At 47.1% G+C, this 144,179-nt stretch overlaps 2 pseudogenes; both read right to left on the bottom strand.

Moving 5' to 3' along the window:
- Positions 1–85,293: 85,293 nt before the first annotated feature.
- On the bottom strand, positions 85,294–114,052 carry LOC146175118 (uncharacterized; annotated as a pseudogene).
- A 5,249-nt stretch (positions 114,053–119,301) lies between these two features.
- Positions 119,302–120,301, bottom strand: LOC146175117 (uncharacterized; annotated as a pseudogene).
- Between the last annotated feature and the right edge of the window lie 23,878 nt (positions 120,302–144,179).

Raw genomic sequence — 144,179 nt, 5'->3', positions numbered from 1 at the left:
CGGCAACAATCAATTTAAAGGCTGCACAGAACAATCTAGATAACGTCGCAAACAGCTACCAGCACGGGCTGGAACATTGTGGAAGGACACCCGAGTGTGCCGGAACCTTCGAGACAGATCTCGGTGCATCTTGTGCTACAACAAAACTGATAAAGGTGTGACTCGCGACATCGAGCATTAGCAAACAAAGATTACGGAACCGATACGCGGTCCAGAATCAGAGTGATGAGCCTGTATGCCGGCGGCCGCCAAAAAACAACAAATACTGTTTTGAAGGTTTCGCGGCAATATGACCTAAACCGTTGCACGCCGAATACAACCGCTAAGCATTCCTGTTCAGTTACTGTGTAGTTACGCTCAGCCTTGCTCAAAGAACGGCTACCATACGCAACGACATGTTCATCGCCATTGTGGCGCTGTATGAGCACAGCACTAATTCCAACTGCGCTGGCATCAGTGTGAAGTTCTGTTGGAGCTGATGGAGAGAAGTGGCGTAGTACTGGTCCAGATGTCAAAATAAACTTTAACTGACGAAAGGCGGAGTCCCAATCGGCAGTCCACTTGAAAGGCACATCTTTTTGCAGAAGACAAGTAAGGGGGTATGCTAGATCAGCAAACTTCGGAACAAAACGCCGAAAATAGGAGCAAAGCCCCAAAAAACTCCTGAGCTGTTTTAACAATTTCGGCGGTTTAAAACAAGTGACAGCTTCGATTTTTTTCGGATCAGGCCTGATTCCATCCTTGTCTATGAGATGTCCAAGTACCAGAGTCTGGCGTTCTCCAAAACGACATTTCTTGGAATTGAGTACCAGACCAGCTTTGTCAATACACTCCAAGACAATCTCTGATCGACTGTTGTGTTCATGACAAGTTGTCCCGAATATCACTACGTTGTCCAAATAACGCATACAAATGTGCTACTTCAGCCCGCGCAAAACTGTATCCATGAATGTTTAGAACGTGGCTAGAGCGTTACATAATCCAAAAGGCATCACATTAAATTCATACAGCCCATCTGGGGTGATGAATGCCATCTTTTCTTTATTTTCCGGACGCATGGGGATCTGTCAATAGCCTGATCGCAGGTCAACTGAGGAAAAATAGGAGGCCGACTGTAAGCAATCAATGGAGTCATCAATACGTGGCAAGGGATACACGTCCTTCTTGGTAACAGTATTCAGACGTCGATAAGCAACACAAAATCGCCATGTGCCATCTTTCTTTTTGACTAGAATCACAGGGGCAGCCCACGGGCTAGACGATTCCTGAATGATGTCCTTATGCAGCATGTCACGAACATGTTCTTCGATTGTTTGGCGCTCTTGTGGGGATACACGATAAGGCTTCTGGCGGATTGGATCAGCAGCTCCTGCATTGATTCGGTGCTGAGTACGGGAATGGGAATCCGTGGTGGCGAGTCCCGAGAGAAATCGAAAGCCGCACTATGTTTCGCCAGAACATCCACTAAACTGTGACGGTCACTTGTTGGCAGGCATTTGTTAATCATGGCAAGAAAATTTGTCTCATCTTCTTCTGAGCATGCGGTAGGCTGGGAATTGTCTGTGCTGAGCACGGTCACTGATTTAAAAGTGTCTTCGTCAAAGTTGGCAAGTTTTAGACCACGTGATAATACAACAGGTTCGTTAGAGCAGTTAGTCATCCACAAAGAAGAATGGCCATTCATGACTGAGATGATGCAGCGGGGAATCAGAATACTTTTTTTAGCACAGTTGAGGGTGAGTGGTTCAGCCACAGCGTCGAACGCATCACTGGCACAGCTGGAACTAACAACTCGTATAAACTCTGCTGACATTGCAGGAATGACTATGTCTTCCGAAACCGAAAGCGTGCTAGGATGTGTCCGCGAATTTTCACGCAAAGCAGATTCAATTCGAGTGCTCACAGAAATGTCTCTATTGCGAAAGTCGAGAGTGGCCCCACATTGCTCCAGAAAATCGAGTCCAAGAATTACGTCACGCGTTGATCGAGTAAGTACTGCGAATTCAGTTCGGAATGTGAGGCCGGCGATAACAAGATTCACGGAACAGACTCCAAGTGGGTTAAGCGGTTCGCCACCAATACCACATAATGTTGTCGCACTATCGCAAGTAAACATAATTTTACGACCAAGGCAGTTTTTAAAAGCGAGACTTATAATAGAAATAGTTGCACCTGTGTCCAACAACGCCATAGCACGTACACCGTCCACAAACACTTCAATTCGGTTTTTTAACATTGAAATTGGCAGAGGCATGGGTAAGCTGGAATCATTTGCGACCTCACCTCCATCGGCCGCACTCGCTAGTTTCCCGGAGGTGGCGACCGTCGTCGGGGAGAAGGGGAGCGTCGTAGGCGCCTAGATGGTGGTGTCAGGTTACGGTCAGAGGCCGGTGATTCGTTTCGGTTCAGCACCATTCTGTGTTCTTGCCGGCTAGCTGTTGCTCCGTACTCATTCCGGCCAGGTGTTCTTCTGTATGAATCATCATTGTCAGCAGGCAGCCTTGTACGGGTGTTCACCCACTGTCGGCGATACTGCTGGTATGGACGACGGTTGCGGCAAAAGCGGGAAGTGTGGCCGATCATTCCACAGGCATAACACACTGGCGGCTCACGTTCATGCGATGGATAAGGCTCATCGTCGCTTGTATTAAACGTTTCATGCTCTGGATCTGGTCGACGAGGAGGACGAGAGTGCTCGCTGTTGTAGGCATTGATTGTGATAGGATGGATGTTCGGGCGATCAGCAGCAGAGCATCGGGTGTCCGAAGGAGACGTAACAGAGGGATCATAACAGGTAGAAGATGGGCTATTGTCTGACGAAGAGGTGCCATTGAAGAAGGGTGTGACGTGGCCCCCAATATTTTCATGCCTTCGAAGCTCTTCGCGGACGATCTGGCGAATTGTATCTGCCAGGCTTGTCGTTTCAGACACATCCACACTAGCGACAGTTCTCACATTAGGCAGCCGACCAAACTTCGGAATGATACGGCGTCGCTTCAAAGATTCAAACGTGCGGCAGTGTAGTGTTACATCAGCGGTGGTATTCAAATCGTCCTTGCAGGTAAGAAAGTTGTACACGTCTTGCACTATTCCTTTCAGGAGACGACCCGCTCTGTCTTCCTCAGTCATGAAACTATTCTGCAGAGCTTGAGGAGTTCTTCTATTTAAGTTGTGCAGGTCTCCCCCGATAATTGCGCTCGTCGGCATCACCAAATCCCGCTCTCATTTCTTCCATGAAGCAATCCCAGGTGGTAAGAGATGCTTCATGATTGTCAAACAATAATAGCGCAGTTTCTTCAAGAAAAAATACCGCATTCGCCAACTTGGTAGTCGCATCCCAGCGGTTGTATTTGCTCACCCGACAGTAGTGGGTGAGCCAGACATCCATGTCTTCCCCGGACTTGCCATAGAAGTGCCGGGGTTCCCGATAAGGCTGTGCGGTGGTCGGATGAGCTGCTGGCGTGGGCTGCGTTGAACCATCTGCTTGCGCCATCTCCGTCCGAAAGGGGGGTAGCCCAGCAATTCTTCTGCTCCGGCGAAGTAGGAGAGGTTCTGTGGTGATCTGTAGCCCGCAAGCTCCACCACACTTGTTACTACGTTTATTTACACAGATGGTAGGATATGCTGCAGATTAGCACACCACAGCGGACAGACCCAGCTTTTTCGTCCTCTTCTGCTTATTCGGAACTGCGTGAGAATATATATATATATATATATATATATATATATATATATATATATATATATATATATATATATATATATATATGTGTGTGTGTGTGTGTGTGTGTGAAGGAAAGAAGCCAACAGTCGGCGAGGCCGAGGAAACCATTGTTGATTGTACTTTTTTTTTTTTTTTACGTCAGTAATAACATAAATTAGTAATGTAACCTGTTTAGGGGAAAGATAAGCACAAAGTAGAAGGAAAAACAATGTGCCGATGGTAGGAACCGAACCCACGCTTCCCACCATATATATATATTTATATATATATATATATATATATACATGGTGGGAAGCCAACGCTTTCCTTGGCCTCGCCGACTGCTGGCTTCTTTCCTTCATGTATTATAACGAGCACCCTCATTTCCCCTTAATTGATCTGCTTATATATATATATATATATATATATATATATATATATATATATATATATATATATATATATTCACTTGACCCCTGCGAACTTCTTAATCTCATCCGCCCACCTAACTTTCTGCCGCCCCGTGCTACGCTTTCCTTCCCTTGGAATCCAGTTTGTTACCCTCAGCGACCATCGGTTATCCTCTCTTCGCACTACATGTCCTGCCCATGTCCATTTCTTCTTCTTAATTTCTACTAGAATGTCGGTAACTTGAGTTATTTCTCTGGCCCACTCTGCACGCTTTCTATCTCTTAATGTTACCCCTACCATTTTTCGTTCCATAGCCCTCTGGGTTGTCCTCAACTTAAGTAGAACTCTCTTGGTTAGCCTCCATGTTTCAGCCCCAGAGGTGAGTACAGGCAAGATGCAACTGTTGTATACTTTCCTCTTGAGCGATACCGGCAAGCTGCTAGTCATAATCTGCGAGTACTTGCCAAATGCGCTCCATCCCAATCTTATTCTTCTTGTTATTTCCTTTTCATGGTCCGGATCTGCGGTTACTACCTGTCCTAAGTAGACATATTCGCCTTCTATTTCCAGTATTTCGCTACCTAATGTAAATTGCTGTTCCTTCCCGAGGCTGTTGAACATTACCTTAATCTTCTGCATATTGATTTTCAAGCCTACCTTTCTACTTTTCCTGTCTAGGTCATCAATCATTATTTGCACTTCATCCCCCGAATTGCTTACCAAGGCAATGTCATCGGCAAATCGCCGATTACTGAGGTATTCTCCATCTACCCTTATCCCTAACTGCTCCCATTTCAAGTCTCTGAATACTTCTAAACCAGCTGTGAATAGTGCTGGGGAGATTGTGTCTCCTTGCCTAACACCTTTCTTTATGGGAATTTTGTTACTTGCTTTATGCAGAACTATGGTTGCTTTGCAGCCACTATATTGCCGCAATGTTATCGTACTGGCGCCGCCTTGTGGCGAGCTCGGGAGACTGGCACGCGCTCGTCTTTTTCGCTCTCGGTGCTCGCCCGCCAGTCGGTTCCGTGCCTGATCTTGCCGGTGCTTTTACTTAGTCTTAGTAAACCTGCTGAACCAGTTTCACTGGCTTCTGTGACATTTTTGGTGGAGCTTCTGGGTAGATCCCATGTACGAAGAGCCTCTGGCTGCCCCCTACGCCCATCTACGCACCGTGGACACGACACCTGTGCACAAGGCGAGCCGTCGCTTGAGAGGCTTAGCACCCGAGTGTGGTCCTCTTGTTTCCCCACCGCGAACCACGATGACTACAGCTGCAATTCAGACCACTCAGCTTCCCGTGAGTGCCCAGCAGCTGATCTGCCATACTCCACGTGTGCCCACGCCGTTTCATGGCGACAAGTTCGAAGACGTTGAGGACTGGCTGACCAGCTACGACCGGGTCGCTGTGTTTAATGCGTGGGACGAGGAGCGAAAATTGCACAATGTTTATTTCGCACTAGAAGACGCCGCCAAGATGTGGTTCGAAAACCATGAGGCTACCATTTCCACCTGGCAGGATTAACGGCGGCAGCTGCTCGCAACATTCGGCAACGATACAAGAAAAGAGATGGCCGAACTCGCTCTACAGTCCCGAGCACAGCGGCCTAATGAAAGCGTCGCCATGTTTGTGGAAGAAATGACTCGCCTTTTCAACCAGGCGGATCCGTCCATGTCGGAGGTAAAGAAGGTGCGCTACCTTATGTAAGGCGTCAAGGAGCAGCTGTTCGTTGGCCTTGTACGTGACCCTCCACGTACTGTTGCTGATTTTACGAAAGAAGCAACAAGCATTGAGCGTGCCTTGAATCAGCGATTTGTACATTTTGATCGCTCTGCGAACATCGCTGCCGTAGACTTCCGCTTGCCAATGGTCGGAAACGACAGGGAAGCGCTTCGCGAACTTATCCGAAGAATCGTGCGCGAAGAGCTGCAAAAGCTGCCCTCTCTCGAACAACATCCACGTGTTGGGGGCATCTCGGATATTGTGCGCGAAGAGCTCCGCCAAGCAGTACCATCAGTACCGTCGCCCCAGCCGCCTGCCACAGATCATGACGTACAGCGACGTGTTGCGTACCCCTGCGCCTGAACCATTGGCACCCTGCAACCCTGCTCCTCCCGCTCGTCCTCCACCCCAATATCCAGTTTCGACTGCCGTGCCTGAAGCTCGACCACCCGTTCGCAAAGCACACGCGTGGCGCACGCCGAACAATCTGCCTTTGTGCTTTCACTGCGGCGAAGCCGGTCACAATCTGCGCCACTGCCCGTACCGTCGGATGGGCTTGCGCGGATTTTCCCCGGATGCCCCGCGGCCGCGCTATGGCGAACGAACTCGGGACATCGACCAATACCTCAGCGACCACGTCCCACCTGCGTCCCTCCAGCGACGCCAGTCCAGGTCACCACCGCCGAGACAGTTTTCCACCAGCCGCCGTTCTTTCCTCAGGCAGTCCTCAAGTCCGCACCGGGAAAACTGAAGACGGCGACCCTCGGGGGTAGGGCCGCCGTCGATGGACACTACGACCAACATACTCCGCTCACCGATTCGATCACACAGACCGATTTCCGACCCTTCGCTCCGACGAACAATCCGAACACTTTTCGACGATCGCCGAAGCTTTCCTCCGACGCCCTCAATCGACGCACCGCACCACCAACAAGTCCGACGACCTCCCGACGATCACAGAAGCTTACCTTCGACGCCGTAATTCGACGCAACGAACGACCCGTCAGCCCGACGATCCCTGACACGCCGCACTTTGTCGACGGTGAGCTGCATTCCGCCGAGATACCAATCATCGTTGATAACCACAACACGACTGCCCGTGTAGATACCGGCGCTGATGTTTGCGTTATGAGTCATGGCCTTGCTACCATTCTGCGAAAAGTCCTGACTCCTTGGCACGGAGCCCCGATAAGGACAGCCGGAGGGCATGTGGTAACGCCGCTCGGAGTGTGCACCGCTCGCGTCGAGATTCACCACGTAACTTTCTCGTGTTGCTTTGTTGTGCTAGCAGAGTGCTCCAAGGACCTGATTCTCGGCCTTGATTTTCTTAGAGAAAACGACGCAGTCATCGACCTCCGTGACTTCATGGTGACTTTCTCCACTCACCGCGCAATTTCCGACGAGTACAGACAGCACAGCGACGACTACACAGACAGGCCAATTTTCCCAGTGTGCGACGACCATGTCACTGTACCTCCACGCACCAGCTTGTTTGTTACAGTGCAGTGCGACAACCCCCCCGCCTTGCAAGGCCTCGCGGAAACGAACGCGAATTTATTGTTGAGCCTACAAGTCTGCGTCGCTCGGGGGATCTTTGCCTTGAGAAATAAACGAACTGAACTGCTTTTAACGAACTTTAGTGCCGAATACCGCCATTTACCTCAAGGTACACCTATCACTTATTTTGACGAAGTCAGTGCGCCATCCGCCCATTGCGCCCTTTCGCTGGCCAACGAGAACCCTCCCGAGAGCACTGGACATACTGTTCAAACTGACGTGAACCCAGCTTTGTCTCTTACCCAGAAACGCCGCCTTCAAGCAATTCTGGACACTTACCGTGACTGCTTTGCCGTCACTTCCAAAGTGAAACAGATGTCAGTAACCAAACATCGAATTATAGTTGGTCCCACCGAGTGCCCTATCCGCCAACACCCCTACCGAGTATCGCCGAAAGAACGAGAGGCTATTCGGGCGCAAGTTGATGAAATGCTCCGCGATGATGTGATCCAGCCGTCCACAAGTCCATGGGCCTCACCAGTTGTGCTGGTCGCTAAAAAGGACGGAGCACTCAGGTTCTGCGTCGACTATAGGAGGCTTAGCAAAATTACGAAAAAGGACGTCTATCCATTGCCTCGAATCGATGACTCGTTCGACCGACTGCGCCACGCCCGATACTTTTCATCACTTGTTCTATGCAGTGGGTACTGGCAGATCGAAGTCGATGAACGTGATCGAGAGAAAACCGCATTCATTACACCTGACGGACTGTACGAATTTAAGGTGCTTCCCTTCGGTTTGTGTTCCGCTCCCGCAACCTTTCAAAGAATGATGGACACGGTCCTAGCCGGCCTGAAATGGCAAACGTGCCTCGTCTACCTTGACGACGTTGTCATTTTCTCTGCGACCTACGAAGAGCACCTCAAACGATTGACGGCCGTGCTAAATGCAATCCGCGGGGCCGGACTCTCACTAAAACCAGAAAAATGCCACTTTGCATTCCAACGGCTCAAGTTCCTGGGTCACGTCGTGAGTGCTGAGGGAATTAGCCCTGATCCAGAGAAGACGGCTGCCGTAGCTGCTTGCCCGACCCCCACTGATAAAAGTTCCGTGCGTCGGCTTTTAGGCCTCTGTGCATATTACAGGAGATTTGTGCACGACTTCTCCCGAATAGCGGAACCATTGACTCGTCTAACAAAGAACGACCAGCCTTTCATCTGGGCCGACGAGCAGCAAACGGCCTTCGAGAAGCATCGCAAGCGCCTTCAAACAACGCCCGTTCGTGGCCACTTCGACGAGGAGGCCAACACAGAATTGCATACCGACGCCAGTAACGTTGGCCTCGGTGCAGTTCTCGTTCAGTGGCAAGAAGGCGTTGAGCGGGTGATTGCTTACGCCAGCCGCACCGTGTCTCGTTCCGAAGCGAATTATTCTACGACCGAAAAGGAGTTCCTTGCAGTTGTGTGGGCGGTAACAAAATTTCAGCCGTATTTGTATGGTCGCCCGTTTAGAGTGGTCAGCAACCACCACTCACTCTGTTGGTTAGCGAACCTTAAAGATCCTTCAGGCAGGTTAGCCCGCTGGAGTATCCGCTTACAGGAGTTCGACGTCACTATTGTGTACAAGTCCGGCAAGAAACACAGTGACGCTGACTGCCTATCCCGAGACCCTATCCCGTGTTCTTCAATTGAAACAGATGACTCCGTCTTTCTCGGCGCTCTCTCGACGCCAGATCTCGCTCAACAGCAGCGAGACGACACCGAACTGCGGCCCCTCATCGATTACCTCGAAGGAACCGCCTCATCGCCGCCTCGACTTTTCACGCGTAGCCTGTCGTCGTTCTGCTTGCGTGACGGCGTCCTCTATAAGAAAAACTACGCTTCTACAGACATTCAGTATCTGCTGGTTGTCCCAACGCCGCTCCGTACCGACGTTTTGCAGGCATGCCACGACGAGCTTTCTGCCGGACATCTCGGTTTTTCGCGCACCTTGGCACGAGTACGACAAAAGTACTACTGGCCCAAGCTTGCCGCTATGGTTCAGCACTATGTTAGGACGTGCCGTGATTGTCAACGTCGGAAGATACCACCTGTCAAGCCGGCCGGCCTGCTGCAGCCTATTGTTCCTCCGCGAGTACCTTTTCACCAAGTCGGTATGGACTTGCTCGGGCCATTTCCTATGTCATCATTGGGCAACAGGTACAGTATAGTTGCCACAGATTATCTGACCCGCTATTGTGAGACGAAAGCTCTTCCCAGCGGCACGTCTACTGATATTGCGAACTTTTTCATCTTTAATCTGGTCCTTCGTCACGGTGCCCCTGCGATCGTTTTAACTGACAGAGGCACGGCATTTACTTCAGCTCTAACCCAGGAAGTGTTGCGGCTCAGTGGCACTTGTCATCGCAGAACAACAGCTTACCACCCTCAGACGAATGGCCTTACTGAGCGACTCAATAAGACGATCGCCGATATGCTTTCTATGTTTGTCGACGAAGATCATAAGAACTGGGACCAGATACTACCGTATGCAACATTTGCGTATAACACCGCAGTCCAGGAAACGACCCGCTTTACACCGTTTCGTTTGGTGCACGGTCGCGAAGCTGTCACCATGCTGGATGCAATGCTACTGCCAGATGTTGCCCACCCATCGATTGCCGGTGCCGACCAATTCGTCCAGCATGCCGAGGCCGCTCGCCAGCTGGCTAGACTGAGAGTCCGGACACAGCAAGTTAACGATGGTCGACGGTATAACCTTCGTCACAGGGAGGTAATTTACAACCCTGGCGATCAGGTTTGCGTGTGGACACCTGTTCGCCAGCGGGGTCGCTTCGAGAAGCTTCTGCGCCGCTACTTCGGCCCGTACGAAGTACAACGCAAACTCAGCGACGTCACCTACGAAGTGACCCCGCAAGGAACTGTTCGCTCATCCCGACGGCAAGCACAATCGGAAGTCGTACATGTCGTCAGGATGAAGCCCTTCTACTCCCGCTAGGTCAGGCTACATGTGTTTTTTTTCTTTGCTTCCTTTAACTACTTGATGTGAACGCGCATCCTCGCCGACTACGGTCATCCTCGACCTCACCACTCGACATCGGGACGATGCCTTTTCCACCGGGAGGGGCAATGCCGCAATGTTATCGTACTGGCGCCGCCATGTGGCGAGCTAGGGAGAATGGCACGAGCTCGTCTTCTTCGCTCTCGGTGCTCGCCCGCCAGTCGGTTCCGTGCCTGATCTTGCCGGGGCTTTTACTTAGTCCTAGTAAACCTGCTGAACCAGTTTCACTGGCTTCTGTGACAATATATATCTTCCAGCACTTTCACGTACGGCTCGTCTACCCCCTGATTTCGCAATGCCTGCATCACCGCCGAGGTTTCAACTGAGTCAAATGCTTTTTCGTAATCAATGAATGCTATGTATAAGGGCTGGTTATATTCCGAGCATTTTTCTATCACCTGATTGATGGTATGGATATGATCGATAGTAGAGTACCGTTTCCGAAACCCTGCTTGATCCTTTGCTTGATTGCAGTCTAAGGTTGTCCTGATTCTTTTAGTGATTACCTTAGTAAATACATTATACGTGACAGAAAGTAAGCTGATTGGCCTGTAATTTTTAAGGTCCTTTGAGTCCCCTTTCTTGTGAATGAGGACAATGTTTGCATTCTTCCATGGTTCCGGTACCGTCGATGACACCAGGCACTGCGTATACAGGGTGGCCAGTTTTTCTAGCACGATATCCCCCCCGTCCTTCAGCAAATCTGTAGTTATCTGATCCTCTCCAGCTGATTTCCCCCTTTTCATAGTTTCCAGTGATTTCTTGACCTCGTCCTTCGTCACTGGTGGAACGTCTGACTGTTTTTCCCTACCGCCAATCTCATTACGGTCCTGACTACTTTGGCTACTGTAGAGATCTGCATAGAACTCCTCGGCTACTTTGACTATCTTTTCCATATTAGTGATGACGTTGCCCGCCTTGTCCCTTATCGCATACATCTGGTTTTTGCCTATGCCCAATTTCTTCTTTACCGCTTTAAGCCTTCCCCCGTTCTTTACAGCATGCTCAATTTTCTCCATGTTATACTTCCTTATATCGGCGACCTTGCGCTTATTGATTAGCTTTGATATCTCGGCCAATTCGATCTGGTCTGCTGGATTGGAAGCTTTCATACTCTGGCGTTTCTTAATCAAATCTTTCGTCTCCTGAGACAGCTTACCGGTATCCTCTCTAACTATCCTACCGCCTACTTGTACCGCGCACTCAGTAATGATATCTCTGAAATTATTGTTCCATGCCTCTACGGTAATGTCGCAATCCTCAGTTAGAGCTGAATACCTCTTCTGTAGCGAGATCCTGAACTTTTCTGCCCTCCCCCTAACCGCTAATTCTTTGATGGGTTTATTTCTTACTAATCTGTTGCGTTCCTTCTTTCAGATTTAGGCTAATTCGGGACCTCACCATCCTGTGGTCACTGCATCGCACTTTTGCGATTACCTCGACATCTTGCATAATGGCGGTAGTTGAACACATTATGAAGTCGATTTCATTTTTAGTCTCTCCGTTAGGACTTTTCCATGTCCATGGGGTCAAGTGGATGCAGCTAGCACAGAACCGGGTTAAGTGGAGAAATATGGGAGAGGCCTTCGCCCTGCAGTGGGTATAATCAGGCTGATGATGATGATATATATATTGTTATGGTGAAATAAAAAAGGGGTGTTTATATACAGGTATATAACAGTGGGGTAAGGTGAAGCCTACTAGCCCCCAGGCACCAATGCTTTCTCCTCTTCTTCTCCCAGACCAGCCCAATTCTTCCTCGTCATCAGTGGCGTGACATTTCCCTCCTACTCAGCCTGAGCCCTCTGGGCGTGTTCGTGCGTCGTGCGAGGCTGACACGGCTTCAAGCGGGCAACATGACCTAGTTCAGTTTTGGCAGACCGACGACCCGATGCTGTCAGGCGGGCTATTGCAGAAGTTAAATCGCTGATGTGTTTGACAACCACATATTGACGCCACACCCAGCCTAAATCACCTACAGAGTACGTTACCCACCGGTCACTGGCATCGGATTGCACTTTAGAACGTTATTGTGAAGCACCAGACCGTAACGGGCGATTCTCCGAAATTCTTCGGCGAGACAGAGGGTCTCAGCCAGGCAGGTGTCTTCACGGCTTGTGAGGGGCAGGATAGTATCCATGGAGTAGCGTGGCGGTCTGGCATAGAGCAGGAAAAATGGACTGTACCCAGTCGTCTCATGCGTCGCGGTATTAAACGCATACGGGAGGAAGGGTAGTATGGTGTCCCAGTTCTTATGCCCTGCGTCCACATACATGGCTAGCATGTTGATAAGCGTTCTGTTGACGCGCTCAGTCAAGTCATTTGGCTGGGTATGGTATGGCGTCGAGTGTCGGAAAGTTACGTTGCATAAACGCATGAGCTCTTCAACAACATCAGCAATGAATTGTAGGCCCCGATCAGTGATGACAATTTGTGGCGATCCGTGTCGTAAGATGACTGAGTGCAGCAAGAAAAGCGACACTTGATGCGCCGTACCAGAGCGGCGGTTTCACAGTAACGTGTGAGATTCTGTTCCGTTTTGAAAACATTCGTGTCGGGGAACGCTGGCTCGAGGGTCGATATATAATTGTCGAAATCGTCTCTGTCAGGTCCAGTCGTGGCCATTGGCATCGTAGAAAGACAGTCTGCGTCTGCATGACGCCTCCCGCTTTTGTACACCACGGCAAAGTCATATTCGTGTAACCGGAGGGTCCAGCGTGCGAGGCGACCATATGGGTCTCGAAGGTTCCGCAGCCAACAGAGTGAATGATGGTCAGTTACAATAGTAAACGACCGTCCGTACAAATATGAACGGCAACGCTGCACAGCGAAAACTACAGCCAGGCATTCCTGTTCGGTGACTGTGTAGTTTCGCTCCGGTTTGCTCAGGGTACGACTTGCGTACGCGGCAACATGCTCTCGTTTATCGCGCCGTTGGACAAGGACTGCCCCGAGACCGATTCCACTAGCGTTAGTGTGAACTTCTGTGTCTGTAGCAGGATCGAAGTGATGTAGGATGAGTTTTGAGATTAAAAGAAACTTCAGTTGACGAAATGACGCGTAGCAGTCCGGTGTCCAGTCAAAAGTGGAGTTTTTGTTGAGAAGGCATGTCAATGGGTAAGCGACGTCAGCAAAGTGATGTATAAAGCGTCTAAAATAAGAACACAACCCTAGAAAACTGCGCAACTCCTTCACTGTCTGCGGGGGTTTAAAAGACTCAACAGCGGCAGTTTTCTGGGGATCCAGCATGACGCCATCACCATTGATAAAGTGTTCTAGAACCAGCGCTTTGCGCTCTCCAAAGCGGCACTTTTTTGAGTTTAGAATTAGGGCGGCGTTGTGCACACAATTCAAGACGCGTACTAGACGTTCATTGTGTTCTTGGAAGGATTTCCCTAATATTACGACATCGTCCAGATAGCAAAGACAAATGTTCCATTTTAAGCAGCGCAAAACTGTGTCCATAAAGCGTGCAAATGTGGCTGGTGCATTACACAGCCCGAATGGCATAACACTAAACTCATAAAGGCCATCTTGCGTTACGAAGGCTGTTTTTTTTTTTATCCGCAGGGTCCATTGAAATTTGCTTGTAACCATATCTGAGATCAAGACAAGAAAAATAGGACGCACCAGAGAGGCAGTCGAGGACATCGTCTATGCGAGGAAGAGGATAGAATTTACACGCCGATAATCGACGCTGAATCGCCACGAACCGTCTTTCTTGCGTGTAAGAATAACAGGAGCAGCCAAGGGGCTAGATGACTCCTGCATCACCTTCTTCCGTAGCATGTCCTTCATTTGCTCATGAATGACTTTGCGCTGACAAGGGGACACGCGATATGGCTTTTGACGAATGGGACGAGCCGAACCAGTGTCGATGGTATGATGGGCCCGATGTACAAGTCGAGAGGTCGGTCCATTTGTTCGAGAAAAGTCAAACTTAGGCGAAAAAGGTAGAAGAATATCCACAAGAGTACGGTATTGAGGTGAGCTGAGATCGGCGCTGATCATACGGAAGATCGAAGTTTTATCAGCAGGCAGAGGTACGGTGGCACTCGTAGCATTTGTGACCAAAGCAACGACGTGGGGTGCGTCGGGTCCACAGGAGGCAAGCTTGAATATCGGTTAGTAAAACTGCGGGCTCGGACGATGGATTGATTGTCCATAACGAGGCACTACCGTGATGCACGGAGATCATACAGTGAGGGATAATAACATTTTTCTTCAGGCATGCTGAGTGCACTGGGTGCACCACGGCCTGAAATGAAACCCGGTCAAGAAGTGGAGCGGGCACGGGGACGAACATGGCAGACAAAGGTGGAACTACTGTGTCTTCGGTAATACTAAAAACTGTGTCTTCATTACGGTCACTTTCAAAAAGAATAGGCAGATGCGAGCCGTCAAAATGAGCCTCTTAACTTCGGCAGTCAACGGTAGCACCACAAAACTTCAAGAAGTCCATTCCTAAAATGATGTCATGCGTATTGTGGGGTAAGACTACGAATTCGGCTTGTAAAATTGCACCACCCACAGACACTTGCGCACTGCATACACCCAGTGGCCGCAACACCTCTCCATTCACACCACAAAACGTTGAAGCAGGGTCATATTCAAACATCACTTTGCGTCCCAACAAGAGCCTAAACCGATTGCTCATCTCAGATACAGTCGCACCCGCATTCACCAGGGCTAATGTACACACACCATCAATGAACACACGAATCTTGTTCTTGAGCGTTATGGTTGGAGGGATGTTGGCACACGGCACATTTCCAGCGGCCTCACCCCTATTGGTCGCGCTGGTTAGTTTTCCTGCCGAGGCGACATGAAACGCGGTCGCGGTGATAGACAACGACGCAGACGGAAGGCGGGTGTAGGAGTAACAGTTCTGTCAGATGCAGGGGATTAGTCGCGGAGATTCTGGTTATGGATGTTGCGATAATACCAACGCTGAGTATTTGATTGCTGAAAAACGGGACTGTATTGCCGATTGTTGGGTGCTGTTGGAGGCGTCGGACGGTTATAGAGATGTGGGAACTTACTGCGGCAGTACCTGGCGATGTGACCTTCGACGCCGCAGCGGTAGCATATCGGCGGGGAAGGTAGAAGATGCTGTTGTGAATAAGAGCAAGGAATAGCTGGGCGCGTCGTAGGTCTGGCTGAATGCTCATACTGCTCAAGAATCCTGGTAGATCGAATGGAAGATCTATGTGCACTTGGGGCAACGTCATACCTTTTGGCGTCAGGCATCGGCGCATTCCGTTTGGCGAAATGTATAGGAGGATAGTGAATAGAAGCTGCAACTTCAGGAGCTTGTGCGAAAGGCTGCACTGTAATCGCTTGTGGTGGTGAAGCCGGCCGTGTAGATACCCTCTGGACAGAGACCTCAGCAGATTCGTGCAGAGGAAGTGGGTTGAGCCGCAGGAGTTCTTCCCGCACGATTTGCCGGATCGTCGACGGAAGAGTTAGTTGGGCATGGTCATCAAGGCTGGCCATGGTAGGCACGTTGGCTAGCCGCCCAAATTTTGGCTCAATACGACGGGTTTTGAGAGCTTGAAAAGCGCGGATTTGTTTAATAACATCGGAGACGGTTTCAAGGGTGTCTGTGGCAATTACAAAGTTGTACACGTCAGCCGGGATGCCCTTAAAAATGTGGCCGACTCTGTCTTCTTCGGGCATATTGGAATTCACACATTTGCACAATCTGAGGATCTGTTTTGTATAAGTGGTACAAGTTTCATACGGCAATTGAGCTCTTTGAGCAAGGGTCTGCTCAGCCCGCTTTTTGCTCGGTAAAGTCACCAAAACGCTGTTTTATCACGGTGGCAAACCGTTCGCAACTTGTCAAATTGTCCTCGTTATTCTCGAACCAGGTCATAGCCGTGTGGGTTAGAAAGAAAACGACATTTGTGAGCATGGTGATAGGGCCCCACCGGTTGTGCCGACTAACTCGTTCATAATGAAGTAGCCACTTCTCAACGTCCTCACCTTCTTCTCCTGCAAACGGTCGTGGTTCTCGGTAAGGTTGGCAGGGAATAGAGCTAGAGGGGGCGGGCCTGTAACCATGCTGGCTTGCAGCGTCGCGGCTGGCACGGTTAGATTCGGTGTGGTCCATGATTGTTGGAAGCGGTGGTAGTCCAGCAAGGCGGCAACCGCGTCGAAACTCACGTTGGTCTCGCTGCGCCGTAGTTAGGGATCGAACGGAGCACCTTCCACCAAGTTGTTACGATGAAATAGTTTTACAGTGATATAGCAGTGGGACAAGGTGAAGCCTACTAGCCCCCAGGCACCAACGCTTTCTCCTCTTCTTCTCCCAGACCAGCACAATCCTTCCTCGTCGTCAGTAGCGTGACAATATATAAACTGCACTATCACAAAGGGAAAGAAGGAAATGCATATACACGTGCCGCCTCAGCTAAGAAATCCAGCTCTGTTTTTGATAGAGCCACCGACGGTTTGCTAACGCATTCATCTCCTGATCGTGCTATCTGCGATGATAGCACATCGCTATTTTCCGTTAAGAACTGGAGAAGGCTCCTGCTCTTATTGTTGTCGGTGAGCCATTTGGAGAAGTCCTCTTCCCTTGTTGCGGTTTATCTACCCCTCCGGTCCCCCATCCCGCAGAAAAAGTCTACCTATGTATAACCCCCGTCTTTGCTCCTGTCAACCAACACTTACACTTCAGATCGGTAGCTGATCGCTTAGGGATTAAGAGGCACAACTTTGAATGACTAAGCCAGTTCACGCGAGTGATAACGTTGCATTCTCGACTCCCCCCCCCCCCTCCTCTTGGTTAAGGGTAAAGCCCCATGGCACATTTTTTTCTTCTTTTTTTGTTCTCATCTCTTCGTTCCTGACCAGTGTCCCGCCTTTCTTCTTCGTTCTTTATCAACCGCGCATCTCAGTTTTCACGTGTTTCTTTCCTGGCCGCCTCGGTTGATGAGCTTGGACACGGTTCCATTCGCGTGACATTTCAGGGTGCGCACTCTACAAACACCACACGGCTTAAAAAAAAAAGAAAAAAAAAAGCAACAGGGCGGGAGGCTTGCTGCGATCATAATCGGGCACAGAACAGAGTTTGGTTACTTCCTGTCGGCGAGCGCATTCGCCGTTTTCCCGCAGTCAGCTGACGCCGAACCGCGGCTGACAAACTACGCTGCGCACAACTACGCAGACCCCTTCTCCTCATCCCTCCTTTTTTTTTCTTTAATGCAGATGGTTATCTTTCACGAAGGAGCACTGTATAGTTAAACGCACAAGGAGCCTAAACACGTAGGTTTCAAGGTTCGAGCAAGGTGCAAGAGAGTTTCCATCTGCGACGCCTGAAAAACTGCTCTCTTCGAGCTCGATTATGAATTTCTAGACTTTCGCTGGCATCTCATTCCCTTGCTGCGGCACGGATATTATGGACCTCGAGCTCGCAAAGCCACTTCGGCGAATAAGTGCAAAGATTGGACTCGACCCCCATAAGTACACGCCATTAAAGAATCCGGTGCTGAATCCCGGCGACGATAGTATACGGCTTATATGGGTGGATTGGTGCATAGGGTCGACTAGCGTAAAAGTAAAAAATATCAAAATCTTATCGTAACCTCTCCACTGGTTTATTTTGAGCTGTGCAATTCACAGTGATCATGACAAATGTCGCTATGCACGCCACAACGTCGAGAAAGATCGCCTGAGTTAAACAAAAAATCCACACTTTACTGTGAAAACGCGTCTAAAGCTAATATCAAATTTTTTTTTCATTTTACACTTACCGACAGTGTTGGAAGAAACAGCGTTGGTACCGCTCCTTCACGCAGACGCAACATTGTTGGGATCCCCAAATCGCGAACGACATCCGGGTAAAAATTATACGCATCGAGAGAGAAATGCCGTCCACAAACGTAGATAAACGCTTTCTTCACCGATGCTGGCTATCCGATGAGCTGTAGCCACTGTTTAGAGAGGTTGGCGTCTTGAGGCACATTATGCAGAATGTTTTTCCTGCCGTCACTAGCAATAGCTTCGCTGCCAGGGACTGCACACTGTAGCTACCTCCCCCCCATGTCCCGTCAAAACAACAATTCAGCGCTTCGATAACTGCCTTCGCGAACTCAAGAGAGTGGTCAGTCTAGCCCAAACCATTCTTGCACCCATCGCGTACAGGACGTAACACAAAATCGAAGGTGAGGTCAACGCCAGGGATGTATAGCGTGGCAACAAACTTTCTGAATTACGCCGAAGGGCGATGGCGATGAAGCAGCAGACTACGAGAGGCCCTCGGCGGCGCGTCGGCTAGTAATCGCGCTAAAACGGAAGTTGCGGCGTACGGCGCTAAGCAAAAAAGTAAAAGCGCAACTGCGTCAGTTCTGACGTGTCAGTGGGCGAGGCCCGTTGAGGAGGGCCAGCCTGTGCGCGCGCTAAAAAGTTGAAAGGAGGAGGAAAGACGCGAAGGCGCAGATATTCAAATTTTGATTGCAAGTAACTCTGCTTGCAAATGCCGCATTTCAAAAATTTTTGCGGGAAGGTTATTTTACATCGCCATTCTTTCACATACTGGGCATAGGGAAACTGTATTGCTATGGCTGTTTAGAGCCCCTTTAAAGGGTGGGGGATAACCTACTGAATGCTGGGGCCAAATATGTAGGTTTTGTTTCCGATTATTAGTTTGTTTTCTCTAAGCTTATATTTTCCTTTCTGTGCTTTACCGAATTCCAGGAGGTCCTTTCTAGCGGTAAGCGTGTGCGGACAGTAATCTTCAGAAATACTGTAACCTGTATCTTTTAGTTTCTTGGCACATGAAAGTAGCTTTTCTTTTACCTTAAAGTGGACGAATTTAACGACGATTAGTCGGTCCCTGAACTTTCCCAGCCTGTGAACTCTTTCAATATCAAGACGAACGAGGGTAGTATCTAATAGCGTACTACAATGCTGGATTTCAAGGTCTCTGGTTGCGCCCATGTTTCGCGTTCGACATCTTTAAGGCCAAAAAACAAAAGGTTTTATCTGCGTGATCTGTTGTCCGAATCATCTAGTCTGGTTTCAATGCTGGCAATTTGCATAGCATTTTGTTCGGAGAGTTCCTGTAAGTGGTTCATCTGTTCTTTAACTGCTATCATTGATGAACAGACAGCTTCAATTTTGGCCAGTCTGTTTTCGATTTTCTTAAATGTTTCGTCATTCAGGGAAAGTTTAAGGCGAATAGATTTTAGTTCTCTAAGAAGTGAAGCTTGTCCGGATCAAATTTTGTTTAGTGCTTCAAGTATTTCATTGGAAGATTGGGTATCACCGGAACGAGTGTTGGGACCAGGGTTTAGTTCAACGTCGCCTGCGAGGATTAGTAACTGCTTGATAACATAGTAGCAATCAAAGGCAATCTGGATACAGCACAGTGGGCTCGGCATCACCAGTAAGCCATCATAGCGCGGGCGTCGTGAGAATAAAGTAATTTTGCATTTATCTGCAAGACGAACAAGCGTCGCAGGTGAGTTGCAGTGGTCATAGCAGCAGTGCTGTCGAGCCCAGTGAAGGCAGAGTTGGGGGCGTCTTGTTTATAAAGCGGTCAGGTGGCAAGGAGGTTGACCGCTGGCGATTGACTATCGTCGATGAGAATGCATATAGCGATAATCGCGGGGCATAATCCTGCGGCGGCGCTGGCAGGCAGTGGGGCGCCGGTGCTGTTGACGTGCGCGTGGTTGGTGGGATGCTGTGCTGCAGGACGGGCTCAGTGACGCGATGTGCTGGCGGCCAGGCTGGCATCCGTGCGAATACCCGGGCATCACTCGTGGACCAGGTGCCACATCGCAGGAGGCAGACGGCAACCTGCAAGACAAACAAGCGCCGCAGGTGTGTTGCAGCGGCCATAGCTGTGGTGCTATCGAGCCCAATCATTGATATATTATAACGCCTTTAAGCTAAAATTACCGCAAAATATGAACCGATCTTACGCACATTGGCTCATATTGTCGCGTAAACAGCGACCTTTACAGTTGCGTCCGAGGTCCAAGGCGGGGCAAAGGTTCTACAAACAGCGTCAGAGTTCAGGCTCGAGGTTAGCACACTTCTTCCTCTCACACTTCTGCGCTTCTTTGTCGTCAACGCATGCTACATTAGCCCCCCCGTGCGAAAAGCATCGTCCCGATGCTATATTGAAAGAGGGACAGAGTAAAAGGGGCCGCTATCTGGCATGAAAAGGCTTCAAGCGGACCACGTGGACCACTTCAGAACGCTTGGAACGCCGGGGCTCTGGTTCCTCGTGCGGAACGACTTCATAGTCCAGTTCACTGACGCGTCGAAGGACGCGATAGGGGCCGAAATAACGGCGCAAGAGTTTTTCGCTAAGTCCGCGTCGTCGAATGGGGTACCAAACCCAGACAAGGTCACCTGGCAGATAGTCTGCAGTCCGCCGCCGCAGGTTGTAGCGTTGTGCATCTCGGCCTTGCTGCTGCTGTATTCGCACCCGTGCAAGTTGACGGGCCTCTTCGGCACGCTGTAGAAAAGAGGCGACATCATCATTTGGACCTTCGTCTATGTGGGGCAGCATGGCGTCGAGCGTGGTCGTCACTTGTCGGCCGTAAACTAGGCTGAATGGAGTCATGCCGGTAGTTTCCTGAACGGCGGTATTGTATGCAAATGTTACATACGGCAATACTTCGTCCCATGTCTTGTGATGGACGTCCACATACATTGACAACATATCGGCAATGGTCTTGTTCAAACGTTCTGTCAGGCCGTTTGTTTGCGGGTGGTACGCAGTCGTGCGACGATGATTGGTGCGACTAAGAACAAGGATATGCTGGATGAGCTCTGCAGAAAATGCAGCTCCTCTGTCAGTAATGAGTACTTCTGGTGCGCCATGTCTCAGGACAATTTGAAGAACGAAAAATTTCGCAACTTCAAAAGCGGTAGCACAAGGAAGAGCAGCGGTTTCTGCGTAGCGAGTCAGGTAGTCAGTAGCTACTATAATACACCTGTTCCCACAGGTGGAAGTAGGGAACGGTCCGAGCAAGTCCATCCCTATTAGCTGGAATGGTCTGGACGGTGGCGTAATGGGCTTTAAAAGACCGGCTGGCCTCAGAGGCGGAACCTTTCGACGTTGGCAGTCACGGCAACTTCGAACATAATGCGTTACATCGCTTGGCAAACGAGGCCAGTAATACCGTTCTTTAATTCTGGATATCGTCCGAGTGACTCCCAGGTGGCCGGATGTGGGTTCGTCGTGGCAGGCTTGAAAAATCTCATCCCTTAAGCTTGCTGGTACAACGAGGAGGTATTGGCGACTGTTGGCTGTAAAATTCTTCTTGACGAGAACGCCATCACGGAGACACAGAGAAGACAAAGTACGACGGAAAGGGCTAGGGACCATGCTGCCGGCACCCTGAAGAAAGTCGATTACCTGGCGAAGTTCGGGATCATTCCGTTGGGCATCGGCAAAATTGTCTGAACTAATTGCACTCAGAAATGCGTCGTCGTCACCTGAGGCGTCCGAAGCTGGTTGTACAGGAGCACGAGACAGGCAGTCAGCGTCTAAATGCTTACGACCTGACTTGTAGGTTACAGTGATGTCGTATTCTTGAAGTTGTAGGCTCCACCTGGCGAGACGTGCAGAAGGATCTTTAAGGCTTGTCAGCCAACAAAGCGCGTGATGGTCGGTCACCACTTTGAAGGGTCTGCCGTACAGGTATGGTCGAAACTTCGAAATAGACCACACGATGGCCAGGCATTCCTTTTCAGTGGCAGAGTAGTTTGTCTCAGCCCTAGACAAAGCCCGACTAGCGTAGGCGATCACACGTTGTTCACTGTTCCGTATCTGTACTAGGACAGCGCCCAAACCGACATTGCTTGCATCCGTGTGGAGTTCGGTGTCTGCGGTTTCATCGAAATGTGCTAGAACTGGAGGTGACTGCAGGCGACGTTGAAGCTCCTGAAATGCGTCCATTTGCTGGTCGCCCCATGTGAACGGCATATCAGCCTTAGTAAGAAGTGTAAGGGGGGCGGCTATTTTAGAAAAGTTTTTCACGAAACGTCGATAATATGCACATAGTCCAAGAAAGCGTCGCACCTCTTTCTGGTCCCGCGGCGTCGGAAAATTGGCGATGGCAACTGTTTTTTCAGGATCCGGCAGAACTCCCGCTTGGTTCACGACATGGCCCAAAAACTTCAGCTCTTCATAAGCAAAATGGCATTTTTCGGCTTTCAGAGTGAGGCCCGACGTTTGGATGGCGTCTAGTACTGCGTCTAGGCGACGGAGGTGCTCCTCGAAATTCGGGGCAAACACAATTACGTCGTCCAAGTATACAAGACATGTCGTCCACTTCAGATCTCCAAGAACGCTGTCCATGAGTCTCTGAAAGGTTGCGGGCGCGGAGCAAAGGCCGAAGGGCATGACTTGGAATTCGTATAGCCCGTCAGGTGTAATGAAAGCAGTCTTTTCGCGGTCCCTTTCATCGACCTCTATCTGCCAGTATCCAGACTTGAGATCCATGGAGGAGAAGTATCTTGTGTTGCACAGACGATCTAAGGCGTCATCTATTCTGGGCAAAGGGTAAACATCTTTTTTCGTAACGTTGTTCAGTCGGCGATAGTCTACGCAGAAACGAAGTGTGCCATCTTTTTTCTTCACAAGTACCACAGGTGCAGCCCAGGGGCTGCGGGAAGGGCGAATGACATCGTTATCGAGCATTTCCTTCACTTGGTCTCGGATGGTAGTACGTTCTTTAGGGGAAACTCGATAAGGCGACTGGCGGAGTGGTCGAACAGTTTCGTCTGTAATGACGCGGTGCTTTGCAAGGTGGGTTCGACCGACGCGTGATGATTTGGCAAATGCATTAGAGTAGCGACGGAGGAGGTGCCGTAGTTTCTCTCGATACTTTCGAGGTAAGGCCGGGTTTATATCGTACAGAGGTTCAGTGTTGTCGGAGGGTTCTGTTGCTGAAGCGCTGGTGAAATTGCATTCATAACTAGTGTCAGTTATGGCGTCGAGATATGCGACAGTTGTCCCTCTGTTCAGATGTTGATGTTCATTGCTGAAGTTCGTGAGAAGAACATCAACTTTGCCATTTTCAACAAAAACAACTGCCCTGGCAACGGCGATGCCTCTTTCAATAAGCAGTTTCTGTTTTGTCTCGACGACGCCTTCTGTATCTTGGATTGGGAGGGAACCCACGGAGACCATAATGCTTGAACGTGGGGGCACACTAACATGGTCATCAATAATGTGGAGTGCAGCGGGGAGCAGGCTGTTGGATTTGATAGCATTCTCAACTGAAAATCTCACGGACTTATTCTGCAGATCGATAATGGCGCCATTTTCGGTTAAAAAGTCCATACCGAGGATGACGTCACGGGAACACTGAGCCAATACGATGAACGTCGCCAGAAAAGTTTGCCCTTGTACAGTGATCCTCGACGTGCACACTCCCGTGGGCATAATTAAATGTCCGCCAGCTGTGCGTATTTGCGGGCCACCCCATGATGTTGTGACCTTTCTGAGAGCTTTGGCGAAGTGTGCACTTAGAATTGAATAATCAGCGCCAGTGTCGACTAGAGCAGTGACGTCTACGCCATCAACGGAGATCTGCAGGTCGGCAGTTTGTTGTGTCGGGCGGCGACAGCTTCGTGGGGTTCGGTCTCGACTTCGATGCTCTGAAGGAGTGGTGGGGCGACTGTCGGCGTCATGGTTACGTTGAGGATCAGCGGAATTTCGTAGCGGCGTCGATTCTGCTGGTGGCCGTATGTAACGAACTGTAGTTTGCAGTGAAGAACTGTCGTGGGTCTGTGGAGGATCTTGAAATTTTCGCACTGTAGCAGCCGCACCTCCAGAGGCTGCTGCATCTAGTTTCCCCTATGGGGACTTTGGAGTTGCTCCTGGGGTCCAGGAGAGCTGTAACGGCGAGGCGACGGCGATCGGAGGCGGCTTGGGCCTGTGTTGGAACGCGAAATGTATTCTGCGATTTCGCGTGGCTGCTGACCAGGCAACGGACGACGGGCATCAAAAGAAAACCCACGGAGGCCGAGTTCCCTGTAGGGGCAGCGGCGACACAGGTGTCCAGCTTCGCCGCAATGGTAGCACAGCGGTTGGTGATCGGGCGTTCGCCAGATATCGGTCCTTCGGCGGCGTACGCTCGGCCGTGAAGACACATGGGCGACCGGTGCGCGAGGCTCGTAGGATGCTGTCGAAGGCGGCAGGTAGCGGCTGGTGACCGCGGCGTAGCTCAGGGTCTGGGGCAGCGGTGTAGCTACGACGGGTTCAGGCGCGGCGACGGGTGCGGGCCCGGTGGCGGGTGCGTGCACGGTGACGGGTGCGGGAACGCCCAGCGCCTGTTGTACTTCCTCACGGATGATATCGGAAACTGTGGCAACCTGTGGCTGTGGAGGAATCCGCAGGTATTTGGCCACCTCTTCTCGGACTATCGCCCGGATCGTATCACGCAGCGATTCTGACGAAAACTGTACGGCTTCACCTGCACTCGCGGCGTTCATAGACACTGTAGTGCGCTGGTATTGCCGGGCGCGCATCTCAAGTGCCTTCTCGATGGTAGACGCCTCACTTATGAATTCGGCGACAGTTGTTGGTGGACTTCGCACCAGGCCTGCAAATAACTGCTCTTTAACACCTTGCATCAAAAAGCGCACTTTTTTCTCTTCCGACATGGTTGGGTCCGCGCGTCGAAAGAGTCGCTTCATCTCTTCGGCGTAGGCCGTAACAGTTTCATTCGGATGTTGTATACGGCTATTTAAAAGCAATTGCGCTTTTTCCTTGCGAAGCGTGTTGGTAAACATACGCAAGAATTATGCCTTGAATGTATCCCACGTTCGGAGTCCGGCTTCTTGATTTTCGAACCATGTCCTCGCAGAATCCTCCAGTGCGAAGTAGACATGGCGAAGCTTCGAGTCAGCGTTCCAGGCGTTGAAGGCAGCCACCCGGTCGAACTGCTCCAGCCAGTCTTCAGCATCCTCATGTGGCAGACCGTGGAAATGTGGTGGATCCCGCTGGTGGTTGAGCAGGACAGGAGTTGTCAATACCGGGGGATTCATCGCGCTGAGAGAAACGCTCCTTGTTGGTCTGTGGTCAGGGAGAGGACCACACTCGGGAGGCAGACCTTGCAGTCGGCGGCTGCTCTGGTGTACTGGGGTCTCCACCTTAGGGGTGCGTCCTGGGCTTGTAGGGGGCGTCCGGCTCATGAAAATCGTACCCAGCACCTCCACCAGATGTCGCGTAAACAGCGACCTTTACAGTTGCGTCCGAGGTCCAAGGCGTGGCAAAGGTTCTACAAACAGCGTCAGAGTTCAGGCTCGAGGTTAGCACACTTCTTCCTCTCACACTTCTGCGCTTCTTTGTCGTCAACGCATGCTACAATATATACTTCATGCAATTTACCCAAAGCGGATAGTCAGAGCTTAATCAACAACCAGTATCTTGTTTGCATTGATGTAATTGTCCTCAGAATGTTTAATATTGAGGCCACTACTTAATTATTCAAAATATGCGGAAGCGTGATTTACTTCAGCGCAGCGTCCACGTTGACTGTGCTATCGGCGTCAAATGAGACACGAATAGCGGAACGAGTGGCGATAGGCCCAACTGAGGCTACCTGACTGTTATTATCAGAGAGAGGCGTTAATTTCCGGTTCGCAATAGTTTGCTTCTATGTTCTTCGGCGTTCGTTTTGTTATTTTGTCGCTGGAGGGCCACATTCATACTTATCATCGATCGCAAATGCCGCAGCGCGGTTTCTCTGGCGAAAAAGGCTTATTAGAAAAAAAGCGATCAAAAACTTCACGTATCGCGCCGGCCGTTCCCAAAAAACCGTCTGCGCTGTTCGCCTCGCAACCAGATGATGATTACGTGGCATCGGTGGAAGCACAATCAAAGCGCTGTGCAAGGTGTAATCGGTGCTACGTATGAATGTGGCGCTCCAGTGGCAAACCAGAAAACGACCGCCGTAGAAAGAAAGTAGAAGCAAACAATCGCGAGCCGGAAATTCACGCATCTCTCTGCTAACGACAGGCAAGCGGCCTCAGTTGGGCCTATCGCCACACGTTCCGCTTTTGGCGTTTCATTTGACGCCGATAGTACATGCTTTTATACAGTGCAAATTGTCCTTTCATAGCGAACATGCAGCCAAACTTGCAGCTACTGAATACTCGCGATTACAGCTATCGATGGTGCGATCTGCAATATTATTAGAAGCTTTTGCATCGAACTGGTCGCCTTTGGACTTCGCACAATCTGGATAATAAATGACTGCAACATTGCAACTAGCGTGGTAACAGACAAAGGCAGCGACAATAATGTAACGACGGGACACATCAATGACAAATGTATCAAATATTTCCCTATCAACCTGCCTGTAAGTCGTTTTCGCACTCGCGTTTGGCGAAAAGATGGAATGCATTTTTATCTTGCTGCCGTTGATATTTTGCATTTGCGGCAGTGTGCCTCCAAATGGCCTCCGCCCATCAGAGCTGCCACTGTAAATCGGCGTTTACGCAGTCTTTCATTCAAGCACTGGTCTGTTTGTCTATATAGCAATTGCAATAAGTCAGTGTCTGCGTGCTTTCACCTTATCGCAAGGGAGTGAAAATCGTGACGGCGAAGCTGTGCTTAGGGCTGGAACTCGTGAGTCTTCAAATGTTTGCGAATTTATGTGGAAGCAGTGCTTTCCGAGCTAAATAAATTGCAAGAATTGTACAAAAAATTGGCCACTAGATCTTCACAGGTCATTTGTATTTATGAGGAGAAGCTACCTAACAGGGTCGAGGGAGTTTTGAAACTCGGACGAAAATTTTGCATTGAGCCTGAAGAGACTCCTACTTCACTTTTAGTTATTATAAGGAATAAAATAAACCTTAATAGCAGTAAATACTTGTCTCCCTTCAGGCCTAGGTCATGCCTAGGTCAGGGTTTGTTGAGAAAGCTTTCGCAGCTACCAGCAAGAGTTTGGAACCAAGATCAGAGAAACAACACCCGCACACAGACCCGAAGACAAAACGCAGTCTCTTCACACAGACACCCACACATTCTAGGAAAGACGCAAGCTGCCAGGGGGACAAAGTCACCCCCAAACACGTAACGCCTTTCAGTAAGTCCCCTCGGAACAAAAGTAAAAGACTGAATCCTAGCGCAAAAATCACACAGTACAAACTTCGCCCTTTTCTTGTTGCTAGAAAATTAGTCGCAAACCACAGTAACAACATATCGCAATTAGGTACTTAAAAACATTATTTAACAGACGCAATGGTTTCGAAAGGACTTAGGAATAATTTGAACTGCGCTCTCGGCACGATTCGACGTGAACTAATAATCCGCTGGAGAAAACTTTTGCATGAGGAGTCATTAGCTTTAATAGCCATTTTAAAACAACATTGTCACAAAAAAGTAGATGAACTTAACGATCACATAAGCAGACTGACACTAACTGCGGACAAGCATCAAGTACTAAAAAAAATTCGTGAAACAGAAATAACAAAAACTTGAGGTTAAAAACTGCGCAAATGCATAAGGGATGATAAGCTGTAGGTAGATAATGACGCTCCTTGGCAGCGACGACTACTGGTATCAGCTACGAGACAGGACTTTGATGATACCAACGTCATTTACATTTTTAAATCTCTAAGCGGTAGTGATAAACAGATTCTAAGGCGATGCCTGACTTTCTGCACAACGAATAATAGCTTTAATGAATATGAACTTCACTGAGATATAACTGAATTCGCGAGCAGAATGTGTATTAAGGAATTCTTCGCCGAAAGTGCAAATAATGTACCGGAAGCCTCTAACTTACTCAAAGCCCCCAGCAGATGGTTTCCTGATGCAGAGTGCAGCCCCGAACAGGACCTATATATAAATTCGTCTCAAAAGAAATTATTGAAAAATCAAAGCTAGCTCGAAAACCCAAAAGCCTCTTATAACTGAACGAACAACTCTTGACAACCTAGCTTGTAGACCTGACTTAGTTATTAAGCTTGCAGACAAAGGCGGTAGCATAGTAATTCTCCCAGTTGAAAATTACAAAAAATAAGCGTATAGACAGCTTAACAACTCTTGCCGCTATGAAAAGCTAGATACCGATCCGACAGAACAGTTCAATGAAGTAATCCTGGATAACGTACTAGATTTATTCGCCAGGGAACTGATTTCTTAAGCTACATTTCTTAGGCTATGAAACAATCAGGTTGATTTTATCTACTGCCCAAAGATCCACAAGGTTTCCGCAGAAGCATTGCTTACCGCAGACATACCACGAAGACCAATTGTTTCTAACAATAATACGCCCACAGAAAACCTCTCAATATTCCTAAATCGCCACCTAGCAGACCTCCCGATCCAGCTTCCTTCGTTTGTGCAGGACTCACCTCACTTTCATCGAATTTTTGAGCGTATTAATAACACCAATAATCTTGCACATGACTGTATACTTGTCACACTTGACGTCGTGATACTATACACTAATATTCCTATCGATGAAGGTATCGATGCCTTCTCTCACGTAGTAATCAACATCCACCATCCGCCTGCCTATGACGATTATCTCTCGCTCCTTAAACTTTATTTATTTATTTTATTTATTTATTTTATTTGAACATACTGCAGGCCCTTTTCGGGCCCATGCAGGAGTGTTTACAATGCATCACTGTGCTCAAACAGAGTAAAAACAAAAAATACAGAGATGTTCTCTGATCCACACACAAAGAAAGTGTAGGAGAGAATTAAACAGAAAAGTCAATTTTTTCGATATAATTAAGAAACATTTCCACGGACGTACACTTCACCGCATCTTCAGGTAATTTATTCCAATATGATGTAGCATCTGGAAACAGGGAGTACTTGTGGATATTTACACGGCTGACTGGTTGACGAAGTGCTTTACTATGGTTAGTTCTAGACGAGTGTTTGAAAGGCGGGTGTAAGTATTGTGAATTGGTTATTTTGAAGTGGCCGTGAAGAAGTTGGAACAAAAACTTTAATCTTGAAATGATTCTTTGCTGTGACAGGCTTTGTAAATTTGACTGAGTTATTAGACTGGTAGCGCTAATTTGGCGTGAATACTTTGAATAGACAAACCTCACTGCTAGTTTTTGGATGCGCTCTAATTTGTTGATTAAATTTTTTTGATGGGGGCTCCAGACTATATCTGCATATTCTAGGGTTGGTCTTATAAGAGTTTTATAGGCATTGAGTTTAATATGGGCCGGCGTGTTACGGAGCTTTCTCCTTAAATAATGTAGTTTACCTTCAGCTTTAGAACAAATAGATTTGATGTAGGGCTCCCAGCGCAGGTTAGATGTTAGGATGAGTCCCAGATACTTCACCTGATCATATTTTTTAACCTGTGTGTCACCAAGTGTGTATGTAAAACTTAGAGGCTGCTTCTTATTAGTGAATGTGATGCTTTTGGTCTTATCTGCGTTAAGTTTCATTCCCCAGGTCATACACCAAGCGTGGATTGATTGTAGGGAATTGTTGAGGAGAATTTGATCGTCTGATTTTTTTACAGCTATATATACGACACAATCGTCTGCAAAAAGGCGAAGTTGGATCGATGAACTAACACAGGAATGAATATCATTTATATAAATGAGGAACAAAAGAGGCGCGAGAACTGATCCCTGGGGTACACCCGAATACACATCCAGGTTCTGCGAAACGTATTCACCTATTTTAACACATTGTTTTCTGTTCTGCAAATAGCAGGATATCCATGAAATAATATTGCGATCAATGCCAAAAGATAGTAATTTTGTTATAAGGTCATCGTGAGGAACAGCATCAAACGCTTTAGAGAAGTCTAAGAATATAGCATCTATCTGGTTGCCTTCATTAATTGTGTTAGCAATGTCATTAGTAATTTCGGCAAGCTGCGTTACTGTTGAAAGCCCTGTTCTGAAACCATGCTGTTTTTCATAAATGAGGTTATTATTTTCTAGATATGAGATTATGGCTTTAAAAATAATGTGTTCCATCATTTTACAACTTGTGCTTGTTAATGATATCGGACGATAATTATTCAGTTCAGTTTTAGAACCTGATTTGTGTATGGGAATTATTTTGGCACAGCGCCAGTCATCGGGAACTACGAGTGTTTGTAAAGATGTTGCGTAAATTTTATGCAGGTATTTAGACACCCAGTCAGCGTATCGGGCTAAAAATGTGTTCGAGATGGAATCAGGACCCGGAGATTTTTTTGTGTCAAGTGTTTGTAAAAGAGAAAGGATTCCTGCTTCACTAATGATTATTTCTGTCATGGGTTCCTTGATTGTGTATGCAGGTAGAGAAGCGTGAGAGGCTCTTCTGGTGAAAACGGACTGAAAAAACTTATTGAATTCATTTGCAATATCATCAGGTTTACTTATGGTGTCGCCGAAATCTGTAATGATGGAACTAGTTGACTGCTCTTCAGATAAGTACCGCCAAAACTTATGAGGGTTGTGGGCCGTGAAGGAAGGCAGGGTGAAATCAAAGAAGCGAGTTTTTGCATCTCGGACTTTGGTCTTTAAGCAGTTAACAAGACTTGCAATGTCAGTTTTGTTTCCTGTTTTTCGCCGTCGTTTTATTTTTCTTTTAAGTTGAATTATCTCGCGCGTTATCCACGGGTACTCCCTGTTTATGCGTTTTTTTTTAAGCGGAACATATCTATTTTCGCAAGTATTTACAATGTTCTTGAAGCAGGACCACAGTTCACGCACATCGGTCAGTGCGCTGAATTCGGCAAAGCTATTCTCAAGTGCACTTAGAATTGCAGGATCATCTGCACGCTCATAGTCTTTGACACAGGTTGGCAGTGTTTTCTTCTTTTTGCGAGTGACTGATATGGGGCATGACAGTACTAGCAGTTTGTGGTCAGATATGCCGTCTTCAATACGCACTGAACACCCTGGAAGTGTACTGCTAACAAAAATTAAATCAAGGAGTGAAGAGGAAGACGACAGAACTCGAGTGTTCTCGGTAACCAGCTGATCTAAGGAAAAACTAAATGCTGTAAATAAAAGTGTTTCCGCGCTTTGGGCATCTTTTCCGTCGTGTGAAAAGTCCGCCCAATTTATCCCTGGCAAGTTAAAGTCCGCTGATAAAACCAACTTAGATCTTGAGTTAGTGTGCTGGGACAGATAATCGTTCATTTTTTCAAGATAATCTGGCTGGGCGTTTGGGGGTCGATACACGCCTCCCAGTAATATACATTTACCGGAATGTGTTATTTTGCACCACACACTTTCGTGGTCATCAATACCCTTCAGGACTGAATATTTTATGTTGTTTTTAATAGCTATAGCTACACCGCCCCCTCGTGAACCCCTATCTTTACGTAGCAATTTATATGTTGATGGGACAACTTCCGAATCACGTACCTCTGCTTGTAACCATGTTTCTGTTATAATTATAATGTGAGGATGGTGTCCCAGAATTAGCTGCTCGAGGTGACCTAACTTATTTACTATACTTCTAGCATTGAATGACAGGATTCTTAGCGTTTTGGTTTTGGTTGGTCAGATATGATTGCTTGTCGAGCTTGCTGCTCCTGAATTTGAGTTAGGCTGGGTGTGCCCTGCATCATCGGCCCTTCTTGTTATTTCGACCCTGGCTTGTTGTGTTTCATCCCAAATGAAAACCTTGCCATTGACCTTTAGCTTGTCAAAGGACAGCGAAACCTTCGCCCCAGCCGCCCTCTCGCGCTCCGATGAGCGCCATAGCTTAGTGCGTAAGTCTCGTACCCTTTTTGAAAAATCTTCAGATATGGAAATGTTAGAGCCTTTTAGTTTGAAACAGCTTGACATAATATGCGTTTTCTCTGCAGAATTGAAGAAACGAACTATGACTGGACGTGGTGTTTTGCCTTTAGGTTTACCTATCCTGTGAATTCTTTCGGCCGATTTCACTTCCATGCCTAGCTTGTCTCTGAAGATTTCTTGCTTAACGTGTTCATCAAGCGATTTTGCGTCTTCCTCTGGTTCCTCAGTCACACCGTAAATCACTAAGTTGTTGCGTCGACTTCGGTTTTCTAAGTCATCTATTTTTGCTGTTATACCGTGAATGTGTTTGTTCGTACTTCTGTACAGTTTTTCACTTTCATCCAGTCTTTCTTCGCATTTCTTCAACCGACCTAAGTCGTTTTCAATTGTTTCAATTCTCAACCTCATGTTATCGACCGTTCTTTCGACATGTTTTAGGTTTGTAACTAACTCCTGCAAAGTTTTGTTTGTTTTTGCTTGTTCTTTCAGAATCTTTTTCAGTAGTTCGTTGCTAAGATGACTGTCGGAGTCAGAGTCGGAGGTAGGGCCTGGGTTGAGCTCAATGTCACCGGATGTCAACAGTAAAAGCCTAATGACACTATAACAGTCACAAAGCATGCTCAGGAGAAATTGTGGACTTGGTAGCACCGTCAGGGTTACATCATTGTCTCTAACTGAGGAAACAGAGTATTTGCCACCAACCTGTACGACAAAAACGTAGTGTATGAGCATTGGTATCCGGTCGGGGCCACCAAGTCCACTGAAGGGTCCAGCTGACGGGATCCTTGTTATATTCCCGCGTGGGCGTGGCTCCGTTGTCGTTCCGGCAGCAGCACGGTGATAGCGGCTCTCCGGGCTTGCTTCGCTGTAGCGCAGATTAAATTCACCTTCATGGAAAAGCAGCTGTTTAGCCGCCACCGCCGATAAACTGTCTTCCAACGGCACATGCGCGTCCGTGCTGGTGATGAGGCTGGACGGCCACAGAGCAACCTGTACGACAAAAACGTAGTGTATGAGCATTGGTATCCGGTCGGTGCCACCAAGTCCACTGAAGGGTCCAGCTGACGGGATCCTTGTTATATTCCCGCGTGGGCGTGGCTCCGTTGTCGTTCCGGCAGCAGCACGGTGATAGCGGCTCTCCGGGCTTGCTTCGCTGTAGCGCAGATTAAATTCATCTTCATGGAAAAGCAGCTGTTTAGCCGCCACCGCCGATAAACTGTCTTCCAACGGCACATGCGCGTCCGTGCTGGTGATGAGGCTGGACGGCCACAGAGCAACCTGTACGACAAAAACGTAGTGTATGAGCATTGGTATCCGGTCGGTGCCACCAAGTCCAAGTCCTAACTTCAAATTATTTCGAGTTCGATTCATTATAATATTTTTAGATATTTGGAACCAGCATGGGTTCTCCATTAGCGCCAACGTAGGCGAATATATTCATGGGAGTTCTAAAATCCAATATACTAAATTAATTTCCAGAAAAGCTACTTACGTACTTTCGCTATAAGACGATATTTTCGTGATATATGGCAGCATGGATCACAAGCACTCCAGTCGTTCGTCTCGCATCCTAATAGTCATCAGACTAGGATTCAATTCATTGTCAGTCGTCGCAGTCCTTCATTCAAGCACTAGCCTGTTTATCCAATGCAGGACTTGCCACAAGTCAGTGGAGTTTAATAGACCACCCCTATGGTGTAGTTCACATTTTACGTGGCGTGTTTGGTTCCGCAGGTTTTTCACCTGGTGAGCATCGTTCACCATGCGGCACATTTTTCGCAGCTTTTGTGGGGCGGAAGAACGACACGAATACCGCACTTTCCCGCAGCCGTTTTGAAGCGATGGGACAGGTTGTGCACGTCAGGCACAGGCAATGGATGTCCCGGCGGGCCATCATTACTGCAGCCAGCTATTTCGCGTCCCTGTCAAACCTCTTTATTAACATTCTCACCGACGGATGCTACTATGCCGTCAGGGAGGCCAGCACTACGCATGACGGAGAATCTGCTGCTGAACACTTAAGTTCACTTTGTGCTCACAGGACTTCTGAAGATCGGCTCTTACGGAGTTCAGACTATCCCTCTCTTCGCGGTTTTTGAAGGGATCGAATTATAGCTAAGAACTGGCTTTTTGATCGAGGGAAGTATTCCCAACAGATGAATGAGGGCTGAAGCTAATGCTGACGTCAAGGTAATGCAAGCAACCCTCATTTGGAGCCTCATTACTAAAACCTAAACCCTTTCCACAGTCTTTAAAAACACTAATAAAGCACTACATAATGGCGTCCCTTCCATCAGGCGTCACGCTCTTCAACACAAGAAAGTCATCGAAATATCTAAAGATCTTAGCGACAAAAGTCTTGTCAAGGCGCGAAGAAATTTCTTCTTAAATACTAGCTAAAAACAAGTCGAGTATAACAGGTGCAATTCGTGAACCAATATATATGACTGTAAGTAGGAGGCATGGTCAAACTCAACAAAAGTTGAAGAAATGTAAACGTTAAGTGATTCTAAGAAGTTGCCTACTGAATTCTCAGATGAACCTTGGTGCGCTGCACCTTGGGTCTCAGTTCGCTCTATGACAGCAGTACAGAGGTCTGTCTGTGGTATGGAGTCGAAAAGATCCACAACGTACCGGAAAAAGCATGAAAGCATCACATATTTTTCATGCCTCGAAAGAAAGTCTAGAACCTTATCGTAGTTCTGAGTTAGAAACGAATCATTCAGTGACAACAAGTTATGGCGCTTTTGTAGAGCTTGGGAAGCTCCCCCTGCCCGCTGTCTTTCAGTTACTATTTCTTTAAGAGGTATATTGCCTTGGGAAAAATAATAAGTTAGGCCTAACATGTGAACCCACCATACATTTTCTGAGGCTATCAAGGTTAGTTTGTTTTCATAGGGCAGAAGCTCTTCTTCGTCTTATGAGGATGGCGTATGGCACGGGCCGACCTCTTGCTGGTAGCTGCGAAAGCTTTCTCAACAAAAACTGACCCAGGCATAACAACAAACCCTGCTTCTTTATCGGTCTCAAGCAAAGTCAAACAATTATTTTTCAAGAATTCTACCCTATCTTCTACCGTTAAAAATTGTGGCACATTTTGAGAGGCCTAATTCCAGACAGTTGCTTACTACTATCACTATTTGCTTTAATCCTTACCGGAATACCTAATACCTAAAATACCTAAAACCGAAGTAGGAGTCTATTCTGGTTCGATGCAAAATTTTGGTCAGATTTTTAACACTTCTTCGACCTTGTTAGGTAGCTTATCCTGATCAATACGAATTAGCTGTGAAGATCTAGTGGCCAATTTTTTCATACAATTCTTGCAATTTATTTAGCTCGGAAAGCACTGCTTCCACAAAAATTTGCAAACATTTGAAGTCTCACGAGTTCTCGTGCTAAGCTCAGCTTCGCAGTCACGATTTTCACTCACTTGCGACAAGGTGAAGCCACGTAGACACTGACTTATGGCAAGTGCTGTATTGAACATACGGGCCAGTGCTTGAATGAAAGACTACTTAAATGCCGGACTACAGTGGCAGCTCTGGTCGCCGGAGGCCATCTGGAGGCACACTGCCGCAAATGCAAAATAAAAAAAAAAACAGCAAGATGAAAAATGCATTTAATCATTTCGTCACACGCGAGTGCTTAAACGACTTACTGGCACGTTGATAGGGAAATATTTGGTGCATTTTGCATTGATGTGTCCCGTCGGTACATTGTCGCTGCCCTTTGTATTTTCCCACGCTAGTTGCAATTTACTATCCAGATTGTGCGAAGTACCAAAGCGACAAGTGGGGTCAGTTTGATGCAACCGCTCCAGAATAATGTTCCAGATCGCGCCATAGACAGCTACAATCGCGAGTATTCAGTAGCTACAAGTTTGGCTACATCTCGTCGCTATGAAATGACAATTCACACTGTATACCAGCATGTAAAATTTTCCCCGCGTCAACGTGGTCGCTGCGCTGATGTAGATAAAGAGTGGCCTTAATATTAAAAATAATGAGGGCCGTTGCATGAAGGCAAAACAAGGTACTGGTTATTTATTAAGCTCTGGCTATCCGCTTTAAGTAATTTGCATCAACTTATATGAGCCAATATGTGTAAGATTGTTTCATATTTTGCGCAAAGTTTACCTTTTGAGGACTCAGACAGGTGTCCAAGGGCAAATTTCACTTTAATAGCGTTGTAATATATTAAAACTAGGAAACATAACCCAATGATTCTTTCTACGGATATAAAACACGAAGACGCAGAATATGGGCCTACAAAGTTAATATGCGAGCGGCCGGCCCTTCCGCAACATCTGACGACAGCGAAGGATGGATGAGTGAAAGAAATAGAAACAAAAGATTGATTCTTGTTTCATCAACACCAACACCGCAAAATTGGTCCCGCCGACGCCTGAAGCTTTCGCACGGTGTCTACTGCTGCTCGAAATGTCGCAGTTCTATTAACGTATGTGTGGGGCGCTAAATTTAGGGCTCAATAAGTTTCAAGACATAAGATCTTTCCTAAATGTAAATTTCATTGCTCAGCTGTATTTGTGATTCAATTTGTCAGACATAAGGGGATCACAGGATATATTAAAACATATTAAAATAGTATCCTTACAAATAATTGAGTCAGCGAAATGACCTGTCGGTGCTCTCGGGACAGCTTAGACTAGTGTAGGTTAAAGAAAAATATATTTGCAGAAAATGCCCATTTTAAAGTCTATTTTCTCCTAGGAGTATGCTTTGTGTAGACTTAAAAAAACAGTGCAACTATAATCTTAAGAGTTGCTGTCCCTTCTTGGTGTCTCTAGTTCTTTTTTGATTTGTGTAAGGATTGCATAAGAAAATATTTAAAAATGATACACGGTTCAATACAAAGTTAACCGCACACTCCCCCAGTACCAAAATTCACAACCATTAGTGTGCGTTCTGATAGTCTGCATTGTATAATTGTTCGTACTGTATAAATGAAGGTCGCATAATACTAAGCGGCCAAACATTTCTGAATGCCCTTACATATTCTTGCAAAAGATGCTTCCGCTGAGCTTAAGGTACGAACGTTAAGATATCGTTCCCATCAGCGACGCATTTAGGTAAAACAGCCTTTGTCAACATTGAAAGCACAAGCGGCTTGCTTGTGATTTGTATTGTACAGACATTTATAATGTGCTGAAAAAAAAAAAAAAAAGCTTTTTCTTACTTTCTGCTTCAATGGAAAAACTCCCAGAGTTGTTTCCGCTGCCCTGATGGACTGTTTCCTCAGCCCTGAATGGAACCGCATATTCCCCAATCTTTCAGCGAAGAGTCATATTTTACTGGAGCTAATGGCCAATAGCAATAGCCCTTGCTACTAAAGCTAGCATACTAGCCCATAATTGACAGGTCTGTGCCTTTCATATATAAATTTGCCAAATCTCTTGGAACGCAAATTTATTTACTAATAAGCACCAATAAAAAAGTCTTGTTCGAACGTGAACACTGTCTGCGTAATAACATCTATCCTAGGCTGGGAATAAATTTCAAGAAAAGGCAGATTTGATGCCAGTTGCATGAGGCTAAAAATAAAGACCAGCTATGCCTAGCAGGAGAGTTAGCAGCTTCCCACGTAAGATTGGCCTGCTTTGCGGGTTGTGGAGCTCCGCAGACCCTTTAAATGTATTAAACCGCGTGCGCGTTTTCATATTTGTATTGTGTTTGCGCGGGAAACGCGAGTGCGCAACAGCGAGCAACGAATCTTGGGGGCTGGATATTAGCGGCGAAGGATCGAGGGATATAAGCGCGTCAGGAGCAAGGCGCAGGGCCTTTTGCCCCGGTGGGGAGGCCAGCGCGGGGCGGCCAGCGAGCGCCACGGGCCAGCGTGGCGTGCACGGACGACAAAAAAAAAGATCGGCGACACAAAGAGGAAAGGAGGGCCTGCTGAAATGGCCTACGCATATTCGCGTTAGTTGTTGCCACGCGAGAAGCAATGTCGTTTGTGCCGCAGCTAGTGCTTTGGCGCTTCGCTCGCCCTATACGCGCCGCAGTGTGTTTGACTTGCCCCGACCCCCATTCGGTGTTATCCTTGGCAGTTTATTGTCATGCTCTTCGACATCATGTCTCAAACGCAGTTGCGTTTCTTTTTTTTGCTCCTTTTACTGGATGCCTTTGCGCTTATCCGGAAATAAAGCGGTGTTTTTAAAAGATATTGGAACTAATTGTCACTCGTCGGGCGAGACCATGGCTGGCGGACCCCTTTTCTGAAGGCGAAGCCTTCATCTGTCGCCCAACGTGACTTTTGCTCGAGCCTTGGTTTGCCTCGCGAGTGTTACAACTTTAGTGACAACATTCCACGCTTTCGTGCGGAGCTTTGACGGATTATCTAATCTTACCTGGAGCAAGCGCCCAGTTGACAGCTGCATTTCCGCCTCTCACCCTTGGGGGCTCGGGGGCTCTGTACATGAGCAGCTAGGAGACCGGAAAACGGTACCGTTGGACTTTGATAGCAAAATTCTTGGCCTACTGTCCCAGCTACTTGAATCAAATGCAAATTTCATAGAAATGGTGGGAAGCGAGCTAGTTTTGTTAGCGGCCACTTTCTTGTATCGCGATAGCTAGCTGCAGCTAATTTTGCCCGTGCCGAGGTTTGAAGTATACGTCGACAAGAAATCTGTTTACGATTTTCTTCATGAAATGGACAACTATCAGATGACGATTGGTATTTTGGACAGTGCTCTGGTCATGCGTGTGATTCCTGTAGTCTTAGTAGGTTCCGCAGCAACCTGGAGGCGTAGATATCGACCATTCAATCAAAGCAGGATAATATAGAGCGTTTTCGGGATGAGTTTATGACGTCTGAATACGTCATCCGCGTGAAAGACGAGCTTTGCGCTAGGTCGCAAGGCGAAAACGAGGGTTTGCTGAAGCTTTTGCGCAGTTTTCGAGAATTGCATGAGCGGGCAGATCCTGAGCTTTGGAACCAGAGAAGGTGGCTTATGCCATACATCAGTGTCATCCAAGGTATTAGATAGTGGCCTATAGGGTTAACGTGAATGCCAGGGTCTTAGCAGACTCATCCAAGGTATTAGCCATACCTCCGGCGCCGCCAGTTCCAGGATTTCGGCATAGTCAGGCAAGCGTCCCGCATCAAGGCATCTTTCTTGGTCGAGCTACACTACACGCTACCTCCCCCAACCGAGACCTGCCTCGAGCCGTCCTGTGCGTAGATCCGATCATCGGTAGCAGACAGCAGGGTGATGCCCAGCTGCCGTACGGGAGCAGGCGACTTCCACGAGGTCACAGTTCCTGACGCAGCTCGTCTGGTGGCAAGCCGACTGCACGGCGTGGCAGGCCAGACCCCTTCTGCTGACGGCGTTGTGGCTTCAAATCGTTGTTTGCCCCCTCCTGCTGACGGAGGTGAGTGCTAGTCATCGTTCGCCCCCTCCTGCGGACAGAGTTGTGGGTTCAAGTCGTCGTTCGCCCCCTCCTGCTGATGGAGTTGTGGGTGCAAGTCGTCATTCGCCATCATGCTGACGGTGTTGTGGGTGGAAGTCGTCGTTCGTCCCCTCCTGCTGACGGTGTTGTGGGTGCAAGTCGTCGTTCGTCCGCTCCTGCTGACGGAGTTGTGGGTGCAAGTCGTCGTTCACCCTCTCCTGCTGACGGAGTTGTGGGTGCAGTCGCCACACCACTTTGGTCGTCAGACCATCCTGCCGCCACAAAATGCAACCGCGAACGACCACCGGTGAAGGAGAGACGAGAACGGCTCACCCGGCTAGATCAACGCAGGAGCCACCAGCATTACTTAAAAAGCTCCAGGAACAAACTTGAGCGCTGTTCCGTCAACCTCTCGTTGTAACGAGACCCATCTTGACAATGCGCCGCTAGTTGCGGTGAGTCTGATCGGAATAGAAGTGCCTGCGGTTTTAGACACAGGTTCTAGAGTTTCAGTTTTCGGCGATTGAGTCAAAAACGCCTGTGATGCGAAACATCTGCGGTTACGGAGTGTACCCACCAACCTGCGTAGGGCGTCTGCTCACCTAGCGCCCGCAACCTAGACAGCCCGTTTAACAGTCACTATCATTGGGCGAAAGATTAGACAGAGCTTCCTGCACCTTTCCGATCTTTTCTGTCCAGTGATAATGGATTGTACCATCTTAGCCAAAGCGGGAATCGTGGTAGACCTTCGAAACCAAACTTACCGGTACGGCATGAATACTGTGGCATTTAATTTCACAGCAGAACCAGGTGCTTTTCAGTCACAGTTGCTGGCCACAAACAGCCATTCGGACACCAATACGGAAAGTTGCATTCTCACTGTTTTGAAGTCTTTCAGGGGGTCAGCAGCCGAAAGATGCAGAATCGCGAAGACACCCAGAACCCTCGCTGTATTCCCTTGGATCAGCAAAGTTTTTCACTACTCTTATCTGTAGCAGAGGCTTTCTGCAGATCCCGATTGGCCGTAGTAACGTTGAGAAAACTGCCTTGACTTGCCGTCGAGAATTGTTCAAGTTTGTACTGCTACCCCTCGGTTTGTGTAATTCACCTGCTACGTTTCAGCGAGTAATCGATATTGTGCTCAGAGACGCTAGTTTAACTACGCTATGGCGTACATAAATGATGTAGCAGTGTTCACGAAGAGTCCGGAAGAACATCTAATTCAGCTAGCCAATACTCTTCAGCGAATGCAGAATACAGATATCACCATCAATCCCGGCAAAATCCAGTTGGTGGCAAACAGAATCAAACTCCTTGGTTGCATAGTGGAGCAAGACACAGTTCGAGCAAATGAAGAAAAAGTTCAGGCCATACTGAAGTTCTCAACGCCGACAGCCGTCAAGAGTCTCCAACGCCTTTTCGGTGTGGTAGAACTCTACCGACAGTTCATCCCGAACCGCGCCGACCTAGCAAGATCCCTCCATCCGCTCCTTCGGAAAGGCGCCCGTTGGGTCTGGTCGGACACTGAGCATGGATCATTTCAAACGTCCGCAGCCATCGCGGATACGGCACGCCTATGGCTTCCTGACCTAAACCTGCCATTCACGGTGCAAACGGGTGCAATTCAGTACGGCATAGGTGCTGTACTGCTCCAGGGGCATCAAGGGAAGCTTTGCCCTTTGGCATTTGCGTGTCAGAGCGTAACTATTGTCACCCGTTAATAATTAGGAGGGATTATTAACGATTAACACCCTTAGAGTGAGTGGGGGTAGCTGTTCCGGTCGCGAAGGAGATGCCCTTCTCGACCTGCGTGGCAAGCTCAGCCAGAATTCAACTAACTTGTAGTGCCAGAAGGAGATGGCCGTTTGGTACCCAGCTGTCGCCGGTTTAAGCCAGAGTAAGGGCTGGAGTCAGAAGAAGCAAACAAAACGAACTATATACACAGCAACAGACGATACAGAGGAATACACAAACACTAAAATTGCACAGACGAGAGGTTCACAGAAAAACAAACGCTAAGCATGCAACTACAGAGGTATTCAATAAAACAGAGGCTTTACAACACAGATCAAACAGGACAGAGTCACATAAACAAACACCAAATTGTTCACCGGGCACTGTTGCACTCCGACGCCTCGAGAGACACGATGTGGCCGCCATGCGAGACGAGCGCTGCTCCCTCGCAGGTCCGTGGGCTTGCCGGCAGCGGGTGATCACCAGGAGTCCAGCAGAAATACTTGCTAAGACGCCGCAATCACTGACTGAATACAAAAGCGGCGCGGCCTCCACAAATAGGGCGCGCCGCGTCTGTCTGTTAAGACGCGCCAAAGCTAGCGCACACGTACACACTAGCTTCGCTCGTTAGAGCGCACCCTTTTCCTCCCGTCGAGCCGCGCGTCATCATTGGCTAGGACCCGTAAAAATCTCTGAAGAGCTCTGGCATATTCCAGACTGATGAGTCACCTTCATAGCCGGGTGATGAGAAAGAGGGCCACGGCGACGCGTACAAAGCTACGCGCTCTCTCGCGCGGGGAAGGAGGCTTTTCTCGAACTTGGTGGAAATTTACATGCGGCGCCGCGCGGGCCTCGCGCCGCGCCGGCTTGATAAAAATGTGCGCTGATTTCGTGACAGCTATAGCGGACAGATCAGAAGTGCCTAGCGATATATTCGCACTAAAGAAACTTGACATGTATTTGGATGGGGCTGAGTTCACCATTCAGACAGATCACCAGGCATTGTCATGGCTCTCAACGTTGCAAAACCCAGCCGGCCACCTGGCCCGCTGGGCTCCCGATCTTCAAAATTCCATTACAGGGTGCAATAACGGAAGAGAACCTTTAATAAAATAGCAGACGCCCTGTCCAGAGCTTCATTTCCCGGAGAAAGGAAGCCGACACCTGCAGTCCTGACTGTAGCTGCGCCAGCAGCATTAATCTCTAGGCACCAGCTCCTGGGCGGCCAGCGCACTGATGACCAGTGCATCCAGATACGTCAGTGTATGAGCAGGGCCAGCACAGTGCCAGCAGGCAACTACGACAGCTGCCTGGAAGCAGCTGATGGTCTACTCTTACGGTATATACCTGCTGCCGATGCGGACGGTGGGGTGTCCCCTTTTCGGCTCTTTGCCCTAAGAGCCTTCGCAAAGCCTTCCTCGAGTACTACCACGACGCAAGCCTTGCCGGTCAGAGCGATGCTAAGAAAATGTATGTCAAGTTGTGTCGTGTCATGACATGGCCCCGCATTAGAAAGGATGTCCTGACATACATCCGCACTTGTCCTAGATGCCAAACAGCGAAACCGAGAGGAGGGAAACCACCAAGCTTCTTGTAACCTGTGGAGAGCCTTTATCAGTGGGATGTTGTTTCCTGTCATGTAACGGGCCCTTATCGTTAATCAGTAAAAGGAAACCATTGCTTGCTAATTGTCACTGAAAATTTTTTCTAAATGGGTAGAATTATACCCCTTGCGTAAACTTATCCGAGGTAATCTCGGATAAACGGCTAGACGCAGTCCCTAGGTTCGACTTCCCGGCGCAACTTATCACGGACAATGCCACGTATTTCACGGGCAGGGTATTTGTTGATAGCTGCAAAGATCTCGGAGTACAGCATAAAAACACCACTCCCTACTACATAAAGCTAACATAGCAGCAAGGGTCAACCGAAACCTTAAAAATCATGCTTGTGGCTTTCACAGACCGTCACAAAGACTGCGATTCCCTTGTGCAGGAGATGGCCTTTGCTACAAGGGCCACAGTAAACCGGTCGACTTGTTTTACGCCGGCAGCTATACTTCACTGAAGATAAAGCGCACGGGGAGACACACACACAAGAGAAGAAAACACAGGACACGCGCTAACTCACATCATCAGGGGATCATTATCGGGCTTTAAGGAGTGGAGGGACAAATTTGGCAGCGCATTGCGCGAACTGCACTGCGTGCGAGCCGCGACTGGCTGACATTAAGATTCTGGGCAGAGGCCGTGATAAGACAGCGCGTGAGCTTTTGGAGGCATTCCATATCGGGAAAAGGGGAGATAGGTGTGTCAGCGATACGTCGGTGCGGCTCTGGAAGGCAGAGATCAGTTTTCTTGATCGAGTTTTGTGATATTCCTTGATCCTGTTTTGTAATATTCCTTATATTTTTTCAGCATATATTTGCTGTTATTGCTGCGAATAAACCAGATGTGAGTTAGCGCGTGTCCTGTGTCTTCTCTTGTGTGTGTGTGTCTTGCCGGCGCTTTATCTTCATTCAAGTTACAATGCACCATCTAGCCATACTTCAAGTTTTGTTAAGCTATACTTCTTGTTCGTGAGCTTCGATTTCCCATTGAATATGCCCTTACCCAAGTCTCTGAACTCAAGACTCCCAGTTATTCCAGATTTACCCAGGACCTATACAGGCGTCTCTTTGGAACACTAAAGGAGGCCAGGGAGAACTCGGACCTTGCCCGCATGGAGCCCTGCGGCCAATACAACAATGGCAGGCGTCCTTTGCAGTTTTCAGTTTAGGGATAAAGTACTCCGCCGCTCACACCCACTAAGTGATGCCACAAAAGGGTTTGCCGCCTCTCTCGCTCGTCGGTGGACTCGCCCTTTCGTGGTAATAAAGCGTCTTTTGCGGCTCGTTTACACGCTTCGTTATGTGCAGGGTGGTCGGAAGACCAGACTAGTAAGCGTCGCCGATCTTAAAGAATTACGAGCGGGCGGAAAGTACCTAGAGTTACTCAGTCTACCAGATGTGAGCCACCTGGAACATCGTCCTATGAATTTCTCCAACCCAGAATGCCTTCAAGGAGCATGTCGTCAGCATCGGCATTTTTTTTTACTCCTCCCCGTCCCCTTCTTTCTTTCGTTGTTTCACGCCTCGGAAGGTGTCCCGTCTTGAGAGGGGGGAGTGTGGGGCTCCACAGCCTTTTTAAGTGTTTTAAACCGCGCACGTTCTCCTATCTGTATTGTGTTTGCGCGGGCAGCGCGAGTGCGCATGAGCGATCAGCCACTCCTGGGGGCGGGATGTTAGCGGCGAAGGGACAAGGGTAAATAAGCGTATTGGAAGCAAGGCGAGAGGACCTTCGGCCCGGCGGGGAGGCCAGCTCGGGGCGGCCAGCGAGCGTCACTGGCCAGCGGGGCATGCATGGACGATGGAAAGAAGACCGGCGACAGGAAGATGAAAGGAGTGCCTGCAGAAATGGCCTAGGCGTATTCGCGTGAGTTGTTGCCACGCAAGGAGCAAAGTTGCTTGTGCCGCAGCTTGTGCTTTGGCGCCATCGCTCACCCTGTTTCCGCCGCACTGCGTTTTGCTTGCCGCGGTGAAGCCCCGAGTCTCGTCCGGTTTTATCCTGACAGTTTATTGTCGTGCTCGTCTACATCATGTCTCCAGCGCAGTGGCGTTTCTTTTATTATTTCCTTTATCGAACGATTTCGCGTTTATCCGGAAATAGACAGGTGTTTTGAAAAGAGAATGGCAATAATTGTCACTCGTCGGGCGCCACTACGGCTCGCGGACCCCTTTTCTAAATGCGAGGCGTGCAGATTTTATTGCCCCAAAGTGACTCAGGCTTGTGAGACGCCGGAGTGGAGCGCTCCGGGAATTTCGACACTTAGTTTTCTTTGATATGCTCTGACATTGCACAGGAAGCGGATGTATTTTTGGCGGCATTTAAAACAGGCTGCCGCAGCCGGAATTCAACCAGCATCCTTGAGCGCAGCATTCGAGCGCCTTTACCACTGCACCCTAGAGGCGAATCTCATCTTTACAGAGCTCATATTAAATCTTCATCGATCTTTAAGTCGCTGCACGCGAAAATGTGCACACATCTGTAGCACAGCTGTCGTTATAAAATTAAAGCTTATATTTTTGAAATAAATGAAGTCTAAGTTGAGTTGCTTTCGCTCTCATAGACCATCGTACTTGTACAATTTCAGATGAACGTAACAGTTTCAGCTCCGCTGTTTCTTTTGCTGGCATAAATTTTGATTGCTTGGATGAAAATCATAAACCTAGGGCAGAAGGCCCGATGTCCATAATTTGAAATTCATTTAAAGGAATATTTTAAAGCGGCTTACTCGTTGGGATTTTTATTGATAATGTGGACTTATACTTTTGACATCATTAGGCGCTCAGGAGACAGATATAATCTAAGAATATAGGACATGAAGACGCTCTTGTTGCTTGCTAGTATTTTCGTCCTTTGTACCTTTGCTAAAGCACGTCGCATCAAGTAAGTTGTATTTGATTAGCAGAAAAAATATATATGATTTCATAAGTAATGTACCTTGTTTACGATCTCAGTATTTATTTTATAGTATACGAGTGTCAAATTGGACGTTTTTTGTTGTCATTGCTGTTCATAGATCTAGAAGAGGCAAAATGATGCTGTTTTAACATAGAAGGCAAAACATTTTTAAATGGGGCTAAGAGACTTACCTTTATTTAGAATTTGACGACAAACATAGTCGCATTTTTGTTCAGCCAGTCTGGAAGTTTATGCGAAAAGTGTTATTGCGTATACACCACGCCCTTACTCATATTATCAGGCATTTCACTGCATGTAGGTTTTCCACGCTAATCTTCATGTTTTAATTACCAAAGATCTGTTGCACACACATCGCAGTAAATTATAAAACTAGTTTGTAGCTCTAGAAACTATATACTCTGCATACATTCAACATTGCATGCCATCTTTTGAGTAGTCCAGGTGCTCATTCTTATTTAAGACCTAAAATATTTGGTGGTGACGCAGACTTTGTATGCAGTTCGGACTGTTCCTTACATAATGCACATGGGACTAAGGCTACCTGACGATCATGCTGAGCCATTGTGATTACATCATTATTAACGGGTGCCACAAGGTAGGTGTGCTCAGTTTTGTGGCCAGAGCGCAACCTGATCCAGACTACAGGGAAATGAAAAAGCTGGTATTTGTCACTGTTTTCAGCTTCGCCTCAATTTTTTCAGGTCCATTGCTCAGGACTCAGCCGAAAGCATGAAGAAAAAGTGAAATGAAAGTACAGAGAAAACAGCCTACGTCAGGAGGCAGCAATGCAATAATTATGTAATTTGTAAAATCTATATATCATGGGCTCATAAACATGCCGCCTTAATACATTGCCTGTCACTGCCGCCTTCTGAAGAACATGACACAAGGCAAGGTTTCGCAAAAATGACTAAGCTTATGTAAGCATAAAACGCCAGTCTCTTCCATAGCAACAAAAGCTTTTTGCACCGACACTTGAAGCGGCCCTGCAAAGCACTGTATGCGGTTTAATTCGTGCAGTGGAATCCTAAGATTACAAAAGAACGGAAGTCAAGGTTTTCCTACGCCAAGTGAGAACACACTGCAGCGCGAGGAGGGCAAAGAGCTCCGAACAATACAAGAGACATTGTTTGACATGCAAAAAACTAACCCAAATAATTCGGCACCCGTTCCGCCTCCACCATGGTAAGGCACTAATCACACCGTGCCTCGTGTCACTCGCTCTCAGCTCAACCCTGCCCTAAACAAGGCTCCCCTCAAATCATCATGCAGTCTTTAGATTGCACCTCCTTTATGCTGACTCACTGCCACTTCTAGGTCATGTGACGTGCCTCGAAGAAGTTTGCATACGAAGCTGGAGTTAATGTGCAAATTGGAAGGAGAAAAGCGCCTGTATTATAGATAGAAGAGCTTCGGAACTCCGAATTTTCCCGTCTCACGACTGGACATATAACGAGGCGAAGAACGCAGGCAGAAGAGTGACCACTAAAGGAAAACTTATGGTGCTGCTGGTGTGATGCATGGTCAGAGCTATCCGCCAAGCTCGGGTATAACAGTACCTTGTAGATGAGGTGATTCTTTGTCTTTGCTAGATGCCCGTATTAAAGTAGAAGGTAGGCCGTGCTTACTTGCTAATTTTTGCGGCCATCCTGCTCATAACAAATTTAGTATCAAAGCAGAGACATGAGCTGACTATAACTTAAGGGCTAGTCCTTCTACCGACCAGAAAAAAGCGGCAGACCATTTTGCGCCATCAGTTAATGGGTGCGTGTGGCGAAAAATGTCCCTGACCATGACCTCCAGTAGTTACCTTTGTTATACTGGTTTTAGTGTTCGAGGTGAAGGAGATGAAGTTCTCGCTGGCCTCCTCCAAAATTTCCAGCCAGAGCGCAGAACGATCTTGCGTGAATTTAAAATCACCAAGACATCTTTGTCAAGAAAACAAGAGCTCGCTCGCAAGAATAGGTGATTGAGTAAAACGTGCTCATCGCTTTAATGTATTCAATGTGGCGAATTCTATTTTCTTAATGATTCGCCCCGCTCCTTCTACAACTCTGTAAAAGTTGCAATTATTACCATGAAATCTCAGCGGACACACCCTGTAGGTTAGACATGAGGGCTGTGCTACAAATCACGAGCTTTGTAGCCGTCAGAAAACAGCCTGTACGTGACATTGTTATTCATAAGCTGAGCTTGCATGACTAAGTGGGTGAATATTTCTAGCAGCTTATCACAGTGTCGCTATTTTTGAGCAGCCGGAGAGGATGGCTGTTGCGGGAGGGTTGTACATGATAACAACCCTACCTAATTACGGTAAAGAAATAACCTCTGCCAAGAAGATGCAATACTCACATATTGTACATTATAATGAATAGTTTGGTCACATCAGGCATAAAACGCTACACACGCGAAAGAAGCAAATAAAATATTTCACCTGTTAATGAACGTTCGTTGTAAAAATGGGTTGTTCCGTTTGCCGGGGGGATGGGTCGTCGATGCTGCGGCGGTGAAAGGCTCAAGCGGTGGGAGAAGCATCGAGAGGAGGGCAAAAGAAAAACCGCTAGAAACCCTCAGTAGACCGAAGGATAACAAAGCGGTGAGCGTGTCAACATGACACGCAAGGGTAGTGGAAGATGACAGAGGCCGAGCGCAGGCAGTCCAAGGAAAGCGCAGTGCAGCATGAGCCCAAAACCATTAGCTGCCATCACATGACAGGTCACTAGAAATGCTAGCATCCTACACAACCATTTTTCTAAACGTAAACCATGTCAAACCGCGTCATATCACATCACACTTTGCCGCGTCGACCATGCCCTGCACTTTTTGTATCGGCGCTGTCTAGCTGATACACGTGACGCTGGTGTCGAAAGATTGAATTGTCACTGCGCAACTCACTCCCAGACCATCTCTAGCCTAGCTTAAGTAATATAGTTCCACCAATATCGAAAAAGAAACATTCACCATTGCAATGTGGCGATTCCCTGCCACTGTTCTGGGATGAGACCCCACTATTTGACAGGAATCGATGCCGTACTGGTATCGACTCAAACAGAAGCGGCATGCAGACTAGACGTTTGCTCCCTTTGGCTTCGCGTAATAGCAACTGCCCCAAGTTCGACATGATTCGGGGAACCGTTTCTTGCGATGTCTGTTACCAAGGGCACTTTTCATGCGCGGCGTCCAGCGAGGCATGTGCAGAGGAAGAACTATAGGAAGGGCTTGCGAATGGTCATAGGGACAACGGAAAAAAAACGAAGCTCACCGCTGTCCGTGCCGGCAGCTGGCAATATGTCGCAAGAGTAGACCATGATCTCCTCCCAGGTAGCATTCGAAGTTCTGACAGGTACTGTGCTTGGTACGTCCCGATACTTACATATCTGGATTTATTGGTCGCCCTTATCTCTGCGCAGAGCGTACAGGCGCTGCTGTGTAGACAAGCTTGTGTCCAGGGAGGATGCGTACGTTCCGACAGTAAGAACGCCAGGTGTCGCTTCACCTCTGCCAGAAGTGGAGCTCTGGACAGGGCTTCTTCTAATTTGGCGATGCTGGTCATCCTCTAATCCACTGTAATAGTATTTTGGGGGCATAGCGATAAGGGGGCTAAGCGGCAGGCTAGCTTCTGCTACTTTGACATCCAAAACTTCATGATTGTGAGTGAACGGCGAATTCGACCCATCGAAAAACAACACTAATATCTTTAGTGGAAGAGAAGCCCCTAAGCATTCGTTCCTGCCAAAAATTGATACATCAGCTCCATCCTCGAGAGTATGACTGGGAAATTCCAAAGGGCAAAGCTTATAGTTCTTCAAGCAATACCCTACGTACGCAGTACCCCTAGGAAGGAGTTGCACCGTGGTTGGCAAGGTGTAATCAGGCAGGCGTACCGTAAATGGAGCTATATCCGTTCCACAATGGTATGTGCTGCTGTGGAGGTATTTCACAATATCTGGTTTGGCTATGAAGTTGGGCAGCAAAGCACAGGAAGATGTAGCGAGCTCTGTCTGATCTATCGTCACTTACATATACAGTTAAATGATGTTTAGAACTTATAGCTCTACTTACACCGGCGCGATCGAAGGTTGCTGTTTAGGGGAAGACATTCCACCCAATTTGTGCCGCAGGAGAGTTTGAATCGATGAGTGTGCACCGAAATTATTCAGATATGAGCAATGCAGCCACATAGTCTAGGGACCTTCACCGCAAAGCACCGCGTAATATAAGTGCTCCTCTATAAGACAAAACGAAAGCTGAGAGGACCGGCACTTACCTTTCGTCTCAGCAATCACGGCTGTTTGCGCGATTGTTCTATTTCGCAGTAGCATGGGACAACGATCAAACTACCCTGATTTGTGCTGTGACGTTGATAACTGATGTGGTATGCTTGTCGCAGTCATGAGGCAAGATGACGACTGGTTGTATCTGGGACTCTGTTCGTGCCAGGTGCAGCCAGTGCCTGCAAAACAAATCGATAGGGGCATAAACAGCAAAAGTACAAAGAATATTGTTACTTAGCTGTATTCGCTGTTCGTGCTGACTATGATGAAATGTAACAGACTCTGATCAAAGATGACGCTGAGGGGTGTGCAGTCGGTGCTGTCACCAACGTTATCTGTGCAGACCGGTTTCGGACTGTAGATCTTCCACCTAACATCTCTTCGTGGCGGTGAATCTACTCGATCCCCTGTCACAAGCTGCAACTCCGCAGCGGTCGCCATGTCGGAACCACTACAACGACTACAGACGCATCTACCTATAAAGCCGCCGCACTTGCTGTCGTCATAACCCTACCCCGTGACCCCGGAACCTTCTGCAGGACCAACTACGTTGACGTAGTAGACTGGCTAGCCTTATACGACCACTTGAGCAAGCACAACAAGTGCGATTCGACACTCACGCTCGTGAATGTAATCTTTCACTTGGCTGAGATTGCGCGGGTGTGGTTTGAATCCCACGAAGACGACCTAACATCTTGGGATATTTGCAAACAGAAGCTACACGACCTGTTCGGAAAGCCTATTGGCCGCCACAGCACCTCCAAGAAAGCGCTCGCCTCTCGCGCAGTGTTATCTCACTTACATCCAAGACGTCCTGTTTCTTTGCCGCAAAGTCGACCAAGGCATGCCTGAGGAGGATAACGTCAGCCATATAATAAAAGGTATTGCCGATGATGCCTTCAACCTCCAGTAGTGCAGGGATTTTTTACCGTGGACTGTGCTGCAGGTGTGCCGACGTTTGGAGCAGGCGAAACAGAGGAGCATATATCACCGTTTCGACCGGCTGCTGAGCATGGCTGCTAGCTCCCCCTTTATCAATCTCCCAACTCCTCGACCGCCTGCTAACGACAACACCGCCAAGAGTTTGTGGCAATGATTCCCACAGCCTCACTATTGCATACGCCCGACAATACCCTGGCTACTATATAACTTGTTATGGGTGTTGTTTGCAAAGAGGTTACGAATATGGGCCTCACTTCAGCCAGCGCCCCTGACACCATGGATTCAGGACCTGCCCCTCCAGTGATTGCCGCTACTTCATACAACGCCGGTTTCTCGCCCTGACATCGGTACCGCGACCCAAGTAAATGGCGCACCCATCACAATCGCCCCATCTGCTTTGCTTGTTCTCGCGTTGGCCACATTTTGCGCCACTGCCGTAGCCGCTGGTACGCGCCATCTCGTCAGTCCACCTACGTCGACCACCGCGAAGACTACGCTCTCGATATTCCTCACCTCGCCTCTTCCAGGCCCGTGTTGACCCCGGTTCCACTGCCCGTGCTGCCAACCGTTCACCATCCCCGCAAACACGACGTTCGCCTTCTCCTCTGCTTCGCCGCAGTTCGTCACCATCTTATTCTGGTCACTTGCCAGAAAACTAGCTAATGAAGCTCCCGGACGTGACTCTGCGTTTATGACCTGGACCAAAAAACCTCTGCTAACCCCTGCCATACAATATAACCGTATCGATGTCCTTGTGGATGGAGTTCCCATTCCTGCTCTAATTGATACAGGCGCCCAACAGTTCATTCTCAGCTCCTCATTTCGCCGTCACTTCAAGAAAGTCCTTAAGCCAGCCGTCTCGTCCACAGTTCGCGTCGCTAATCGTAGCCCTGCTGCCGTGGTTAGCATGTGTACGGCGCGAGTTACCATTGCTGGCCGTCATGTCCTAGTGTTGTTCACCGTCTTACACAAATGCCCCCATGACATTATCCTTGGCATTGACCTTTTAAAAGCCCACTCTGCCCTTATTGACTGCTCTACCGCCCTACTTCGCTTGGACCTTTCTCTCTACTCTGAAGACCCCTTCTGCTCACCCCGCCTTAGATCAGCACATTTTAGCCACCTTCCTCCTGAAACTGACGTTTACATTCCTATGTCGCTTTTCTCACCCGTCCCAGATGGCGACTATCGCTTGTATCATTACTGATGTCAGGCTGCAGCGGCGCGTCACCCTTCCTTATATAATTGTGCACATCTCCCAGATCCGGGCCACTCCCCCTATCCTGAACTTCAGTTTTTGAACTCAAGTTTTGCCCCAGGGGATTTTATTACCTGCGCTGTCCCCGATGACCGATTGTGCCATTTCAGCTCTGACTACAGGTCATCCAACTGCCGTCCCTGCCAACTCTCCCTCGTACTCCACATCGCTTCCTCATCCGCTTAACAGCATGGTTGCAGCTGATCTGCAACCTGAATTCGGCGCTGAGTTACACAAGCTTTTTCTAACCTACAGTGACCTTTTTTTCTTAGGTATCCGCTCATTGGGTCCAAATACAGTTACCAACCACCGTATTGACACCGGTGACGCCAGTCCTATTCACAGGACTGCTTCGTGTTTTGCTTGCCGAGCGACGCGTCATTCAGAGGTCGAAAAGATGTTAGCTAACGACATAATCGAGCCTTCCAGTAGCCCTTGGGCATCCCCTATCGTGTTGGTCAAGAATAAAGATATCAGTTCGAGACTCTGCGTTCACTACCGTCATTTGAATAACATAACCAAAAAAGATGTACATCCTCTTACGCGCATCGACGACGCGCTTGATAGTTTGCACGGAGCCAGCTACTTTTCCTCCATCGGCCGTCGTTCTGGCTACTGGCAGATTTCTGTCGACCAGAGAGACCGTGGAAAAACAGCGTTCATCACCCTGACGGCTTCTATCAATTTAAAGTAATGCCGTTTGGCCTTTGCAATGCCCCAGCAACCTTCGAACGTATAATGGACTCCTTGCTCCAAAGCTTCAAATGGACCACTTGTTCGTGTTATCTTGATGACGTAATTGTTTTCTCCTCTACATTTGACAGCCATTTCCTTCGCCTGTCTACAATCATTTCGCTTTTTTGCCGCAGTGGACTTCAACTAAACTCCAAGAGGTGCAGCTTCGATCACCGAGAAATCAGTCCTTGGTCACTTGTTAATGCTTCCGGCGTTCAGCCTGACCCTAACAAGATTCGTGCCGTTAAACATTTTCCCACTCCGCATTCATCCAGCGATCATCGAAGTTTTATTAGCCTATGTTCATATTTCCGACGATTCGCCCTGAATTTCCCCGCCCTTGCTCGACCTCTCACCCACCTCCTCAAGAAGGCCTGGACACGTTATATATTCTCGAAGCGCATTGCTGCTCTCACTACTCCACCTGTTTTGGCCCATTTCAACCCATCCGCCAATACTGAACTCCGTACCTTCGCAAGTGGCCATGGCATAGGAGCTATACTCGCTCAGCGACAAAACGACCGTACAAGGGAGATTGCGTATGCCAGCCACCTCCTGTCAACGCCGGAACAAAATTATTCTATCAAAGAGTGAGAGTGCCTGGCTCTGGTCTGGGCTGTTACAAAATTAAGCCCTTATTTGTTTGGCCGCCCTTTTACTGTTATAACAGACCATCATGCCTTTGTGCTGGCTTTCCTCTCTCAAAGATCCTACTGGCTGTTTGGGGCGCTGGACGCTACGATTGCAAGAATTTACCTTTCTCGTCGTCTGCAGGTCCTGCCGGCTTCATCAAGATGCATACTGCTTGTCACGGCATCCCGTCGACTCCCCTTGTCCTGCCGATTCTGACGATGACGCATGCGTCGTGTCTGTTTCGGACGTTTCTAACATTGCCGACGAGCAGCACTTCGATTATTCGCTGCATTCCATTATCCGCCGTCTTACCTCCGACTGCCCTAATCCATCTCTCCCTTTTTTTGTATTCCACGATAACACCCTCTACCGATGTAATATGCGACCAGATGGCGCACACCTCTTGCTCGTCGTTCCCCAATATGCGCATTCTACTATGCTTGAACAGTTATATGATGATCTCACGGCTTCTCACCTGGGTGGCTCGCACATACGACAGCCTGCGCCGATGTTTCTAATGGCAGGGGCACTACCGCGACGTCGAGCACTACACTGCCGCATGTGAACTATGTCAGCGTATGAAGAAGCCCACAAAAGCGCCTTCAGGTCATTGGCAGCCGACACCTATACTGGCTGACCCGTTTTCCTGTGTAAAAGCTGACCTTCTTGGCCCCTTCCCAGTTTCTGCCTTGGGGAGCAAATGGATCGCCATCGCCACCGGTAACGCTACTCGGTACACTATTGCGCAAGCCATCCCGACTAGCTGCGCCACAGATGTCGCTTACTTCATTCTAGAAAACGTGATTCTTTAGAATGGTGCCCCTCGTGAACTACTAATTGGCCGTGACCGCTGTTCCTGTCGAGTGGTTGACGAAATTCTCCGTTCGTGCTCCGTCCACCACAAATTAGCCACCGCCTATCACCCCCAGACCAACAGCCCCACGGAACGTCTAAACTGTACCCTCACAAAAAAGCTGGACATGTATGTGTCTGACAACCACCGAGGTTGGGACGTTCATCTCCCCTTTGTGACATTCGCCTTCAAATCATCTCTCCACTGTACCGATGGATACTCCCCATTTTATTTATTATTTGGCATACACCCGTTATTGCCCTTCGACATCTCCTTACCCGCGGCAGACGCCACCAGTACTTACGCCAGTGATGCTGTCGCCCGCGCTCATGACGCCCGACGGATAGCTCATGCCAGGCTCTCTGTATCCCAAGACTCCCAAACGTTCCGGTACGAAAGTCGCCACCGTAATGTTCACTATATTCCTGGATCTGTCGTCTTGCTGTGGCTCCCGTGCCGTCGAGTGGGCTTGTGTGAAAAGACTTTTGCCCCGTTACGCAGGCTCTTACCGTGTTTTGCGCCCCGTGACAGACGTCACCTACGAAGCTGAACCTGTGTTTCCGAAGTCACCGTCTACAGCGCCAACCTCCGAAATAGTGCATGTGTCCCGTCTGAAGCCCTATTATCAACGTTCTATATCGTTAACGTAGACCGCACCGGGACTCTGCTTTTCCTGCGCGGGGGGGGGGGGGGGGGAGTGTTAGCTGTATCCGCTGCTCGTGTTGAGGATGAAGTGCAACAGACTCCGAGAAGACGACGAAGCCGAGGGTTGTGAATCGGTACTGTCATCCACGTTAGGCGTGTGGACAGATTTTGGACTGTAGATCTTCCACGTAACGATATAAATGAAAGGACTGCCGGGGATGGCATAGCATTACACTAATGACTCTGTCAAAAATAAGGGGCCGATGATTTCGTTTTCCACCCAGGATACCGAGAAAGGAACGGGTGGTCAGCTCCCTGTTACAACTACTGCTGTACCAGATGGAGCCAGAAGAGGGGCAGGCGACGTTGCCTTTCACCCAAGATACCGCCAAGAGGAGGCGAGAAAGACTTCGAGTTTAACCGTGCATCAAAAGTAGTTGCCTACTTCGCATTGCAAACGTGGCTCCGTTATAGAGGGGCCCGGTGGCGGGGTAACCAAGGATTCCATCAGAGGTAGATGCGGGCGACATGGCTATCGCCATGTGATACGACCACACCGAGGGCAGATTACTTTTCGTTGAACGCACTACTCACTCAAGAACTGGGGCGTAGGATAGGTAGAAAACTGCACTGCACTGACGAGGGTCCAAAAAAAGGAGAGGACTACTTGACTTGGTACTAATAACTCCGGCATATTGAGGGGGTGGAGGACTTTGGATTGCGCACAATACTCCATTGAATTGAGGGGCAGACAACGTTCGGCCTTTCCTTCAACCCGCTTTCAACATCCCCCTAAAGTACCTGCCGTTCACCTATCCACTGCTCTTGACTGGAATTTACACAAACAATAACAAGGCCCTTTTATCGCTAGTCTTTTAAGATAATTTAGGATCCCACAGCCAGACTTAGACGGCGCTCCCTGCGCTGCCATGTTGTCCAGTTCGCCATTCGCGACGGCCTAGTATACCATCGAACCTTCACTTGTGATATAAAGAAGTGACTCTTATTCATCCCATGATCTTTCAGTTCGTCAAGTTGTGGGTTATTTCACGATTTTTCACCGTATGCTCATCCCTGTGAGGTTTAAATAAACAAGTGGTTTCACCTCCCCTATTACTGGCATTGTATGCTTACATTTTTTTCGCGAATACGTCTGCCGCCTGGCCACCCTATATACGCAGTGCCTAGTGTGATCGACGGTATCGGAACCACAGAAGAACGCAAACATTATGAACTTGAAAAATTACAGACCAATCAGCTTACTGTCTGTTACGGATAAGGTGTTTACCAATGTAATCGCTAAAAGAATCAGTACAATTTTAGACTGAAACCAAGCAAAAGATTAAGCAGGTTTTCGAAAAAGATATTCTAATATCGACCATATCCATACCATCAACCAGGTGATAGAAAATGCTCGGAGTATAACCAGCCCTTATACAGTATGAAAAAGAACTGAACAAGGGTAAATGGGGTACGCCTCAGTTCGCAGATGAGCCGACGTTTCGACCACTGGACTTTTCTTCGTCTGGGCCCAGACGAAGAAACGCCCACTTGTCGAAACGCTGGCTCACCTGCGAACTGAGGCGTACCCCATTTATCCTTGTTCAGCTCTTTTTCATACCGTGCAAACCATCTTCTTCCTTTCGTTCTACCTGCAGCCCTTATACAAAGTATTTGACTCAGTAGAAACCTCCGCGATGATGCAACCATTGCGATGTGAAATCAGGGTGTAGACGAGCCGTACGTGAAATTGCAGGAAGATATATATAGAGGGTGCACAGCAACCACAGTTCTGAACAAATAAAGTAACAAAATTCCTATAATGAAAGGTGTTAGGCAAGGAGACACGATCTTCCTAGTACTATTCACCGCTTGCTTAGAAGAGGCACTTAAGGATAAGAGTAGATGGAGAATACCTCAGTAATCTGCGATTTGCTGATGACATTGCCTTTCTAAGTAACTCAGGGGATGAATTGCAAAGAATGATTGATGACCTAGAAAGGAAAGGTAGAAAGGTAGGCTTGAAAATCAATATGCAAAAGACTAAGGCAATGTTCAATAGCTCTTGGGAAAAAACAGCAGTTTACGTTAGGTAGCGAACCACTGGAAGTAATAGACGAATATGTCTACTTAGGACAGGTAGTAACCGCAGATCCGGACCATGAAAGGGAAATAACAAGGAGAATAAGACTGGGATGAAGCGCATTTGGGAAGCACTCCAAGATTATGACTAGTAGTTTCCGGTATCGCTCAAGAGTAAAGCATACAACACTTGCATCTTACCTTTACTTACTTATTGGGCTGAAACGTGGAGGCCAACAAAAAGATTTGTACTTTAGTTGAGCACAACGCAAATGGCTATCGAAAGAAAAATGGTAGGGATAACGTTAAGAGATAGGAAGCGTGCAGAGTGGGTCAGAGAAATAACTAAAGTCACTGACATTCTAGTGAAAATCAAGAAGAAGAAATGGGGATGGGCAGGACATGTAGCCCGAAGAAAGGATAAACGATGGCCGCATAGGGCAACAAATTGAATTCCAATGGAAGGAAAGTCTAGCAGGGGGCGGCAAAAAGTTAGGTGGGCGGATGAGGTTAAGAAGGGTGAAGTGGATGCAGCTAGCGCAGCAGCAGGTTAATTGGAGGAATATGGGAGAGACCTTCGCCCTGCAGTGGGTATAGTCAGGCTGATGATGATGGTAACGTCTGCCCATCCGCAGACTGCAACGGACCCAATCTCCGGTCCTTACGAGAAGCCGAGAAGTGTCTTGCTTGTGAAGATTTCGGAATATATTCTGTAACAATGTAGCCTCGCTCACCGGACCGGTACACCCCGCCGGGGTGGCGCAGTGGTTACGGCGCTCGCCTACTGTTCCCAAAGACTCGGGACCGAATCCCGGCCTCGGCGGCCGCTTTTCAATGGCGGCGAAAAGCAAGGTGCCTATGTGCTGAGCGATGTCAGCGCACGTTAAAGAACTCCAGGTGGTCGAAATATCCGAAGTCCGCTACTACGGCGTCTCTCGTAGCCTGAGTCGCTTTGGGACGTTAAACCCTACAAACCAACCAACCACCACCGGACCAGTACGACTTGCCGACGACTGACAAAGGACCCACTACATTATATGCGTCTCTCAGATCCATTGCCACGTTTCTTCAACCTAAGCACTCTCAAGCTATCGCTGTAGCTTTTCGCCCCGAGGCCCATTTCCTGTATATTACTGGAAATAATTTTTTTTTCAATTTTCAATACCAGCTCGTGTTTGTTTTGCACACATTTGCATTATCCGAGTGCGATTGAAGCTCGCACGTGTGCTCAACTTCGACAAGGAGCAGCTCTGACAGTATTATTGGCTCCACAAAAACGGGGCATGATGAGCATTGGCTACTATCTTCGAGTGCCTTTATTGTGGTCACGTGGCGCTTCGCTGGAGTATTGTGATGTAAACACTTTTCGCGTGCACTCTGCCAATCCTTCTCTGGTGGAATGCTTTCCTCATAAAAATGGGTTTGCGGTGAAAAAGGAAATGGAGTGTTAAAAGAGGCGGCACTGAAAATTACTTTAGCGGATACAAATGTGTTGGTCTCAGGACTAGCAGCTGGCACTCGTTTTTAATATCAACTACTTTTTTTAGAATATTAGAGCCTTATATCTACTTAAAGTATATGCCGCTCACCAGGTCTGCACAAGGATCTGTACCATTTACCCTTATCTAACTTTGAGAAATCAGCATGCCAAGAAAACGTCCTGGCAGGCAGTACACGGTTATTGGAACGGGAGAGTACCTATTTCTTTATGCGTTGAATGCAGTAACGCTACTCCATGGCATCGCGCAATTGTGATGAATTATCAACTCGGGTATTGAGGCGATTAGCAATGAAATTTCTAAGCCTCTTAAACGCCAGATAACGTGCGATGCTCATAAGCCAGTGAGCGCGTTGGTACGAGTATTAAAGAAGCGCTTAAGTTCAAAGCCAGTAGTCAGTTACGAGGGGTACTTGAATAATTAGGTTGCTTTGGACCGCCTACTAAACGGAATATGTGATATTACAGGAACTTAGGTAAGGGATTGGCAGCTAAGCTATTTTGATGTTATCTACGTGAATAACAAACTATGAGGCACCTTAAGCACTGGTAAACAATTTCTGCCCATGTCAGAACATAAACATAACCAAAGTAAACACAAAGAAAACCACGCTATCGCGTTGCCTAAATACACTTAGCAGCGTTAAAACCTCAGTAATGTTCTCAGATTTCTTTCCACTGTTCTCTACTGCTCTTATAGCACAGAGTTTGAAAGAATGATTGGTAGACAGGGCACAAATCTTTATAACAATATGGTTTCAGGGAAGTATGCAATAGTATGCGAGCATAATTATGGAATCTTGGGTTAATATAACTGCATTTGGGCAGATAATAGAAAAATATTTTGATTAGTTTACCGTAAGGATCAGGACTAAAGATTAAGAAGATTTTGTTGAGACATAGGTCCAAAATACGGCTGCGAGCAATATGTAGCGATGCCTGGCTTATGAAATCAAGTCCTAATTCACGTGTCAGCGCTCCGTCATTAATTTTCCCCATCAGAAAAACAGATTTTGAGACCATATAGTGAACTCTACATCACTCTGCGACAGCCTCATTTTCTTGTTCTTGGAACCACACAGGGTAACTTTCATGTTTGTTAGGCTCATTTAATTGTAAAGGAATAACTTATTTGCTTCCCTAAGGCAGAACCTGGTTACGGGCACTGCTACCGAGGCCAACACATTTAACCTACCTGTAATCAATAAACACGCGCAACAGTGAAAGATATAAAATGAAAACTTTGTTGATGAAAATGAGAAAGTTACCTTGCGCAACATAGGTATAGTTACAAGAATTCGAAAGCAATATTTTGCTTCCTAAATATGTTGCCAGAAAACGCATTCATCGAAAACCCGTTACATACACCTGTCGACGGAACCACGACCCTGCGCTCACCTTACCAACTCCATTGCAATACATAAGTAGGTTTTGTTTCTATAGCAGAACAATATAGCCAGGAAATCACTTGGAAGGCATAGAAATGTGGCTATTTTATTCTAGGATGCCAATGTCGATGTACCAAAGAGATATTCAAGACCTTCTGCTGCAGTGTGGTGTAGCACGTGTAAGTTAGTTTCCTGGACTATATGTTGTTTAAATACATGCATAGTCGCTTGTTAGGTTCACAGTATCGTTTAAAGACGTCGACGTATTTTGATCGTTCTGTTGTGTTCAAGATGCACTGCCTAATGTTGTCATAGTTTTATGTGTGTAGGCCAATATCTCACCTAACCGTGAAGAAGTGCAAAATTATAAGTAACCATCCGAATTTACTCTGTGCGTCTGCAGTGATGTTAGTAGTTTCGAATTCGCTTCGGTGGGGGATACTGGGACTACATTTCCGAATGCCATTGGATACTCTGGATTGTGCAACTCTGGTAAAGCGTAGTGTAACAATTCGTTGCAACAACATATCGATGATGCATGCTAACATTTCGCATATTATATTTATTTCTACGACATACTTCTAGAATCAGGTTGGGGATGTTGCAGGACGACTGAGTTATACACACCTTAAATAGTTCTAGGTAAATGAATCTACTCTTATTCTTGATATTTCAAGCTAGCAAAAAGTACCTGAGTTTGCAGGTGACCAAATAATTCGGCAACTTATAACAATCTCTATGGGTTGAGGAAAAAAAACCAAAATGATTGTCCTCCTCCGTATCACAGCTTGGTAATGGGCTTAGTATGGTATGAGGACGAAGTCACTAAGAAAATGTAAACTACGCACGCTTAAGTATTTTAAAGGATCTTTTGAAAGCAAAAGACAAAACCTTCGGCCGCAAGCAGCACCGAACGTTTATGTTGGTAAAAAAGTAAAGCCTGCTTGTAGCAATTTTTCAGTTCTCCTGTAGGGTTCTGCTCATTATCTAGCATCCGTTGCGAACTATGAATAAGCAAGTTTTTTTAACATGTAACTCACAGTTCAATGTCAAACATGATAACAGCTATTGATAAACTGGTGGTCATCACAGTTGACATGAGGTCGATGCCACTAATACATTCGACTCTAAGAGTTTCTTTCTCAACGTAGTGAAATTATAGCTAGTTATTTCTAAGCCAACATACCTTCCTGTGGAGGTAGAACTATTTCTTTAGAAATATTTGCATTGCTTCTTAGGTCAATTGACACCGTAAGCTACTTTAAGGTACAGCATTAGGAGGTAACCAAGCCTAAGTGCAAATTTCTTTCGCTTAAAAACACAATATTTATGTCAACCACTTCATCATTCATGGCACCTTATTATAACAGTAAACAGGCAATACAGGAAAGTAATATACAAAAAGTAGGAATCGAGGGAAGTATATTGGTGTCTCTAGTAGGCGTGTAGAACTCTTCCAGCAAATAGGACCCGGAGCAGTCAAATGTTGACGCAACAAAATGTTTTGTTTATTCTTCTGATTCCCAGTAGCAACAACTTAGCCCGACTGTTCCCGGCATGCGGCCCTTGTGCTTTCTTTTCTGCCCCTATAATCGTCGGGGCGCTTCTACACGAGAAGATAAATATGGAAATAGATAAATATGAAACAAAGTAACCTAGGTTTAACCTGTCATACAGATTAGGAGTAAATGGTATAGAGCAGCGCCTCCCTGGTTTAATGTATGAAGACGATATTGTGGGGTAGCAGATCGCCAAGAAGACTGGCAAACTCTAGTTAAGTATTGCGGAGACGAAGGGGATATTCTAGACTGCAGTTATAGCGCAGTTCAGTTGGGTCTGATGATTTTCAACGCCTCAGCTGGTCAGGCTCCTAAAATACAAGGCTATGAAATACCTAAAGCGGCAGAAGGAAAGAAGCCAACAGTCGGCGAGGCCAAGGAAAGCGTTGGAGATGGTACTTTGTCTTTCTTTTTTTTTAATGTTTACTTGGATATTCACAGAAATTATTAATGTAATCTGTTTAGGGGAAGATAATTAAACACAAAGTAGAAGACAAAACAACGTGCCGATGGTGGGATCCGAACCCACGACCTCCTAATATTGCGTCCGGTGCTCTTCCAACTGAGCTATATCGGCCGCTGTCCCCCCTGCTACTTGCTTGGGTATTTATGTTGTCTGTATACGAACCTTGAGAGTGTTCACCAGCGCCACCCTCAACCATAGCGGCGGACGTAGAACGTCCTTTGTTACCGCCAGCGGCACGTAGAAGAGCACCGGACGCGATATTCGGAGGTCGTGGGTTCGGATCCCACCATCGGCACGTTGTTTTTTCTTCTGCTTTGTGTTTAATTATCTTCCCCTAAACAGATTACATTACTAATTTCTGTGATTATCCAAGTAAACTATAAAAAAAAAGACAAAGTACCATCTCCAACACTTTCTTGGCCTCGCCCACTGTTGGCTCCTTTCCTTCATGTATTATAACGAGCACCCTCACTTTCCCCTTAATTGATCTGCTTGTAGCTTACGGGGGTCTCGGTTCCGGCAGCCTTGAAGCCATAGGTAGCGTAAGAGGGTTCTAGCTCAGCTTTCGCCCTCGCTCTTGATCACGTTCTACGTGACGCTGGCGGTAACAAAGGACGTTCTACGTCCGCCGCTATGGTTGAGGGTGGCGCTGGTGAACACTCTCAAGGTTCGTATACAGACAACATAAATACCCAAGCAAGTAGCAGGGGGGACAGCGGCCGATGTAGCTCAGTTGGAAGAGCACCGGACGCGATATTCGAAGGTCGTGGGTACGGATCCCACCATCGGCACGTTGTTTTTTCTTCTACTTTGTGTTTAATTATCTTCCCCTAAACAGATTACATTACTAATTTGTGTGATTATCCAAGTAAACATTAAAAAAAAGACAAAGTACCATCTCCAACGCTTTCCTTGGCCTCGCCCACTGTTGGCTTCTTCCCTTCATGTATTATAACGAGCACCCTCATTTTCCCCTTAATTGATGTGCTTAAATCGGCAGAACATAAATAGTGTGAGCACTGTGTGGCGCTTCATCTTCCACACTGCTGAACGTGCTGCTTCATCTTCATCCTGCTCCCTCTTGTAGATACCCATCGTCATCGCGGAGTGTGTTTGGCTGCAGTGTGCGACCAAGGCTTCAGGTCTGTAATAAAGCCTGATTCCCAATATATCGGGGTATGGGTAAACGAAGGATTGACATGCATTGAAAAGCATAAGCAATCATTTAGGAGAAAACGGCGAAGAACTGCCGAAATAATGAAAAATATGGCATTGGGGGGTTATAACAGGTATGGGGTATAAGGGGTATTTGGAAAGAAATTATGGTGCCTGGGCTTATTTTTGAAATGCGATTTTGTGCCTATAAGCCGAGGTACAGTCGACATTAGAAATAAATCAGGGAACAGTCGGACGATTGGCATTGCTTGCCCACGGCAAAACCACATTTGAGGCGGTAAAGGGAGATATGGGCTGGGTATCTTCCGAGTTACGGGAAGCCCACATTAAAATAATATATGAGGAAACCCCTGAGGAAACTGGACAGTAAGAGGTGGGTAGCTAAAGTAATTAAATACCTATGCCTAAAAAGCGTTTACTGACAATAGAATAAAGCAACTAGGAAACTAACAAGTAAGAATGCTGTTCTCAACGACGAAGAAATAAGAGCGTTTAAGCAAAAGAAGAAAAACAGAAAAGGTAAAAATGGGATAAATGAAAAGTGTAGCTAGCAAACCTAAGAGAAGTTAGAAACTTTCCAACACACTACTACTAGACAGTACACCATACTTTGCTGTACATGCTTCATCACTCTGCAAGTCAAATAAAACGACTCAATATAACAAAAAACATATATATCCATTGCATTTTCAGCCTAACCTGTCTATTTATTACGTAGCTGTAGCCTTATTTCGGCGCCAATCCAGTACGCTAGCAGGACGCAACTACAAAATAGAAAAATCACAATTAAAAAATTGCAATGTCGAACACCACTGTAAAACCCTGGTCGTTCTTTGGGCGCGTTCCGTTTAATCACAGCTACGAGCCTACATACAATTCACGATTCACACCTAAGGATGAATTTTGCTTTGACTAAAAAGTCTCTGCTAGCTTTCCTTTGTCCACATACGACGGCGCACGTGAGGACGTTGATTACTCGCTCACTCCAAAACGCCACTAAACCTTGAGAATTTCCTTTAGAACATTAGCGAACGCTCATAATAAGAAACACAAGCAGAATAGAGAGGCGCGAGGCACTCGTTTCCGGAGCGTTGTGGTACGCTCACAAACGCGAGCATGCATGTCTAGTGGCAGGTGTCGCGTCACGCTTCTATCGTTCACGCCAGGACGAATAAAAGTGTGCAGTAGTTTTCAACTGTGGTATAGCACTTCACCCATCTAGCAATAACATCCTAAAAGTGCTATCCACGCAGTTATATTCGGCAGTGACCAACTTCTCCTTTCATCCAAAGCAACGAAGCATCATTTTCTCTGCGAGGTCAGCTGCAGAACGACACTTGGGCGCTTTACGAAAACTTCAGGGCCAAAAGAAGGTCTCGACTAGCGCATACCTGGCCCAGCATCTTTTCTGCACACTCAAATAAGCACACAATAAAAAATTTCCCACGATTATGTTACTTCCTAATGCGAAATTTCAGCGCAGCTCTTCAGCTGTTTCACCTTTTCCATAGATTGAGGCAAAGATTTGAGCAAGACACGTATGTAAATTTACAGACAGCTTTTAAATTTTTCACACGTATTCCTTCAAGAAACACTCCACTAACAGTTCTTGGCTGTCATAAAAGAAGCTTTGTGGTTGGAGAAATGAAGATAGCAATTGAGTTATCGGGAGGTAGCGGGAAGCAGCGCGTGGGCGCATAGGAACGTTACGCGGAGAACAGATAGCAGCGACTGATTAATGCCGCTGAGCTGACGCCGCTAGCGAGCGAGGCGAGTGAGAACTGGATGCACGCAACCGGAGAGTAAAGCCTCTGTACCTTTACTGAAGAGCATCCTCGCCGCCACGCAGGAAAAGGGAGGGTCCCTCTCCTCCTCTTTCTGCACGGCGGCGACGGTGTTCTGCGCAGTCACATTGTCTTGACTTGCTAGCGGCGGCAGCGACTCCAGTAAGTCGCTACTAGCGCTGCCTCCGGCGACCCCCCCCCCCCCCCCTCCTTTCCTCGTGTTCTCCAGTTGCTGCGCGCGCTCCTGCCCCTATCGTCTGCGGCTGAGTGTACTCCCCCCCCTCTTCTTGCGAGGCTCCAGTTGCCGAAGCGCCGGTTTGACCTGGGGGGATGCAAGGGGGGCGGAGCTGGTTACGAGGCCGACGACGCCGACACCGATGCGAAACCCAGGAACGGGCGCCAAAGAGCTGCGCTCTAAAAAGAACTCAAAATGTGCTCGAAAAACTAAAATCCCAATAAACACCGTCAATGCCAATAACGACAAAACCCACGACAATGACACCAAAACTTTTCTATCGAGATTGATCGAATCAACATTGAGGTGGTCTGCAGTGCTTCCTGGCCGAGTTTAGCTTTCACCGAACGTAGAGTGCATGCCGAGAAAAAAACAGCAATAATTTTAAGCTCAGATGTTAGAAAGTCCCATTATTAATTTAGATGAGGTTATTATGTATCAGCGCCATATTTGTGTCGCATAGTTCAGTTCGTTCTAGCAATCAATTCATCAATAATAGAATGTGGTAGTATGAATTTCGCTGTCTACGCAGCAGAATATTTTGTTCATATATTTTCCGTGAGGGCAATTAAAACATATATCAGCCACAAGTTCGTGGCTATAGACGGACATTTACGAATACTTGTCGGATGTCCGTATGCGGACATAGGCTCGCCATCTGATAACAGATGCCCCATGGTCATAGAACGAATCTGAAATGCGGGTATCCGAATTTGGTCGTCTGAAAGGATTCCTACGAAATGTTGTCTCATGGCAATGGAGATTCGCATCCTAGTCGATCGTACCAAGGATATCCGCTGTCGAATGGAAAGTTCACCTGTGTTTTATAATAGATTGACAGGAAATGAAAGGCGCAGTAAAATGTCCCGCTCGGAATCCCGCTGACACATCTCGAGGACAATACAGCGACGCTGGGGTTTACTTCCAGCGCAGATTTTACAGTGATCTCGGAAAATTTGGGGAACTGGCGCTACTCTGAGCTTAGCTACCAGTCTGGGCGGTATTGCATGAAAACTTTGCTGCAACGAAGTAGTCTGCTCCGTGTAGCTAACGGGAGCAGAATGGCCCAGCCCACTCTCGTTTCTCAAAAGCGCGTAAGCTGGCCGGTCCTTTGGGCTTCGATCAGCTCTTCTGTCGTATTGTGTAGAGGTAGCTGGAGCAGGCGCTGTGTCGATGTGTGCGGAGGGAGTTCGATGACTTCCCTGACTATCAGTCGCAAAAGGATACTCAGGTAATTCAGGTAAATTTGATTCACCCGCTGATAGAGATCTCTGAAAATATGCCTCTTTCTAGATACAAATAAGCCTGTCATAGTTAATGGCATGGGCAGCGGCCTAGTATGCTTATTATTTTTGGGCAGCCTATATGTCTACGTACTACTGGTGTTGCGGCGACGAGCTTTAAATGAGTGGCACTCTTTTTTTCAAGTGCTCCCCTTTAGCTCCTATCAAAAGCTGTGCTACTCTATTCTGAGTTATCTTTCGTGGCGTTTTATAAAACCTCTGTAAATAATTCTCGTAAACATCAGGTTAAAAAATTACAAAGATAATTGGTTAGCGCACTATGGCGAGAAACGTATGGATGGTGATTCTATTCCTGGCATTGATGAAATTTGTTTCTTTTATTGATTTTGAGCTCTTGGGGGCGCATTTTATCCACAGCTCGAGATAAGACCACTCATGAAGTAAGAAGTGTTTCGCATGAAAGTAACTGCGATGTTGTGATAAGTCATGTACATTGAGCAGTGAAGAAAAAAATGGGAAAGCATGTAAACCAAGTTTCTGTACAAGCGCTTTTGTGAGAATTTAAACGTGCAGCAAAATTTAATTCGTGCATAATCACTATAAGCACGGACGGGTAGCAACGCTACAGCATACAAATAATGTTGCAAATGCATTCACTAAATCTTCCTGCGGAGAATTTAGAAATAATAGGACCTAGGTGGAATGTGTGACGAAACTATATAAGACGGGGAAGTAGTATCAAGCATATAACGATGTGCTAAGTTAATCACATTAATAAACTAATACATAAGGTAATCACGTCGCATGGCTTCCATGGAAAAGTTTAAAAAAGCTGCAAAATATTACTGAAAGCATTGAATAAAAGTACAAGAAGAATAAACAATTTGCAAGAGATTAATTGTTGCTAAAGCAAGTTATATGCGGTACCTTTCCCGAACGTTGTCAAGCCATGTAGTCAAGGGTTCGACGAAGGTTCGTCTGGTCAGGCATGGTAGTTGAGTAAAAAGAGTTTCAGACACTGACCAAGTCAACATGAAAAAAGAAGACGTTTCGAAACCCCTACGGGTTCCTTGATCACAATGAGGCTGACAAGGCGAGGGAATGGAAATTTAAAGGCGAAGCTGGTGACGTAATGATTGTGAATAGATTAATGGCATGTTTCCTGTTGTGCGATTTATGACTCCGGTTGTCGTCTGGATTAAAGACGACTCACGCAGCAGCCGCGTTGTCAGATTATTTTCTTTAGCTAAGATTGTAGCATCATCCCAGGCAATTTGGTGCCGTGTCTTGTGCGCGTGCTCTGCCTGTGCTCTTGAAGCAATCTTATTGTTCCGGACGTCACGCTGGTGTTCTTTCAATCTTCGTGTGAATTTCCCAGTTTCACCGATAAAAACTTCACTGCATTCGCCATAGGGTATCTTATAAACCACACCAGGGAATTGAACAGAAGGCAGGGGCTCCTTAACATTAACAAGCATATTGCGAAGCTTTCAGGCCGGCGCGTATCCAATGCACAAATCATATTTTGAAAATACGCGGGAGAGAGCTTCGCTAACACCACGCATATAAGGGATCCTTGCGCTGGCCGAAAAAGTCTTGGGAGTGGTTATCCTTGGTTGCTAGACAGTTTTCTCAATCCTCGAAATAAAATGCGTGGGATGCCCATTCTTGCAAAGCTCGTGCTATACCTTCTTAAGCTCGCACTCCCTGTTTTGGTCGTTGCAGATCGTTCTGGCCCGAGTTACAAGTGAAGAAACGACCGACTTCTTGTGAGCCATTGGATGGTTCGAGTTAAAATCCAGATAACATCCAGTGTGTGTGGGCTTGGGGTACACGGTGAACGAAAGGTCATGGTTTGTTCGGGTCACAAGCACGTCGAGAAATGGTAGGCAGTTTTGCTTTTCGAATTCGACAGTGAACTGGAGATTCGGTTCCACTGAATTTAAAGCATGTAGAAATCGAGAGGTGTCGTCTCTTCGCAGGATGCCAAAACAGTCATCCACATAACGGTAGAATACTTTTTTAGGACAAAGATAGTTTTGCAGTACGAGCGTATGCATGTAACGGCTCGCCAAGATATTTGGGAGGTAGACACGTATATGGGGGCCTGATATTCCTCTTCGGTAGATTGCATTATCCAAACCACATAACACAATTCTCTGAACGAGTAATTATGCTCCCTGAAATTGTTGCACACTGCTGAGGCATGTGAAGAACGTCATTCTCACTGCGCTTATTTGCGATGAAAAAACTGAGATCATTGTAGGATGCCGAAACCTCGAACTGTCATCACCCTTCAGAATGCCCATGAATAACGCTTCTAAGCACACTGAAAATGGGCGGTAGAAAAGTGACGAGATCTCCTTATTTTATAGACAAACAGTTTGCCAGCATTTTAGGGGAATTATTCATAATCAAGCGGGTCGAGGAATTAGTGTAGCAAAAGCATATCCCTTCGTAAAAACGAGACTGAGCTATTACGGACTGTAAAAGAAATACATCTTATCCGACATAATCAGAGACATCGCAAAGTCATTTTGAAGCAATGAAACGTGTTGCTGAGAGCTGCTTCGAGACTGTACAGCTGCTCGCGCAATATGCTGGTCAGTTTGAATTAAACGGCGCCTCAAAGCACATATCTGGTGCTCTCCAATGGAATTCGACATGGCAAACTGTAACGCATTCGCTAAAACACTTACGAAAACTTATCTTCCACATAAGGTGGCGTTATGCGCCTGCAGCTTTCTACATAGCAATTTTTATTCATCAGTGTTTTACTTATCAATACAATATTATAGTGCAAACGCATCCTCCAGATTTTTGATATCCAGAATAACAGCCGAAATCTTCTCTAAAATTTTATTATAATTCTCCTTAAAGGACATCGCTTTCAGATGTATAAATCTGATAGCCGATCAATTGCATCATGTAGTTGCGCTAAAATAAATGACCGCTTATTGTCGAGGACTCGTGATCTGAAAGCGGCTTTGGAAGGGAACGGAAAGAACCACTCCCCATCATCAGCGTCAGAGGCTTGCGAGGTGATATCGGGCAAATAATTATATTTCTCAAATTCCGATATTATCAAGTGCGTGCTAGTCACAAACAAAAGGCCACAGTCAAGTGCTCAGTTTCTCCCCTCCATTGCTTCCTGGGGCTGATCAAGCAAACTCGATGCAACAACTGTTCCCAGTGCATCGCAAAATACGACTGAATACGAGCAGCCCCCTAGGAATCAGCGTCAAGATGCACACGCTGACACTTCACAGCAGCGATCTCCCCTGTGTACAAACCATGAGGCTCACATCATAAACGTATACCTTAAGCATTTACCATACATTCTTCTTTTCTGCTTATTTCAAAATACGATCGAAATGGGATAATCTTAATTGGTGTGCCTTCAACTTTCTGCCTACAGCTCCTGATATGCATCCAAAGATTGGAAAGCTAAAATAACAGATTCTGTGCACACTCATGACCAGGCAGCTATGCTATGAGCATATAAAATCCTAACGAGGTCGAAATTATGCGGAGTGCTTTCAACAATGGACACAATCATGCTGTGATTCGACAAGCAGATATAATATACGTAGATTTGATTCAAGCGGGAATCCGAAATTTATAGGATGCGGTTATATGAGCAGGACGACGTCCCACATAGCCTAGTGTCAAACGGCACCAGTACCTCTGTACAGGGCTGGTTGATCCTTTGCGCTCAACATCTGAAAGCGACAGTTAGAAATGCCGTATATTATTTAGTCTTTATGCTGACTACCTATAAGCGTGTCGATTGCATAAGGACGCTATGCGGCGTTAAAGAAAATAAAAAAGGATGAATATAAAAGTAAAGTAGGCTAGTAAAAATAAAATAGATAAAAACAGAAACACCTGTTTAAAACACGTAAAATAAATGCAAACTACACATACAAAATATAAAATGACAACAAAAATATAAGCCTGTAATTAAAGTGCAACAAAAAAGAACTTGCAACACTGAAAAATTATGGTCAAGTTAACGCTGTGACGTCGGGATAGTTCAGGTGTCAAGAAACCCTTTCTAAATAAAGGCATGCTGTGCACGGCTTCAGGCATCATTGCCTTTCAATGTTTAAGTATGTGATGAGCAATATTATGTTTTACGACAGTGCTATACAAGGAGGTTATCAGATTGCGCGGTAGGCTCAAAATCATTGACCTTCTTTAGTTTCAGCTCTAAATCTCGGCGTGTTACCGCGAACTTGACGTTTGCGCAATTTGGTCTATATCATACTCTTCTTAATGCACGTCTTTCCAATGACACTTTCATTTTATGCTCAGTAGCAGTGAGGGACTGCACTCATGCCAAAAGGTCTAACATAATAATTCTGTGAATATAGTATTGATATTTCCCTGAACGCACTATAGTAGTACCGTTCTTAGAAATTTCGTGTGTTTCTTGCCTCAGCGCGACAATAAAATCAATTGTTTAATAGATTTCCTGTCTCTAACTCTTTATTAGATTTACTGTCAGTGTATTTAAATACTGGCTAGACAGCTAATAGCTACCTCCGTTAGTGTAAATAGGATCCATTTCATTGTAAACCCTTACCCCATCCCATACAGCTAAGTTTATGTGAAGATTGTCGTCTTTAGAACAGTTCACTCTCATAAGTGCAACTCGTTTTGTATTCGTGGAACTTAATAATAAAATAAATAAATCGTGTTCGTTTCCCTTACACAATTTTTAAACTAGTTGTCGTTAATTGTGCTAAAACATGAACTTGTTCTCTTTGTTTTCAGTGCCGACCCCGCCATGCGCATTCTGGGTGCCCTCAAGGGTGCTTCTGCACCGAGCATCCCACTAGTAGACGGAGCACGCTCTGCGCGATCCGCGGAAGGCCTCTGCCTTTGGTGTCTTCACTAGGTTCCGACACATTTTAGTGTGAACTGGACGGCAAAAAATGTAGAAAATAGACATGCGTACTTCTTTCCTTCTTGCAAGTGTATTAAGTAGGATATTAAATAAACATCACTCACAAACTGCACGCCGACTAGTAGGTTAAGCAGCACGGCATGGCAGGTGGATATGAAGTGCCTGCAAAAGTTTTAAATTCTCATTATAAGTTCACAATTTGAGTACGCTACTAGCGGTTCAAGTTTCAGAGGCTTCTATTTCTTCCCCATTAGCAAAACTAGATTCGCTCAAGCCTGACTGTGCTACCTGTACAATACGCATTTATCTTACGTGTCTAAACTCATCATTCGATACGCTGGCAACTGTGTCTATTCCGGAGATGTCCCATCCATGTGCGTCCACACGACTTTTCACCACTCTCTATTGTGTACACTAAAGATTTTAGGGCGCGTTCTGAACAAACATGTATAAAATTACCTGAACTACAATAATTATTTTCATATTTAGAGACGCTGAAAATTGAAGGAAATTCAGGCATTTAAAATTGTAAAGCATTGCTGCGGTTGACGAAACTAACCTTAGAATTGCGCAGCCGAACTGAGCCGACACCAGAGGTATAAATATTTTGCTAGTTTTTGTCAGAGAGTAGTCAAAGTGAAGCAACTTGTATGACAGGCCAATGACAGTGTGACAGACCAATGACGCCGGCGCGACAACGACCACGTATTTTCGAATCGTGAGAGGATTTAAGACCAGCGACGCCGACGTCGGCGGTCGGCAGTCTAGTCTGCCGATTCCTATTGCTGATGCATTGGCTTGTCAAACTAGACAGACATCGACCGAGCACGACCAAAACCGCGTATTCTCGTACTTTTGCAGGATTTCAGGCCAGCGACGTCGACGTCCGTGGTCAGCAGGCCGGTCAGCCGATCCCCTCGCTGATGCATTGGTCTACCAAACTACGCAGACAAAGACGCCAGGACGTTAACGACCACGTATTTGAATAGTTTGAGAGATCTTAAGGCAAGCGACTCCGACGAGACGCGTCGTCGCATGGTCGCTCGATCAGTCCTCGCCAGATCGGCGAGAGAGCGAAAATGTAAAGCCGACGACCAGCGTAGGTTTCATAGCCGCGCTCCTATCTGCCTGATTGGTAATTAACGTAAGCAAGGAAGTGATGTCATGTGATATGTTAAAATTTTGACGTTTTTTATGTTAAATGTTAAATTTTTATATGTTAAATTTTTAGCACGGCCTTTGCAGGCCATTGTTGTTCGAAACTAAGCCCTCGAAGGAGCACAGCAGGGTTAGCAGAGCCTCTTCCAAACGCGCACCCCTGAAAGAGCCGGGCGCCGGGCCGGGGGACGCTTGTACACAATTTTACCGGTGGGTGTCCGGCGGCGGGTTTCGGACTGACCACCTCCCGCAGCCGAGACTGGCGCCCAAACCACTCGGCCATGGAAATGTGAGTCGACTTCAGATCCCTTCTGCGGTGAGTAGGCCTAGCGAGGCTGCAGGCTTCGTTTGTGCGATTTCGGCGATCCTAGAGAGAATATTAGGAATTTTTACGAATGCGAACGGTGTTCGGGTGTAAATTTGGTTGCAGTTGTCTGCGGTCGAAATTTCCTGTTACCACAGATCGCGGGCACTTAAAGCGGTAAGCGCCGGTGCATGCTAGTCTGCCGAGCAACGTTCAAGGCAACTGGTAGCTTGCCGGTGACGCCATCGCTCAGGCCGCTGTAAGCAAAAAAAAAAAAAAACACACAAGCAAAAAGTTAAAAGGCGACCAAGCATCGTCCTTAAGCGCTTGCTATCGCATCATACCATCAAATGCGAAGCATATGGGCTTCCGTGATTGTTTAATTCATGCAAAAGGCAGCCGAACGAACATCAGGATAAAGCGATTTAAAATAAGTTTTTCACATTGAAGAAACAAAAATAAAATTAGTCGCAAGCACCAGTCTTTTTGCGGTAGATGTCAACGACCAGCTGTCACAAGCATTCATGCCATACGTTAAATCATCGGTGCTTCGTTTGCAGTAATCGTAATGTGTAAATTCCTAATGGTACAAATAGAGTACGAGGAAATAAAACATTCAAGTAAGCCCGCGTTAAGTTGAGCGGGGTTTTTTTTTTTTCATAGAAGCTAGTAATTCGTCTGTACAGAAATGTAAACAGCAGCACTGATGGCATGCGGTGGCTGTCATCGGAGCACCTTCAAGAGAGTTTCTTGCTCACACGAGAAATTCCAAAGCATTTGCTATTAGCTTGAAGCATTCAGTTAGCGAATGCATGAGCCGTTTGTTACTTGCGATGAAAAGCGTTAACCGCCAATATGAAACTCCGCAACCACAGGCACACCGGGGTCTGACGCAGATGCATGGTGCGAGTTTAAGCGGTAAGAAACGAATACGGGTATTCCTGTTGGTTGGTGCGGAGAGTCAGTGATCGCGTCGTTGTAGTGGGGCAAGGAAACCTGCCGGCGAAAGCCCGAACTCTCCACTCTCACCGTCGGGCGACTGACAACGCCGTCAGCAGCAGTCGTCGCAGTGTGTCAAGACCTCTGACTGCAGAAACATCGCTTTTGCGAATGTTTTGAAGACCTAGTTTGGCCAAGCGTAAACGCCTTGCCTAATTGGCCTAGTGTGAACGTTAAAGCAACCATTCGGAGGCGAAAATAGCAAACGTGCTCGCCAGTCGTCGAACTAAGGATGACCGTTGCAATCATCAGGGCTAAACACGATGGCAAGTGTGAGGAGAAGCATCTAGAGAAAGAAGTAAAAGACCAGAGTAGCATGGATCATTTTCAAAGCGGACGCCAGTGCATGGAAGCGTTCGAGATGTAATATGGCGCATCTTGCGCGGCAAATAAGATAAAGCCCGTATCGCAACAATGGCCTTGAAGAAACAAAGTGCAAAATCGTTCCGCGAGACGCAATCACGCTCATAGTGACAGTGATGATATTGACATTGATCAGTTGACTGCATGCCATGGAGGCAGCTGTTAAAAAGTGACAAATAAAGATTTGAATGTCCGCGTAATTACTTCATTACTTCCACTTTTAAAGGCATCTCCTCGATACTTCCAAAACAAGCAGAATACGGTAAACAAAACATTTATAATCGTAAAAGGTGGTGCTTTGAGCCCACGTAACTAAGTTCCCAGCACACACCATGTGTGATATAAGGACGCATCCGGTGCCATCGGCAATGATTTCATAGTTAAGTGGTCGGATGCGTCTGACTTAGTATTGGCCAAAATAATGCCTTGAAAGCTTTTCACTCAGTGCATGGTAGAAGGATCAAGTTGTAGCAATACTCCCATAGAATCCTGCGTGTCGACTCGGAGAGAGGTTTCAATTCCTTGGCGCCCCCTAGAAACTGTGATGCAAACAAAACACATAATCTTGTTACGCCATGAAAGCTCGTTACCTCAGATTGACGTACCAGTGGCAAAGAATTTGATTTTTGTACTTTTTGACGAAAAGCAAAGGCAAAGACGACGGAAGCAGAACGCTGCTCAGATAAGACAGAAAAACGAACACCTTGATCAACTGATCAGCTCAAGTTACATGAATTTCTAATGGCATGGTTTACGTTAACAGAAGTTTTTTGACCCTGTCGGTGTGGCGAAGTGGTAACTGCGATCGATTACTGTTCCCAAAGCTGCGGGATTGAATCGCGGCCTTGCCGGCCGGTTTTCGATGGAAGCGAAAAGCAAGGCGCCGGTGTGCTGAGCGATTTCAGTGCACGTTAAAGACCCACAGGTGCTCTAAATTTCCGCGTCTGTCGTAGACTGAGTTGTTTTGAGAGGTTAAGTACCACAGAACAAAACAAACAAAGTGTTTTCGTATCCTCAGCCCCATAGCCTCTTCCTGACTCCGTCATCGTTAGCTATATTCTTTCGTCGCACGTCATGTAAACGCACTCTGTGTCTTATTTCTAAATAGGCCACAGAATAACATCTCCACGGGCCGTTTCGCGCCAGAAAGTCATTCGTGACTACAGTAAAGCAAACTTTAATGTTGTCAAAAAACTAGGCAGGTATTTAGAAACATATCTGGAAAGCTTCGAACTACGTAGCGTACAGGATAACTGGGAATTATTCAAGATAAATGTGCACGAACTCACCGAGGAACATGTGCCTGTTCGACGCATCTCATCTAATACTAATACTCCATGGTTTAACCAAACACTTAAACGTCTCTTGAATAAAAAGAAACGCCTTTTTCGTTCCGCAAAAGCAAGTAACCGAAGTGACCGCTGGGAAGCCTATTTTGCAGCAGAAGCCGATTACACGAAGGCTGTACATGACACAAAAATTTACTTTTTTAATACCACTTTGCCAAACATGCTATCAAGTAACCCAAAGAAATTCTGGAATGTTGTCAACCCTTCTAAAAATAATGCGATTTCACTTCAGGACGACTCTGGTGAGCCTATCCACCCAGCAGAATGCCCCGTTGTGCTTAACAAAGTATTTTCACGCAGTTTTATCCCGTCTAATATGAATACGACATGCACTGTGCCGCGCAATAACTTTTGCTGTATGTTTCCTATTATAATTGATCCTGGTGGTATTGGGAAAATAATAGATTCATTAAAAATTTCTTCATCATGTGGTGTCGACGGCATTAATTCAAAGTTCTTGAAACAAAATAAGATATACTCATCCCTTTATTTAGCAAACATTTTTCAGCAGTCACTGCAGAATGAAACGCTGCCCTCGGACTGGAAAATAGGGAAGGTGGTTCCATTACACAAATCAGGTAACAAATATTCACCTTTGAACTACAGACCCATTTCACTAACAAGCATTCCCTGCAAACTAATGGAACATATTCTCTATTCTAACATATTCAACTTCCTGGAATCAAACTCATTTTTTACTTCGGGCCAGCATGGTTTCCGGCGAACTTATTCTTGTGAAACGCAACTCTTTCTCTTCTAACATTCCCTGAATGTAATTATCGATAAAAATTCACAGGCCGACTGCATATTTCTAGATTTTTCAAAGGCATTTGATAAGGTGAACCACAAACTACTCATGCTTCAGCTTTCTGCTCTAAACCTAGATCATAATGTTTTAGCCTGGCTTGAATGTTTTCTTGCTAATCGTTCACAATATGTAACGCTTAATGACTACGATTCCCCTTTAACTGAAGTAACATCAGGTGTCCCCCAAGGTTCTGTACTAGGCCCACTTCTTTTTTTGATATACAGCAATGACTTGCCTAATTGCGTTTCTTCTAACATACACTTATACGCGGATGACTGTGTTTGATATCGTGAAATTTGCACCGAAGACGACAAACACTACCTTCAGACTGATCTCGATAACATTTCTCTTTGGTGTAAAAAATGGCAAATGCAACTAAACCCTCGCAAGTGTGCTTTAATGAGAGTTTCCAGACAAAATACTACTACCTCCGCTTACGCTTTGGATAATATTCAGATTGCACCTGTAACATCATACCGGTACTTGGGTGTTATCATCAGTTCGTCATTGTCCTGGAAACCGCATATCGAACTAATTATTAGTAGCGCTAACCGCATGCTAGGGTATTTACGTCGTAACTTCATCAAAGCACCTGTCTCCTTAAAATTACTTCTTTATAAAACACTTGCTCTTCCTAAATTAGAATATGCCGCCCCCCTTTGGGACCCTCATCATGTCTCGCTTTGTACTTCACTGGAACTTGTTCAGAATAATGCAGTTCGTTTTATACTTTCTAATTTTAACCGGACCGCGAGTGTCACAGCTATGAAATCTAACCTTTCCTTACCGTCTCTCGCACAACGTAGAAAATTTTTACGCCTATGCTTTTTTCATAAAATTTATCATCACCAGTTACTGCACTCTCGTTTTATCACTACACCCCCCTATCGCTCTTCTCGTGTCGACCATCAACATAAGACTGGATCTATTTTTTGCCGTACTGACACTTTTTTGCATTCTTTCATTCCTCGCACATCGAAAGAGTGGAACCACCTTCCCGCTGCCGTGGCTTGTATACAGGATTATACTGCTTATCGTCAGTCTCTGATGACGATGCTTTTATCTGATGCGAAACTTTAGTTTCTTTGTTGCTTTGTTATTTTCTTCGTTTTTTATTACTTTTTTTTCGGCTATGTTTGTTCAGTTTCTTGCGTTGCATTTGTTACAGTTGTTGTTTCTGTACTTTTTCGAATACTGTGTGTTGCTACATTTTAACTACGTTGTTGTGCCGCCTTTAACAAAAAAATAATTTTTTTCTTGCGTTGTTTGCTTGCCCACTCGCCTCTGTAATGCCTCGGCGCTTGAGGGTATCGAAAATAAATAAATAAATAAATAAACAATACGAAAGTGTCTTTAAGTGAATACGGCAAGCACATGGACAAGAATGACATGCCTTGAGTAGTTACATTAAGGGCATAAATGAGTGAAGCAGTGCTGCATCGAAAGCCAGCTTTATTACCTTACGATTTCATACGTAAACGCGTTAGTACAATGCAGATATTGAACTATAGGGAGGCGGCTATCTTTCACTCGTCTGTCATGGCCTTGTGTAACCCTCGAGCTAATAAACTGACGTGAGCGTAGGTCTTCAAACGAGACGTGGTGATATTACAGAAAGGTAAGAAAATTTGCCAACAAGCAAAGTATCATCAGTGTGAAATAACAAAAGAAAATGAACGGGATATCAGTAACGCTATTGTTACAACCACTAGGAATAAGACATATATGAAATTCAAACGCGGATTCTTGCTATTTAGAAGTAAAAGCGTCTGCAAAGCAAAAATAACTCGAAACACCTTCTCTCCCTACAACTGACATCTCGCCTTTCTCGCGATTCCATTGTTTTATTCGCGCCTCATTTATCGCTGAGAGGAATCTAAGTGAGGCTGGAAATTTGCAATAATGTCACCATTTATTATATCAGTAAAATTATGTCACTGACAATACAAACCTACGAGTGATATCTTCTAAAGCACATTCAGTCAACGGTGCTGCGGTAATGCGATGCAATAAGAAAAACACGTAGGAGAGAAAAAAGAATAAAGGTGTTGCGCAATGTGACACGCGTCTGGAGGCCAATACATTGTAATAAAAAACCGGCTGAAGTGGGGATTCGTGTCCACTTTCATCCTCAAATCGGGCCGTTATTTGCAAGATAAGCAACTGGGGCGAGAAGCATGCTGTGTGCAAATTTGGAGCACTAATGTTTAGTCCTGGCTCGAAACAAGTAATGAGATGAGGAACGGGCAGAACTGTTTGTAAAATCCCAGGCTACTCCCCCGCCTCTTTTTCTGCCTCTCTCGTGGCTCGGTAAAAGTACAGAGCACATGTTTCTTGATCTATGAACAATACGTGCATCCTAGGAAGGGGACTCTAAACATACAAAGCGTAGTACAACAAAGGCGACGGGGGAGTGCTTTTCACTATAAATCCGGGTTTAGAGGCAAACGTGGCTGATTTCGCCAATCGAGCAAAACCTCTATAGGCACGTTAGCATGAGCGAGATTGAAATGCCTGGCAGTCGCTGCCGTTCGTAATAGTAACATGTAACGTAATAGTAACCTACTGCTAGAGGCGCTTCGCGCTGCGTCGGGACTTTACGTCGAGACGACCCTGCTGCGTTGCTTGCGAGTCACTTATAGTTGCTGCTCCTTGGCAATATTGGCGTATTTTTTCACACGACGGTTCGCTTCTTTGTGTCGTCGCGCCATGTTGTTTTGCACGTTAGAGCAACTTAGCGCGTCACGGATGTGAAGAGACTTCAGCCTCCAAACATGTCTACCTTATTGCGGTAGGTATCCTGCATATTTATTATACTTGACTAGAACTTTATGCGGCAACGTGGTGTGGGATACAAGCGCACGTGCCGTGCATTGCTTCAAGCGAACGCTCATTCACGTGCGAAGCATCTTCCTGTGAAGTGCCCGGCGCGCACTCGTAGCGTGAACCACATGGCTACGTCGAGCTTTTTACTGGCATACGCTCGTGCAATGTTGTAGGCACGAGCTTGTCGAATAGAGATCATGGATGTTTTCACTTGTGTTGCGCATGATACAAAAACTGTTTCAATAAGCATTTTCTCTCAGGGACTATAGTACTTTATCGAGCGTCACAATTATGAAATACATAAGGTAGCTAGCACTTCTGTCACGACTCTGGGAGATCTCCATATATTGAAAATACTGTGAGCGCAGGGCACGACATTTCACAACTTTCATCTGTATAGGCGCATCATAATCATCACTTGCCTCTACTAGGAGCATCAAGCACTGTGTACCAGGTTGTCCTAGAACAGATGTTTTTGGTAGCGGTGTTAATTTATTTATATGACAACACTGTAAGCCTGATTCTCAGGCTCATGCAGAAGTGGGCTGAACAGTTTCTAGCAGGCAGTGCCGGAGAGACTTGAAGTGCAGGTCACAAAAGCTAAAAATAAATAAATATGGACAATATACCAGGCAATAGAACACTGCTAAAAATTCCAAAAAACCAACTTAAAGAAGTTTACGAAATATTTTAAGTCACTTCCTTGATCGAATAGACTCTCAAGGTTTTAAACAAACCGTTCAGAAGTGCCCACATTGATGCAGTCTCATGGCAGCCTATTCCATGCTTCAGTGAACAATGGAAAAAAATGAATATTTGAAGGTATCACAATGGGATGCAAATGGACTAATACAGTTCTCGTGATTAGGCCTGTGCGAGTGATGATAAGGTGGATTCAGATAAGTGGTGTGATTTATTTTATTGCGATTGTGATGTAAAAGGAAAAGAAATATAAAAGCTGAAAAACGATGACAATTAGAAAGTGATGGGATACCAGCTTGGATGCGCATGTCACTAATGCAGTCATGCCTTGATTATTTTGGGTAGATGAAACGAAGAGCCCTGCGCTGTATTTTTTTTTTTAATTTGTCAGTTAGATATGCCTGGAAGGGATTCCAAATGGGACTTGCACATTCCAGGATCGGCCGTATGAGGGTTTTGTACGCTGTAAGTTTAACGTTAGATGGTGCCGATGAACGTTTTAATTTAAGCGTAGAAACCCTAATTGTCTGTAAGCCTTTGTGCAAGTGTTATTGATAGGTACGTCCCATTTTATCTTACTCGTAAATGTTATACCAAAATATTCGACAGCGTCTACTTTCCTTATGTTAAGTCCTTTAATACTGCACGTGTAATAGAGAGGTTCCCTTTTACGAGTTATACTAATACTCACTGTCTTCGCAATATTTGTCTCCATTCCCCATTCGCCACACCAGTTGGCGATGCTAAGCTAGAATGTGTTAAGTCGTAATTGATCATCATGAGAATGTGCAGTAGTATATATGACGAGATCGTCTGCGAACTATCTTATGCTTACTCCAGGAGCTACGCAAATGTAAATGTCATTGACGTATGTTAGCAAAAGAGTAGAACCCAGAACAGATACCTGTGCTCCTCCTGAAAATACTTCCAAAGGGTCAGAAATCCCTTTGCCTATGTTAACATATTGGCTACGGTTAAGTGAAGTACGTTGTTATTCAGGATACCACAGTGCGATTGATAACAAGAAATTTTAATTTACCAACTAGTTTGTGATGGGGCACCCGATCAAAAGCCATCGCAAAATCCAAGAAAATAGAGTTGGCTAGCAGCTGAAGGCTAATTAAATTGGCGAAGTCGTGAGTTATTTCGGGAAGTTGAGTGACGGTAGAGCGGTTTCTGCGAAATTCATGTTGATTTGAGTGCAGTGAGTGATTATCCTCCAGATAGCTGATGACCACTCTATTGATTATACGTTCCAATAATTTACGACAACTAGTGAGCAATATCGGCCGGTAATTAGGTACCAGTAACCAGTCTTACCAGTGTCGGAGGTGTTGCTATTAGACCCATCTACGGTCCTATCTGGAGCTTCGTTCTGGCCTTCGCTTGCCCTTTGCTAAGGATGTGGGCAACAACAGACATCTACGGCCACACCACCCCAGCAACTGCCTCTCCAACTCTGCCGCCACGCGGATTTCGACAGCATGGTCAGACATGAACTAGCCACTTTCAATTGCGCTATCGTATCTGCTGCACATTCAATCGCCTCTCGGTCACTAACCTATGCATAGAGTGCTTCAGGCCCACCCGCCCTGACTCTTCCGACTTGGCAGCACCCGTGTGCGTTCATGTCCCTGCACTGCCATGGCACCATATCCTCCAGTGCCCGTCATTTTCCAGTCTCCTGTGTGCTACTATTGTGAAATATATAGGCACATTACCCGTGTTTGTCGCCGCCTCCAGCAAAACAAGCAACGGGGTTACTGCTGCGTCATGCAAGCGTGCGTCGTCAATCGCCGCAGGCAACACACACATGATGCCGCCTCACGTGGCAGTACGCTGCCTATTGCGGTGACGTCATCACGGAGCATAAAAAAGTGACGCAACGGAAATACACCATGCTTTTTCCGTTTGTGTTACCGAGACGTTCACTCGAAACACAACAGCTTTGCTCTTTTATTTTCTACTCTGATAATTATACTGTGTTCTAACGATGGTTCCGGGCCTTTGTGTCCTTTCGACGCCGATCCCCTTCGCCTTTTCGCCGCAAATCACCGCTTCGAGTTGCCTGTTATTTCTTAGCACCTAGAGAGGAAAAATAACCGAAGCAATTTGTGTAGGAAAAGCTGCTTCGAGAATAAACCCCAAAATCCCTGCCTTGCGACCGTCTAATATGCTAAGAGTAATTATTGAACGACGGTGCATTGAGGCTCTCATCGACACGGGTGCTGTGTATACTGTCATATATTTACCCTGTGTTCTTGCCTGCGCAAAGCTATTGCCCCTTACATCTGTCCGCCACTTTGTAGGGACAATGGAACTGTTGTCAAACCCACCAGCCAATGTACAGCACATGTCCTCTTCGATAACCACGGGCATCATATCGAATTTTCTGTGCCCCTCTCGTGCGTTCATCTGATATGGGGGTGAGATTTCTTCTCACCGGCGCCCACCCTCATCTCTTGCCGCGAGCACCTCATCCAGCTTTCGGAACCTGATCCAGTTCTGAATGTCATCACCGCATTCTTCGCAGCAGTTGATTTCATTCTTTCCCGTAGACGCAGCAGCTGATCATTGTGGGATTGCACTATGCTCTCGATGGCGATGCCTTATTTATGCCCGCACCACGGTGGACCTTGACAGCTTAGCTCGTGTTCACCTGCTTCACCTGCGGTTGCGCGGTGGTTACGACCCTTGATACAACTGGCCAGTCGTTCTTACCGCTAAGAAGCGCCACTGTTGGGTTTATTTTGGACAGCTATGTTGCCTCCCCTCAGCACCCTTTCCTGTACACCACCGCCTAAGGCCAGGCCACCCGTTCCGAATTTCTTAGCGCTTGCAGCCGCCAACAGCACTGCCCTCTTATCCGAGCAGTTACCAGCTCTCCGCGACATCCTCTTCTGGCACCAGAATCTTTTGATGTGTGCACCTCAGCTTTACAAAAGACCCTTGTCACCTCTCAACACAGAGACGGATGACTCTGCTATTGTTCGACAACGGACATATTGCGTTTTGGCATCATAACGAACAGCTATTGAAGAGATAGTTTCAGAAAGGCTTGCTCGAAATGTCATCAGGCCATCAACAAGCTCTTCATACCCGCATCTGGTTCTCGTCCGTAAACAATGGCTCAGCCCATATCTGCGTTTATTATCGGGTCTTAGCAAGATCGCGAGCAAGAATTGTTACGCTTTGTCTCGCACTGACGACGCTTTAGACTGCTTCTAAGCCGCTGAGGGTTTATCCAGCCTTGACCTTTTCTAGGTATACTGACATAGTCTCATGCAAGACTCATACCAGGAGAAGACCGCCTTTCGACCCCCCGATGGTCTATACGAGTTAAAGTGATGGCGTTCTAATTGTGCAATGCGCCGCTTCACATTCTGTGCGCACAATTGACATTCTGATTCGCGGAAAGAAATGAAAGACCTGCCTGTGTTATCTCGACGACATTATCCTATTCTCGCCTTACCTCCCCGAGTACTGTGGGGCTCTGCAGCCCCTTTAGGTGTTTTAAACCGCGCGCGCGTCTTTCTATTTGTATTGTGTTTGCACGGGCAGCGCAAGTGCGCATGAGCAAGCAGATAATCTTGGGGGGCGTGATGTTAGCGGCGACGGACGAGGGTCGGAAGCGCGTCGGAAGCGAGGCGCGGGGCTTTTCTTGCCCCGGCGGTGAGGCCGGCGCGGGGCAACCGGCGAGCGTCATGGGCCATCAGGGTGTGCACGGACGACTGAAAGAAGATCGCCGACGCGAAGATGGAAGCAGTGCCTGCAGGCACAGCCTAGGCATGTTTCTGTGAGTTGCTGTCCCGCGAGGAGCAATCTTTCTTGTGTCGCCGTTAGCGCTTTGGCCCCATTGCTCGTTTTATTCGCTCCGCAGTGTGCTTTGTTTCGCCGTGGTAGGCCCTGACATAATTCCCGCTTTCCGTTGGTGTTCTATTGTCGCGCGCATGAACAGCCTGTTCTCAGCGTAGTAGCGCCTTATGTTTCTCTGTTTTGCTTTTTTCTTTATCCGGAATAAACCGGTGTCTTTAAGAGACTGGATTTGTCATTCGTCGGGCGAGACCATGGCTCGCGGCCCCGTTTTTTGAAGGCGAGGCCTTCATATGGCGCCCAACGTGATTTTTTCTCGAGCTTTGGCGTGCCCCGCGAGTGTCGCAACTTTAGTGATAACATTCCATGTTTTCAAGCGTAGCTATGGCGGATAACCTCAACTTACCTGGCGCAAGCGCCCAGTTGAAAGCTGAATTTCCACCTCCCACCTATGCGCGTTCTATGCATGAGCAATTAGGAGATCAGAAATGTGAACCGTCGGATTTTCAAAGCGGAATTATTGGCCTACTGTTCCAGCTACTTGCGCCAAAGGCACAATTTAGAGAAGTGATGGGAAGCGAGCCAGTTTCGTTAACGCCCACTCCCTTGCATCGCGGTAAACATCTCCAGCTAAATTTGCCCGTGCCGAGGTTTGAAGGATACGCCGACAAGAAATCTGTTTGCGATTTTCTTCATGAACTCGATGACTATCAGATGGCAATGGCAATTTCGGACAGTGCTCTGGTCACACGTGTGATTCCTGTAGCTTTAGTAGGTTCCGCAGCAACCTGGAGGCGTAGAAAGCGGCCATTCAGAACAAAACAGGACATTGTACAGCGTTTTCGGGAAGAGTTTTTGCCACTTGACTACGTCATCCGCATCAAGGATGAGCTTTGTGCCAGGAAGCAAGGCAAACACGAGGGTTTGCTCGAGTTTTTGCGCAACTTTCAAGAGCTGCACGAGCGGGCAGATCCTGGAGCTCCGGAACTAGAGAAGGTGGCTCATGCCATACATCGGTGCCATCCGAGGTACCAGCCATACCTCCGGCGCTGCCAGTTCATGGACTTCGAGGACATGGCCAGGGAGGCCTCCTGCATAGAGGCATCTTTTCTCGCGGAGCTCAACTACAAGCCACCTCCCCCAGCGGAGACCTGCCTAGAGCTGTCTTGAGCATGGCTCGGATCATTAGCAGCCTGCAGCGTGATGACCCCCAGCTGCCGTATGGGGGAAGGCGACTTCCACGATGTCGCAATCCCTGGTGCGTCTCCTCCGGTAACTGGCCGACTGCAGGGGGTGGCAGGCCGGACTGGGCCTCCTACGGTGACTGGCCGTCTGTAGGGGGTGGCAGACCGGACTGGGCCTTCTCCAGTGACTGGCCGACTGCTGGGGGTGGCAGTGCGGACTGGGCCTCCTCCGCTGATTGACCGACTACAGGGGGTGGCAGGCCGGACCGGGCCTCCTCCGCTGACTGACCGACTGCAGGGGGTGGCAGGCCGGACCGGGCCTCCTCCGTTTACTGGCCGATTACAGGGGGTGGCAGGCCGGACCAAGCCTCCTCCACTGACTGGCCGAGTGCAGGGGGTGGCAGGCCGGACCGGGCCTCCTCCAGTGACTGGACGAGTGCAGGGGGTAGCAGGCCGGAGCGGGCCTCCTCCGGTGACTGGCCGAGCACAAGGGGTGGCTGGGCGAACCGGGCCTCCTCCGGTGAGTGACCGAGCGCAAGGGGTGGCAGGCCGGACCGGGCCTCCTCCGATGAGTGACCGAGCGCAAGGGGTGGAGGCCAGACCGGGCCTCCTCCGGTGAGTGACCGAGCGCGAGGGGTGGCAGGCCGGACCGGGCCTCCTCCGGTGAGTGACCGAGCGCAAGGGGTGGCAGGCCGGACCGGGCCTCCTCCGGTGAGCGACCGAGCGGAAGGGGTGGCAGGCCGGACCGGGCCTCCTTCGGTGAGTGACAGAGCGCAAGGAGTGGCAGGCCGGATCGGGCATCCTCCGGTGAGTGACCGAGCGCAAGGGGTGGCAGGCCGGACCGGGCCTCCTCCGGTGAGTGGCCGAGCGCAAGGGGGGGCAGGCCGGACGGGGCCACCACCGGTGACTGGCCGACTGCCGGCTGTGGCAGGCCTGAACGGGCCTCTTCTGGCTGCTGCCTGCTACAATGCGGGCGAAGGAGCGTGGCCAACGCAGAGCCTCGTGTTTTGGTCATCTCATCACCCGGCGCCCAGGGTATGGGGCTGCTGCAGACGTCAGCCTAAGCGACGTAAGAGACGAGGAAAGAAGTCGTCTCCTCTGGCCCAGACAGCCCCGGAACCAGAGGTGATTGGCGGCCCCTTGGAACGTGAATCACGGCCACAGGACATCAAGGACCAAACGATAAGCGATTTCCAGTCCCCTTTCCGCCTCCAGGCTGCCCGCCCTGATAATGCACCGTTGGTGGCTGTCAAAATAGCGGGGATAGAAGTTCCCGCTCTACTGGATACAGGCTCCACTGTTTCTGTTTTTGGCAATAAGTTCAAGCGAGCATGCGATTCAAGACATTTGCTGTTACGAGAAGTGACTGTAAAGCTTCGGATGGCGTCGCCACAGATAGCGTCAGCAACTTCTGCAGCCCGTCTAACAGTTACCGTGAATGGTCACAAAATAAGGCAGCGCTTTCTGCATCTTCGCGGACTCTCTTGTCCGGTAATTTTGGGCCGTAACTTCATCTCGAAGGCAGGAATCATTGTCGACCTACATTCAGGCAGCTACCGATACGGCATTAATGCAGAACCACTTAAGTTCATTACAAAGATAACAGAACGTCATTCAAATCTTCTGGTCGCGGATCCCCCCTCAGTCGGAGTGGCAGAAAGTGGTGTTCTCACTGTCCTGCAGTCTTTCACAGGGTCACAAATGGAAAGATCCAGAATCCAGGCGACACTTGAGCCCTTCGCTACCATGTTCACGGAAGCTCATGGAAAATCTAACGTGCTGAGGCACAGGATTGACACCGGCAGCTCCCCCCGATCCGTTTCAACCCCAGGCCATTGAGCGTCCACAAGCGACGACTCCTAGATGCCGCTCTGGCTGAAATGGTGGCTACCTTTGCAGTAAAACCCTCAAAGAGCCCTTGGGCTTTTCCCGTCGTTCTTGCGCCTAAAAAAGACGGCACAGCACGCTTATGTGTCGACTACCGGCGGTTGAACACTGTAACGGTCAGAGATTTGTACCCTTTTCCGTCAGTCGACTCTGTTATGTATACGCTTGGGTCAGCAAAATTCTTCATTACTCTAGACTTTAGCAGGGGTTTTCTACGGGTACCGATTCACCAGAGTGACATTGAAAAAACTCCATTCACTTGCCATCGGGGTTTATTCAAGTTTGTTCGACTGCCTTTCGCTTTATGCAAATCACCTGCTACCTTTCAGCGCGTGATGGATATAGTGCTCGGAGACGCGAAATTGAACTGTGCAATGGCATACATGGACGACGTCGTGGTGTTTTCAGAAAGCCTAGATGAGCATCTGATCCATTTAACCACTGTTTTGCAACGAATGAAGGAGGCAGGCATCACCATTAATCCCCGCAAAGTGCAGTTGGTTTCACGCAGAATCAATCTGCTTGGTTTCATTGTTGAACAGGGCACAGTCCGGCCTGACGAGGAGAAACAGCAGGCCATATTGCAGCTGTCATCGCCAACAAACGTCAAGAGCCTGCAGCGATTCTTGGGCATGGTCGGTTTCTACAGCCACTTTATTCGAAACCGTGCGGACCTGGCAAGACCCCTTCATCAGCTTCTCCGGAAAGGCGCCCGTTGGTCCTGGACAGACACGGCGCAGGAATCGTTTCGGGCGCTGTCAACAGCTATCGCCAATACTGCTCGTCTGCGGCTCCCGGACATAAAACCGGCCCTTTACAGTGCAGACTGATGCGAGTGAGTTTGGAATAGGTGCTGTTTTGCTTCAGGAGCATGAAGGGAAGCTTTGTCCCTTGGCGTTTGCAAGTAGCACTTTCTTATCGCCGGAACGATACTACACGGTAACAGAGAAAGAGTGCTTGCCAATTGTATTTGCGCTAAAAACGTTTGACATATATTTGGATGGGGCAGAGTTTACAATTCAGACCGACCATCAGGCACTGTCTTCGTTGTCAAAGCTGCAAAACACAGCCGGACGCCTAGCCCGCTGGGCGCTTGCTCTTCAGAAATATAACTAAGGGTGGAGTATAAGAAAGGCACCTTCAACAAGGCAGCCGACGCCCTGTCCCGAGCTCCGTTACCTGCAGATGGCGAGCAAGCACCGCAAGTCCTGGTGATCGCAGAAGCCGCTGATGCCTGGGGAACGGTGATTTTCCGTCAACAGCTCCTCGAAGCTCAGCTAAGCGATCCTCAGTGCATCCAAATCCGAAAGGGCCTGGACAGCGCCAACCCTGCTGGAAGCACAGCGCCTACCGGCAGCTATGACTGCTACCTGGAAGCAGGGGATGGACATCTCCTGAGATATATACCCGCTGCCGACACAGATGGTGGTTATTCTCCATTTCGTGTTGTCGTACCAAAGAGCCTCCGCAAGCTCTTTTTACAGTATTTTCACGACACACGCCTTGCAGGCCACAGCGATGACAAGAAAACATATGAAAAGTTGGGTCGCATCGTAACTTGGCCCCGCATGAGAAAGGATGTCGTTGCATACGTCCGTATTTGTCTTGATGCCAAACAGCGAAGGCAAGGGGAGGTAAACCACCGGGCTTTTTGCAACCTGTGGAGAGCCGTTACCCGTGGGAAATTGTTGCCTGCGACGTAATGGGCCCTTATCCTAGATCTGTGAAAGGAAATCACTACTTGCTAGTGGTCACTGATCATTTTTCTAAATGGTTTGAATTATACCCGCTGCGTAAACTGGACTCAAAGGTAGTATAGGATAAACTCCTAGACGCATTCACTCGGTTCTGCTTCCCGGCGCAGCTAATCACTGATAATGCGACGTATTTCACGGGCAGGATATTTGCTGACACCTGCAACGCTCTTGGCGTGCAGCACAAATAGACTACGTCCTGCCATCCTCACGCCAAACATCACAGAGCGGGTCAACAGAAACCTGAAAAACATGCTCGCGGCTTTCACCGAACGTCACAGAGACTGGGATTTGCGAGTGCAGGAGATGGCTTTCGCCACAAGAACCACAGTAAACCGGTCGACTGGCTTTACGCCGGCGGCTGTTTTTTTTGGCCGTGAGCTTCGATTTCCCATTGAACATGCCTTTTCCCATGACTCTGATTTACAGGCTCCCAGTTATTCCAGGTTCACCCAGGATCTCTCCAGTCGTCTCGCTGGAACTCTAAAGGAGGCCAGGGAGAACTTGGACCTCGCCCGCCTGGAGCACTGCGGCCAGTACAACAAGGGCAGACGTCCTTTGCAGTTCGACGTTGGGGTAAAGTACTCCGCCGCTCGCACCCGCTAAGTGATGCCACAAAAGGATTTGCCGCCTCTCTCGCTCCTCGGTGGGCTTGTCCTTTTGTAGTAATAAAGCGTCTTTCGCGGCTCGCTTACATGCTTCGTCATGTGCAGGGTGGCCGGGAGACCGAACCAGTCAACGTCGCCGACCTGAGAAAGTACTACGAGCGGCTAGAAAGTACGTAACGGCACTCGGGTCTACCAGATGTGAACCACCTGGACCATCGTCTGAAGAATGCCACCAATTCAGCGGATTCCTTCAAGCGGGCAGCTCATCAGAACCAGCATTGTTTTTGTACTCCTCCCAGTGCCCTTCTTTGTTTCGTTCTTTGACATCTCGGGAGGTGTCCCATCTTGAAAGGGGGGGAGGAGTGTGTTGCTCCGCAGCCCCTTTAGGTGTTTTAAACTGTGATCGCGTCTTTCTATTTCTATTGTGTTCGCACGGGCAGCACGAGTGCGCCTGAGCAAGCCGATAATCTTGGGGGGCGTGATGTTAGCGGCGACAGACGAGGGTAGATAAGCGCGTCGGAAGCGAGGCGCGGGGCTTTTCTTGCCCCGGCGGAGAGGCCGGCGCGGGGCAACCGGCGATCGTCATGGGCCAGCAGGGTGTGCACGGACGACTGAAAGAAGATCGCCGACGCGAAGATGGAAGCAGTGCCTGCAGGAACAGCCTAGGCGTATTTCTGTGAGTTGCTGTCCCGCGAGGAGCAATCTTTCTTGTGTCGCCGTTAGCGCTTTGGCCCCATTGCTCGTTTTATTCGCTCCGCAGTGTGTTTTGTTTCGCCGCCGTAAGGCCCTGACATTCTTCCCGCTTTCCGTTGGTGTTCTATTGTCGCGCGCATGAACCCCCTGTTCTCCGCGCAGTAGCGCCTTATGTTTCTTTGTTTCGGTTTTCTTTTGTTTATCCGGAATGAACCGGTGTTTTTAGGAGACTGGATTTGTCACTCATCGGCGAGACCATGGCTCGCGGACCCGTTTTTTGAAGGCGAGGCCTTCAGTACTTACAGTGCCTCACCGAAGTCCGCTCGTCCATTTCCCAGGTCGGGCTTCAGCTAAATACCAAGAAATGAAACTGCCGCACATTCATCGCTCGTTTCCGTGGCGATTCAGCGCTTAAAAACCATCGCTTGCTCCGTCAACTTCGTCAGTTCTGATATGAACATAAACACTACCGCGACATTTTATCACCGTGCACGTCAACGCTCGGTAGCGGTAGTACCTCGCAGCTATCGCCTTGAAATTTCGAGGCTTACCGATGCGGCGCCACGGCTGGTCAGTATAGCCACCATAAAACTTACGACGATATCGAGAGTCGCTACTTCTGGCCCGGACGTTTTGCGACCGTCGCCAAATATAGTGCATGCTGTCCGTATTGCCAGCATTGCAAGCTATCAACATCTATTCCTCCTGGTCTCCTACAATCGTTACCTTATCCACTTGTCCCTTTTGACACGTCGCCATTGACGTCATCATCATCATCATCAGCCTGACTATGCCCACTGCATGGCGAATGCCTCTCCCATATTTCTCCACTTAACCCTGTTCTTTGTTAGCTGCATCCACTTGACCCCTGCGAACTTCTTAACCTCATCCGCCCACCTAACTTTCTGCCTCCCCCTGCTACGCTTTCCTTCCTTTGGAATCCCGTTCGTTACCATAAGCGACCATCGGTTATCCTCTCTTCGCAATACATGTCCTGCCCATGCCAATTTCTTCTTAATTTCCACTAGAATGTCAGTAACTTGAGTTATTTCTCTGAACCACTCTGCACGCTTCCTATCTCTTAATGTTACCCCTACCATTTTTCGTTCCATAGCCCTCTGGGTTGTCCTCACCTTAAGCAGAACCCTCTTGGTTAGCATCCACGTTTCAGCCCCATTGACGTCAGGTGGTACCATTTGGGTTGTCACCGCCATTGACGTTCTGACGCGGTATGCGGAAACCACGCCTCTTCGCTCCGCTGTTGCCTCTGAAGTCTCTTATTTTCGTGCGTGCGATAGTCTTGCGCCATTGAGCTCCCCGTAATATCAATAGTTGACCGAGGAAAAGGTATTTATTTTCCAAATCCTTGAGGAAGTACTGCGCACCGCCAACACCGCCGATAAACGTCTCAGACCAGTGGTCTCATGGACCGTTTTCATGGAACCTTGTCCGACATGACATTAATGTATAAAGGTCCTGATCACCGGAAGTGGGACAACGTTTTAGCTTTGGTCACCTACGCCTAAAATTTCACAGTTCAGTGCACTGCTTGTTATTGCCCTTTCTTCTTAGGTTATGACCATCGTCCATCCACGGTATTCGATAATTGCTTTTCTGCATCCACCTCTTCGTCTGTGTCTTTGGGGGATAGTTTTCTACTCGTATGGCCCACTGTCGCCAACTTTCCCGTTTCAACACTGAAGTCACCCAACCAGAACGCAGAGTACACTATGGTCAAACCACGGAACCCCTCCTTCATTCCCGCTGATTAAGTTCCCCTTTGTACACCAGTCCGCCCTATCGGCCCTCACACAGCTCTACAACAAACGCCTCCGGTGAAATATCACGTTGCACCCTTGCATACCGTCGCCATCTGCGTCGACGCTCCGCAAAGGTCGTAAACGTCTCAAGCATAAAGCCCTATGTCCGTCGTTCTTCTAATCAGCGACAAGGATGGACTCTTGCTTGCCGGGGGAATTAGTGTGAGCGCAGGGCTCGAACTTTCACCTTTTTCATATGTATAGTCTCATCACCACCATCGCTCGCGTCTGCTTGAAGCATTAGGCGCTGTTGTCCTGGAAAACAGGCGTTAGTTTAAGCGGTGCCTCACAATACTTTTATTGCGAAAGCAATATTACATTAGGCAGACCCGTTCTCCACTGTAGCTCGTGACCCGTCACGCAGCGCTATGGCCTTCTCATAAAAAAATGTCTCCACCGGGATTCGGACGTCCATCCATCGGATACTCGGATTCCCACCCGAGCATTTTACTGAGCAACGTCCGGGACTTTGTTTTCCGGACATGATATTTATTACACGCGAATATCTACAGAAAGGAAAATGTAAGCATGCTATTTACAAAGCACTCCGCCATTGCTGAGCTGCACTACAGTAAACACAACTCAAAGGCAGGCAAAGATAAACACCGTGTAACCAGCGAAAACTAGTCAGGTTGAAAATCATTTTCTTCATAAATGTCCTTCAGCTGCAGCATCATTCTGCTAAAATGGAACCTAGGTGAAACAACAGGTTTACTGTTCCGATTAAACATACATGTATCCCACATGCTATGAAGTCCAATAAGGAAAAACATTTCATAAGGTTCGTAATCAGATTGAGTGATAGCAAGATACCGCGCACTGTACAAATTTAGAACAAAGTCTTTCTTTAGAGTTCTGTGCAGCACGTCCCAAAAAAGAATTGAGCCTTTGAAATAATGAAACAGTGCTCAGTTGTTTCAGGAACATCACACAGACGGCAGGTTACAGAAGATACAAAATTATTTTTTCTATGGAGCCATTTTTCATCAGGTAGAACTTCGGTGTGCAATTTAAGAAACATGTTTTCTTGCAAAGGAGAAATCTGCAATCTGCGTACCCTCCTTAGCACATCTTGATCCTTAAGACCAAAGTATAAAGAACGGTACAGTGGTGCCGGAAAAAGCATTGCTATCAATGTCTTGAATAGAGAATTGCGCGAAACAGCATATAAGTACTTATTGGAGAACCGTACTGTCAAAAACCGCAGCGAAGCATAAATTTCCTGCACAAATCCTAGTACATATGGGTGGTCAGTAAAATTTGACGAAAATAATAAATTGGGAAGCAAATTCATAAAATTAACTTGTAGGAATGCTCTAGTAATCGGATGTGAACTATAACGAAAGTTGAAGAAAAGGGCAACTATCTCACATACAGGTCCACTAAGCCGAGCCCATTGCACTAACAGGTCTGAATAGGTTATCGCGTCGAATCGGTTCAAAATTTATCAACCAAATAAACTTCGCAAATATTTGGTGAAAACGCTGCACAATGTCTAGCACAGTTGAGAACCTGTAGCACTTAATAAATTTTTGTCACAAGAAACGTGTTGTAGTAGGCCTGAGCCCAAGCGATAATTGAAAGCCGATAGAGGACAAACGTATTAGCAAAACGCTGGATGACTGGAACGCGTTCTTTTCAGTAATGTGCACTTGACATAATTGCATGCAGAGAAACACCCAAATATTTAGGGGCACATAAGATCACTCCACTTCAGCATATTAGGGCGGTGTTAAGCTCTATGGAACAAACCAAAGGCCGGAGCTCTTGGAGTGATTAACTGTGCTCCAGAAAAAAGGCCAAATTGTTCTATGCTGGATATAACTTTTTCTATGCTTGTTTTGGCAGAGCAGAAAGACTCAAGCTAATCCACATATGCAAGCACTTACACCTCATTTCCGAGGAGATGGTAGCCATGGATACTACTGCTACGTCAAACAGTCAAAGGGGCTCCAATTAAAGAGCAAAAAGTAACGGAGACATCGGACAGCCTTGCTTCACAGAAGAGTTTATTGGTAGGGGAGTTGAGAGGTGGCCATTCGCAATTAGGCGAGTCGAACAATTCCTAAAACAACGTTGCACACCCTTTAGTACTACAGAACCAACATTCGCTCACTGCAGAAGAAAAAACAAAAAAAAAATGACGAACTCGATCAAATGGTTTTGCGAGGTCGACCTGAGCAGCAGCATGATTCAAGGATTGTACGCGCAATGTGTATCTTTGAATGGCACGGCCACACAAGCCGCACACCTGGTAAAGGCCAGTGAGAACCGACATCGCGAACTGTAGGCGATTTGATAAAACTTTGTAGACAATCTTGTAATCCACATTTGCCAATGTGATTAGTTCAAAAAATTCCACTGAGCGTAATTTTTCTTCATCAGTACTCCTTGGAATTAAGAGTGTGTGAGATTGTGTAAAAGTCTCGGGAAGGGCTTCTACTTTGAAATTAATCACGAAGATATCTAGTAGGAGAAGAGCAAGAATAGTTTTTAAAGCTTTGTAAAATTCAGAGGAAATGCCATCAGGACCACAGGTTTTTGAGAAGGGTAACAGATAGATTGCCGCTTCAATCTCCTTCTGCGTGAAGGAGCTACTAATTACAGGTTAATCATGGTTTGATAAAGTGATGACCAGGGATGTGAAATGAGAGATAATGTCTGAATTTCTCCCAGTAAGAGTGGCACTACAGAACGTCGAGTAATAACCCACAAATACGGGCGTAACTTCATCCGTACTCGTAATCAATGCGTCATCACGCATTAATCAACTTTGAAATCGCATGTGGACGTTCATAAAACAAAGCTTGCCGCGTCGGGCGTTCGCATTTCAAGACACGCTTGAGACGAGATCAAAGTTAGGCACCCTTGTATCGTTCCGCTTCATGCCTTTGTAATTCACTTTTGACATTAGCAGTTTCATCCGTATAGGAGTCAGGGAATTCACATTTTAGTTAATACAGGTTGCACAAGGTTCTGCTCCTGATGTAGAAAGATTTAATTGAGCCAAGTTCAATTGCAATCGCAGGTACTTCCTGCTTGAGCATTTCTCAAGCAGCAAGTAAGGATAGACTTCCGAAAACAAAAGTTTGCGACTGTGAGCGCACCCGAATGATAAATTCTTGGCCATTTACCAGCGATGAGTTTAACTTCCAAAGTTAGCATTGCGCATAAACTTTGCATGGTCATTGGCTCCGAGCCGGGCCACCAGCATGCAATGATCATAAAACCAAACCGGTATAGTTTCGAATACAAGCCCGCGGGAAACTAATCTAAAAGACATATACATCCGGTCGAGACCAGCGTGAGAATGCCCCTGAATATGTGTGCATGATCTAGAAACACTGCAAGACGCTCCTGTATCTACTAGTCCTGCATCTTCTGTAACACGGAACAAAAGTTCATCGCTCCTGTCACTGCGTGCGTCTGGACTACAAAGATCAATAGGACCGCAGACGCAATTGAAGTCGCCCATTAAAACAAAATGTCGGTCTTAGTCCGATAAGCTAGCTGTGTGTTCAAAGATGCTTATACGCTAAGTCACAGTATTAAAAGCGTAAACGTTAATTATCCGGCATGGCCTCCTAAAGAGATTAATATCGCAACATATCAGCCGGCCATAAACGTCGATATTATAAGATAGACAAGAGCAGGGGAGTGTCTTTCGCAGAAACCGAAAACACCCACCGACAAGCCTACATCATGCGCGACAGCAACATTAAAATGTACCAAAAAGGGCTGCAGCACCCTCTCGGTCTCCACCTTGCTCTCTTTCTTCGTCGCTTGGACTGCCACAATATCTAGACGCCTGTTGTGCAAAAGGCGGAGTAGCTGCATCTGCCTCTGGCGAGACCTAAGGCCTCGTAACTTGAGAGTTGCAAGCACTATCTCTTCAGAGACCGCCATGGTGACAGCACATGTTTTGTCTACATTTCCATTTTCCTGACGAAAGACGGCGAAGCTGCCTCTTAACCACCGCCAGGCGTCTTCAAACGCGAATGCCAAATCTTCCCTTTGTGCTTCGATGCTCGTCCGCAACGGCGCAGCTCGTTGCCAGCATGGTCGTCCTCTTCATTGAATTCGGAGACGCACGGTGCACGGCGTTTCAATACTGGCTGAACTGTGAGAATGGGATGACCAAAAAGAAAGAGAGGTTAAAGCAGCGAAAGTGTGAGAATGCCAGAGGGAACACGCTGAGGCGGACAGAAAACAAGAAGAATAGCTCAGGAAGCGAGCAGAAAGAGAGAAAGAAGAGCTCTAGAAGCAGGCAGAGAAATAAAGATAATTTCTAAAAGAGAGAGATATTCTTCTGAAGAAACTGGCTGAAGTTCAGCGTTTGAAGGGTATCACCGAGCCTCCGGAGGTTACCTTTCCCTATATTAGGAAGTGCAGCGAAACTAGTGATTCGTTGACGACTACAGGTGCTGTGGACACTAGCTCCAGAACTCAGAGTAAGGTTGTGGAAGAGCCCGTTCCTGCAACAAATTTTAGAAATGGAGGACTTAACTAGAGCTAAGATTTTTCAGGAAATTGAGACTGTGCCCTCCGAGACGACAGGTTGCGCTGAAGCTGCGAAGGCAGTTGTCGAGCCAGAAATCTCATTCGCTTGCTGAGCGCCTGAAGATGAAGAGGGATAGGATTGTAGCTCCATATTAAATTGCACGAGGTCTTAGTGAATGAGTGAGCTAGAGGAAGAGCTGCCAAATAACAGCAAGCACGAAAGCTCAGATGGAGCTGAAGCTCAAGACGGTACTCGTCCAAAAATTCAACAGCCGGTTTCGAGCGACGGCTTGACTACTGAGGAGGTTCTTCCCGCTAAGGAAGATGAGGAACCTTTTTTTTTTTAAAGGATTGCGGCAGTGCAGATCCTAAACTCGATGTTTCACAAATGAAAGAAAGCTAGGGCTGCATTTCGATGAAACAAAGTGACGAGAATGAACCTCCAGGGGGAAATAAGCCTTGCTCTAAGAAGGTACGACTGAATGTCGCAAAGAAAACAATGAAATTGAACTAATCAAGGGAGAACAAAGTGATTCTCAACGACACGCTCGATTAAGAGAACCATGGTCTGACTATGGGAGGGAAACCGGAAGAAACGTATCTCGATGCATAGTGCGAAATAAAGTGAAAATGAAAACAAAAAAGAATTCAGCGCTGCCAAGGTAAGTGAAGACAACCGGGCAATGTCCCATAGAAAAACAAGGAGGAAGCGGTTGAAGGACTGGAAGCGCAAGCACAAAGAGTGTAGCACAAGCCGAGAAGGAATGAGACTGCAAAGTAGAAGGGGTCCTAGGCATGCTATCGCTAGTTTGGCCGAGCTTCCGCTCGGGAAGCGCAATAGAAGAGTAAAGAGGGAAGCGAGAACAAATCGCAATTGCAAACGCTCTAGAGTAAACGGAAAAAGACCCGCACTCGCGAGAGGAAGATACACTAGAGTCTAGTAAAAAAACAGAACTCGCGTGACTGAAAAGTGGAAAAGAACTTATCTTTTCCAAACAGGAGGCGCAAGTCGCTTTTTGAAGTAAAGGCGAAAGTAATCTTGAGTTTGCGTACTTCTCATTACAAAGGCTCTGTTTTTCTGCGTTGTTAATTTTCATGTGTATATTGACAACAGTTTTATGTTTGTCAACATCATTGTAATCATGTGTGAATTTTAAGATATATGATTCCAGTTTGTGAAACATGTGCAATTCAAGTACGTTATGTTTGCATTTGCCCCATGTAGTCTGTGAGCGCATTCATGTGCGCCAGATGTCCGTGTGTTTGAGAATATTGTGAGAAAATATTATTTAAGGGTGTAGCCGTGTCACGAAATTGGCGCACATTTTTATTAAGCCTGCGCGGGACGAAGCCCGCGCGGCGCCGCATCGATGTTTCGGCCACTTTCGAGAAACGCCTTCCATCGAGAAAGAGAGCGCGTAGCCTTGTACGCATCGGCCTCACCCACTTTCCCATCACCCTGCAGCGACCATGATTTAATCTGCCAGGAAGCGATCGTCTTCTCTATAGTTTTCAACAGCTCTTCCTTAACACTTCTTTTTGGGCGAGTTGGTTCATTTTTGGAAAACTTTGAAAGAGCGCACACACGTTCTTAGTGGTCGTGTGTGTTTGCGCTCTTCCAAAGTTTTCCAACAACTCTTACGCAATGACGACGCGCTTCTTGGCGGGAGGAAGAGGGAACGCTCCAACAAGCGAAGCTATGTGTGTGTGCGCGCTAGCCTTGGCGCGCCTTAACAGACAGACGTGGTGTGCACATCTAGCGTGTTCATTTTAAGTTTTAAGTTGCATCACTTGAGTCAATATCGACTCCTCGACTCCCGGGGTTCATCCGCTGCTGCGAAGTCCACAGATCTGCGATGGAGCGACGCTCGTCTCACATGGCGATCACACCGTGACTCTCGAGGCGTCGGCCTGCAACAGTGCCCGGTGAACAATTCGGTGCTTGTTATTTGACTCGCTCGTGTATTGCTCTGTGTTGCAAAGCCTCTGTGTTACAATACCTCTGTAGTTGCATGCTTAGTGTTGCTTTTCTGTGAACCTCTAGCCTGTTCATTTTAAGTGTTAGTATGAATTCCTCTGTATCGTCTCTTGCTGTGTATAAAGTGTGTTTTGTTTGTTACTTCTGACTCTGGCTTGAACTGGTGAAAGCTGGGCACCAAACGGCCACCCCCTTCTGTCACTACAAGGTAGATGGATTCTGGCTGAGCTTGCCGCGTATGTCGAGGGCATCTCCTTTGCGACCGGGTGTCTGGGAGTGTGCGCACCATTAAGGACGCATTTTTAATGATTCTCTAATTAATAACGGGTGACACAGTCCTATGCTGAAGCTAGACTAGCGGCCTCTATTTCGACGTAGACGAGGTCTGCAACACCCTGTTAAGCTCATCCCCTCAATTTTGCAGGCCCACTCATCGGAAACGGTTACCTGTGTGCGAAACGCAATCTCTGCTAAGGTCACCTAGGAGCTGAGTTCTATGTTTGGTACATTTTTCATTCCTGAGATGGCCTTCAGCGACAACGGTTCCTGGTTTACATCAACCGATGCTAACGAATTTCGACAGAGGAATGACATCCGACATGTAACAAGTGCTCCATTATATCCTTCTATGAATGGTCAAGCCGAGAGAACGGTTAAAGTGATCTAAGTCACGCTTCGTAAAATTTCAGAAGGAGAGTACTGGACGTCCACTGTGATGGTTCACACAACGCTCGACTGTTCATGCAACAGCTCGTCAGACGCCGGCCCACCTGATGTTTGGTCGTCAGTTTAGGACATCATTCGATTGGAATCATCGAACAAGTGTGCCTGCTGAGGAATGCGAGATACAATCCGCTCCCGTCTACGTGCCAGGACGACCTTTGTTCGCAGTTTCTCCGTTTTACCGAACTGTTTGGCTGCCAGCATTACCAGACAGATTAGGGACCGGTCGTGTGAGATATCGCTGTTTAACGGTGGGCCACGTAAAAGCACGCATGTCGACCACATGCGAAGGCATTTAATTACCGAAGACGAGGGCGGATTTCAGTGAAAAACGTTCTTCGGTTTTCCAAATCAGGCACCACGTGATGTGGCCTACAGCTGCAACTCCACTGACAGGGCTTAACCTGAAGTGACAGACAACTGTGACCCCGCTGTCTTGGTTTCGTCGGAAGTGACAACGTTGACGCTGCCGCTATTGTTAGTGGCGTAATTCCATTCATACCATCTCCTTTCTATAGATCTTCGCGTGGAGGACGGCCTAAAGACATAACTTTTATACTTGTTGAAAAAACGTTGAGAGGGAAGAAGTGTTATATCCTGCCAGTGTACTGCTGGGCGCTTGGTTACGGCGATGAAGAGGGTGCGTGCGAAGAATGTTTTCGTGCGCTCGCTCACTCAGGTCAGGCTAAAGGCAGCAGCCCTGTTCTCAGAATAAATCCTGTATCGGCCTCATCACTGCCGATGTCTTTTACATTACAGTCATTTAGCTGATGAAAGCAGAAATATCCTCCCTTGGCTTGGCATATATACGAAAAATAATATTGACACCGGAAGCACCGGAAACTCATTGATCATCAATTTAGCAAGGTCAATTTAACAATCACCCCTTTTACTGATAGAATAGTTGGTCATTGAGGTTAAGGTCTCGAGGAAGCCGCTGCTGCAAAAACACTTCAATAAGCAATTTTGCGAAATGGGTAAAGACAGTGCGAGCTGTAATTAGCCTCAGCTCTGTTTTATTTCATTTTGCCGAGAGCCATGCATGGGTTATACCGCAGCAAACCATTTATGACGACGCCTAATCTAACTTCAATTCTATAAACTATGTTATCTGAATGAGTCTGTAAGCTCGGCAAAAACCGTAACAAAACGTTCGCATCTCAGACCTGGGCTTGACCAACCTAAGCCGCAGCCAAATTGGTAACTACACTCTACTATGGCAGCAATTGTCTTCTAGTCTTGAATGACAACTGTGGCATTGAGAGAATCACCTTTACTTGCTGCCGGAGATAGATCGACGCTGTACAATTACACTTCTGCTTGTGTAATTCTCCTACGACATTTCAGCCAGTAATGAATATTCTGTTTGAAGATGCTATAATTTTAACTTTTCTCTGGCCCAGACAAAAAGAGCTCGAAGCTATACTGAAATTCCCATAAAATGCTCCCGCCACTTCATCCCGACCCCCGCTAACTTAGAGTGACCCCTCCCTCTGACCCTCCGAATGAGGCCCGATGCTCCTGGAATGACACTGAAGAAGGCATGATTTCGAGCGTTTTTTGGTGCTGCCATGGATGATGCAACATGAAACCTGCTCACAACTTCAGCCAGTCATAATGGCGCTAAGATGGCATATGTGCTGTATTGCTTCAGGTGTATAAGAGAAAGATGGGTCCTTTCGAGTTTGGTAGTCATAGCCTCACATATTTGGAGAGGAAATGTAGCTTGAAAGAAGCAGAATACCTAGCTTTTGTAGCTCTACTAAACAAATTGGGCATTTAATTCAATGTGTACCGATTCACAACTGAGGCTCTTCCCTAGGCGTGGTTACTGCTGTCAGAGTTGCAAACCACCACCGACCCTCAAGCCAGCCGGGTTCTCGTTGTCCAAAATGACCCTAGATAAGGGTATAAAGGCTATCCTTGGGTCTCGTAATTTAAAGCTAGAAAGCCTACCTCCCCTCGCTGCTGGAGTGGAAGCTATGGAAGAGTCTGTTACGCACATGTCTGCTCTTTTTGAAGAGCAGAAAAGAAAAACAATCTCAGTGCAGGAAAATGAAATTAAGGTACTTAGAAAGCAGGCACAGGTACTAGAAAAAAAGGAGGGTGAGAACCAATCTGCTCAGGCTCAGCTTCGGTGGGAAGTGAACGAGCTTGAGTTTAGAAATAGGCAGCTTATTTGAAAATTCATGGGATGCCTTTTGTGCAAGGAGAAAACTTGCACAAAGTGGTAAATGGAGTTGCAGAGCAACTGGAAACGCCACATTTCGTCGAGTATGACATAGCCTTAGTGCACAGGCTTCCCGCACCAAAAGATAATTTCCCGGAATAATCGTGCGTTTCACAAGGGAATCGTGTTTGAACAAAAGGAGCAAGCTAAACGAGAGTCAGTCGCACATCTTCATCCAGGAAAACTGACCCCTCATAACAGAGACCTGCTACAAGCAACGAGGAACTGGCGTAGAGAAAACGATTGGTAAAGTGCGGACACTCGGCGAAAACTGGCCGTAGAAAATGACGCGCGACTTGTTGCGCTGGCGCCGATTGATGGATGGCGGCACCAGCGCGGACATGCGCGGACGCGCGCGCGACGCCACTGGCTGCAGCGGTAGCTCGCCGGAGCAGACGACAGAAAGTTGTCGAAGGGAGCGAGCGGTTGTCTGCTCGTGCCTCGCCGTGCCTGTGCGGCACAGACCGCATATTTCTATCTCTCGTGGGCTGCTACGCTGAACGACTGCGGTTTGGAACGATGTCAAGGTGAGCAACGTCACGCTGGTCGGTGCCAATTAAGTTTCGCAGCTCGTGAATACGTGCGCCGGCTGTTCAGGCATAGAGAAGTTCAGGCGCAGTTCGTGACGCTCAAGCAGTTGACAACCGCGGCGAGGTTTATTGTGTCGTGTTCCTGCAAAACTGAGCTGCATTTTAAACAGTTTATCTCAGCACGCTGGACAAAGTGGCATGTAAAAGGCATCAAGGCACGCCGTTGCACCAACATGGCGTATTAGCCGGCCGGTGCGGCCAGGCCTTATGTGGTTTGTCGAACGGCTAGTTTTCCTAATTGTCGCATTTAACAGGGCGACAGTAAGGTGAGAAATATTGAATTATTGACTTTCTTGTCAAACTGTGCAGTATTTCCGGCAGATTAGCTCAGTATCGCGGCTACTGCGCTTCACAAAGTTGCGCGTGAAGGGCAAGCTAACAGGCATGACAAGGCGTGCTCGCCGCCGCGTGACGTGACATGGCGTGAGGCGGTTTTGCGAACAGCTAGATTTGCTTCTTGTCATGCTTAACAGGGCAACCGCAAGTTAAGAAATGTTTCATTCTTGTCAAACTGTGAGGCATTTCGGGAAGGTTAGCCCAGCACGGCGGTCTGCGCTTTAGAAAGTCGCGTATGAAGGGCAAGCAAACATGGCGTCCTTGCCGGCCGCGGTGAGGCCAGGCCGTGGTTTTGTGAACGGCTAGTTTTGCGTGGTGTCGCGTTGTATTTAAGGGGACGTTAAATTGAGAAATGTTTTATTATGCTGCCAGCTTCATTGCTTCAGCTGTTCAGCGCATTGGACGAATATTGTTAGTTTAGTGGCTGTTATTTCACTCACTGTAGAAATGCATTTTCAATTAGGCTCGGGTAGCCTGCATTTCCTGACCTATACGTTGCAAGAGTAGCTTTTGTATCAATTTTACGAATGACAGATTTTCTGTTTTGGACCATAACTGCTGCTCACTATGTCTTCAGTACGCACCCACATGCACAGATGTCTGCGCGGTGCAGTGGCCTTACATTTCATTACAACCTTCTACATCATGTTCATTAATTTTCCAACAGCACTGCATGGACCCACGGACTGCAGCCGAAGCACGGCAGATGCGATGAGTGAACGGTGTGGCCGTGTGGCCTTCCCCCAAGCGTCAGTACTCCTCTCTGCCTTGAACAATACAAGTTACCCTTGCTAAGGTAGCCGCGACTGGGACTGTGTAGTTTATGCATAATGGCTGTTTTGTTACATATCATCTGCCATAATTCGCAAATCAACGTTATGCTATTTTTGTCTACCTAAATGCTGTTTGTCGCCTTGTGTATTTTTAATTTTCTGTACTGTGCAGATCGCCTAATGCGTGCCAAGATTTGTCAATGCATCCGTCTACATCTGTTGCATCTCTTATGTGTTTCAGTTCAGTTCAGGCGTTCAGTCGTGTCCGACTCTTCGTGACCCTATGGACCATGTCACGCCACGCTTTCCAGTCTCTCACTATCTTCTTAACATCACATAGCTTCATCTGCAATGCCTCGAGAATGCCATCTAACCATCGCGTTCGCTGCCTACCCCTTCTCCGGCGACCCTCAACCTTTCCCAACATCAAATCTTTCTCCAGCGACTCCTCTCTTCTCATCAGATGACCAAAGTAGCTGAGCTTTAACTTTAGAATTTGACCCTCCAATGAGCAGTCAGTGTTTAGGTCGACAATATCGACTGATTTGATCTTCTGGCAGTCCAAAGAACTTTTAAGAGTCTTCGCCAGCACCACAATTCAAACGCGTCAATTCTTCGGCGGTCAGCCTTTTTCACAGTCCAACTCTCGCATCCATACATCACAACTGGAAAGACCATAGCACGGGTTATACGGATCTTGGTTGGCAGACTAATGTCTCTGCTCTTTACTAGGCGGTCAAGGCTAACCATTGCTCTCTTTCCCAGAAGCAGGCGTCTCCTAATTTCATGGCTGCAGTCTCCTTCCGAGGTAATCTTGGCGCCCAAGAACAGAAAATCTGTCACAGCTTCCACTTCTTGTCCATTGATGCTCCAAGACTTGATTGGGCAAGACGCCATGATCTTCGTCTTTTTAATATTCAGTTTAAGACCAAACTTCTCACTCTCTTCTTGTACGCGCATCAGAAGTCTCTTGAGTTCCACTTCACTTTCTGCCATTAAAGTGGTATTATCCGCATATCTAAGGTTGTTGATACGTTTTAAAGCAATCTTCACTCCAGCTGAAGACTCGTCCAGACCGGCCTTCCTCATGATGCACTCTGCATATAGGTTAAATAGGCAGGACGACAGTATGCAGCCTTGCCTCACCCCTTTCTCAATCGGAAACCAATCAGTAAGACCATGCCAAGTTCTGACTGTGGCCTCTTGCCCTTCATAAAGGTTCCTGAGGAGACAGATGAGGTGAATTGGAACTCCCATCTCTTGGAGAGCTTGCCACAATCTGCTGTGATCTACGCAGTCAAACGCTTTCGCATAATCAATAAAGCAGAAGTAAATGGGTTTCTGGAACTCTCTTGCTTTTTCCATGATCCAGCGAAGGTTGGCAATTTGGTCTCTAGTTCCTCTGCCCTTGCGAAACCCAGCTTGCACGTCCGGAAGCTCCCGATCCACATACTGCTGCAGCCTACCTTGCAGGATTTTTAACATCACCTTGCTAGCATGCGAAATAAGCGCGATCGTGTGGTAGTTGGAACAATCTTTGGCACTGCCTTTCTTTGGAATGGGGATGTAAACTGACCTCCTCCAATCCTGTGGCCACTGCAGGGTTGTCCAAATCTTTTGACATAATGTATGCAGTGTGTTAACAGCGTCGTGGTTGAGGTTTTGAAGCAACTCAGCTGGAATACCATCAATTCCGCTAGCTTTGTTCTTAGCAAGGCTGGCTAAGGCCCATTCAACTTCACTCTTCAGGATGCCCGGCTCGAGATCAGTAATCACAACCGTCCTATGTTGGGTTTGCACATCCGGGTCCTTCTTGTACAGTTCTTCTGTGTATTCCTGCCACCTCTTCTTTATCTCTGAGGCTTCAGTGAGGTCCTTGCCTCGTTTGTCCTTTATCACGCCCAGCTTAGCACAGAAGCTTCCTTTGATATCTTTGATTTTCTTATACAGAGCTCGTGTGTTCCTTAATTGGCTGTTGTCCTCAACTGCTTGACACTGTATGTTCAGGAAGGCATTCTTATCTCTCCTTGCTATTTTCTGAAAATCCGCATTGAGAACCTTGTATCTTTCTCTTTTCCCCATACCTTTTGCCATCCTCCTTTCCTCAGCTATTTGCAAAGCCTCTTCTGATAACCAGTTTGCTTTTTTGCATTTCTTTTGCTTTGGAACTACCTTAGTAGCAACTTCTTGTATTATATCACGAACATCAGTCCACATCTCTTCGGGCTTATGTGTTTATATGCCGAAAAATAGATGTGCATTTCACAAAGCACTTGGCGTTTTTTTTGCAATAGTGTTTTGCAAAGGCTGTGGCGCAGCTGCGTTGATGGCCAGTTTAGAGAACTGGGAATCTATTTTTCATGTTGTTATACATGCTGAAAATAGATAGAAACACTAGCAGGCCATGAAAAACAAAATAATGCGCCGAGAGGGCAGGGAAGGGCGCAGCGCATGCTAGCATTTAAATTTCGCGCCTTTCAGCAAGACCGGAAGTAGTTGCCGCCGACCACATTGTGCGCTACAGTCATATGGGCCGCTGGGCCCTATGGGAGTGTCCGCTCTTTACCAATCTCTTTCGCTTTAGAACTGGGTCAACGAGTAGTTCAGTTCAGGCGTTCAGTCGTGTCCGACTCTTCGTGACCCTATGGACCATGTCACGCCACGCTTTCCGGTCTCTCACTATCTTCTTAACATCACATAGCTTCATCTGCAATGCCTCGAGAATGCCATCTAACCATCGCGTTCGCTGCCTACCCCTTCTCCGGCTACCCTCAACCTTTCCCAACATCAAATCTTTCTCCAGCGACTCCTCTCTTCTCATCAGATGACCAAAGTAGCTGAGCTTTAACTTTAGAATTTGACCCTCCAATGAGCAGTCAGGGTTTATGGTCGACAATATCGACTGATTTGATCTTCTGGCAGTCCAAGGAACTCTTAAGAGTCTTCGCCAGCACCACAATTCAAACGCGTCAATTCTTCGGCGGTCAGCCTTTTTCACAGTCCAACTCTCGCATCCATACATCACAACTGGAAAGACCATAGCACGGGAAAGACCATAGCGCCCGTCTCGGCTGCGGGAGGTGGTCAGTTCGAAACCCACCGCCGGACACCCACCGGTAAAAATGGGTACAAGCGTCCCCCGGCCTGGTGCTCGGCTTTTACAGGGGTGTGCGTTTGGGAGAAGCTCCGTAAACCCCGCTGCGCGCCCCTCCTCCGCAGTGGGCCCAAACCCAGTTTCGAACCTCGCAGCCTGCAAAGGTGGTTCTGTTTGTCTTGCAAAGGTACTTCCTTTGACCCTCACCTGAAGTGCTCCCTTAGAGCCTCAGCTGCAGCAGTCATAAAAAAACAAAACGAAAAAAAAGGGCCACATAATTGGCTGTTGCCGCTCAAGGCGGACTTATTGTTGTCCGATGGAGGAACGAATCACTGCCACATCGGCGCAACTATTTCGGCCGTGACCCCTTTTCCCAAGCATTTCACCCCAGAAGAGCCGAGCACCAGGCCGGGGGAAAGCTTGTACCCTTTTAAAAACCGGTGGGTACCCGGCGGAACCAGGGATCGAACCCGGCACCTCCCGAATGCGAGGCGAATGCTCTACGACGGGCGCTATGGGTCAACGAAGCTGGGCTTAAATATGTGTGGCATGCGCATGAAAAGGTTCGTTTAAGAATGTCTGCCGGGGCAAACGCAATAGAGGGTTTACAAAAGTAAGTCTGGCAACCATGAGCGGCAAGCTGATCCCGCGCTGGCAGCCATATTTTGTTCGCTCCGTCCGTTCGCTTTGGTGCGCTTCGTGTCCGTCTGTCAGCGCCTGCCGTTCTGTTCGCGCTTTTCATGTTGTAACGTAGTGTGCTGTGCTCGGACCCCTCTTCTGTTCCTGGCGGTGTCTGTTAGTGAAGCCAAGAAGCGTATTTGACAGCCGAGGTGTAGCGGTTACGAACGCTCTACGAATCGTGCATGGGCCCCTCGTCGATCCGCGCAGCGTCATCCGTATCCAGGTACCGTATCTAGAGTTTTGTAATGTCCAGATTTTTTTTGTCTGTGCGTCTTTGCCGCCTACTTTAACGACTGTGAGAGACGATCGCGAGTTTGCTTGGTTTGCGCATCACCGTCGCTCATCCCACTGCTACCAGTGGGATACTAGTTGGTGAAATGAGCGAGGATGCAATTTGTTTTCAGATGAAAGAATCGTGTGCAATTTGGCGTAAGTCTTAATGGCGTTTAGCACTTTCCTGCCTATGCCGTCGACGCAGTTATTGGCACGGGTCTCAGAAATAATCGGAAGCTGCGTAAAAAAAAAGAAAAATGTGTCATGGTAATTTCTGCTTCCAGTGAGTGAAGATTGATTGGTGTGCAATAGGCGGTGATGAGATAATAAAATATTTGTAACTAATTGACCAATTGATGAAATAAAGCAACAAAAAAGAAAAAAAAATTGAAATTGAGAGTTTAAAGGTGACACAATCCTCATAAGAAAAAACCAGTACTTGGTTATGCTAATGAAGAAAATTTAGAATGTGTAATTGATAATTTGAAGAATGTGTTCAAAGATGTCAAGTTGCTCAGAATGGAAAGGCAATTGTTGCTGACCCTGATTATTGGTGTATAAAAATATAAAAATTTAAATTAAATAAAGAAACAAATAATCGGAATAGAAAGTAAAAGCTAAAAATTCGAAAAGGGAAGACAGAAAATGCGCGTGTGCGTGTGAGAGAGAGACGCTATTACGTCATACCCTTAACGGCGGAGCATAAGTGTCCCCCTAATGTTTTATAACAATATTATATAATATAAATCTGACTTTATGAACGCAGCCAGTTGCACCAAGCACTGACACCTCGCAGTAATGTGAGCTGACTTTTCAAATTTCTTTTCGTTTCAGGCGAGTTCCTCTTCCTCAGAGTTCCTCGAAGCTTCCCTTGACAGCACTTTCATATGAGGTTAAGGCTTCAAAGTTTGCTATCTGACAGAGGGAATAAAAAAGAAATCGGCATATTTACAAAGCCAACTGAATTTAAGGTGGCTGTCAATTAGCGAACCATCGCGCGACTCGATAAAACGCACAAAAGTATAAAGCAAACTTCGCTATTTTATCGGCTGCACTGGCAGGTATGAAGGCATAGAATGCAAACCTGAGCTGCGCGATCTGGACGCGGACCGGACTTCGCATGCATTATCACATGATAACATCTTGCGAAACGGGCTGAACGTGAGCATATTACAACTCTCTAGTGGGATGTCATCTCTTTCTATACTGGACGCTGCGGGTTTGGCAGCCGCTTTTGCAGCGTGAAACACGCACCTCGGGCGCACTAGACAGCCGTATTGCTCTCTGCACCAAGCACTACAATTTCGTGCGACTGTGAAAAGTACTTTCGGTAATCATGCGCTTGTCTCAAATCAAATACACGATGGTAAATGAAACCTACCTACAATAGGTTTCGAAGAACGTATTTGAACTATAGCGTTCGGTATACATGCATTGCTCATTCTCCCGTGTCCTCCATCGAAGCATAAGCTTATCCGTCAAGTTAACAAGGCTCCATAGCACGCAAAGCAACCTTGCTGTTTTAGGGGATAGCACGTTCTGTGAGCTACCTCCCAGTCAGAGGGACGTGCAGTAATGCTTTACATGATGCAAGTGACACTTGTAAAGCCGATTAGGATTGCAAACGAGCGGACGCATACACGCTTATACCTTGTTTCCGTGCGCATATACGACGGTGCGCTTACTGCAGAAGCGTACGCAGCAACATGCTGGCATCATTCCGATAGAGCTTGGTGCTAGCAGCGGCTGCTGTGATGTAAAAAAAAAGAAACAATCGCTCGTGATAAATCCAGTGCACCTTGCGGCGCAAGCACGGGTTTCACGAAGGCGCACGTTACAGCGAACTCGAAGGGAGGCGCGGGCGGACTGAACAAAACATGGCCGCCGCGCACAGTTTCTGTCTCTTTCACTAGATGGCGCTAACTTTTGTACAAGACAGTAACCTAGGTTTTAACCTGTCCTATAGATTAAGTGGAAAGGCGGTAGAGCAGCGCCTCCCCGCTTTGATGTATGCAGACCATATTGTGCTGCTAGCTGAGAGTCTGGAAGAATTGCAAACTCTAGTTAAATATTGCGGAAACGAAGGGGACGCTTTAGGCTTCAGTTTCAGCGCAGTTTAGTAGGGTCTGATGATTTTCAACGGCTCAACTGATCAGGGTCTTAAAATACAAGGCCATGAAATACCTAGAGTAGCAGAATATAAATATCTGGTGGTATGGGTAAACGAAGGATTGGCATACATTGGAAAGCATGAGCAATCACTTAAGGCCAAAGTGCGAAGGAATGCCGGGATAATGAAACATAAAGCATTCAGGGGATACAATAGGTATGAGGTTTTGAGGGGTATTTGGAAATGAATTATGGTGCCCGGACTTACTTTCGGAAATGCAGTTTTGTGCCTAAAATCAGATGTACAGTCGACATTAGAAATAAATCAGAGATCCGTTGGACGATTAGCACTAGGTGCCCACGGCAAAACTACAAATGAGGCGGAACAGGGAGATATGGGCTGGGCATCTTTCGAAGTACAGGAAGCTCAGAGTAAAATATTATATTAGGAACGCCTGAGGAAATTGGACAGTAACAGATGGGCAGCTAAAGCATTTAAATACCTGTACTTAAAAAGCGTTGACTCACAATGGACGAAAAGAACTAGGAAACTAACTAGTAAGTATGCTAGTCACAAAGACGGAGAAATAAAGAGCATTAAGCAACAGGTGATAAACACAGAAGGTAAAAATGGGATAAATTCGATGGAAAAGAAACAGAGTGTGGAATTATACCGAAAGTGGAAAATGCAGATCAGGAAGGGAGATTTCTTTGATAACTCAAGAGGCAGTGCCCTACTCTTTGAAGCTAGATCAGGGTGCCTTAGAACACGCAGCTACAAAAAGAAATTTAACAATGGAGATGACGCGTGTGCTGTATGTGGAAACTCCAGTGAAACAATTGACCATATTATACTCGAATGTAATGGTATTCATCCGGAAGTCGATGCAGGCGCAATCACTGTTCCTGAAGCTCTGTGGTTTAGAGATAACAGTAGCCGGGTGAATAAACCGGCGGTGGAAACTAGCAAAAAACGACTGGAAGATTGGAAGCAGAGAAGTGACATAATGTTAGTATTGTAGGAACAAAAATTTAATAAATAGAATGATGGTTTAGTTAACCATTCTAAATCAATAATTAAGATACAGGGAGAAAAATGAGCATAATAGCTGCTGCTACCACCCCGTTTCAAAGGGGACGCTCCTATATTCCATCCATCCATCCTCTATTCACGTTAAATGCCGCGATGACCTTGACTGACTTCAGCCCACGTGATGCACCCGCCAGTGTTATTCTTGAACAGAGATTGAAAATTAAGGAACACGACTTCTATTCACCAGATGACGTGAGCAATGTGGTATCTGATCTACGATCTCACGCACTGAAATGCGTACATCTAAACGCCAGATCTGTCCGGGACAAAGCATTTCTCTTAGAAGAATTGTTTAGTAAATTTGCTTTCCAATTTAATGTTATCATGTTCAGTGAAACCTTGAGTAAAAACGAGAGTGACGTCTTCAGAATGGAAAGCTACAATACACATTATCTCAACCGACCTTGTGGTCGTGGTGGTGGTGTGGCGTTTTTAACTCTGGAACAAATGGACTGCGAACTAGTAGATGGTTTCAATATTGTAACTCCTGATTACGATGTGTTATCTTTATTTGACGATAAAATACTGTATTCAGTCTGTTATCGGCCCCGCCAAGCTTGCCCCAACAATTTTACAATTTTATGAACTTTTTCTTTCGTTTGTTGGGGGGAGCAGGTGCCGGCTGGTAGCACAGGTGATTACAACAGTTATAAGGGTATTATTACTCCTGTTAGCACCAATTTTAAAAATATTCTGTCCAGTGGTTTATTATTGTTATAAATTATCCAACAAGAAAGAATAACAACTTATTGCCAGTCAGCATTATCTGTTTTCATAACAAATTTTGTATTGTTAGATGTGAAAGCTGGTGCATCGTCATGTTCTATTAGTGACCATCTTCCAGTGTTTTCCTTTGTCTAAATTCTGCCAGCATTCCGAAACGTTTGCCTGCAGAAAGTTTTTACCAGCCAGTAACTGACAATGATCTTATTGCATTCAGAAAAGACCTGATTCAAGTAGACTGGTGCAAGGTCCTGACCTTATACGATGCTTCAATGCATTTTTAGATATCTTTAAAGAATCTTACATGTTCACTTTTTTGTAAAAAGGTGCGAAAGAAATAAGAAATTTCTGAAACCATAGATAAAACACGAACTCTATCAACAAATGAGAAAAAAATACAGGCTGTAAAGACAATCTCTTAACACTTGACCGTTTTCGAACAATATGGAAACAAACTAAACAAGAAACAGTGCAATGCGCATAAAGAGTACTTCTCATCTTTTGTGGATATGAAAACTGCACCGAGCAAGCTGCTTTAGGAAAAATCGAATACATTACTACGTCGTGGTAATAGCCGGAGCTGCATATCAAAACTACTACTTAGAGCAAGGAGCGGAACTGGCTGATGCTTTTAGTCCCCAAGATGAATATCAATATGTAAGCATGGAGAATGATAAAACTTTATTTCTGCTGTCGGTCACAGTGCAGGATGTAATTTCAACAATCTCAAATACAAACAACATCATCAGTATGGATATTGATAAAATTCAGATAAAACCAATGAAATATGTCGAAGATGTAGTTAGGTTTGCGGGCTTCGCCCGAAGCGAGATTCCGAAGGGGCGACCAAGGTCAAGAGGCAGCTTTACGCGGGCTGATTTATGACGGTCGCGCAGGCGACCGCTTCTCGGAAGTGAGCCCAGAACACATGGCAGCGGGCGACGCTGCCGGCTCTGTCCGTCCCTTGCCGCGAGGGAGGCAGAGCAGTGCAGCTAGAAGGCACAGCCAAAGCGCAGTGGTTGTGGATTCGGCGCTAACTTTGATGTCTCCCGGTTCGAGTGGAGAGGGCGCGAGAGGCCATAAATCCTGAAACGAGGCGTAACACGGGCCTGGGGAGAACGCGCTGTTGACATGTCTTCACAGGAAGACGCCTGTACGTCCCTTTGAATCCGCCGCCCGCGCTCGCAACCGACCAAGGGCAGTGATCGGAATTTTGGGGCCTGAGGCTTACATGTGTGTGTTTATGCGTGTGTTTTCGAAAGTGTACCGTCGACGCCGTTTGTTTTTGCGACTGCTTGGCGCCTCTTGCGTGGGAGGATTTTGGAGAGGGAGAAATCGCAGATGTATCTATTTGTGGGCGCAACCACTCGCCGCTTAGTGCGTGCTTTGTGTTTGTATTACTTAACATGCATAGGAGAGGGGTATATGTGGCACAGCGATTGGCCAGCCCATCTTGAAAGACTGCATGTTATTGGCCAAATAGTGAATAGTCGCTGATTGGTCAACGGACTAAACACGAATTTTGGGTAACGCTAAGGAATCGAGCGTTGGACATTTGGGCTCGGAGAAGAGTGGGCTCCCACGAGAGTCGAGGGCAGACGAGTTGTTCGAGGAGGGAGGCTAGGCTGACGGAGGTCTCAAGGGACACCGACCTAAAGTGTAGCAGGAGGCCAAGGCCTGATTCTGCTAGCCTTTGACCTCCGATCGTTCACCGGTTGCAGTTAGCCCTCCATGCTTGATGTAGCATCTGACGACGTTATTGTAAATAGTTTGTAAACAAGTGTAAATAAATGTGTACAGTTGCTCGTTTGGTCCCTGGCCGGACGCCGAGCGCGGCCGTGTAGCGTTTGGTTCCTTGCCAGACGCCGAGCGCGGCCGTGTAGCGTTTGGTCCATTGCCGGACACCGAGCGCGGCCGGGTAGCGGGCAGGAAGGAACTGAGACTGGCCCCAATCCCGGCACGATAACAACAACCCTTTATTTCACGCAAATAGCATCTTTATATAGCAAGCACACATGTGACCAGTGACGTCACGGACAGACAATGTTTCAGACGCGGCACAGGCGCTATCAGCACATCTCCCCTTTTCTCTGAAAAGATACACTGGCATTTGCAACAAACGTAGCACTGCCACCAACCAAGGATGAACACTTTTTAATGGATGCAACCAATGCTCAAAACAAAACTGTCAGCCACTGTGCCCATATCGGTCTGGTGGTCGGACATGAAGTCCAAATCGGGTTCTATATCCAGGAGGGCTAGTTTGTGGCAAGGGGGTATTAGATGGATGGGCAGGTGCCTTCGGTTTAGATGGATTAGTTTCCTGTTCTATTTCTACCCGACTATCATATACCTGCGGAAACTCATAGCTACCTCCTTCTTCCTCGCAGTCATTCTACTGGGAAACAAAGCGAACCAGGAATTTCCTGTTTCTTTCTAGAACTACCCCCTTTGAAGTTCTAACTACATACGAGCTCGGACGTTGTGCAGGACGTAAGACTCGCGCTTTCACTTTGCAGTCTGTCACCCATACTTCCGCTCCTGGTTTGAGGACTGGCAGCGGAAGAGCCCTATGACGACTATTGAAGTACCTACGCTGCCGCTGTCGGATGGTTACATCGCGATCTCTGAATTTTTTCAGGCTCACCTTCTGGGTCAGAGGGCCCTTGAGAGGGACAGAGACTGTTGTGCGTAGCCCCGTGCCCATCAGAAGCTCTGCAGGGCTTTTTCTCAGTGGCCTGGGGTGTCCCTATACGCTAGCACCTAAAGATAGGGGTTCTTAGCTTTTATAATCAGCCGTTTAACTGTTTGGACCATCCTTTCTACTTCTCCATTTGCCTGAGGGTATATGGGGCTCGTCGTCACAGTGCGGAAGCCATAGGCGCGAGCTAACGACTGGAATTCCTGAGATACAAATTGTGTTCCATTATCCGAGATGACAAAGTCTGGTATGCCATGTCTTGCAAAGCAACTTTTGAGGTGCATAATGACAGTGACACTTGTCGAAGATAGCAAGGCAACCTCTGGGTATCTAGAAAAATAATCTACTACCAACAAATACCATTTTCCCCCAATATGGCATAGATCAACACCTAGCTTTTGCCAAGGACGCTGTGGAGTGGTTGTCGGAATCATTGGTTCCGACTTTTGTTGCCTGTGTGCCGCGCACACTGGGCAATCAGTCACCAAATTTCTAAGCTGGCAACTCAACCCAGGCCACCATACGGACTCTTTGGCTCAAGCTCTGCATTTCTCGATTCCTTGGTGACTCGTGCAAGCGCATCAAGACCACTGCACGTACGTTTTTTGGAATCACCAGCCGCACACCTTTGAGTAGCACGCCCTCAGCGACTGTCAGCGTTGCTCTTTCCTGCCAGTATGGACGCAAGACCATTGACAGCGATAAAAACTTGGGCCAGCCTTCCAGGCTGAATTTTACGAGAGCTTGACAGACTTCGTCGGCTGCTTGTTCAGCTTTGACTCGTTCAAAAAGGCTAGCCTCGACGGCAGTTGTCAAACAGCCCGAAACGAATTTGGCGGCTTCGCCAATACTCAGCGCATGAGCATCAATTTGGTTTCCCTGAATCGGGGCTCTAGACAATACATCTGCAGTAACGAGTCTTTTACCCGGGACATGCACAACCGTAACGTTGAACCCCCCCTTGTCGTGGCGGAGGGGCTTGCGAAACTCGATGAAGTCGTGAGCTCTGCTGTGTAGGGCCACCCAAGATAGACAGGTCACAGCAGAGAGTTCTGACAAAATGTGATTCACTGGAGAAGGTAATGGCAACCCACTCCAGTATTTCCTGCCAACAAAACATTATGGCCAGTCACAATACCATTATCGATATGGCGCCGGAAGATGAGCCCCCCAGGTTGGAAGGCGTCCCACATGTTACTGGGGATGAACAAAGGGCGATTCCTAGTAGCTGCAGGACGAATGAAGCAGCTGGGCTAAAGCCAAAAGGATACTCAGTTGTGGATGTGTCGGGAAGCGACCGGAAAGTCCGATGTTGCAAGGAGATATATCACATAGCAACATGGAATGTAAGATCTATGACGCAAGGTAAACGCAAGATTTCTCAAGCGAGAAATGGACAGATTGAACATTGATATCTTGGGTATCAGCGAGCTCAAGTAGACCGGAATGGGAGAATATAACTCCGGCGACCATTATGTCTTTTATTGTGGGCACGAATCCAATAGAAGGAACGGGGTCGCTCTCATAGTAAACAGAAGAATGGGCAAAGCAATGCTAGGGTACAACCCCAAAAACGAACGAATGATTTCACTCCGGATCCAAGGTCACCCTTTCAACATAACAGTTATCCAAGTCTATGCACCGATCAGTACTGGTAAAGAAGCTGACGTTGAGAGATTTTGTGCGGACCTACAATGCCTTTTAGACCGCCCCCATCATCAGACGTCGTTTTTCTCGTAGGAGACTGGAATGCTAAGGTCGGGAGGGAAGAAATATCCGGAATTATAGGCAAGTTCTGTCTTGGCGAGCCAAATGAAGCTGGGCAGAGGCTAGTAGAGTTTTGTCAAGAAAACCTGACCATAGAGAATACTCATTTTCAACAGCACAAGACGCGCCTGTACACATGGACTTCACCGGACGGTCTATGCAGGAATCAGATCGATTATATTCTTTGCCGGCAGAGATGGAGAAGCGCTATACAAGCAGTAAAAACAAGGCCTGGGGCCGATTGTGGCACCAAGCATCAGCTTCTTGTTGCCAAAATTAAGCTTCGATTCAGGAAAACGCAGAAAACTAGAAGGCCTTTCAGGTATGATCTGGATCAAATTCCATTGGAATATGCTGTGGAAGTAAGGAATCGATTTCAAGAATTAGATCTAGAAGAAAGAGAGACCGAAGAGATGTGGACTGATGTTCGTAATATAATACAGGAAGTTGCTACTAAGGTAGTTCCAAAGCAAAAGAAATGCAAGAAATCAAACTGGTTATCTGAAGAGGCTTTGCAAATAGCTGAGCAAAAGAGGATGGCAAAAGTTATGGGGGAAAGAGAAAGATAGAAGGTTCTCAATGCGGATTTTCAGGAAATAGCAAGGAGAGTTAAGAATGCCTTCCTGAGCATACAGTGCCAAGCAGTTGAGGACAACAGCCAATTAAGAAACACAAGAGCTCTGTATAAGACAATCAAAGATATCAAAGGAGCCGTCTGTGCTAAGCTGGGCGTGATAAAGGACAAACGAGGCAAGGACCTCACTGAAGCCTCAGAGATAAAGAAGGGGTGGCAGGAATACACAGAAGAGCTGTACAAGAAAGACCCGAATGTGCAAACCCAACATAAGACGGTTGTGATTACTGATCTCGAGCCGGGCATCCTGAAGAGTGAAGTTGAATGGGCCTTAGCCAGCCGTGCTAGGAATAAAGCTAGCAGAATTGATGGCATTACATGCTGAGTTGCTTCAACACCTAAACCATGACGCTGTTACATTCTGCATACATTATGTCAGAAGATTTGGACAACCCTGCAGTGGCCACGGGATTGGAGGAGGTCAGTTTACATCCCCATTCCAAAGAAAGGCAGTGCCAAAGATTGTTCCAACTACCGCACGATCGCGCTTATTTCGCATGCTAGCAAGGTGATGTTGAAAATCCTTCAAGTAAGGCTGCAGCAGTATGTGGTTCGGGAGCTTCCGGACGTGCAAGCTGGGTTTCACAAGGGCAGAGGAACTAGAGACCAAATTGCCAACCTTCGCTGGATCATGAAAAAAGCAAGAGCGCTCCAGAAACCCATCTGCTTCTGCTTTATTGATTATGCGAAAGCGTTTGACTGCATAGATCACAGCAGATTGTGGCAAGCTCTCCAAGAGATGGGAGTTCCAATTCACCTCATCAGTCTCATCAGGAACCTGTATGAAGGGCAAGAGGCCGCAGTCAGAACTGGGCATGGTCTTACTGATTGGTTTCCCATTGAGAAAGGAGTGAGGCATGGCTGCATACTGTCGCCCTGCCTATTTACCCTATATGCAGAGTGCATCATGAGGAAGTCCGGTCTGGACGAGTCTTCAGCTGGAGTGAAGATTGCTGGAAAACGTATCAACGAGCTTAGATATGCGGATGATACCACTTTAATGGCAGATAGTGAAGTGGAACTCAAGAGACTTCTGATGCGCGTACGAGAAGAGAGTGAGAAGTTTCGGCTTAAACTGAACATTAAAAAGATATAGATCAAGGCGTCTTGCCCTATCAAGTCCTGGAGCACCAATGGACAAGAAGTGGAAGCTGTGACAGATTTTCTCTTCATGGGCTCCAAGATTACCTCAGAAGGAGACTGCAGCCATTAAATTAGGGGACGCCTGCTTCTGGAAAAGAGAGCAATGGTTAGCCTTGACCGCTTAGTAAAGAGCAGAGACATTAGTCTGCCAAGAAAGATCCGTAACTCGTGCTATGGTCTCTCCAGTTAAGATGTATGGATGCGAGAGTTGGACTGTGAAAAAGGCTGACCGCCGAAGAATTGACGCGTTTGAATTGTGGTGCTGGCGAAGACTCTTGAGAGTTCCTTGGACTGCCAGAAGATCAAATCAGTCGATATTTTCGTCCATAAACCCTGACTGCTCATTGGAAGGTCAAATTCTAAAGTTAAAGCTCAGCTACCTTGGTCATCTGATGAGAAGAGAGCTGTCGCTGGAGAAAGATTTGATGTTGGGAAAGGTTGAGGGTCGCCGGAGAAGGGATGGGCAGCGAACGCGATGGTTAGATGGCATCCTCGTGGCACTTCAGATGAAGTTATGTGATGTTAGGAAGATGGTGAGAGACCGGAAAGCGTGGCGTGACATGGTCCATAGGGTCACGAAGAGTCGGCCACGACTGAACGACTGAACTGAAAGTTGAACCGCATAAGTCTCATGCGAAAGCGCTGAATACGAGGAGGCAAAACATCTAAAGGTGATTTTCCCAACAACGTTACAAGTGGTTTGTGGTCAGTTTCAAACAAAATTTGAAGACCTTTGATGTACCCTTCGAATCGCTCTGCCGCCCAAGTCATTGCCAACGCTTCCTTCTCAATCTGAGAGTATCTGGTTTCGGCAGGCGTCAACGAGCGTGACGCAAATGCAACAGGTCTTTTTTCATTGTTTAGTTCAACTTGTAACAATACGGCCCCCAAACCGAATGATGACGCATCAGCGGAAAGAATCGTAAGGTACTTTGCATCTTAGTTAGCCATGACGCGCTTCGAAGAGATAACACCCTTGACGTACGACAGCGCTTGCTCTTGGACTGATCCCCACGTCCATTCGGAACCCTTCAAAAGCAAGTTACGTAAAGGCGCCGTTTTGGAAGCCAAATCTGGTATGAATCTTGCCAGATGATTAGCCATACCGAGCACCCGTCGAACGTCAGACACGTTATCTGGCGTCGCCAGTTCTTTGATAGCACGAACTTTTTCAGGATCCGGCTTGATGCCATCTTTACTAAGCACACAGCCAAGAAATTATTTCTCAGTTACCCCAAATGAACACTTTTCTTTGTTTAGCGTAGCACCGGCACTGGCGAGACGATCTAAAGTTAGACGCAGGCGTTCGTCATGTTGAGCCTTGTCGTTACCAAAAATGAGCACATCATCCATCAGGTTTATTACGCCTGGGATTCCTTCAAGTATCTGCGACATTTTCTTCTGAACGATCTCGGGTGCCGACGTTATTCCGAACGGCAGACTTTGAAAACAGTATCGCCCAACTGGCGTTATGAACGTAGTTAACAACTGGCATTTGGGCGACAACTTAATCTGAAAGAAGCTAGAGTTGGCGTCCAACAACACAGAGGCACCACCTAAAAGACCGAGGCTATCTTCCACAGTCGGCATGACATCGCGCTCGCGAAGTACACTTCTGTTTAATTGAGTATAGTCAACGCAAATACGAACCGCTCCAGATGGTTTGAGTACTGGCACAATTCCTGCACACCCTTCTTTTGGTTCTTCTACTTTGCGGATCACGCCATCTCGCTCCATACGCTCGAGCTCTTGCTTAATTCGGTCACGCAAGGGTAAGGCTATGCGACGCGCAACATGGATTGCAAAAGGTGTCGATTTCGGCCTTAGTCCAATTTTGTATTCTCCTTTTATCGCTCCTAGACCACTGAAAAGCTGCGGGGAGGACGCTTCGACGGCTGTTGCACTACTGACCGAGTCCGAAAATTTAATAACTTCCAGAGCCTCAAATGTGGGGAGACCCAAAAGTACGGAGCGTAATGGTGAGACTACGCACACGATTTGCTGTACAGTGTTTTGTTTCCACTGGATAGTGGCATGAAACTTTCCGAAAACATTCAGTGGCTCATTTGACGGGCCTGTTAGAATTAGGTCGCACTTTTCTAGCCTGGTAGGTAACCGGGAAACGTCGAGGGCACAACAGAAACTTCGGCACCGGAATCAACTTTAGCGAACGCCGGAGTGCTGTTAATGACGACCTGTACATACCGAGAATTAGAGTACTCCCCGTTCACCGCGCCAACGAAGTACGCCCCCTTGTCCATATGGAGAGAAGAAAGTTGTACCTTCTTTCCATCACGTGCAGCCTTTTTTGACATACAGCTGCGAAGTGTCCGGAACAACCGCAGTAGTTGCATTTGGCTGCTTTTGCTGGGCACGAGGCTCTGGGGTGCGTTCCTTGACCGCAGTTGGGACATGACCCGGGGGTGCCCGGACGGTAGGACTGGACTCTGGGACGCGGACGTTGTATTCCAGGTGAACAGTTCTTTGACGAGCTTTCCGAGTGCTGTTCTGAAGAATACTTTCTGGGCGGCCCTTGGTTGCTGACCGCGTCAAGATTGCCGGTCGCCGTTACCAAGGGTTCGTCGCCGGTTTCTCGCAGTTGCAGCTGCTGTCATTGGACGGTCTCCTTTAAACGCGCTCTTGCCAAAGCGCTGGCGAGAGTCAAATTCGCATCCATTTGAAGCGACTCAGAGAGCTTAGCGTCCCTGAGGCCGACCACGAACCTTTCGCGAATTATGCGTTCCTTTTCCTGGTAGTCGCACCGGTCCGCCATCGTGTGCAACGCGGTAACGAATTGGTCGACTGACTCTCCAGGTTCTTGAGTGCGACAGTGAAAGCACGCGCTCTCATAAACAAAGTTCCTTGCGGCGACGAAGTGCTCGTCGAACTTCTTTCTGACGACTTCGCATTGCTTCTGTTCTTCTTCGGATAATGAAAAAGTAGAGAAGATTTCTCTTGCTTGCCTGCCCATCGTATAAAGTAGCGTCCGGACCTGCGCTTCTTCATTCCGCTCATTTAGGCCCGAGGCGAAGCGGTAGTCATCAAAGAGTTGGATCCAAGAAGGCCATTCGGACGTCCGGTTGAAGTCGAACCTTGGCGGAGCTGGAACCGCGAACATGCCGTGGGAGGGCTTGACTGCGTTGTCCTCTGACATGGCACCCGTTCACAAAGTTAAGGCAACGCCTCTCAAAAGCCAGAGGATCCCACTTCTGACACCATGTCGCGTTTGGTCCCTGGCCGGACGCCGAGCACGGCCGTGTAGCGTTTGGTTCCTTGATGGACGCCGAGCGCGGCCGTGTAGCGTTTGGTCCCTTGCCGGACACCGAGGCGCGGCCGGGCAGTGGGCAGGAAGGAACTAATACTGGCCCCGATCCCGGCACGATAACAACAACCCTATATTTCACGCAAACAGCATCTTTATATAGCAAGCACACATGTGACCAGTGACGTCACGGACAGACAATGTTTCAGATGCGGCACAGGCGCTATCAGCACAACAGTCGAGAAGGGAAGTCATCGCACCGCAATGTGCCGCTGAGCCACGGACGCGGCGGTAACCAACACCACTCGGTACGAGCGAAGGCAGAAGAAACAGCAAGAAACATCTGCTGTATAGGGAAGTCCATCGATTCCCCAAGCCTTCGCACGTTTTCGAAAATAACTGGCGCAGTCGAGACAGGATCGGCCCAGCGACTTCCTGCGGAGTGGAGCGAGATAGACGACACCTCGGACTGATGTACGCGGAGGGTGGAACACTACCTCGGTGAGCCAAGGCTGACCAAGAAGTTTGAAGTCGGGGCGCCCCGTGAATCGACGCTACCGGCCTAGAGAGGCAGCTACGGGGAGCGGCTCAGCGAGGCTGCGCGGCTCCGGCGTAGCAGCAAAGGGCACCAAGACTGACTTTTCGAGTCGCGACGACCGATGCTGAGCCTGACGTGCTGATGGTGACCGAAAGAAGTGACCGCAAGGCAACCCAGTGCGACGGACTGACACTAGCTGTATACAGGTGGGTCCTTGTCCTGTTTTCTCCGGGTTCACATGGTCGTAACTCGGCCAGAGAGCCAAACGTCTACAGACAGCTCTGATGGTGTGGGGCAGAGCTCCGGCGCAACAGCTTCCGATGAAGGGGGGCAGACCTTGAGCAGTACCATTACTGGCGATCAAAGTTCTAGTAGTGCGTCGGTAACCGCGAATCTTGAACATCAGGAGGAAACGAGGCAGCTGTCAGACTGCGAGAAAAAGAGCTGGACATTGAAGCTCTGAGACTCCAGGTAGAGTTAGAGAGATTAAACAATCAAGGCGGGTGAGGCGCTAGATCTGGATTGGGTCGATATGCAGAAGATTTACGCGCTATTCTCGCACCAATGCCAGAGAGAGACGAGTTAGCTCCCGCATGGTTCCGAAGCGCGACAAGTATGCTTCAAAGTTGCGAGATTCCCGAGGAGGTACGCAGCTCGATAATTGTCCCATTCTTAAACGAGAAAAGCCGCATGCTGGTAGCAAATAGGGCAGTAAGCGGAAGGCAGTCCTACGAGGAAGTGCGTGATTATATTCTGGGTGAGGTAAAGCTCACACCTGAGGAAAATAAGCGTAGGTTATATGCTTGTCGGAAAGGCAGCGAAACATGGCGACAGTTTGTCACGGAACTAGAAGGGTTGCTTGATTACTACTTGCGTAGTAGAGACATAACAAGCTTGGAAGATCTGCGGGCGCTACTGATTGCAGATCGCGTTAAACAGCTAAGGGAGGATGACATGCGCCCGTATGTCTTACAGCATGAAACAGGGGAATGGCTAAAACCGGAGGGTGTTGCCAAGTTAGCACAGGGGTACGAGGAAAGCACAGCTTCCAAACGCCAAAATTCTAGAAAGGTTGCTGAAGCGGGTGAGGTTGATTCACACAGCCGGCGGGACCCCGTAGGTAAAGGAAGGTTCCATGGGATCGATCGGAACCGTCTTCTAGGTGCTTCGCCTGCAGTGAGATGGGTCACTACCAATGGCAGTGCAATCAAACAAGGCCTAAAGCAATAATGGGCGGGCAACGCGCCAAGGACTCCACACCGGAAAAGCTGACTGCCAGAGCTGCATGTGATGTAGTGAACGAGTGCGCAGAAACGCCGATAGACACTGTTTCTACGTCAGATTTATCTTGGGTTGAGCTCACATCTGCAGGGCGCCCATTTACGGCTTGTTTGGACTCAGGGGCTGACATTACCATCCTGAGAAGGGATGTCATCCCGGCTGAGGCAGAAATTCAGGGTGCAGGCAAAGTTCGCCATAAGGGAGCATTTGAGAAGACAGTTCCAGCTGATCTGATGTATGTCCCACTGATCCTGTCCGCTAATGACGAGGTCGTAGTCCCTCAGCTTATGACACTGTGCGCAGTAACGGACCACTTAACGGAAGGGATAGGTGCGCTTCTAACCCCAGATGCCATTGATGAGCTGAGGAAAGTGCAGAGACAAGCCACTGAGCTAGCCGTGCGCATTGTGCAGACAGTAGAGGCCGCCCGTGAAGCGGTTGACGAGAGCATGCGTCCTAAAGAGGTAGCCAAAGACCAGGCGATTGGAAGCAGACCTATGGGTGTTCTCGACGAAGTGGTTGCACCAGAATCGTCGTTGCCGAACGGGGGCAATGCGCGGACACGTTCGCGAAAGAGCAGAGAGAAGGACCTCTTAGCATACTGCAAAAGAGGTGGACCGGAGCGTGAGAGCCCCCGACAGGGTTGAGTAAAGTCGCATCTGCGCGTTTGACCGAGCTCCGAGATTACATGGCTGAAGCAGCCCGTGCCGCAGATTAACGAGGTGAGCAAATGCAACAGTTATACACTGATAGGTACAACCTCAGGGCTAGGCCGACATCATTTGAGGTGGGCGAACAGGTACTGATCCTAGAAATAGGACAGGTTGCGAAAATGCAGCCCGCATGGATCGGACTTGCCGAAGTGAAACAGCAGGTGAGGCCAGACAGCTATATCTTCCAGCTCACGGCAGACGCAGAAAAATGGGTGCACGCGAACCGCCTCAGGAAGTACTACGCTCGTGCGAATAACGTCGGCGTGGTCTTTGAATTAGACGAAGAGTTTGGCGAGATTGAAACAACCCCGCAATTTAGTGAAAACGGGAGGACAGTGGCTGCACTGCTAGAGGAAAGTACGCACTTGTCAAACCGACAGTTGACGGAGCTAGATCACCTGCTGAGACGGTACGGCAGTACATTTTCTGAAAGGCCAGAAAAGTGTAAGGTTGGTGAGCACAAAATCATCTTGCTTCATTGAGCAAAAGCTACCAAGGCGTACCCCTATCGTGTGCCGATAGCACTGAGAGGAGAGGTAGAACGGCAGGTGGAGCAACTGAAAGAATGAGGATTCATATGTGCCGTAGAAAGTAGCTTTGCGCATCCGGTTGTGCGTGTTGCTAAAATTGATGGCACAGTAAGAATGTGCATTGACTACCGTCGCTTGAACGCTGTCACTGAAGCGGATAGCTTCCCGATGGGGAAAACCAGTGAGCTGCTTTACGAGATAACCAGGGCCCGATACATCTCCATTCTAGATATGACGAGAGGTTACTGGCAAATCGCGATTGAACCGGGCTCTCAGAAGCATACCGCATTTGCGACCGCCAGTGATCTTTACGCGTGGAGAGTGATGCCGCACGGACTTCGTAACCCGGCGGCGACGTTTCAGAGGATTATGAAGGAGATTCTGTGAAAGCACCGAGACTATTCGTGCGCTTACGTATATGATGTAGCCGTCTACTCTAGGACTTGGGAGCTACATATGCAGCACTTAGAAGCGGTTGTTGACACGATAGCTTCTGTGGGGCTAACAATTAACCCGGAAAAATGCCGCCTAGCCCAGTTTAAAGTCAGGTACCTTGGGCATGCGGTCAGATCTGGCACACGCTCCCAAGACCCAGAGAGAGTGAGCGCTGTAGCAGAGCTTAAGAGTCCCTCAACGAAAAGGGAACTACGTAGCGCTTTGGGCCTCCAACTACTACCGGGAGTACATACCATCTTACTCCGAAGTTGCACGCCCTCTGACCGATCTCACGAACCAACGCGTACCGAACAATCTTCCATGGAGCGCAGATGCTGAAAGAGCCTTTAACAATGTAAAGGTTGCGTTGAAGGCAATCCCGACAGTAAGTGCCCCACAGACAGGTAAGGCGTTCGTGCTAACTACTGATGCCTCGGAAAAAGGGGTAAGTGCATGTCTGAGTCAGGAGCTGGATAGTTCTGAGAAACCCATCGCCTTCCTCAGTAAAACGCTAAAGCCGCAACAGGCGAAGTGGTCTTCTATAGAGCGTGAGGCCTTTGCAATTGTGTGGGCGCTGAGCCGCCTTGACACATGGCTTTTGGTACTAAAATCAAAGTGGTCACGGACCATAATCCGCTGACTTATCTGACCCAGTCCACACCCTTCAGTGCGCACCTAACTCGCCGGGTTCTAGCGCTGCAAAAATATGGTCTGGAGTTTTCGCACATCAAAGGATCGCGTAATCGGTGGGCCGATGCTTGTCGAGACTAGAGAGTGGTATATAGTGGACGGCTTGGGTCGCCACTCATCAGGGTGTTGCAAGTTGTAACAAGTTCCGCTGGCTTGTTGAATAAGATCGCGGTGATTGTGCTAGTTACCTAATATTGGTGAGTGAAATTACCACGGTGGACCAAGGAACGTCAAGGGCAGGGTCCTGCTTGTGCCTGAGCATTGAATAAGGAGTGTTAGTTTGTCCGTGTGTATCAGTATCTGGCACTCCTAAGTTCTATGTATGATGTGTTTTACGTGTGTTACCTTGTATTGCTTCGTGTGGTGTCGTATACGCTAAGCATGCAGTGTTGTTTAGAGTTTTGGCGCATGCACTATAGTTACCGTTTGCGAGTGTGCACACGGAGCATTGTCATTCAGGGCGCGCACGCCTCTGTAAGTAGCGTTGCACTATTGTTTGCATGCTGCGTTGGTTTGTTTTGTTTGGTGTACGCCACACCAAAATGTCGCCCCCCCCCGTTTCCCCCATTAGAGGAGTTTTATGTTGCGCGTACAGCAAGTGAACGCGCAACATTCTCGATGGGGAGGAGTTAAGTGTGCGGGCTTCGCCCAAAACGAGATTCCGAAGGGGTGACCAAGGTCAAGGGGCAGCTTGACGCGGGCTGATTTATGACGGTCGCGCAGGCGACCGCTTCTCGGAAGTGAGCCCAGAACACATGGCAGCGGGCGACGCTGCCGGCTCTGTCCGTCCCGTGCCGCGAGGGAGGCAGAGCAGTGCACTTAGAAGGCACAGCCTAAGCTCAGTGGTTGTGGAATCGGTGCTAACTGCTATGTCTCCCGGTTCGAGTGGAGAGGGCGCGGAGGCCATAAATCCCGAAACGCGGCGTAACACGGTCCTGGGGAGAACGAGCTGTTGACATGTTTTCACGGGAAGACGCCTGTACGTCCTTTTGAATCCGCCGCCCGCGCTCGCAACCGACCAATGGCACTGATCGGAATGTTTGGGCCTGAGGTTTGCATGTGTGTGTTTATGTGTGTGTTTTCGGAAGTGTAACCAAGGCCGTTTGTATTTGCGACTGATTGGCGCCTCTTGCGTGGGATGATTTTGGAGAGGGAGAAATCGCAGATGTATGTGTTTGTGTGCGCAACCACTCGCCGCTTAGTGCGTGCTTTATGTTTGTATTACTTAACATGCGTAGGAGAGGGGTATATGTGGCACAGCGATTGACAAGCCCATTTTGAAGGACTGCATGTTATTGACTAGAGAGTGAATAGGCGTTCATTGGACAACGGTCTAAACCCGAATTTTGGGTAACGCTAAGGAAGCGATCGTTGGACAGTTGGGCTTGGAGAAGAGTGGGGCTCAAACGAGAGTCGAGGGCAGACGGGTTGTTCGAGGAGGGAGGCTAGGCTGACGGAGGTCTCAAGGGACTCCGGTCTAAAGTGTAGCAGGAGGCCAAGGCCTTATTCTGCTAGCTTCTGACCTCCGATCGCTCACCAGTTGCAGTTAGCCGTCAATGTTTGATGTAGCATCTAACGACGTTATTGTAAATAGTTTGTAAACAAGTGTAAATAAATGTGTACAGTCGAGAAGGGAAGTCCTCACCTCCGCACCGCAATGTGTCGCTGAGCCACGGACGCAGCGGTGGTCACCAACACCACTCGGTACGAGCGAAGGCAGAAGAAACAGCAAGAAACATCTGCTGTATAATGAAGCCCATTTATCCCCCAAGCCTTCGCCCCGAATAGTTTAACTGATGTAATTGCCCCAGTTCTTTCAAATGTGTTTATTTATCTTTAATATGTGTTGAAGTACATGAAAATGTTCACTACAGAGGCAAGTTGTCGAAGTAATAGTGCTCTTTTAAAGAGGGGAATCGAAATGAACTAGGGAATTACAGGCCTGTATCTATCTTGCGATCTTTTCAAAGCGTGTCGAGAAAAGAATTTATTGCAGGGTTTTCAATTCCACCGAACGCTCCAAAGTATTAACACCTTACCAATTTGGTTTCCCGAAAAACATGTCAAGAGAATTAGCCTTGGTTCACCAAATACCGTTCAAGCTCTGGCATGAAACGCCTATGTTATTCTTTACCATTACTGTTAAAGCATTATCTGTCTACTAACTTGTGTACAGAAGATGTGTACAGATGTGTACAGAAGATGAAAACTGATTTTGCTTATCCTGGGATTTCGTTTTTCGGACTCCCCTGTTTCACTTTTGTTCTGCACTAATCAAGCGTTTTTTATTTGCTTGACTGTATTTCATTGCTGTTGCCCAAATGCCACTCATTTGACTAGGGCTGCGGACTCGTCAAGCCGCCTATTGGAAGCGTATTTTGCGTCGTCCTCTATCTTTCTAAAGTGCATGGTGGAAAAAAAGATTTGATGTTTGGAGGAAAAGCACGAACCGGGCATGCGCAGTTTTCTTCTTTTCTGCCTGACACGGTGCCACGTGCTTTACAATACTTTCTTTCCTGTTACTCTTCGTAATATCCGGCATTTTATCAAATGGGCGTTCTAGCATTATTTCTGTGCAGTGCAATACGTAAACAAGAAAAATAATTTTTTGTATGAAACGACTGCCTCCTATTGTGTGCCACTGAGAACTGCTGCTGAATAATGAAAAAAATTACAAGAACAGCTACGATCCCATTACTCCAACTTGCATGAACTAAGCCAACCGCGCCTACGTTCTGCGACAAGCTTGTCGGTAATAACAGTAAAGAGGCCTCGGTTCGCCACTTCATTACGTCTGTATGTACTGCATGCTTAGAAAAAAGTATTTAAGCACTTGCTCTCTAAAGACGATTTAGTTGAATATTGTAACAGTCAAAGGTACATCAGAATAAGGAGCACTGGTTTCGGAACTGAAACTGAATTAGAGCTAAAGCACGCGCCTAGAATCTCCGAGGGCGAAATTTGCGATCCGACCAGCCGCTCTGGACGCTATTAGCTCCTCCGTAGGGCCCCACGGGAGTGTCCGCTCTTTACCTAACATGTTTCTTTATGGTGCTACGAGTTCCTTTGCCCGAGCGAGGGGTGACTGCTACTTGGGCATCTTTACCTCTTTGATTTGCTTCGTCGTCAAGGAAATAACCGGCTTGTTTAATCCAGCATGGTGATTTGTGGCATGAGTTGTTTTAGTTTCTGTTCCTCGGAATTTTTCCGAGGCTGTAAACAATGAACAAATTCGCCGTGGAGTAATTGCTAGAGTAATGGGCCGTGGTGCGAGAGGACCAAAGACTGAATGCAGCTACGGCCCAAACATTTTTTTTATATGATGGGATATTTTATAGTTCTAAACATATTTTCCAGTCCGGTACCTTTTTTTTATCTGTAATAGTGGGCCCCCGACTGGTAAAAGAAATTTCCTAATTAGCACCACCCGGTTTTATGTCGGTTGAGACTGTACGGTAAACTGAATCCTGGTACGGAATGGATACGTGATTGTGCGATTCAAGAGCGAAATTGGCGATTGCTTTTGTACAGCTGCTTTTTTCGGAACTTACTTGGGTGGCTACGACGCAATATATTTTTCTTGATCCTCCAGAATGATATTCTTAACACAGCTGCTGCATTCAATAGAGAAGCGATAAGATAGCTGCTTCGTTTTTCCTTTGGCCTTCAGTGTGCGGTTCCTGAGACTAAGCTTACCAAAAGAAATCTTGAAATCGCTGGCTTTTGTTAGAGTCTGTTATGCAGAAAACATCTCAGTGCTATCATAGTGTACGGCGTAAAAAATCCCGTCTCGAAGCTATCCGGAAAAACCTGGGTGCTACTCAGTATTAACCACTTGAAGTGAGAAGACGAAAACTAAGGCTAAAATTATTTCACAATATCTATCATCAAATAACTGCTATTCCTAGGGACAAGTACAATTTGTCTCTTTACTATAGATCCGATAAAACTGGCCATAATTATAAAGCCGTGAATTCAGAGCGAGAAGTGAATTGTTTAAATCGTCGTTGTTTCCACACACTGTTCGTAAATGGAACGCGCTGTTTTCATCCTGCGTTTATATATCTGACAAAGAAGTGTTAGCATCAACTTGTCCCTTTGTTTTTCTTATGCTTTGTGGAACTGTACCCCTCACTGTAATCCCACATGTGGCGCTGTGGGTAAAAGAATAAATTAATTATTAGAAGCCGTTCAGAAACATGTTAACGTTTTCAGACACTACTCCATACAAAATTTTCGATGGTTAGCTGTGGAAAATCCTTTTATGGTCAGCTATAGATATTTGGCCCAAACATCTATAGCCGCTTTTATGGCTGTCATTAGGTTTTTCTATAGTTTGTTCTATAGAAGTCTTTAGCCTGTTCTATGGACTTATGCCTCCCTATCTACTGCAGTCTTTAGCATTTTTTATGGTCGGTTACAAACACATATGGCCAGCTATAGAAACTCCTTTGTAACGTCGGCTATAGATATTTGGCCCGAAAGCTATAGCCTGCTATAGGCGTCTATAACCTATGGATGAATTCTGGTGTCCTAATGCAAGTATTGCTGTCTTTAGGATTTGCTATGGTCAGCTACTGAATATTCGCGCGTGTGTGTGTGTGTATGTGCGGGCGTGCGTTTGTAGATGCGCAAGTGTGTACGTGTGTCATGCTTTATATCTTAGGACGTTTATTTTCATTTCGATGCCTGCATAATTGAAAATTGGCCAGCCGTCCCCATGACTAAAACCATCATGGGTCAGAAGTACTCACCGCAGGCGTACTTCCACGCGGCAAGAGTGCTCTCACCTGTTAAACCAAGATTGTGACGCAATCCATTTGTCATACAGCGTTGTAGTTGATGACATACGGTTTCTCGCTGCATACGGCACACAACTCTTAATCAAGCTAGAGTACAAGTCCCACGAGGGATTCGAACCGACGCTATATGTACTATCATACAAAAGTGTACGCCTACTGGTCTGTAGCTTTTGGTATATGCATATATGCAACTAAAACAGGTTATATGACTTACAGTCTGTAGCTTTAGAGGCATTGACATTTCTAGAGACGACTAACTGTATTGCTACTAGTCTGTAGCTTCGGGAGCATGTACTTTCCTATAGCCAGTTAAAGCAGCTTATATAGCTTGCAGTCTGTAGCTTTATAGCCATTCAAATTTGTATAGACAGCTAAATATAACTGTATGACTAATATTCTATAGCTTTAGAAGCATACACTGCTACATAGCCAGCTAAGCAGCTTAAATGGCTTGCAGTCTGTAACTTCAGAAGAATTAAAACTTCTATAGACAGCTAGAGATATCTGTATTACTAATATTCTATAGCTTCAGAAGCATAAACGTTTCTTAAGCTTGCTAAATGTGATTCTATGGCTTGCAGTCTGTAGCTTTAGAGGCTCTCAAATTTCTATAGGCAGCTAAAGATATCTGTGTGACTAATGACCTATAGGTCTAGGAGCATATACTTTTCTACTGCTTGCTAAAACTGATTCTATTGCTTGCTCTTTGTTGCTATAGAGCCATTCAAACTTTTATAGACAGCTAAAGATAACTGTATGACCAATAGTCTATAGGTTCATGAACATATGGTATTCTATAGCTAGCTAAAGTGATTTTGATGGTCCAGAAGCTATAGACAAAGTGGTATAGAGTTTTCTATAGTTGCCTATAGATATTTCAATGGCACTTTATAGCCGACTATAAAAGTCCATATGAAGGAAAGACGCCAACAGTCGGCGACACCAAGGAAAGCATTGGAGATTGTACTTTCTCTTTTTTTTTGTTATTATGTTTACTTTGATAATCACATAAATTACTAATGTAATCTGTTTAGGGGAGAGATAATTAAACACAAAGTAAACGAAAAACAACGTGCCGATGGTCGGAACCGAACCCACGACCTCCGAATATCGCGCCCGGTGCTCTTCCAAATCAGCTTCATCGGCCTCTGTCCCCCCTGCTTCTATCTTCGGCATTATAATGTTGTGTGTATACGAACCTTGATAGTGTTCACCAGCGTCACCCTCAACCATAGCGGTTGGAAGAGCACCGGACACGATATTCGGAGGTCGTGGGTTCGGTTTCCACCATCAGCACGTTGTTTTTTCTTCTAGTTTGTGCCTAATTATCTTTCCTCTAAACAGATTACATTACTAATTTATGTGATTATCGAAGTAAACATAATAACAAAAAAAGGCAAAGTATAATCCCCAATGCTTTCGGTTTCGGACTCAGTTCTGGCAGTCTTGAAGCCATAGGTAGCGTAAGAGGGTTCTAGCACAGTTTTCGCCCTCGCTCTTGATCACGTTCTACGTGTCGTTGGCGGTAACACAGGACGTTCCCCGTCCACCGCTATGGTTGAAGGTGGCGCTGGTGAACACTCTCAAGGTTCGTATACGGACAACAATAATACCCAAGAAAGAAGCAGGGGGGGCAGCGGCCAATGTAGCTCATTTGGAAGAGCACCGGACGCGATATTTTGAGGTCGTGGGTTCGGTTCCCACCATCAGCACGTTGTTTTTCTTCTAGTTTGTGTTTAATTATCTCTCTACTAAACAGATTACATTACTAATTTATGTGATTAACGAAGTAAACATAATAACAAAAAAAGGCAAAGTACAATCCCCAATGCTTTGCTTGGCCTCACCGACTGTTGGCTTCTTTCCTTCATGCATTATGACGAGCACCCTCATTTTCCCTTCATTTATCTGCTTATAAAAGTCCATAGATAGACATAGCTGCCCATAAACTTTTCTATTGAAGTACATAGACCATTTTTGTATGGGACAGAACAGATGTTATATTTACGTGCATCTAAAATAAGTACTGAAAAGTCATTGCCGCAAGACAGGTTAATCTTTTAGAACTTATGCTTGTGCCTGCAAAATAAAAAAAATTGTGTTCTAAAACGACCTATACAAGGTTGGACGTTGCCTATCGTAGCGTTCACAAACATGTTACCAGAGCTCGAAAAAAGCAAAACATTTATTGTCTGAGATTGAAGATATCATCCTTTGGGAATGTCCTCCATTTTTCGGGGTGGTTGAGCGTGAATTTTATCCAGGGCATATAGTCAGATACGCGAGCGAAAAAACCGTATGTAGGATATCCTTTTATGCAGCCACCACCCGCTGAGGTGACTCCGACTAGCAATGCTCTTCCACCAGCAGCTCGCAGTGATAGCGGTCCCCCGGAGTCGCCCTTTTCCAGAACAGAAAGATGGGGATCAGGTTAGTGTGTTCTTTTACAAGGTCGGCTAAAATTTTACCCGCCTCCACGATTTTTGCACAGAGCTTGCAAGCATTACGAAGTGTTTTGCCGCGAATCCATTACAAAGTGGCGTCATGCGATCTTTAAGAGCGGATATTGGTTGCAATGTTTTCTTTGTCAGCAAATCAGGCAAGAGGGCCGTAACTTGTGGGCATGCAAGGATGTTATTCATTTCATCAATGAACATTTTTAATCAGGCAAGTTTAAATCTATTTCATTGCAATGTAGCAGTATTGCTCCTCTACAGACTCTTTGTAAAAGCCACACTGAAGATAAATTACTTTATTATACTGTTTTTAGGACACTGTGAACAGTTATTTATTGTGTATTTGCCAAACGCATTCCGTTCATCATACTTACCTGGCAGGTTGATTTCTTGCCGGAAATGCAGATTACTGGGCCTTTCACGTCAGTGATGTTCTCTATCTTGACTCGCTGGCTCATTTTTTTGCACCTGTATTCCGGGATGGCTTGAAGTCGAGTATAAAGTAACGTCTTACTGGTTTTATTCCCTGAAAGTAGTGAAATATTGCGGGCGGGTTGGTTGAAAACCTGGCACAGGTTAGTGCTCGAGCTATGCAAACAGATGTGTTTGCCGTCTGCGCCGGGAAGCGATTCAGCATGTCCCTATTCGCTTTCAGAGTTCTTCAAAGTTATACACAAACTGTCCCTTCAAACAGACCTACATTATGATACGACCGTTAGCGATCTTTCACATTATGTGCATTCAGATTATCCGCGATGGCATGGTCTAGCTTAAATCGCTTTCAGACTGTTTGGTATGTACTGATCCCAACATAGAAAGCCCTCAACCATTCATTCGCACACTGGCAGTATGAACGGGATTATTGTTACACGGGGCTTTATTTTTGAGGAGGAAATAAGGCTCTGCGAGAAATATGGGTTGGCGCGTATAAATAGCTTTCATGGCTAAAAATGAATTAAAGAAACGCAATACAGTTGCAGCAACATGTTGCCCTTACTTAAAAGATATGATCATTTGGGAGTTCGAGGAAAGCCATTTGACATTGTAGAGCTACTTACAAAAACTTATTCAGTGCGTTTGCATTTATAAACAGAAATACAAATATAAATCTGTCCATTATGATGTGCTACGGGATAGTATAATGGGACCTCTTTTATTTAACAACCCCGCCGGGGTGGCGCAGTGGATGCGGCGCTCGACTACTGTTCCCAAGGACGCGGGATCAAATCCCGACCTCGGTGGCAGGTTTTGGATGGAGGCGAACAGCAAGGCACCCGTGTGCTGTGCGATGTCAGTGCACGTTAAAGAACCCCAGATGGTCGAAATTACCGGAGGCCTCCACTACGGCGTCTCTTATAGCCTGAGTCGCTTTGGGACGTTAAGCCCCACAAACCAACCAAACCAACCGTTTTTTATATAAAGTTATTTGCCGGAACTTTGTAATCGGTTTTTGCTACTGCTGGCATCCGCCTGCGTGCGGCTATCAGCAGTACTTTGTATGTGGAGCGCAGAAAGATTTTGAGATTTTGGATTTTTCTTTTCAGTGTGCCCGAAGTGCGGCATTATCATTTTCCTAGTTGCGCAAGGCTCTCCGAGATATATCTCTAATGGGTCAAGTTACTCGCGTCAGTTTGCACAAATGTTTCGGTTGTGCTTATCACCGTTTGCGTCTTTATAGACATGTTTCTGAGCGGCAATAAATTAGGCTGCAAAAAATGGGACAAGCATTCGCACTTAGGCGACCGACCATAACGCTTGCTGCTATCGCAAGTCCGCCCAATAGTTTATTTCACTGAAATACCAGCGTCGTTGGTTGTGCTCGTGGCCTTGTCACTACCTCATGACAATATTAATGACTCAGTCGACATCGATAGTGGTGTCGGGTACATAGTGTAAGACGACAACACCAGTATACGTGTAGAACAGATTTTTATCAACTAATGATTTAGAATAGCTACAGAAATGGTCACTGAGGAACGCGTTGCTAATAATCGGCTATCAGAAATTATAAAAAAAAGAAATCCATGTTGCTGCTCTTTTTTCGTCCATGAAACTGCTAGACTACCCTCGCGTTTTTTTAATTTATGTTGTTTTATTAGCGATAATATTGTAGTACTAATATTGAACGTCAGTATTCAATATTAATGACCACTGATAGCTAATGATTCCCTGACTGAGCCTAGCTAAATCCTCTTTTTTCTCCTGATATCGACGATATCTATACAGGGTGTTCAAGAAAACTTTGCCCAAGGGTTAAAAAATAAAACATTCGTGTTAGGCCAGAGAAACCACTTCTACTCTGCCTGCCAGCTATTTGGCGCACTGGAGGGAAATCTTTTTCATTTAACTAATTAGTCAATAATATAATTTTTTATGTGCTAACAATTGCCTTTACACAATAAATGGAATTTAAATGTTGGAGAGCACCTACTGAAACCCCTATTCCATTTATTTCCGATAAAAAGAACCTCACGTGCATCGTTTTGTTGCGAAAGCTGCATTGTGCTAGGTTTTCAAGCCGTCGGCGTGGAACCGTGTGCCGTATGCTCCGTGGCGCGTGGCGACGTTGCCTAGCAGCTGTCATGTGATACAGACCAAGATCTGGGCCAGGAGTTTATGCTGTCGGCGTTGCACCGTGTGCCGTATGCCTTATGATTCGCGTCGCTTGGCGCCATTGCCTAGAAACTGCCATGTGGTATAGACCAAGAGCTGAGCCAGGAGTTTGTGCTGTCAACGTGTAACCATGTGCCGTATTCTCCGTGGCGCGTGGCGCCGTTGCCTGGCAACTGTCATATGATATAGACCGACAGTGGGGCCAGGAGTTTGTGCCGTTGGCATGGCACCGTGCTATCATAACCATCATAACCGTGCGCCCTATGCCATATGCTTCACGTCGAATGGCGCCGTTGCCTAACAACTGTCATGTGGTATAGACCGATAGCTGGACCAGGTGTTCGTGCGTCGGGGTGACACCGTGTATCATATGCCGTATGCGCCACTGCGCGTGGCGCCATTGCCTAGCAACTGTCACGTAATATAAACCTAGAACTGGGTCAGGAGTTCGTGCCATTGGCGTGGCACGGCGACCGTATGCTCCGCGGCGCGTTGCGCCGTCCGATAATCACGTGATGCGAGAAAGTATATAATATAAGGGTAGACGCAGAGATGCTGACATTAGGAGGATAAAGTAGAAGGCTGGCAGAGCAGCCTTCTACTCTGCTGGAAAAGCCGAGCGTCAGGCCGGGGGACGCTTGTACCCATTTTTACCGGTGGGTGTCCGGCGGTGGGTTTCGAACTAACCACCTCCCGCAGCCGAGACGGGCGCTCTAACCACTAGGCCTTATGAAAACGGCAGGTCTGAGGAGACAAAATAAACAGGAAAAGAGCGTTATTGGATTCTCAAGGGGAAGGGATTACGGAGGACTGTTTTATAGATCCTGAGCAGAATCCTGCATTCATCTAGGGGGCCGAACATGGGTTTCAACTGGAGTTGAACAGGCAGCAACCAGCCACTACAACGCAGTGGGGAAGTAGCCTGGACGTTGTGCTACAGTGAAGTATACTGCGCACTCTAATCATGCAATTGAAAAGGTGGAAGACGAGTCTCACTACTTGTTGATCATCGGGGCGTCTTCACTATGGACATTTAAAGTGTAAGCCATAGACTTACCAGTGTGCTCCACTATAAGCTGAACATTTGCATAGCCAGAGAAGGGGGGGGGGGGGTAGCTTTCCCTACACCATTAGGCTTAACCGTATTTTAACCACGGCTGTTTTACAAGCTCTGAAGAAAGCCCGCGAAATACAAAACCTCTCACGTGACTGGCGCATTCTTGCACATTGATTGTGCTTCTCTCCACTAGGCGTCCAGTGATTGAAATCAGAGCCGAATTACGGACCTCTCGACCTCACAATCACACTCATCCTATTGGCCAGCGGCGACACGGCGAGAGTGGCGTTTCTGTACGTCATCGACGGCTGCGGTGTGCGTCATGAACACACTTGAAGTGATGACGCTGCCCACGTGCTGATTGTGAGCGGAGGTTGTGAGCGACTCCTTTGTGAGCGTTCGCAAATGGAAAATGGCGGCGATCTATGCGGCGAATGGCATTCTCGTCAGGTGGTAGCGGCGGCGCCTCAACGCAATCATCAGCGAAGGATGGTGTACGAAGACGGATTTACCGGGCGAAATCTTTCGATGCATGTAGGCACTCGAGAATGATATAGTTCAGTGCATGTGCGACGCGACGAACTGAGAGGTGTGTGCGGCCGAAAGCGCTGCCTGTGCGGCGGCAGATAACGTGTGCACTGCGCTTTTTTCGAACTGCTAGAGGCTTCTAAGCCGTTACTGGAAACGAGGCGAACATCGGCCTCGCGCACGGACAGATTCAAAGCGTGTGTGGCGTGTTGCTATGGGGCGGTGGCGATGAAAGTCTTGCTTCGTCACGGCAGCATACCCGGCTTAGTCGGGTTTCTTGACGGCACATCGGGCGTCCATGAGTAGCCTTGTGATTTGTGGCGATGAACCTCCCTGCCTGGGATCTTGCATAAGAATGGTAGGTCAGGCGGACCCGAACCGACAGAGTTATTTAGAAGCAGCTACTAACAAGCTGAAAAAAAGGAAGAAGTAAGGAAGAAGGAAAATCCCAGAGAGAAGAACACAGACAACCGAAAGCAGGAGCCAACAGTTGGGAGAGGGTGAGAGAAGGTCCAGGTGCTTATCGCCGAAGATTCTGCAAACATGTGTCGCTCGTGCTCCTGCGCCGCGCTCGCCCTCTCCGCACGGTCAGTCCTCCCTTAGCCTTCGGCGCGGCCGCTCGCGTCGGCGGGCCCGTGCCCATCGCCGCCACCGATCTCCTCGTCTGTTGTGGTGTGCTCGTGGATGCTGTGTTGTGCGCGTTGTGCCTCGTTTTCCTAGATGGAGCTGCTGCGCCGCAGACCACCTTAGTGCCCGTTGTGGTCCTAGGTCTATAATAATAATAATAATAATAATAATAATAATAATAATAATAATAATAATAATAATAATAATAATAATAATAATAATAATAATAATGCTTATTTGCATCAATTAGAATACACAAGATGCAGGAGGCCTGCAGAGAATGCTGTCAAAGACAGCTTGACGAGGCCGCAGGCTCCCTTGTACACTGGTCATTTCACAGCGTCGCCAAAAACAGAAGGCCACAGAAGAAATCTAAAGTCATATTGATAAGCACTGAAGCATGAATAGCATCAAGCATGAAGCATGATAAACATGAAGCATGAGAAAAATCTTACCAAAACAGTGGTAAACTGCATAGCACATCAATCAATATACAAAATATAAGTCACGCATCAACAATAACAAAAACACTACGCAAAACTACAGAAGACCTGATACAAAAATGAAATCGACAAGTAAGAAACGAAACATTATGCACTGCCATCACTTGGTCACGAAGCAAGTAGGAAACAGAAAACACTAAGAAAATAAGTGTGAGATCATAAAATGTGCTTTTAAGTCTGTGAAAGAGATTTTTTCGAGGGAGATTTGGTCATGTTGCAATTCGTTCAGCATCACAGGTAGCGTGTTGTGAAGTGTCTGCATTCCGTACATTGATCTGTATGTATTTACTTTCCATTCTTCATTATGGCGCAGGTTATGTGCTTTAACATTTTTTTCCAGGTTTGATAGAGATCGTATAAAGGAAGTTTCCCTTTTTAATTCTTGTTGAAAGGTTCTACACAACATGTAGTCATAAATCCTTTGCACTGGCATTACATTGTATTTTTTAAACAGCTCGTGAGTGTGGTAAAGACTGTGCACATTCTTCGCGGCTCGGAGGAACTTTTTCTGTACGACATGCAGGTTTTGTAAATTTTCTTTTGTCGTAGATCCCCATACCAAAAGGCAATAATTATGTCGCGAGAGTAAAGGGGATTATAAAAAACATCATTACTTTGTGAGGTAGCACATTGCGAGGCCGGTATATTAATCCTAAAACAGAGGATAGCTTTGCTGTCAAGTAATTAATATGTGCATCTCAATAAATATTCTCCTGAAAAAGTACGCCAAGTGTCTTAAATGAGGGAACTGTTTCAACCGGGGTAGAATGTAAGGTTAATTCACTATGTGCTTTGACGATTTTGCTCTTGCCTCGGAACAGGATGCACATAGTTTTGGGTACGTTGATGCTTAGAAAGTTAATTTTTGTCCATTCTTCGAGTGCAGCCATTATTACATTCGCTGTGTCCAAAAGGGTTTTAGAATTATTCCCTGTTAAAAAAATACTTGTGTGTCTGCGTAAATGATGAACTTGGCAGTGGAAGCAATGTTAGTGATGTCATTGATATACACATTAAACGAAAATGGTTCGAGAATGCTGCCTTGAGGAACGCCGCTAGAAATCTGTTGTGAATCCGATAGGTAGCCATCAATTCCAAATATTTGGCTACGGTTCTGCAAATAAGATTTTATCAGGCTTGCCGCCTTGCCCCGAAAACCATAACATTCTATTTTATGAAGTAATAACTGATGGTTTAGATGATCGAAAGCTTTCGTTAGATCAAGAAATATTGCAAGTACCAGATTACCTTCTTCTAATGACATCAGAATGTGTTCTTTTTGTGCAAGGAGAGCAAATTCTGTGCTAAGGCCTTTGCGGAAACCATATTGAGGGTCAATCAAGAGGTCATAATTTCGTACAAATTCATTAAAACGACTCAACAGGACTTTCTCAAAGGCCTTAGAGAAGATAGGTAGTATCGATATTGACCTGTAGTTTCCCATATCATTTTTATCCCCTTTCTTATACACCACAGTTACAGGAGCAATTTGCATTTTACAAGGAAAAACACCTAGACTTATGCAAGAATTAAAAAAAAGTGTCATGATAGGAGTAAGAAGGTAAGCAACGTACTTAATAGGTTTCACTTGAAAGCCATCAATGTCTCTAGCACTACTGTTTTCTAATCCTAATAATGCTGCGTTTACTTCATTCTCACTAACAGGATCCAGGAAAATAGAGTGCTCGTTCTATAGCACGTTTGTTTGATAATTGGTCATGCGAGTTCTGTGTTTGATATGTACAAAATATTTATTAAATTCATCAGCTAATCGCTTTCCAGTCATTTCTACGTTATGTTTGTGCATTTTATGAATGCTGCTTCGCGGAACGTTACATTTTATCAGGCAGTTTAGTTTTTTCCACATCACGTCGGAGCAACTAGAAGCTGAATCAAAAACGTTAGTGTAGTATTCGCGCTTTGCAATTGATAGCTCCTTATTAAGATGATTCCTATATGTTTTGAAGTCTTTTAAGTGCCCTGGGTCTTTACTTTTAATAAATTGCTGGAATAGGAAGTTTTTTGTCGTATTTTTGTGTTGAGTTCATGTGTAATCCAAGGCTTACGTATCTTTCTTTTCGTCTTAACACACACTGTCGGAAAACTGGCTTCATATATTGGTTTTAGAATGTCTATGAACTTTTCATAAGTCATGATTCCATCCTTATTTTCAAACACAGTATTCCAAGAGGTTGTGGTAACTTTATTACGAAATGTTTAAAGGTTTCGTTGTGTTATTTGTTTTACAACTACTGTTTGTAGGGGCTCATTGCTACGTACATGGGCTTTGGAGCAAAAATGTAGGAAGGTGGTCGCTGTTATCCGAGGCGAATATTCCTGATTTAATATCCTCAGCAGAGATTCGTCACAAATAAATCAATGAGAGAATTAGAATGAGTTGTTACCCTTGTTGGGAGCTGGATTACATTTTGAAAACCGCTATAACTCAAAATGATATTAAGCTTAATTTTTGAGGAATCATTTTTTTATATCAATATTAAAGTCGTCGCCCAATATATGCTTAAACTTATTGTCACATACAAACGCAAAAAGCGTGTCTGTGTAATCGAGGAAAGCTTGGATTGAGCCGTTTGGTGGCCGATAACATACAGCAATCACAGTGGTATTTAACTTGATGGACAGAAATTCATAATCATTACCTGTTTTTGAATATTCTTGTAACAGCTCACATGTGCACAGGTTTGTAGTCAGAATGCACACTCCTCCACCGCGACTAGAGGTGCGATTCAGGGAAAATGTGTCGTATAATGGAAGACGGTATACATTGCAATCATCTGTGCACCACGTCTCAGTTAACATAATGACATCAAAGGCAGTGCTACCTCATCAAAAAGCATGTCTAAATCAGATATTTTCGTGTTAACAGATCGAACATTTGATTGAAAATATTTGAAAGATTTTAAAAATGGCTTTTTTAAAGTGCTTGAGAATTTATTTGGAGTTATGTAGGCGTTAGAATCACTGCCTGCCATGCTGTGCGAAGTTATTCGAGCTGCTCGAGATCGCAAGTGCTTCTGATTACTACTACCGTCTCGCCTTCACCTTTCCGAACGAGACTTTTCCCATTGCTGTGCCACGCAAACTTGTAGTTGTTTCTCTTGCTCCATGGCTTTTGCATCAGACAGTAGTAGGCGGGTCCTTCTTGGGAAATTTCCTTGAACAAAAATCTTATCATCACTGTCATGCAAGTTTTTCCTGTTTTTCTACCACGTGTCTCGGATACTTTGTTTCGCGAAACTGCAGATTATATCTGGCACTTTATCTTTTTTCGCCGGCAGACGATGAATCGCCGTTACGCCATTCTCCGAGGGCAGCGGCAGAGTAGCCTGCACAGCTAGATCATTTATCTTGGTAATTAGGTTTTCACTTTCTGTTTGAGGAATTCCGTGTATTTCAAGATTCAGCCGCCTGCTCCTCCATTCAAGGTTATCACGTCAGCTTTCAGTTGCACGACATCCTGGCCTGAGCTTCAATTTTTTCGAGCCTTAACTTTACATCCCGTACCTTCTTCTTGTTCTTCTCTGTTCGTGCTAAAAGGTCATCATACTGATCTGACATGAATATCAGTGTGTCTCCCACGCTTTCAACCACTTCTTTTAGTGGAAGTAGGCGATCAAGCTTATCTCTTATTGTTTTCAGCCACACACGTACATCTGGCGTATCTGTACGCCAGATTTTTCAGGTTGTGGCTTCATACGCCTACATGCGGCACATCGCCAGTTTTTGCGGTACAAGTCTCCCCTTGATTTCAGTGTCTTATTTAAAATTCCTGCGCATTTGCCAGTATGGTAAACGCATTCACAGTCACTGCAAGCGATTACTTTGTCTGATTGCCCGCAGTGTTTTTCACGCGCGAAACAACAGTCATTAGGCATGATCAAAACCCTGGCAGCAGCAGCGGCACAGCGCATAATATATATATATATATATATATATATATATATATATATATATATATATATATATATATATATATATATATATATATATATAGAAGTTACAGCCGTTACTAACCTGTAATGACAGGAGTAGATTTTTCCTTAGGCTGTTTGGCCAGCTGTTCAGCGGTGCTGCCCTGCTGCCAGTTTGTCCTTCAGGGCGGGGAACGCCGGCATTTGTAGGCAGATCCACTGATGACAGCGCTTGGACTGGCGAAGCGTCGATGCAGCAAAGTCCCATGTCCCTGATGCGGTAGTCAGCACACATAAAGATCCCGCAGCAATATGGCTCCAACTGTAATGACAGGAGTAGATTTTCCGTTAGGCTGTTTGGCCAGCTGTTCATGCGGTGCTGCTCTGCTGCCAGTGTGCTCTTCAGGGCGGGGAACGCCGGCGTTTGTAGGCAAATTGACTGATGACAGCGCTTGGACTGGCAAAGCGTCGATGCAGCAAAGTCACATGTCTCTGATGCTGTAGTCAGCACACATGAAGATCCCGCAGCGATATGGCCCCAACTGTAATGACAGGAGTAGATTTTCCGTTAGGCTGTTTGGCCAGCTGTTCATGCGGTGCTGCTCTGCTGCCAGTGTGTTCTTCAGGGCGGGGAACGCCGGCGTTTGTAGGCAAATCGACTGATGACAGCGCTTGGACTGGCGAAGCGTCGATGCAGCAAAGTCACATGTCTCTGATGCTGTAGTCAGCACACATGAAGATCCCGCAGCGATATGGCTCCAACTGTAATGACAGGAGTAGATTTTCCGTTAGGCTGTTTGGCCAGCTGTTCATGCGGTGCTGCTCTGCTGCCAGTGTGTTCTTCAGGGTGGGGAACGCCGGCGTTTGTAGGCAAATCGACTGATGACAGCGCTTGGACTGGCGAAGCGTCGATGCAGCTAAGTCACATGTCTCTGATTCTGTAGTCAGCACACATGAAGATCCCGCAGCGATATGGCTCCAACTGTAATGACAGGAGTAGATTTTCCGTTAGGCTGTTTGGCCAGCTGTTCATGCGGTGCTGCTCTGCTGCCAGTGTGTTCATCAGGGCGGGGAACGCCGGCGTTTGCAGGCAAATCGACTGATGACAGCGCTTGGACTGGCGAAGCGTCGATGCAGCAAAGTCACATGTCTCTGATGCTGTAGTCAGCACACATGAAGATCCCGCAGTGATATGGCTCCAACTGTAATGACAGGAGTAGATTTTCCGTTAGGCTGTTTGGCCAGCTGTTCATGCGGTGCTGCTCTGCTGCCAGTGTGTTCTTCAGGGCGGGGAACGCCGGCGTTTGTAGGCAAATCGACTGATGACAGCGCTTGGACTGGCGAAGCGTCGATGCAGCAAAGTCACATGTCTCTGATGCTGTAGTCAGCACACATGAAGATCCCGCCGCGATATGGCTCCAACTGTAATGACAGGAGTAGATTTTCCGTTAGGCTGTTTGGCCAGCTGTTCATGCGGTGCTGCTCTGCTGTCAGTGTGTTCTTCAGGGCGGGGAACGCCGGCGTTTGTAGGCAAATCGACTGATGACAGCGCTTGGACTGGCGAAGCGTCGATGCAGCAAAGTCACATGTCTCTGATGCTGTAGTCAGCACACATGAAGATCCCGCAGCGATATGGCTCCAACTGTAATGACAGGAGTAGATTTTCCGTTAGGCTGTTTGGCCAGCTGTTCATGCGGTGCTGCTCTGCTGCCAGTGTGTTCTTCAGGGCGGGGAACGCCGGCGTTTGTAGGCAAATCGACTGATGACAGCGCTTGGACTGGCGAAGCGTCGATGCAGCAAAGTCACATGTCTCTGATGCTGTAGTCAGCACACATGAAGATCCCGCAGCGATATGGCTCCAACTGTAATGACAGGAGTAGATTTTCCGTTAGGCTGTTTGGCCAGCTGTTCATGCGGTGCTGCTTTGCTGCCAGTGGGTTCTTCAGGGCGGGGAACGGCGGTGTTTGTAGGCAAATCGACTGATGACAGCGCTTGGACTGGCGAAGCGTCGATGCAGCAAAGTCACATGTATCTGATGCTGTAGTCAGCACACATGAAGATCCCGCAGCGATATGGCTCCAAATGTAATGACAGGAGTAGATTTTCCGTTAGGCTGTTTGGCCAGCTGTTCAGCGGTGCTGCCCTGCTGCCAGTTTGTTCTTCAGGGCGGGGAACGCCGGCGTTTGTAGGCAGATCCACTGATGACAGCGCTTGGACTGGCGAAGCGTCGATGCAGCAAAGTCACATGTCTCTGATGCTGTAGTCAGCACACATGAAGATCACGAAGCGATATGGCTCCAACTGTAATGACAGGAGTAGATTTTCCGTTAGGCTGTTTGGCCAGCTGTTCAGCGGTGCTGCCCTGCTGCCAGTGTGTTCTTCAGGGCGGGGAACGCCGGCGTTTGTAGGCAGATCCACTGATGACAGCGCTTGGACTGGCGAAGCGTCGATGCAGCAAAGTCATGTCTCTGATGCTGTAGTCAGCACACATGAAGATCCCGCAGCGATATGGCTCCAACTGTAATGACAGGAGTAGATTTTCCGTTAGGCTGTTTGGCCAGCTGTTCATGCGGTGCTGCTCTGCTGCCAGTGTGTTCTTCAGGGCGGGGAACGCCGGCGTTTGTAGGCAGATCCACTGATGACAGCGCTTGGACTGGCGAAGAGTCGATGCAGCAAAGTCACATGCCTCTGATGCTGTAGTCAGCACACATGAAGATCCCGCAGCGATATGGCTCCAACTGTAATGACAGGAGTAGATTTTCCGTTAGGCTGTTTGGCCAGCTGTTCAGCGGTGCTGCCCTGCTGCCAGTGTGTTCTTCAGGGCGGGGAACGCCGGCGTTTGTAGGCAAATCGACTGATGACAGCGCTTGGACTGGCGAAGCGTCGATGCAGCAAAGTCACATGTCTCTGATGCTGTAGTCAGCACACATGAAGATCCCGCAGCGATATGGCTCCAACTGTAATGACAGGAGTAGATTTTCCGTTAGGCTGTTTGGCCAGCTGTTCATGCGGTGCTGCTCTGCTGCCAGTGTGTTCTTCAGGGCGGGGAACGCCGGCGTTTGTAGGCAGATCCACTGATGACAGCGCTTGGACTGGCGAAGCGTCGATGCAGCAAAGTCACATGTCTCTGATGCTGTA

Source organism: Amblyomma maculatum, chromosome 11 (assembly GCF_055883805.1).
Source record: "Amblyomma maculatum isolate TAMU_Amacu chromosome 11, ASM5588380v1, whole genome shotgun sequence".
NCBI classification, from domain to species: Eukaryota; Metazoa; Arthropoda; class Arachnida; order Ixodida; family Ixodidae; genus Amblyomma; species Amblyomma maculatum.
This window is presented reverse-complemented; position numbering and strand designations above follow the sequence as displayed.